The 116,872-nt window shown below is 41.9% G+C and overlaps 1 protein-coding gene and 1 non-coding gene across 2 annotated transcripts; one reads left to right on the forward strand and one right to left on the reverse strand.

Moving 5' to 3' along the window:
• Positions 1–5,522: 5,522 nt before the first annotated feature.
• LOC130122278 (U2 spliceosomal RNA) lies at positions 5,523–5,716 on the forward strand. The gene has a single exon (XR_008811192.1). It is a non-coding gene; the product is annotated as a U2 spliceosomal RNA (small nuclear RNA).
• A 32,659-nt stretch (positions 5,717–38,375) lies between these two features.
• On the reverse strand, positions 38,376–112,576 carry nedd4l (NEDD4 like E3 ubiquitin protein ligase). Its single transcript, XM_056291196.1, has 32 exons — positions 112,263–112,576; positions 105,306–105,379; positions 90,849–90,930; positions 88,440–88,478; positions 87,653–87,706; positions 73,820–73,855; positions 72,975–73,025; positions 70,394–70,455; positions 69,870–69,972; positions 68,946–69,100; positions 68,594–68,729; positions 68,317–68,496; positions 68,082–68,159; positions 64,106–64,165; positions 60,869–61,006; positions 59,657–59,818; positions 52,479–52,676; positions 51,485–51,562; positions 49,628–49,682; positions 48,553–48,611; positions 48,068–48,133; positions 47,355–47,584; positions 43,802–43,923; positions 43,397–43,467; positions 42,600–42,695; positions 42,419–42,492; positions 41,643–41,703; positions 41,405–41,464; positions 41,084–41,191; positions 39,624–39,720; positions 38,754–38,826; positions 38,376–38,542 (listed from the first exon to the last, which is right to left on the reverse strand). Exons 1-32 carry the CDS (start codon positions 112,305–112,307, stop codon positions 38,440–38,442), a joined length of 3,006 nt encoding a protein of 1,001 aa, XP_056147171.1. The 5' UTR covers positions 112,308–112,576; the 3' UTR covers positions 38,376–38,439.
• Between the last annotated feature and the right edge of the window lie 4,296 nt (positions 112,577–116,872).

The raw sequence follows: 116,872 nt of genomic DNA on the forward strand, positions 1-116,872 counted from the left end.
TATGCAAGTACAGTCAGTTGGCATAACTGTTGCGATCGACTGGTAATAGTTCAGCCTTGGCGCCAGACTTCAACACAACCAGAAGCCTGAGGTCACAAATATGGAATATGGTTAAGCAATACGGGTTGTCATCATGTTTATTAGAGAGGGTGGAAGCCCAGTGAGGTGCAGAGCTCTCCACTTGACCTTGAGCTGCTTCAGTGGAAAGGAAATGGTAGCGCAGGGGACTGGTGAATGTCTGGACTTGGGGGAAGCCTATGAGGGGTGAAGAGATAAAGATTAGGCAGGCAAATGTTTATTGAAACATATATGATTTTTGCAAAAGAACAATAGCAGAAGCCAAAGACTACAAGAGGTAACATAAACAGGGTTTCAGCAAAAGCTATAGGATGAAATCAAAATATAACTGCAAGCAGAAATTACCTTGGCCCTGCACAAATATAGAAATTGTTAACAGTTATTTCTATATGGCTGAAGGAGACAAGCATACAGACTTGAAATAGTGCATAGCTACTTTTATGTGCTTTTCAAATCATCACATGTTTACATGTAGGACACGATTTAGGGTGATAAAAGTATATATGTTCATAGATAATAAATAATAATTTCTTTTTGGTGCAGCGTGAAACAAAGTATTCAGCAGGCATTAGCCTACATGGTGTATACAACATGGATGCATAGGACTGAATGCACTTTAGGGCAAACAGCAATTCATTCATTCATTGCAATTCAATCATTCAATACAAACCACTTCATTCGTTAAGGGTTTTCATGTTAATTTTGTTTTGATTTTAAATGAAGAGTATGAGAACTGCCAGAAAAACAATAGCACCTTGATAGAAACTAATGAGACTCAAGTGTCTCCATTTTTTATTCATTCATTTTGATTTTTTTCAGAAAATTGATACTGAATACTAGGTTTCCTCCAGGTGCTTTGGTTTCCTCCCACAGTCCAAAGACATGTAGGTCAGGTGAATCAGCCATACTAAATTGTCCGTAGGTGTGAGAGTGTGTGTGTGTGTTGGCCCTGTGATGGCCTGGCGGCCTGGCCAGGGTGTCTCCCCACCTGCTGCCCAGTGCCTGCTGGGATAGGCTCCAGCATTCCCACGACCCTGAGACCAGGATAAGCGGTTTGGATAATGGATGGATACTGAATATTGCTGTACTGCCTGAAGTAGCTTATGCAGAATAGACAGCCACATATTAGTTTTGCAATAGTTTTCAGTCACTGGTTTTGACCAAATTAACGTGGAATTTCAGATGTGTTAATAGATTGCATTTAGGAAGAACAGTCCACAAAAAGCATAAATGAGCCTGATTCCTCTAATGTGTTCAGTCACATTTCTACTATATAGCACAACATTTGCCAAGCTTTAGGCCATATATACATATAAAAAGGGTGCAAAATTAATGCATTCACTTTGATGAACCTAGCTAAACGTTTTCCATGAGAACACAAAGGGTAAACACATCGAGACAGCGGGAAAAAAGCAGCTATAATGAGCATGTCATGTTACATGTCTGCGACCCACCGCTGCTACCCACAATGCTAACGTGGCTAATATTAAACGCATTTGCTCATGCTAATTAAAGTTAGTGAGTGTTGTAAATTAAAACAATTGCTTTTGAAAGCACTTTTGTAAGGTGGACACCACGTTTTATATCTAAAGTAAGCCAATTGAATTTATCTGTATATTTATTTATTTGTATATTTATTTATTTATTTATTTGCTTAATGCTCTTGGTTCATGTTACACTGAAGAGCTACAATCTTCTGTTAATGTTTAGAGCACCTACAAAACGGCGCCATAGTGGTGGGGCTTGAAATAACACGGACATGACATTTGGTTAATCCCTTCATGAGATAGAATTTTCTGGTATTCTTGGCACCCGCTATGGGACGCTGTTGTGATACCCCACTTTTGTACAAATGCTAACCTAAACGCCCTCGAACATTTGTACAATTTTTTCTTTTTTGTGGGGGGGGGGGATTTTCCCCTTTTTCTCCCCAGTTGTATCCAGCCAATCACCCCACTCTTGCGAGCCGTCCCGGTCGCTGCTCCACCCCCTCTGCTGATCCGGGGAGGGCTGCAGACTACCACATGCCTCCTCCGATACACGTGGAGTCGCCAGCCGCTTCTTTTCACCTGACAGTGAGGAGTTTCACCGGGGGGACATGGCGCGTGGGAGGATCACGGTATTCCCCGCAGTCCCCCTCCCCCCCAACAAGTGCCCTGACCAACCAGAGGAGGCGCTAGTGCAGCGACCAGGACACGTTCCCACCTCCGGCTTCCCACCCGCAGACACGGCCAATTGTGTCTGAAGGGATGATCGACCAAGCCGGAGGTAACACGGGGGTTCGAACTGGCGATCCCCTTGTTGGTAGGCAACGGAATAGACCGCTACACTACCTGGACGCTTCAATTGTAACCCCTTCTGTTGGTGCAATTAACAAGATCTTTATGAGGGCAACAACTGGAGCAAAATCTAAACGATGAAATTAGTTAAAAGTCTTGACGCGAGGCTGTTCTGGAAATAAGGGAATTCCGCCAGTGTTTCGCAATCAGTAAAACAGCCTGTAAATATAGATGTGTAGCCTTAAGTGTTCAAGATCGGCACATGTCCACACTATCAGGTAACCGACTTTGTACTTGTGGAGGGGTGGGTGGGGGACAACAGCTAAAAATAGACTCACACCCCGAGACCCACTGCTCTGCCGGAGCGCATACTCAAGTCCTTCATCATAGGTTTATAGACTCAACCACACAGCTATGAAAAGGGTACGTACATGAATGACTGGAAATCCCCCTCATAGGCCAAACAACTGTTCTGATGGCTCAGGTGCTAATCATGCCGTTGGGAATATTTGATTTATGATGTGTGTTTCAGCCTCAAGGTAAATCATTACCAGACATTTTGACATTTGCAGCTTGTTCTACTGAGCACTGACTTCTTGTTAGGAATGATGGACACTGAAAATGAGAAAACTCTATCTGGCGTAACATCGTTGGTGGCTTAGTATGTAAATTCTGCTGTGGTGCATGATATACTGCTTCTTAGTCCAAAACGATGGTCAGATTTTAACCAAATTCAAAAATACATTGAATTTGCCCAATTTAAGTGTCATGTTTCCCATCTATTGTCTGCAGTTTACTATAAAGAGACAGTCTTGCATCTAGGGGCAGTGTACGGCCTTATTTCTAATACACCTGCGTTCTCAGGTTTCAAGACTTTGTTGGAGACTGCAAGCCTTTTTTTTAAATCTAGTCTGTAATCCACATAACATGTAGATATTTACGTCACATCAGTATGCACACAATTAGTTGTATGCTCATCAGCTAGCTTCTTGGTTTGTGTCGTTTGGGGTAAATATGGTTTAGGACAAAACTGCAAAATCAAACTTACAATTTACGATTTATTCATTTATTTGCTTGTTTGTTTCTTTATTTTTTTATTTATAGTTTAGGACAAAACTCTTCAAAATCAAACTTATATTTATGATTTATTTATTTATTTATTTGTTTGTTTATTTATTTATAGTTTAGGACAAAACTCTTCAAAATCAAACTATTAAATTTGTGAAATATATATATATATATAATTTATAACTTATATTATATTATAATTTATAACTATTACATTAACAGTATTCAATTTCACAGTTGTTGAAAGCTTTATTTTTGATTAGTGTAGGCGGACACCAGACCCCGGCTTATGCAATAATCAACTTCACTGAGAGGTCAGGTGGCAACACGAGGAAAATACAAGCGACTCACATATGATGAACTCTACGGCATAATGACATCTGAATACCATATCGTTTCTGGGTACCTTTCTTATCATTGCCCAAGTGTCTAGCGGTCAAATAAGTGGGTTAATTTGAGCTCTACATGGACAGCGTTTTATATTGGGTTTACAGGTCTTAGTATATCATAGAGATACTAAAAGCCGTATTTATAAATTAGCGGCTAAGCCTTGTTAGGTACACCTGGACCTGTTGCATAAAGAAATGCATTAAATGTTATTGCCTATTTACTTATTTGAGTGAGTAGTATTTTAGCATACCTTTACCTTTGTTTTTTGTTGTTTCTGTTTTTTTGCAGTGTTGTTGTGGTGTGAAAATACACTATCAAATTCAGTGAAGTGTGTTTGTTTGTCGTGAAAGAGCATTCAGCTGCTTGCGTGTCTCATAAATAATGCAGGCTAAAGGGGCCCAACCGAGGTGCCCTTCACTGTGGCAGGAATGTGACTAATGCAGGTCATGGGTGAAGATGTGCTGGTATTTTTCCAGTGAATCTGCCGCCAGGTCTCCTCTTGCAGGCCTATGTTGCAGTTCACGTATACTGCCGGCCACTCCCTTCAACGCTTCATGTCACATCCTTCTAGTTGTCCATAGGGGGGACATTGCTACACCTTAGTGGAAGGAATTTTGACAAAATTCATTTTTGGAAAAATGTGTAAGGAATATAGAACATGCTGATCATTTCAACTGGGGTTTTTTTTTTCTTCGAGATACTCTGTTAAGTGTTATGTGTAATTCTACTTGAATCCTGCCCTCTATCGTTCCGCAGTGGAATAACAAAGGCAAATCAAACCGAGCAAGACTGCTGCAAACGCCGCGTAATCTGCTACGGGTTGCACATGATTTCCAAGTTCTGCTTGGGAGAGGGGCCTCAAACAACAACACAAATTAGACTGCAGTGATATTCAAATCAAAAATCTGAGTGGTGGTGCAAGGCAGGGGCCATTAGTTATTTCCCTTGCGCTAATGAGCACCACTCAGCAACCCCTACCCATATTTACGAATCATAGTATGCTTCAGGGAAGCTGAAACATTACACGTAGACCCATTAAAAACCATATCGGTTTCTTGTAAGTAGCACTGTATATTGTATACATGATAAAACTTTGCTTGCCAGCTGGCAAAAATAATCCACTGCCATGGGCATCCAGGTAGTGTAGGGGTCTGTTCCGTTGCCTACCAACACGGGGATCGCTGGTTCGAATCCCTGTGTTAACTCCGGCTTGGTCGGGCGTCCCTACAGACACAATTGGCCGTGTCTGCGGGTCGCCTCCTCTGGTTGGTCAGGGTACTCGGGGGGGAGGGGGAACTGGAGGGAATAGCGAGATCCTCCCATGCGCTACATCCTCCTGGCGAAACTCCTCACTGTCAGGTGAAAAGAAGCGGCTGGTGACTCCACATGTATCGGAGGAGACATGTGGTAGTCTGCAGCCCTACACCCCAGCAACAGGGATGGCTCGGAAGAGTGGGGACACAATTGAGGAGACAAAGGGGGGGAAAAAATCCACACACACAAAAAAAGAAAATCCACTGCCAATCTCATGTCATTTGTCCAGAAACCTTTCAAAGCTACTGAAATAAACACACCCAACAATCGCACAAATTGACAGCTGGAGAAAGATACTTCACCTTTATGTAAATACTATAGATTAAAGAGATGTATCAACAGTTTAACTCACATTCAAGATCAGTTTACCTAAACATTAACTATGACCTGCTGATCGCTTCTCGGCCTTTTGGCTAATATCAAGTGTAGTATCTGTTCTTATCAGTTTAACTGTGACCTGCTGAAAGACATCGGTGACTGTCAGACATGCTTGAGTCTCCTCTTTGGCAGTTTAATTGCAATGTCATGCATTTTTCACTCTGTTCTTATAACGTCCTATTTTACTCTGCAGACATGGAATCTAACAACATGGGAGTAGTTTAAATCCGAGGTGGAAATGACAGCAGAAATCCAGCCATTGTCTACAGAAACTTAAGTCATTCATCCCCAAGCCCAGCCTGAAGCTGCTGTCCAGGCACTAGAGTACCACTGCTGTCCCCCCTCCAGAACGATGGACCTGGATGTTTCAGCAGATTCACTGCTGCTCCTATCGGATCATCAAACAGAGTTACTGCCTCCTCTCTTAAGCAGCCAAAGTGGGGATGTAGCCTCTTCACACAGTACAACAGAAATTGCATTGCCTACATGCAAGGTACAAATGCTGACTATGTCGTATCTTCCAGATTGTGTAAAAGACACTACTATGTCTCTCAGTGACGAAACTACAGGGCCCTTACCAGCCATTTCAAATGCCCTCTCTCAGGACATCATCTCTGATGTGGACACTTTGGCCCCTGGGGAACCCGTTCCCCCCAGCAAAGACTTGACAGGGTGTGTTTCACTCTGCTCAGACCACAAAATCAACACAGAGCCCGTAGCAGATGTGTTTGAAGCCACACAGGCTAGTGGTATCGGTGTTAATAAATATATTGACTCAGCAGAGCCAATATTACCTCTTTTTTACAAACCACCACAACCCTCACCTAGCCTCACTTCAACTCACTTCGAAAGCTTTTCATTGCCTTTCGAGTCATTCTCCGATATCAAGGCTGATTACAGATCAGCTGTCTCAAGTTCATTTATCCGAGATAGTAGACCCGCTGATGCTCATAGAGACACATCACCTGTTTTAGTCAGTTCAAAGGAAAAATCATCCACTGAGCCTGCACTTTATCACAGCAGCAGCCTAACACAGTCCAACAAACCTCCTTATCCTGACAGGCCTTCATCAGATCTTTTGGAAAATTTGGATGAGATCAATACGGTGACCGAGACCACCTCAGACCTTTATATTTTTGAGAGTGGTACACAAGAGTTCATCCTGAGCCCTCAAAATGTTGCCTGTGATTCCCATCCAAATCAATATACTGACCATCCATCATCACCACAGGCAGAAGGCCATGGGACAGATCCTGAGCAAGACACAAATGTCTTAACTTTCAGTCATGACGACTCATCAGAGACAGAGACACAATCACAGCAAGAGGTTAAAGGGAGAGAGGACTTGGGCAAAGTCGAATTAGAGTCTGAAATGGGACAGTATATAAAACCAGGAACTCCTACTCTTTCTGCCCATGAGGGGTGTTTGATGTCAATAAGTGATACGAAAGCAGAAGTCAGTGGCTCATCCCCCCAAACAAGACAAAGTGACAGCCCTAATGAGCTGTGGCTTGATGCGTGCCAGTATTTGTCAGGCGAGCGTAAAGGCAAAATAGAAGATAGTGTGCAAACTATTGTGGATGAGAGGGAGAATTCCACAGTTGAGGGAGGGGTCTGGGCCACCAGCGACACTTCCTGTTTCTTGGGACATACAAAGGTGTCCGGTTGCCACCCTGAAGAGGAAGACAGAATTAGCTGGTCCAGCAGTGACATGGGAAGTTGGGGGCAACCTGTTGAGAGGTGGTCATCAGTGGACAGCTGGGCAAGTGCGCTTTCAGACTGGGCTATGATCATCACGGCACCACCAGAGGACTTTACCACTGCCTTTACAGAGATAGGGGCGGAGATAGATGCCTTGACACAGGCACTTGCAAATGTGCAGACTGATATAGATACAAAGAGAGAGACACCTGATCTAACACATACTCTATCAGAGACACCTACTGGAGGACAGGATCGAGAAAAGTCGCAGGCAGAGGAAGAAGTCCAGACACATCTACTGTCACTATCACAGGCACAGACAGCCATGGCTATCCAAGACCAAGAACTGGAGCCAAAGCCTAGCCCCCTGAGCTCCACCCAACAGGGCCAAAGCTGCCTCACCAGCTCCCTTACAAAACCTGAACTTTCTCCACTAACTGAGCAATGGGACAGAGAGGACACCCAAACTGAAGACTCTCATATATCAGTAACTGCTATGCACAGAGACAAGGAGCCAGGAGAGACTGGAAGGAGCAACGAGGATGTACTCTCTACCTGTCTGGGAAAAACACACCCATCTCTGGGTTCATCCTCTGTTATGTTGGGCTCCCCTGAGGGATACAGTGTGGACAAGACTGATGTCCCTGGATCTGTTCCCTGTGGTCTCATGGGTGACTTGGTTACTGAATCGCTTCATTTAGAGGACTATGTGTGGGGAGTGGACGCAGACATTTATCTCAGCCACAAGGCAGATCCTGTTGTTTTACATATTACGGAAGATACAGATGAAGGGTTAGAGAGGCAAGAGGTCATTACAGAGATAAAAACTAAAGAGGTAAGCTGACTTAAAGTGCCTGTTTATACTGTGTGGAAAAAAATCATACCGTACAATTAAGACAAAGTGAGGCTAATTTATTTTTTATTACAGGCTTGACATATTAAACTACATATTCATATTCTGCATATATGATAAGCACTTGAATTTCATAGGAATATTCCCAACAGAAAGAAAGGATTTATTAATTTTCAATTAAATTTGGGGATGGTATGTTTTTACACATGCTTCACTTCCTCTCTCATCCAGCCTACCACAAAACATTACTAACATACACACTCATTCAAATACACACAAACACCCTCTCTCGCTCTCTCGCCCCCCACTCTCTCTCAAATACAACGCGCGCACACACACATACACACACATATATATAAACTGCAGATACACGTGTACTCATTATACAAACATACACACTTTGACTGAGAGGGAAAGATTCAGAGACCACTGATCACCTCTTACATATACATCAGTCATATGCTTGCTTGCGAACAAATAAACACCACGTCAGAATGTAAAGCCCAGAACGATCAAGCTAGTCATTTTGACCGTTTTGGATTTTCAAAGTTTAATAACTTTAAGAAAGAGATACAGACCTGCCGCTCCCTGAATGCTACTAAAATTGCATATATTGCACAAAAAATAAAAAATAAAAATATGATAAAATGTAACTAAAATGACCATGAGCCGTCAGAAAGACGGCTTGTAATTTGTGCGTGATCGTGCGTATCATGTCACTATTTATGACGTGCGTTGGTCGCATCATTTCCTTCGCGGAGTTCGTCACTCTGTCCTAGAAACACCCTCGCGTTCTCCAGTGCAGAGTGAGAGTCAAAACTAGATTTTTGATTATTTCCAACATGTCTGGATAAAGACGCCGCTTCAGAATCACCATGCAGTATTCACAGGCGTTGGACAGTGGCGATTTTAAATTGTTTGAAAAATAGTTTTAAAGTTGTTAAATTTTTAATTTTGGCCTCAGTTAGTTTCTTAACAGACATACTAACATATGTAATGCATTAAAATCTCAATTGGGTCTTTAAAATATATATTTAGAGAATATAGAGGTTCAAAACCGTGGGCGGTCATTTTGACGGCCCATGGTCGCTAGTAGTTTTAAAGTTCGGGGCGTTGTTCAGGACTGCTTCAATGGTTATTTTCAGTTCTTTCTCCTTTTTTTTTTTACATTTAGTGTTTTATAGGCCTTGTTGCCTGTGTTAGATCAGCAATATGTGTTTTCCGTTTTGTTTTTCAGGTAATATTTTCACTTTTTCAATTTTGCTATTCATGTTCGACCATGTCTCTCTGAAGTTTAAATTGTTTAAAAATAAAAGTATAGTTGTTAAAATGTTAAATTTGGTGTCAGTCGTTTCCTAACAGACATACTAACGCATACAGTGCATTAATATCTCCATTGGGTGTTTATCTTGACAGAATATAGTGTTTAAAAACCGGCGGTCATTTTGATTGCCCATGGTCGTTTTAGGTAGGATTGAAATCCCGGTCGTTCTAGGTGAGGTATTGTCACCCAGTCTGAGATTTGGACTCATCAGTTGAGAACCCAAAGAATCGGGCCTTTAGATTGTGTATTATTGGATTAGTCCTCTGGCTCAGATCTCAAAGACTGACAGCTGTGTGTGCTGGAGGAAATGGGAGTGCCTGAAGCAAAACTTCAGATAGACAGAAATGGCAACTAATAATAGCAAAGTGCCTGATGATAATAGCTCACATCCCTAGCATGTCAGGTTGGAGGGGTGCGGGGTGAAAGGAGAGCACAGCTGAGAGCTGAAACATGACTCTGTCTGTCTACACACACTTAAACACACCCAGCCTGATGATTCTCCTTTAAAAACTGACTGGGACTGGTCATTTGGCCTGGAAGATGGGTTTTGATTGGCTTAGATGCACAAGACGTAGTTGAGTCTTCTGTTTATAACAGTGGTAGCTTGATTTGCAGTTGTATGTGGGCCATATGGACTGTGGACTTGGAGCTAAAACCATGTTCTTTCACAAACCTCAACTTTGTAGTTCTGTTGAAAGGTACGTGTTGATGTTATTTAACCTTAAAGCTGCAGCATCTACCTACAAAGATGAATATGAAACAAAAATATAACTGAAATAAGAAGAAAATAATTGTATGTAATACAATTAATGTTTGTCGGTGCAAGCTGACATATCTTTTCTAATTCAAGTCCGACGGTCTTTAAGCATAATTTGTGTACATTCAGATTGAAAATAAGTGAACACCTATCTTATGTAAAATAATATATCAATATGGTTTACAGTTTCTTATTGTTGTATTTGTTCTTCTTTTTATTTACATTATCAGCCCTTTAAAGATGGCGTGTGTAAAGTGACTGAGAAAAGCAGCGTCCTCCAGCAGGGTTTGGCCACCCAGAAGGAAGGTGAAAGGAGTTATGGGTCGGTTCTGAGTGTTTCAGGTTTCTCCAAGTCTGAGGCCACAACACCCGAGGCTGACAGTGAGCATGCTGAGGAATCCAAACCACTGACAGATCTTTACTTCTCCAACACATACACACCGGAAACACATGTGCCATTTGTGGACACACCACCTGGCCGGCTCACTAATGCCTGCAAACACGTGTCATTTCACACTTTACAAGAGCTCGACAAGGCACAGCAGGGTGAGCCACAGCATGGGAGTCCTCATTTTATTATGCCCTTAGCTCCTTGCAGTATTGGCCCACCCCTGTCCTGCCCAATAAACAACACTTTGGAAGGAGACCAAGTTTGTCCCAAAAGGTTTCTCAATGACATCAAAGGCCACAGTTGTGCTTGCAAACAATCTCATGCACCTCAGCCAACCTTTGAAGGGATTACCTGCAAATCGCCTTTGGAAGTCCACACTGAGAAACAGCTGATTAATAAAAAGGATGATACTACACGCTCTGCTGAGAAATCCTCACTAGATGAGCAAAAGGAGGAGCAGACTATATGTTCTAGCCTGTGTCAGAGTAAAGGCTTATCTAATTTTGAATTGCAAAGTAAGGACAACACACAGCACTTTCTCAGTGACAGGAAGACAAGCACAATCACTCAGGAAATAAGTAACATAGGAAAAGAGCTATCAAATTTGGTCACCGTCTCTGGAGATAATTTCGTTGTTTCACAAAAGGACCGTGTTGCATGTGTGACATTAGACTTCAACGAGCTCTTCACTTTCAGGGCAACAGGACACATTGCCGCAAGACTATACTCTGACCTGGCATCTGATCAAATTCAATTAGATCAGAAAAAAACCTCAAAAATGCCTCACAAAACTCACAAAAGCACCTCTGAGTGCAAAGCACGCTCCAAGAAGGACAAGTCAATTGTCTATCATCACACCACACAGCCATCCAAGATGCAGGAAAATCCTTCACACCATCTTTCAGTTCAGCGAGCTCCCACAGTGCAAGACAATCATCCCCCTATGGATGGAAATCAGACCAAACCAGTCTCTGTGACCAGAACTGAAGGTGAGAAAGCTGGATTGTTGGCTGTGATTGAGACCGAGAAGTTGACCAGCAAGCCTCATGGCAAAAAGAAGAAGAAACATGCCCAAAATGTTGCTGTGGTAAAGAGTGAGCTTGAGCCATTGACTGAAGTGGAAAATGGAGCCAAACAGAAGACAGTGAAAGGGAAGAGTGGTGTTTTCGAGTCCAAGCTGGATACTAAGGCTAGTAAAACAAAAGATAAGGCCACAGGTGTTCCTAATAAGGACAGTGTCCAGTCAGAGAGTGCCCCAAACAAGCCTCTGCAACCTGGAGCTAATATTTGCCATGGGGCAGAAGCTCCATATGGCTTGCAAACTAAACCCCACCAGCCAACCAATTTAACCAGTCAGTTGAAAGACGATGTTGTTAAAAGGCGACGCCTGTCTGAAGGTAAATTTGGTAAAATGGTCAGTTATATGGAATCGAACGTAGCAAAACCAGAAGGTTCACATCAGGAAAAAAGAGAAGAACCGAAGACAGGAGTGGAGACAACTCGTAAGAAGGCCTACAGCGAAGTTGTCAAGCAGAAAACACACAAACCTAAAGAAGGTATGGTGGACCTAAAATTATCCTTATTCTAATGGCACTGTCCTCAATTTAGTGTTACCAAACTCAAGTTAAAATGTAAAGTATTTTTACGTTTTAAAGCAATTTATAGTCTGAGATTTGAAAAAAATGCACAATTTATACCTCTCACCGAGGCACCAATGTCTGCAATGTCCTGCCATTCGTTTCAAAGAGACCATGCTGTACGACATGGCATGCAAATTAGACAAACTTCGATAAAAGTGTTCATCAATATATTGTCCCCAGATCCCAAGGTGGTTCAGCCCATTCAGGTGTCGTCGGTCAGTGGTGACCCCCAGAGCTTAAGTCTGTGGTGTCAGTTCACTGTTGTCTTCACTGACTACACTGTCACCTGGAGCAGAGAGGGTACAACTCTGGCTGAGATCAAGAGAAGGTGATTGTTTTTTCTTGTTCAAGATTTTTAACAGAGAATTTTCCTAAATGTCTTAGCTCATCTTCACTCAAGACATTCACAGAATTAATTCCAATCATCTAATGCGCCATCTGTTTCCTAAATGTGATGCTGAGATACCACAAAATTTGTCTCGATAGTATTGCAAACACCATCAGTGGAGTGATGTAAGACCAGGATCCATGGCTATCAGGAATCTGACAAATTACTCTACGGAGTTGTGTTAAAAGTAGGCTAGGACTATCCATCAATCCATTATCCAAACTGCTTATCCTGCTCTCCAGGTCGCGGGGATGCTGAAGCCTATCCCAACAGTCACTGGGCGGCAAGCTAGACTAGGACTAAACATTGTCTAATGCTTCCTACTCCTTCCAAAAGGAGTCCTCTTAAGGGATACAGTGGCAAGCCTTTTTATCATTTCTTAGCATGACCGGATTCACATTTCAGATATCTGTAATTTATGTATGACTGGTCAAAATGCTAATTTAAGCTATCTGTAATTACAGTTTGACTAGTGAGACCGGAGTTACTTTTTCAGTTAAATTGTATGGAACCTCTGATTGAAGATACCAACAATACAATTTCAACTATCCATATTTAATGGACTTTTGGGAATACTAACCAGTTTTTATGCAAATTTTGCCATTTCGAATGTATTGAAAATAATGTCTTGATGCATGCTCAATAATCCAGGTAAGAAAATCAAAGAGGGTTGAATCAGTTCATCTGGACACAACGTTTATTGACAGAAACGTTTCATCACTCAACTAAGTGACCTCTTCAGTCTAAACTGACTGCAGGTATCCCCACCCGTTATAAACAACACAGTACAATACAATGCCTAACGACCGAAACCAATGACCAGCTTCATATGCAAAGGGAGCCCATACTCACTCCCAACTTGTGAGAATGTGTAGTCAAACGTCATGTGTAGTATTCACAGATGTTTAGGGATTGTTGCAATCACAGCATTGTAAGATGGCGACAGATGTATAACAACTGAAACCAACGACCAGTTTCATGATCAAATATGGGTGTGTCCATTAACTAGAGTTTCGATAGCCATGTGTACTATTCAGAGGGTTGGGGAATAGTTGCAATTACAGCATTGTAAGATGGCGACAGGTGTACTCTTAGGCCTCCCTCAGTTCAGGGATGGTCGTTCCCTCTTAACATAGATGGCCTCGTTGATTCCTCGTTCAAACCATCGTTCTTCCCTATCAAGGATGTGCACATCTTCATCTCTGAAAGAGTGCCCACTGGCCTGTAGATGGGTGTAGACTGCTCTCATGTGTTGTGCCATTCTTCTGGCCAGCGTCTGTTCATTTTCCCCAATGTACAAGTCACTGCAATCCTCCTGGCACTTAACAGTGTACACTATATTGCTCTGTTTGTGTCGGGGGACCCGATCCTTGGGGTGGACCAACTTCTGGCGCAGTGTGTTTTGGGGTTTGAAAGCAACTGAGACGCGGTGTTTTGAAAATACGCGTCTCAGCTTTTCCGACACTCCTGCCACATACGGAATCACCACTGGTTTACGCTTAGGCAGCTGTTGTCCTTCTCCTCTCTTCGATTGGCTGGTGCACTGTTTGGGCATATTCCTGGATTTGACAAACGCCTAGTTAGGATAACCACACAACTTTCTCATATATGAGGGCGTCCGGGTGGCATGGCGTTCCATTCCATTGCCTACCAACACGGGGATCGGTGGTTCGAATCCCCGTGTCACCTCCTGCTTGGTCAGGTGTCCCTGCAGACAATTGGCTGTGTCTGCGAGTGGGAAGCTGTACGTGGGTATGTGTCCTGGTAGCTGCACTAACGCCTCCTCTGGTCGGTTGGGGAGCCTGTTCAGTGGGAAGGGGGAACTGGGGAGAATAGTGTGATCCTTCCACGCGCTACGTCCCTCTGGCAAAACTCCTCACTATCAGGTAAAAAGAAGCGACTGACGACTCCACGTGAATAGGATGAGGCATGTGGTAGTCTGCAGCCCTCCTCGGATCAGCAGAGGGGGTGGAGAAGCGATCGGGATGGCTCAGAAGAGTGGGGTAATAGGCCGGATACAATTGGGGAGAAAAGGGGGGCGAAAAAAAAACTTTCTCATACATGGTCAAGCATGCATGACAGCTTTCTTACATGCTGTCAGTATTACAAGAGAATAGCCCATGTATGTATTTACTCCATATTTACTATCCCTTTAATGAAATTCACCTGTTGGTCCAGGTCTACAACCTCCCCGATTGAGGTTGGAATAACTGGAACAACAGGTGAATGTAATTCACTACCTGGCAGAACAGAAAACCAGCAGTACTAGTGGTACCCGAGGACCTGATTGAACACCACTGAGTCTGGGGTCTCTGGTGCTCCTCTAAATACTGGTGAGTTTAGTAGAGGGCCGTTGATGATATGCCCTCAATCAGCTTCACAAAAGTAGCATCAAAAGTGCATCACAGAGAGACTTTTCAGACAGTTAGGATCGATTTCCCACTCCGGGATACTTGACAACTAAAGGCCCAGATTATGCTTGACACTACCAGGTGGAGCTCTCTTCTAATTCAAAAATTGTTTTTATAATCTATTTTGGCAAATGTTCGGCATCAAATGTCAGAAACATGTGATGAAGATGACTAAGCGATGACTTTTTGTGGGAGGAAGGCATCTCTGTTATGTAATACTATGATTCAATTGGCAAAGCGTGCTTTTCCTTTCCATTTGGCCTCCTAACATTGTACTTCTTGTTTGGACTGCAGCCCGTTGCTGCTATTGTATAACATTGTCTAACCTGACTTACGTAACAATCAGCTGTCCAAAATAAATGATTCTCAGAGAATTAGAAAGATTTCAGAGCTATGAAATGCAGATATCCCTGCAAAACTAAAATGTTCATTTCTGCACAAGAAGTGTCTGGGTTGATTGTGAATATTTTCCATATCAGATTGTTTTGACAGACTCAGTCAAGACATGCCATCAAGGCATAAGTATTACAAATATACTATAGCAAATCAAAACTCCTCTTGGTACCCTGTGATTTAATGACACGGGGTTACTGCAGATGTTTCAGTGACCCTGTTTGTGAAAATGAACTTGTCCTTTCAGTGCAGGAGATGAAAGCAGAGTGTCATTGACCATCACTAAGGCTTCTCACAAGGATTTGGGCAAATACCAGTGTCGCCTCAGCAGCCCACATGGATCGGTCACCCTGGACTACCTGCTCACATATGAGGGTAAGCACATGCTCCTCTATAAGCACACAAAATGACCGACAAGATGGAATCGTACAGTCCAAAGCAAGGTGCCAGCTACAGGGGAGCCACAGGGAGACCAACTCCACGGTTAAAGACAGGAGCTCTCCTGAAATCATGATTTGGGAAAATTTGGGGCTCTTAATAAGATATTAATCACCAAACAGGTTTTGCCACATTTTTGCTATGTACGTTTCTATATGTTTTCTATAGCAACACATTGTGTGCATGCAATCTTGAACTAAAAACCTGTGCGTTTTAAGGGGGTGATTCATCATGCCTGCACTACGAAGATCCAGCCGTGTTATTCCGACCATCACCATCCAAACGTGGTGCAATAGCAAACTGATCACACAATTGAAAAAAATATTCTTGTTTATTTATTTTAGGTCATATTTACCATCCTATTTGGCCATGTTGTATCATAGGTGATGTTTGTTTTGATGTTTGTCTCTGAGGCACAGATCTGCTGATAGACCAAGTATGTATATGCTTGCGTCCTGTATGTTTTATTACCAATGACTCATTGTAGATCCTCTCTGAGGTATATCCCACAACACAAAAAGTGAGCTCCCTCAAAATTTGCGATGCACTTTTCCCCCTGATCCAAAGCAATTTCCCAGCACTTCATTGCCAGTATGTCTACAAGTGCGAGGTTAGGTGGTTTTGGAGGAAGGATAGCCCCGTTTTAACTCTTTTTCACCCAACTCTTTTATAGTGCTCAGCGAGGTGGTAATCCCTGCATCACCAAAGAACATCCAAGGTGAGTTGTGTTGTTAAAAAATGAAATGTTATTGAATCATAAATTGAAATAGGGGGGACTGGGGGGAATAGCATGATCCTCCCACGTACTGCATTCCCCCTGGTGAAACTCCTCATTGTCAGGTGAAAAGAAGCGACTGGCAACTCCACATGTATTGGAGGAGGCATGTAGTAGTCTGCAGCCCTCCCCGGATCCGTAGAGGGGGTGGAGCAGCGACCGGGACGGCTCGGAAGAGAGGGGTGATTGGCTGGATACAACTGGGGAGAAAAAGGGGGAAAAATAAGAAAAAAAAAGTTTAGAAGCGAAATCTGAATCTACTCATATATTTTCGTAATGTGTGTGTGTGTGGTGTAAGTGTGTGTGTGTGTGTGTGTGTGTGTGTGTGTGTGTTAGTTAGTGTAGATAGCGGGACCGAAAACTAAAGCATTTATGATCCTAATTCTTTTTGGAGGTGGTAGGTATTGTCTCAGAGAGTAAGGGAAAAATCCCAGAAAATTAAAATTACGCATAATTATGCATAAATATGCAAAATATGCATTTTTCTAAAAAATGGCCAAAAACCACTTTTCTCGGCATTTCAGATGATTCTGAGCATCTTTGATTTTTTTCACCTGTATAAAAATGTTTTTCTGGGACTTAAAAATGTTTTGGCGTTATGCAAAATATATGCATTTTTGCAAAAATGCACTTATGATCCTAATTTTTTTGGGAGGTGGTAGGTGTTGTTCCAGAGAGGACCAGAAAAATAGCAGAAAATTAAAATATAATTATAATAATTATGCATAATTATGCAACATATGCATTTTCTAAAAATGGCTAAAAACCACGTTTCTCGGCATTTCAGATGATTCTGAGCATTTGGGGGGAGGGAGTTGGAGTGGGGGGGGTTAGGGGCAGGGGGAAGGCGGTTAGCTGGCAGGATGAAGAGGAGGGAGAGTTAGACGGGTGGATAACCAAACCGCTACATTGTAGCGGGGTTCTTCTAGTGCTAACATAAAGTGAGTCCCATCTCCAGAATGTCTAACGATGTGGAGTTACAGATCCATCCACCTCTTATGCATATAAAGAAGCACTCTCTTTAACATGTGATGTTGAAGACTCCTTTTTTATATCCAAATGAAAAACTGACAGATGGTGAAATGTCTTTCCCTCATTCGTACTCTGTGTTTCTCACCCTCACTTTATGCTAGCTCTGCCGGTGGAGGTGGTCGGTGAGGAGGAAGATGTCCGCTGTTCCAGGCTAATGTTCAGAGACGACTTCATCGCTGAACAATTCTTTGGGGAGAACCAGTCTGCCAGCATCATTACGGAGAAGGTCCACTTTGGAGAGGGAATGCACCGTCGTGCTTTTCGGACTAAACTACAGGCTGGCCTTGTGCCCCTTTTCTCACCTGGACACCCCTGCGTGCTTAAGGTGCACAATGTCATCAGCTGTGGGACCAAAAACAACGAAGAGCTGATTCAGAAAAACTTCAACCTGGCTGTGGAGGTAAGGGTTTAACAGGTCTACAAGGAGAGCCATCATTCAGTTGATAGTGTATGGGAATAACACTGCCGGGGTTAGTAATTCAGGATTAGTTACTGTTTTATTATGTGACATTATCCCCTACTGATCTACAATGTCTTCCAGATATGCACAAAAATATGATATATTATATTTTTGACATTATATTAGTCTGTCATTTCTATTATATGAATAACAATCGTTAAATCTCATCAGGCTCTATATATCTCAATAAAAAGTAACCCTTGTGTTGGGGGTTTAATGCTTTTTAGGAATGCCAGGTGCAGAATACAGCAAGACAGTACATCAAGGCCTACACTTCTGTGGCTCAGTCTACTGAAGCTTTTGGAGATGTTCCAGAGTGAGTCAAACATACATATGCATGCCAAGTCTCACGGCTGTACGTATTGCATAACTAGTATCTGTACCTCATCTGTCTTCATACTATCTCAATGAAGTGTATGACCTCTATTAATTGAGCCTTTCTCTGCCATGCTGCCATCAGGATCATTCCCATCTTCCTGGTTCACCGTCCCTCCAATGACATCCCCTACGCCACACTTGAGGAGGAGCTGATTGGTGACTTTGTCAAGTATTCAGTCAAAGACGGTAAAGAGATCAACCTGATGAGATGCGACTCAGAGGCAGGACAGAAATGTTGTGCCTTCCAGCACTGGGTTTACCATAACACTGACGGCAACCTGCTGGTAACCGACATGCAAGGTATGAGAAGTAAAGTGCATTATAGAGTTGCATTTGCATGCAGATGCAGAGTACACTTAAAAAAAAAACTTTAAAAAAAACACCAATATAACTCACAAGCAAATCACTATTCACTCAGATATGTATAAACACTTGTATTTGCACAACTTCTGAACCACAGGTTGAACCAAAAATATTAATACGAGTTATTTTGTTTTGTAGGGGTGGGCATGAGGCTTACTGACGTTGGAATAGCCACGTGTAAGAAAGGGTGAGTTGTATTTTGGCAGGGAAATTGTGACACAGAATTATGAAATAGGCCCCAAGTAAAACGTTCATGGATGTTGTTTCCTAAATATGCAGATTACTTACAGTGTTGAATGATCTGTTTCTGCAGATATAAGGGCTTCAGAGGAAACTGCGCCACTTCCTTCATTGATCAGTTCAAAGCCTTGCATCAGTGCAACAAGTACTGTGAGATGCTTGACCTCAAGTCTCTACAGCCGAAACCAAAAAAGCCTGTGTCTGCCCCAAAACCCAAGCCCCAGCCCTCTGCCACGCCAAAGAAAAAGACATTTGGGCCCACTGTAAAGGGAAAGTCATGATAGTACAGGAGATTTGGACTGAGGGCATTAATATTTGTTAAAATGGTAAGCCACACTGTTTTAGTGATGGGCTTTCCTGACTTTTTAACTGCTTGGACTTCACCCTCCTCACTGGGATTTTTGGCCTGATGGTCTGCAAAATCAGAATGTTTTCCACAGAAGATGAGGAAACACTTGGAGGGACACAAGATGGAAAATATTATAATTTTGCCATCTAAGTTTTGACTGTTCATTCTTAGTGGAGTTGTTCTGACACAACCAGTCACTATTAGATTAAAAACATCATTTGTTTCATGAAAAAAAAACATATATACATTGCTATAAACTGAGAAAGACTGGCTAGGTCTCGGTGGAGAATTTACTACAGATGGTTACTGTATGATGAGTTTTATAATGTACCCAGGTGGGTGCTACACATTGGTGGTGGTTGAGGTGAGTTTCCCCCTTCACTGTGAAGCGCTTTAAATAAAGCACTATATAAATGTAATACATCATCATCATCATTATTATTATTATTATTTTCATTATTATTATTATTATCTCAGAGATGAAAATTTTCATTAGCCTGGGGAAAACTGACAAATAATAAAACTTGAATGTTATGATCTAGTTTGTCTGTAAACAGTGTTATGTATGCTGTGATGTCTTCGATTGCCAAGTGGATGAGGAGTGACTGTGTTTCTTTACAAACCTATGCAATGTTTTCTTTCTTTCTTTTTTTTGTACTTTTTTGTTACCCATTTCAAATCATTTTAATTATGTCCTTTGATGAAAAGATGGGTTACATATATAAACAAAACTTGATGTTATTCAGTAAATCATATAGCAGATGTAATATTTTGCTGCCAGTTCCGCTAAATAAGAGAAATAATATGAACGATGTGGTACTATTATTTTTCTTGGATTTGTTGCAAGGCAACTAAAATGTATTTAATCCCATTGGGGAAATTAATTGTATGACTATATATATCCTGTATGATATATATATATATATATTTTTTCCATTTAGTAAAGCTGCTGATTCATGAGGAATCCATATTTCCTGTTTCCTATTTTAGAATAGGCACAAAGGCAATTATAGATATACCCCATAGAACACCCCCCCTTTTTTTCTCCCCAGTTGTAGTTGGCCAATTACCCTACTTTCCCGAGCCGTCTCGATCTCTGCTCCACCCCGTCTGCCGATCCGAGGAGGGCTGCAGACTACACATGCCTCCTCCGATACATACGGAGTCGCCAACCGCTTCTTTTCACCTGACAGTGAGGAGTTTCGCCAGGCGCGTGGCCCCCACTTCCCCCTCCCCCTGAACAGGCCCCCCGACCGACCAGAGGAGGCGCCAGTGCAGCGACCAAGACACACACCCACATCCTTTTTCCCGCCCGCAGACACAGCCAATTGTATCTGTAGGGACGCCCGACCAAGCCGGAGGTAATACGGGGATTCGAACCACCGATCCCCATGTTGGTAGGTAACGGAATGGACCGATACGCTACCCGGACGCCCACCGCATAGAACATTAAAAGTAATTAGTATAATTACTATTAGTATTAAAGTGCGATATCCTTAATTATAGCCTTTGTTGACTGGAATAGTTCTATTTACATGGACGAGTTTTAAATACTTTATAATGAAACTATCAATAGGAGATTTTACAAAAATGATACAATGTGTACATGAACGCTACATATTATACACACATAAGATATGTGTGTATATACTATAGGTGTGTGTGTGTGTGCGCGCGCGCGCGTGCATACATATATGTGTACATGCTTGTGTTGCTTTTCACAGTAACACTCTTTGAACCGCTGACCCAATTTTCTGACATGACTCGAACGATGGGATGACGTGCTGCATGTAGAGATAGAGTGGGCCTTTGTTTTTTGAAGAATATTTGCAATTCTGTTATTTTTGGCATGATTCACGATAGAGAAGGTCAATCTAATCTGTTGGCAGAGATCGAGGGGATAAAGTGTCTCATGAACTGGCTCCAGAAAGACGTAGGGAACTCTTGCCTGTGTGTGTGTGTGTGTGTGTGTGTGTGTGTGTGTGTGTGTGTGTGTGTGTGTGTGTGTGTGTGTGTGTGTGTGTGTGTGTGTGTGTGTGTGTGTTCATGTTTACAGAGGCGTCTGTGTGGGGAGGGTATGACTGTTTACAGTTTATGAATGGAATTTTTTAAATTCAGAAATTAAAAGTAAAAAACAGATGATGAATGTCACTGTTTAAAACTAGAACTGGGGTGGGGGGGGGGGGGCTGCTGAGCATGGATAGTGAGCAGACGTGTCCCAGACCAGCTGCTATGATTTTTTTACAAGAATTTGTTGCAAACTTATTTTCTTCATCTACAAATTTATCTGATAACTATAATAACGCAATTTACTCGTAACATGCCCAAACAACTGAAGAAAAAAAATACCCCTGATTGTGAAACGACGAGTGAAAATAGCATGGAAGTGGCTAGCGTTAAGCCTCCCGGACCTACACTGGCTAATGTGATTAGCCTCATTGAAATGTTTAGAGAAGAGACCCACACCTAAATCAACAACTGGCAGTCGACCGCGCTTTCAATCAGACTTACAAAAGGAACATGATACTAATCCATCAGATAACCTGCAAGTAAAGCTTGATGCAACTAAAACTGCTCTTGAAACCATTGTTACATTGGAGGCTAAAACGTCACCATTCTTCCGTAAACAAAGAATGTATGAGTATGGAAATAAGCCAAGTAGATACCTTGCAAATGTAATGTGTGAAAGAACTCAATCACAAGCTATCTCGGCTATAAAAGACCACCTCGGTAATAGATTGCACCATAATAAACATACCAATGCCACCTTCTGGTCATTTAATGAATGTTTGTACAAGTCTGACACTAATAATGTGTCCAAACAAAACATGCTGAATTTTTTTGTTACATTTTTACTTACCACATATATCTTCAGCTGCTGGATAATCCCGTCAGCCAAGAGGAAGTGGTTGCGCCTGCAATAAGTGAACTTCGGAAAAATAAGGTCCCTGGGCCCAATGACCTAATGGCAGAGTTTTATAAAGAATTCAGACTGTTTAATAGAGCTACTGCTTGCCGTGCTCGCTCAGTGTTTTGAAGAGGGTGTTCTTCCAAGCTAAAAAAATGAGGCCTGAATTTCTTTGATTCACAAAAAGGACAGACCAGCAGATGAGCGCCCTTTTCCAACCAATCTCCTTATTAAATCTAGACAGGAAACTATTGACCGAAATATTAGCACGGCATCTAGAGGATGTGTTGCTTAGGGTCTATAGACCAGACTGGTTTTATACAAGGACATAATTCATGCAATAATATAATACAATATGGTGCTAAGGTAAAATACAAGGTATTGGTTATATCAGTCAATGTACCATTGGTTGTATCATTGGATGCAGAAAAAAATGTTTTGATAGGATAGAATGGCCATAACTATTTAATGTCCTTGCTAACTTTGGACTTCCTTAAATGGATAAAGGTCCTCAATGCTGCCCCAAAAGCATCTGCAATGACAAAGGGCAAACGATCTCCCATCTTGCCACTTGAATGAGGAACTGCACAGGACTGCCCGCTATCACCTTTACTCATTGTATAAGCAATAGAGCCACTTGCAGAGGTCATCCTTACAGATCCTAACATTAGGGGCATTCAAACAGGGGCAAAGCAGCAAAAAATATCATTGTATGCTGATGACATATTACTTTACCTATTTAAACCTGCCGGGTCTACTAACATAGTTATTGTGCTTATTGACATGTTCTCTACATTCTCTGGATACAAGATTAACAACCCCAAATCTGAGGCAATGTCTCTCTCCAAGCAGGATCTTTGTGTAACCACTGATGAGTCTCCTTTTCAATGGTCTCCATCAGGATTTACTTATTTAGGCATTCACCTATTTAAAAAATATATATATATATATATATATATATATATATATATATATATATATATATATATATATAATTATTATTATCACGTAAATCACTATCACAGTTGAATAGTGCTCATACATAGCCTTCTGGCGAAACAAAGTTATAAGACTAAAACTGGCCCACCTACAACTTCCGATGGAGAAGGGTGGTTTAGCTGTCTCTAACACTGCACCAACACTCATGTATCTGCAGATGTATTTGAGACTGGTTTCAAGTAGGGCTTAATGCTTAATCGAATTCAAACCGACATCACAATGTAATATAATGCAATTTTCAAATCGCAAAGACTGCGATTAAAAAAAAAGTTTTGTTTCCTTTTTTCAGATTTTGTCCCCTTTTTCTCCCCAGTTGTATCCGACCAATTACCTCACTCTTCCAAGCCGTCCCGGTCTCTGCTCCACTCCCTCTGCCGATCTGGGGAGGGCTGCAGACTACCAAATGCTTCCTCCAAGACATGTGGAGTTGCCTGTGCTATTCACATGTGCTATTCACCTGACAGTGAGGAGTTTTGCCAGGGGGACGTAGCATGTGGGAGGACCACGCTATCCCCCCAGCCCCCCCCCCACAAACAGGCGCCCCGACCGACCAGGGGAGGCGCTAGTGCAGCGACCGGGACATATACCCACCTCCGGCCTCCCACCCGCAGACACGGCCAATTGTGTCTGCAGGGACGCCCGACCAAGCCAGAGGTAACACGGGTATTCGACACTGCGATCCCCGTGCTGGTAGGTAACGGAATAGACCGCCATGACAACTGGAAGCCCGATGCATTTTATTCGGGTGGGTGTCAGAGGAACCCCCTAACATCGCAGCGCGGACAAGTAGTGTGTTAGAGTTCCTGGCTCTCGAAGCTCTCAGCTTTTATTTATGTAGCCGGGTGGTAAATCTGTTAAATATGTTAAATGATTTTCCACTTAAATTTAGTATAGTTTAACTGTTAATATATGTAATTGTTACACTGTCAAGCCATATAAAATGTCATTTGATGTATTTAAATTGTGAGGCAGATTGTGAGTGTATTTTTATAGTTTTGGTTGTCATTGCATGTTTTGACCAGTAAGTGGCAGTGGCGGACTTTTATTGTAACTCCGTGCAAGTTATCCAAGTGCATCTTGGGTATTCTTTCTTTTTTTCTTGTGTGGAGCGCCTGAAGATTGCGGTGTGACGAGGCTCTGACTCCGTAGTAAGTAAGGGTAAATATCTTGTGAAATATACCTGTAACATTATTCCAAACAATATTGTATGTCGGTAATTTGACAAGATGGTTTGATTTAGACGCTACTGGAGTTGATGTTCGGTGATTTTGGGCGCGAGCCGTCGACCGCTGTTCGCCATTGCAGGCATGACAAGGTAATGTTGGCGTGAATAAAGCCACACCATGCCATTGTATTTGGGATGTAAAGGTTTTATATGCATTTTAATTCTGTTTAAAGGTAACTGACAGAGTGAGAAGTTGCGCGATCTTCAGGAAGTTCCACATGTCTTTGTTAAACCCTGTTTAACGTACATAGTCCACTGCCGTATTTTGCACCGTATTTTGTATTTATTATTTCCCTTTTTAAAATCTTTTCTGTTAAACTTGCCACATCTGTGAGCATTTATGAGCTGTTTGCTCGAAAGACACAGGAATGTATGCACTCAGTAAAACGATCTGCATTCGAAGGTTCAAACAATAAAATTAAAGCTACAAGAACCCCGGAAGTAATTGTGTCCTGTGTGGTATCTAATTCCACGGGCTACATAATTTTGGTACCAGGAGTGGGGTGTAGCTAAAACATTTTTTTTAAAATTGGCAACAGAGTGGTTTATTTTTACTTAAAAAAAAAAATACGGCAGTGGTGAAGATTGCTGGTGACGTCCGTTGGTGTTGAGTCTGAAGCCATCCTGCTGTGGAGGTGGTGACCAGCGAGAGACGACGTGAGGGCATCTAAGAGGTTCTGGTGCTTCCTGTTTCACACGACTCAGCCGTACCAGCGCAGAGGACTCCAGCGCTAACTTCAGCTACAAAGACCAAGATCCAGCAAGGCTCCAAGTTAAAGACTGTCCTTGTAGTATCCTTGAACCAGGTTTTGAACTAAATATCCTCATTTATACTGGACTGAGTAAAGATTAATATATCATTATGTCTTGTGATTCTGGTGATGAAGGGAGTTCACGTAATGATAATGGCCACACCTCAGGTGGCATAATGGGTATAGGTGAAGGTGCTACAAAAGAAATGCAGACCACCATGCAAGAGCTTGCCAGACTGCGAGATGAGCTCACCAGGTTAAATGGTGAAGCAAGGGCTCAGAGAGCAAGTGATAACAGTGCACCCACACGTTCATACATCTACGTTCCAAGAGAACGCCACATCCAAGCATTTAGTGGGGAGTGTGGTACAGACAGGAGATCTGTCGAAGAGTTTATTGAAGAGGTTGAAAGGGTTTTAAGATACAGAGAGCAAACAACAGAGGAACAATGTGACTATATACTATCTCTATTGCATGGCCCTGCATTGGAAGAGGTGCGACTATGCATGAGGGGTCAGTCAGTGGGGCCCAGTGATTTATACTCTTACCTGAGCAATGCATTTGGGGAAAAGCGCAGTTCCACACAGCTTTTGCAGACCTTTTACAACCGTAACCAAACTGATGGAGAAGACCTCCGTGACTACTCCCATGCACTATCCCAGATTTTGAGCTCTGTAGTGAAACAGTCCACAGATGTAATACCTAATGAGAAAACTGTGCTCAGAGACCGGTTTATTGAGGGTTTAAGAGAAGCAGCACTCAGGCGTGAACTCAGGAAAATGGTTAGGGACAAACCAGAGAGCAGTCTTCTAGATGTGAGGAACGAGGCCCTCCTGTGGGAGATGGAGGACAGCAGGTCTCATCGTCCCAGGGTCATAAAGAGCAACCAAGTTACATTAGAGGTTCCGGAAACCCAGTGCTCTATTATTAAAACAAACAATGACCAAGGTATTGCATTAAATGATGTTCGGAGAGCAGTAGCCCATCAAGAAAAACAGCTAGCAGAGTTAGGCAAAACACTCGCTGATCTAGCCTTTGCTGTAGGTGAACTGAGTAAGCGCAGCACTCAACAGACATTCCTAGAGCCCAAGCCACGACCTAGACCCCAGCCAAAGTTCACACCAGATGGTCAGCCTATCTGTTTCAAGTGTAGAGGCATAGGTCACATTGCAAGAAAATGCTCACAGGCCAGAGGGGGTCAAGGGGACGCAACACCTAGTTCTTATGTAGTGCAGGAAAACTCGCACCCTCAGTTGTCATGAGCCACACAACTCGAGGGGAGGAAGCTGGCTCACCAAAAGAGACTCCAGACAGAAGCAGGATCTTAGAGCGTGCAGTCGGAGAATGTAAAACTGTTGAGGTGAAACTACGAGGTGTTACAGTGTCCTGCTTACTTGACACTGGTAGCCAGGTCAGTACAATTTCTGAGAGTTTTTTCAGGGAACACCTGTCAGTGAAAGGTGAAGACATTCACCCGGCATTTGAGTGGTTAAAGATCACTGCAGCTAATGGATTAGACATACCCTATATGGGCTATGTGGAGCTTGATGTAGAAGCCATGGGTCTGACTATCCCAGAGCGAGGTTTTCTGATAGTTAAAGATTCTGAACACTCTTCCTCTGTTCCAGGTCTAATAGGGATGAACATTGTCAAAAAATGCAGAGAGCTAGTACACACTGAGTTTGACACCACACTGCAGGAGAGGTTTGACTCAAACTGGAGAGAGGCTTTTAATCATCTTCATGCAGTACATGCAACAGACAGACTCTCTTTCGCTAGGGTAGCTGGTAAGGATGTAGTCCATGTACCTGCTTCATCTGCTGCTACAGTTATGGCCAGGGGACTCAGGACCGTGAGTGAGGATGGTTCTTTTTTGTTGCTGGAGTCTGTGGGTGTCCCCGTTCCTGGAGGTTAGGTTGTTGTGCCTACTTTGGTTTCATCGGGCAATCACATTTTTCCAGTCCGAGTCATGAACATGTCTGATGAAGATATCTGGCTAGGGCCACGGACTAGACTAGGGGTTTTGACTCAGGTAGACTGTGTGAAAAGTGATGAGCTTTGTGAGGTACAGTTCCAGAGAATCTCAGCGGACACTGAACAAGTGAGTATCAGTGAACACCCCGAAACACCGACAGATGTGCAGGAAATTCTCGGCAAGCTCAATTTTTGTGGTAGCCCAGAACAGCAAGCACAGCTGACTTTGTTACTGGAGAAGTACTCTTTTGTGTTTGCAACAGAAGATGAAGATCTAGGCCACACTGACAAAGTACAACATGAGATCCATCTGACAGATGACATACCTGTAACACAGCCATACAGACGAATCCCACCCACACAGTACAGTGAAGTCAGGGAACATATTGGCAAGCTGCTTAAAAAAGGGGTCATTCAAGAAAGCTCTAGTGCTTATGCTTCGCCCATAGTACTAGTGAGAAAGGCAGATGGTAGTCTGAGGCTATGTGTTGATTACAGGAAACTCAACTCAAAGACAAGACGTGATGCATTCCCGCTCCCGAGAATTGATGAGAGTTTTGATGCGCTGAGAGGGGCAAAGTTCTTTTCGACCATAGATCTGGCGAGCGGATACCACCAGGTAGCTATGCATGAGAGGGATCGGACTAAGACTGCATTTACTACACCGTTTGGTCTGTATGAGTACGTGAGAATGCCTTTTGGTGTTTGTAACGGTCCAGCTACATTTCAGAGACTTATGCAAGTTACTATGAATGATCTCATTTTTCAGATACTCCTGGTCTACCTAGATGACATCTTGGTTTTTTCAGAGACATTTGAGCAGCATTTGGAGAGACTTGAGACTGTGTTTAAGAGACTGGCAGAGACGGGCCTTAAGGTGAAGTTGCAGAAGTGTGCTTTTCTACAACAGTCAGTAAAGTTTTTGGGTCATCAGGTGTCAGCAGAAGGTATAGGAACTGACCCCTCCAAGGTCTCTGCTGTTAAGAACTGGAAGGTCCCAACCACTGCCAAAGAGCTGCAGTCGTTCTTGGGTTTCTGTAGTTACTACAGGAGATTCATTCGAGGCTTCTCACAGATTGCCGGGCCACTGCATGACCTAGTCAACAAATGTTCAGGTGTGAAAAAAACAGGGAAAGTAGGTCACCAGTTTTGTAATATGTGGACACCAGAGTGTGACTCTTCCTTTGAGCAGTTAAAGGAAAAACTTACCTCTGCTCCCATTTTGGGTTTTGCCGATTTCACACAACCATTTGTAGTTGAGACAGATGCTAGTCAGCATGGATTAGGCGCTGTATTGTGTCAGCAGCAAGGTGACACCAGACGTGTCCTAGCATATGCTAGCCGCAGACTACGCCAGGCTGAGAAGAATGACCGAAATTATAGTAGCATGAAGTTGGAGTTGCTTGCCTTAAAATGGGCAGTTGCTGAAAAATTCAGGGGTTACTTGCTTGGTTCAAAGTTTGTTGTCCTGACTGATAACAATCCCCTCTGCCACCTCAAGACAGCCAAGTTAGGTGCTATAGAGCAGAGGTGGGTAGCGCAACTGTCTGTTTTTGATTTCGAGGTTAAGTACCGTCCTGGTTGCAGTAATGCCGCCGCAGATGCTCTCTCTAGGCAGGAGTTTGCAGGGGAGCCTGAAACAGACCCTGACTCGGATTTTGACGACTGTATCACTGTGTGTAACCTGATTGAGCGAGGAACAGTTCTGGATCCTGGTCTTGTCTCTAGAGGTCTGGAGTGTTACAAAGTGAGACAGATCCGTGCTGGGGAGTCGAGGTCTGGTGAGACAGGTACTAAACAGGGCAACACCCCCACACTGCCAGGTTATACCAGAGAGGAGCTGGTAGGTTTTCAGGCCGGTGACCCCACCCTAAAAGAGTTTAGGGCATTTTGGGATCGGGGGAGGAGGCCATGTCCCAGAGAGAGAGCAGCCCTGTCTAGTCAAGTGAAAAGATTGTTGAAACAATGGAGATGCATACAACAACGAGAAGGGTTGTTGTACAGGGTTATCACAGACCCACGTCATGGAGAAGTGTGGCAGTTACTTGTGCCTAGTTGTTTGAGGGACCAAGTTCTAGAAAATGTACATAACAACATGGGACATCAGGGCATAGAGCGCACTGTAAACTTGCTAAGAGGGAGGTGTTTTTGGGTAGGGCTATGCGAGGATGTTGAAAGCTGGGTTAAAAACTGCGAGCGGTGCATTTTGACCAAGATGCCTCAGCCAAAAATCCATGCTCCAGTTCAGGCATTCCTGGCCTCCCGACCTCTAGAAGTGGTGGCTGTTGATTTTACAGTGTTGGAGGCAGCTTCAGATGGCCGTGAAAATGTCCTTGTTGTGACCGATGTGTTTACAAAGTTCACACAAGCGTATGCTACCAAAGACCAGAAGGCTGACACTACAGCTAAAGTTTTGCTCAGGGAGTGGTTCATGAAATATGGGGTCCCAGAGAGACTGCACTCAGACCAAGGTCGAAATTTCGAGAGTGAAATTATAGCAGAGCTGTGCAAACTCTATGGGGTTAAAAAGACACGGACAACTCCCTACAGGCCACAGGGAAACGGTCAGTGTGAAAGATACAATCGCACACTCCATGACTTGTTAAGGACACTCCCACCAGAGAAAAAAAAGCGTTGGCCAGAGCATCTGTCTGAAGTAGTATATGCCTATAATGTCACTCCTCATTCCACCACAGGGTACTCGCCTTATTATTTGCTTTTCGGGGTACAGCCACATCTCCCAGTAGATGCTTTATTAGGGCGTGAGTGTGTGTCAGACAGGAAACAGGATTGGTTGTCTGTTCATCAGGAGAGACTCCGACAGGCACATGAGAGAGCCAGAGAGTACTCAGAGCAGAAGGCAGCTGAGAGGATCTCACTGCAAAATGAGAAGGTGTATTGTCCTCCTGTGGACATTGGTCAGTTGGTTTTCCTACGTCACAGACCCCCAGGTAGACATAAGATTCAGGACACATGGACCTCAACAGTCTACAAGGTAGTTGACATCCAGGGTACCACACACACTGTTGAACCTTTTGAGGGAGGTCCCATTAAAAGAGTTCATAGGTCAGAGTTGCGACCTTGTGCGAAACCAGTTCCCAAACCAAGAACTAGAACTAGGTTACAGACCACTACACAGCCTGTAGCTGAGGATGAGCCTGAGTCACCTGAGGCTGATTTTGTTATTGTTGAGGAAGTCATCCCTCGCCGGCTTGTGCAAGTACCTAACCTGCCTCTTGCAGCAGAAAGTGTTAGTTTACCTGTGACAGCACCCACAGATGAGAGTGACGGTGAAGGACCTGAGGAAGGTTATTCAGATATGAGAAATTGTGGCACAGAAACAGAATGTGTTAATGATGTGCATCCAAACGTTAGCGACAGTGACTTGCCCATTATTGAAAACAGGGACAGGCCCGCACTAACAGAGGATGCTGGTGGAGCAGGACGTAGAACCTATGCACCTAAACCTGCCATTAGGAAAAGCAAGCGGGAAATGGCTGGATCTCATTCAAACCCATTTCATCTGCCAAAGTCAGCCTGTAATGCAGTCTCAGTCAGCACAGACATGGTCTCTACGGTTTTGACAAGCTTGGGTGCTGCTCTCTTTGAAAAGGCCTTGCAGGGAGTATTTGAGTCAGTTCATGTTTCGTAGTCACCGAGGACGTTGACTATATTTGCAGGGGAGTATGTAGCCGGGTGGTAAATCTGTTAAATATGTTAAATGATTTTCCACTTAAATTTAGTATAGTTTAACTGTTAATATATGTAATTGTTACACTGTCAAGCCATATAAAATGTCATTTGATGTATTTAAATTGTGAGGCAGATTGTGAGTGTATTTTTATAGTTTTGGTTGTCATTGCATGTTTTGACCAGTAAGTGGCAGTGGCGGACTTTTATTGTAACTCCGTGCAAGTTATCCAAGTGCATCTTGGGTATTCTTTCTTTTTTTCTTGTGTGGAGCGCCTGAAGATTGCGGTGTGACGAGGCTCTGACTCCGTAGTAAGTAAGGGTAAATATCTTGTGAAATATACCTGTAACATTATTCCAAACAATATTGTATGTCGGTAATTTGACAAGATGGTTTGATTTAGACGCTACTGGAGTTGATGTTCGGTGATTTTGGGCGCGAGCCGTCGACCGCTGTTCGCCATTGCAGACATGACAAGGTAATGTTGGCGTGAATAAAGCCACACCATGCCATTGTATTTGGGATGTAAAGGTTTTATATGCATTTTAATTCTGTTTAAAGGTAACTGACAGAGTGAGAAGTTGCGCGATCTTCAGGAAGTTCCACATGTCTTTGTTAAACCCTGTTTAACGTACATAGTCCACTGCCGTATTTTGCACCGTATTTTGTATTTATTATTTCCCTTTTTAAAATCTTTTCTGTTAAACTTGCCACATCTGTGAGCATTTATGAGCTGTTTGCTCGAAAGACACAGGAATGTATGCACTCAGTAAAACGATCTGCATTCGAAGGTTCAAACAATAAAATTAAAGCTACAAGAACCCCGGAAGTAATTGTGTCCTGTGTGGTATCTAATTCCACGGGCTACATTTAAGAGAGGAATCTTTCCAGTTTTATAAAGTTTGGAGTCATTTTACAACTTACTCAGAACCTGACTATTTGGGGATGATAACAATGGGACTCTGTGGGCTGGCGTGGGGAGAGTAGATGTTTTTTTTCAATGCATTGCGTTTATACATTCCTGTTTTGTATTGTCATTAGCTTTTTCATCTGACAAATCTGTCATGAACTGTCGATGTTTAGAAAAAAAACTAGAAATACAAATAATTTCAAAACTCAGTATTAGCTACTGCAGTAATTTAATCATTGGTTTAAAATTGAACAGATTAAACGTTGGCAAAGTATCACACAAGTAGTATAAATTAAATTAAATTAAGTTAGATTGCTCACTGAAGTGTCAGGAAGGTTTGGGTGATGGCAACGCAACAGATGACGTTGATATGGAGAAATCCCAAACCAGACACACGAAATAACAAGCAGGCCATTTATCTCCGACCATGAAGATCACAATGTCAAGGCATTAGCCCCATATCAGCACCCCATGTACAGAGACGGTCTGAGACGCAGCCCTGTTACATATCTGATGCATCACCATGTCTGCTCCTAGCTGTACACCTCTCTGCACAGAGCCATACACTCAGTAGGTAAAGGCCTTACCAATACATAGCTATACAAGTATGTAACACATTTATAATCCATAAATTTCCTTCAATTCATATGGGTAAAAAAATGTTTAAATATTATTTCAAGGCTTTCTGTTAAACTAAACAAACAACATGCAAGGTTGTTAAAAGCTAGAAAACTCCGATGTCTTGATGTCGCACTTCAACAAGGCAAATGTAGCGAGAAGACACTGAGGAATATGCGGTATGTCAATCTATGTAGACCTTGTGGAGGCTCTCATCTCACCGTAACTATTTAGTGTGATAATGGCGTTTGATAGCACAGGACACAAACACCATTGTCACACTCCACAGCTCTGGAGGATGTCATTCAGAAGGTGGTATGGGTGGCTGGAGGAGGGAGGCTTGGATGGATGGATGGATGGATGGATGGATGGATGGATTGATTGGTGTGATAAGATGGGTAAGTAGATTGATGGATGAAATGGTGGAATGAAGACCTGGTAAAGCAAAACAAAAAAGTTAACCAATGCATGAAATGTATGAGGGCAAAGAAGAAAAATTAAGAGAAAGAGAAGGTGAAACAGAAAGAGGCACAGAAAATAAGAGAGAGAGAGAGAGAGAGAGAGAAGAATAAGTGTTGATCACAAGTCAACTTAAAAGTTACTTGTTTGAAATATTTACATCTTTCCTTTAGATAGTTGACTGGATTTACTGTGTAGTGTATTTAGTCAAGCTGTGACAAACAAGGCAGAATAATGTTTACTAGTCAAAACTACTACTACTATCCTAGTAGTAGTAGTAGTAGTCAAAACTGCATGAGGCTGCAGTCTGTTATTCCCTCTGGGGGCCACTTAAAAAACAAAATAACATATATATATATATATATAGAGAGAGAGAGAGATAGATAGATAGATAGATAGATAGATATAGATATATCTATATATATACGGGTTAATCATGAAAACGAAATGTTGAAGCCAAGTGGCGATACAGCTATACAAATCTAACCATTCAACAAATTTAACACTTTGACAGTGTGCCCTCCATTTTGTTGCCTCTGAATGTGGGGACATGAGCAGATGTGTGTACATCTGTGTGCACATTGGTGAGATTGTGTGTGAAAGAGAGAGAAAGAAAGACGGGGGGAAGCCAGAGAAAAACAGATAGAGAGTGCACACTTGTGTGACACTGTATAATTGTCTTGGTTGCAGCTTTGCTTCGGCTTCCCATCGTAGTTTGTAGATTATCATCGGACAGTCCTATTAAAAAACCACGGCGTCAGAGGATTTGGTCCAGAAACAACTCACCGAGTGATTTCAGAGTAGTTCGTTTTTTTTTCTCCATGTTCTCTTCAACAGACAGCGCTTCCTCTCCTGCTCTCCCTGTCCCACTTTCATCTACCCTCTTTCTCTAGTCTGTCGTCCCCGCCGAGGTTTCTGCATCTCCGTATCTGTCCTTGTCATGCGGTTTAAGTCCATTTCGTGTCCATTACCGTGTCCAGGGCCTGGTTCTTGATGGTCTCGGTGATCTGTGGTGCAGTTGGGCTTTGCACTGTCCAGTCTAGGCCCTTTATGTAGACAGAGGGGGGTTTGGACAAACAGCCAGTTCCCCATCAGTGATAAGATACAGGGGAAGTATTGATCGGCCCTGACCAGAGGTAGAGGGTGTAGGAAAGGGTGGAGAGCCAAAAAAAAACAAAAAACGGAATGTGTGGCAACAGGGCCATCGTACCAGGTTTCGGTATAACATTCTGTGAGTTTGGTGTGAAAGACTTCTTAGTCGAGGTTATGGTTACAGGTAGTAGGGTGACTTTGAGATTACTGGAAAATGGCTTTGAGGGCGAGGAAAGGGTTGTAACAAACACTATGACGCAGCTAAACCAGCACAAAAGTAAAAACTACGGTTAATTCCTAGAGGTCTATAAAGTTAGCTCATTCACTTTATCTTTTTTTTGTTTCTTCATCTTTAGAAGTGAAGATGCAAGAATAAATGTATGGAAAACTGTTCCCTACCTGTTAAAGTCTGACCCCTACCACCAAGAACACCACCAGAAAAGATTTCTCTCCTAATTCTGACACATTACATGAATCAATTCTCTTCATTTTATTTCTGGTGCTACAAACTGTATTGTTAGGTCAGCTCTGACTTTTCATAGTCCCAAATATACTCTCTGGCTCTACATCCATGCTAAAACCTGAAACTCATGGTGCCATCAAAGATGACAGGCTGCAGAAGAGAAAATGTGACTTTACATCATTGTCACCACCCTCGTTAGCTCACACATAGGACTACTGTAATTTACTGTGTGTCAATGTTATCACAGCTTAATATTATTGAACAATGATATTACTGATATTTTACTGGCATATGATATCCATAATCTTCTGTGTCAGCAGATGGATGTCAAGCAACACCCTAAAAAAAACCAAAAGAAGAAATATCAAGAGTTTTAGATCATTTCAGTTTGCTGTCATACTCTTCAGGTCTGGCCAAGGCCAGGTTTCTTTTCATCCACGTCAGGCTGTGACGTACAATAGAAACTGTAGGCCTGTGAGAGACCGACTGGCTGTATAAATAACCCGAGATAGTCAAACCGTCGGGCCTTCTCTTCACACCAACTAACCTTCATCAGAAAACAGTATTTCTATCTTTTTTTATGGTTTGTTGAGTCTCAGTTTTCCACCCTTGTTAAGGGTGGAAAAAATATCTCTAAATTAAATTAACATTCACATATAATCAGTGAGTGCCTGTAACACCAACAGGTCACGCCTGCATGTACTCTGGGGGTATTTTCTACTCAGTCTGGTGGTTATAGTAGGTGGAATCGGAGAGCAGTTGGCTCCTAGTTTGTTTGTGACCAGATCGAGGGTGAGGGGGCTTGATAAAATGTCCCAGGACTGGCAGGTTGGCTTTTATTTGCTCGTCCTTGAAGCTGATAACTCCTAGATTGCTTGTGTGAATGAACTGAGGTCCCTTCACCACCGCACCACGTGCACTGGATGAGAGTAAAAACGCCATACTAGTCGTCTGCATGTTGTCTCGGAGACGTGACCCTGCGTTTCATCAGCCGGTTTATGAGGACCTCGTCTCACCTTACAGGATTTTGGCCCCCGAGAGACCTTTCCTCTGTAACGCGAATAGATTAAAAACGAACACTTCTACGCACTGACCCAAACAGCTGATGTCATTCATCTTGGACTACAAAACAACACTACGTGAGGTCCTGGCGAGGGTCACTAGCAGGATTTGCCCTTTATCTGTGCAGCTTTTCATCTCTTGCTTGTGCTCAGCCCCAACTTAAAACAAACTTTAAGCAAACAAATCAATAGGATAAATCACTGCTCAATTTGCTGTGAATAAACAGCCGTACCCCTAGGGGACTGGGGCACTTGGTGAGCGCTGGACCAGATCTCAGAGCACAACGGCATCCACAGCTCCCAGATTTGCTTGTAACCCCGCCACATGACAGAGGACAACAATGTTGTATGTCAACTGAGGACTGACAGAAAAATGTGCGTTTGTGTAAAATATATGGTAGGAGGAATAGTAGACGCCCCTCGACCGGAGAACCAATCTGGCTTTGTAAACCCCAAAATCAAATCCTTTTTTTTCTTTTTTGGACGCCCCCCCCCCAATTATATCCGGCCAATCACCCCACTCTTCCGAGCCGTCTCGGTCGCTGCTCCACCCCCTCTGCCGATCCGGGGGAGGGCTGCAGACTACCACATGCCTCCTCCGATACATGTGGAGTCACCAGCCGCCTCTTCTCACCTGACAGTGAGTTTCACCAGGGGGAGTGTGTGGGAGGATCACGCTATTCCCCCCAACCCCCCCCCCCGACCGGTGCCTCGCACGACCAGAGGGGGCGCTAGTGCAGTGACCAGGACACATACCCACATCCGGCTTCCCACCTGCAGACACAGCCAATTGTGTCTGTAGAGACGCCCGACCAAACCGGAGGTAACACGGGGATTCGAACCGGTGAGGCAATGGAATAGACCGCCACGCCACCCGGACACCCAATCAAATCCTTTTTCTTAAGAGATCTTTGGATGAATCTGTTTCTGGGTTGGTGGCATAAAAAAAATCCAGTCGCAACAAAGAACACGGCTTGATAAGGTCAATTTTTATTCGACTCAAGTTATATGAACCACAAAGACTTGCAGAGAGTGATAGAACTTTTAACAAAAGTGATTTCCTGTCATTAATAATAATAATAATAATAGAAAACAACACCCCCTAGAAAAAACATATCCGTAATGAGACAGTGAAGGGGGAGTCGGGGGACACGGTAGGTAAGCAAAGCAAGAAAACGGAAGAAGAAAGTTTTAAGTAAACTACTACAGAATACTAAAGGGTGGGAGTTCTCAGCTTGACCTCTGTCAACATATTCTACCTTAGCAGCAGCCCAGATTTACAGACTATTTATATTGCACCAGGTAAGTGCTCTGAATTAAAAAAAGAATCACATTCAAGTTAATGACAAAAGACAGGCGACATGACCTCAGAGTGATCTATAAAGTGCCCTTTAGGTTCAATGGTGTTAGAAAACGGAGAGGAGAAAAAAAAGAAGAAAAAAAACAACATAAAAAAAGTTTTCCTTGTAAGAAACGTGCTGTTTTATATTCAGTGGCAATCACAGCTTTTCTCTCATACACATGTACACACTTGGACACACACACACACACGCACACACACACTCACAGCTTCATTTTAGTGTTGTTGATCATTAATACTTCCATTAGATGTAATACATACATATATTTATATATCATGATGGAATTTTAAATGCCCCCCCCCCACAAAAAAAAAACAAAAACAGAATTTACAGCATTCTGACCAGGGTTAGGCATGACATATCAATATAAAAATTGCAATGCTAACCTCAGACAAACCATAGCCATTTAGTTATTACTGTTCCATACTTTGAGACCATGAGGGAGGTTACACTTTCAATTACTATGCGATCAAAGCAAACACAAGGTACATTTTCATGCTGCTTTAGCACTATGATGAAAACTATTTCAACATTTTCAATTACCTTAACAAATGATATGGAATAATCATTTTTGCAAATGAGCCCGATTTACACTTCACACACCAATTTCTTTTTTTATAGAATTGTCAAAATAGTAAACAACAATTTTTGTCAGTACAAATATGTCGAGTATTTTCCTATAAGAATGGTAAGGTTAGAAAATCTAAACACAAAAACAAAAACATCCTGTTTCTTGCTGAGCGGGAAAAGGAGGCTATAAAACGATTCTCTGGAGGGGGGGCCAATTCCGCCCCCCCCCAATCCATCCCAGTGGATAAACTTGAATTTACAACAGGCTCCAGCGGCGATCACTGAGTTGTTTGCTAACATGACAGAGACAAGGCTCTACGGAAGGGTTGGATGATCTCCTGATCTGTGATTGGCTAGCATTCCTAAGGTAATCTGGTGTTGGTATAAGGATCTGAGAGTACTGTGATCATAGTGCCATTACAGTTTGTTAGAGAGAAATAGTGCATGTAGGGGCCTGATTAAGGCCATGCTAAGGCCCCTACATAAAGGGTGCAGAAATACTGTGCTATAGGGTACATGAAGAAAATATTGAAATGCATGGTTTTCCAGCACTGTAGATTTTTTTGTACAGGGGGAGGGGAAGAAGGGAAAGAAAGGAAATATACACAGCTACTTCCTATTAACGGCTGCCAGTGCCAGTGTAGTAATAGACTTCAGCATTCCTTGGTGCGACTAACCCGCTTCCACATCCTAGCCCAGCCCAGCACCTTTAAGAAGTGACCTACACATAGAAAATATAAAAGACGTAGGCATATTGGCTCAACATAGTCACTGTACAGTCTCCAACCACCATGCTGTGGTGGTGGCTCACAGTTAGGCATACAGGACAACATGCTTGCACAGAACTGCTACAGCCACTGTAAAAATGTCAGATTGCTGACATTCTCGTGGCTTTTTTTTTCTGTTTTTTTTTTTTTAATTTTCAAAGTCATTTTGATGCAGTCGGTGCTTGTCGTTTAGTCAACTCCCTCAAAACCTTGGGCGTTCTCCACAGCCATGAGCAGTTTTTCCCTCAGGTCCTCAAAGGAATCGTATGTGGGCAGATCCAGGCGGTTAAAACTGGGGATTCGACATTTTTGATCAGAATTATTGCAAAAAAGGTGAGAGGTATTTTGTTTTAACATCCAAATGGAAGCTTTAGCCACAAATGGCATGACACTTTTTTTTAGCACTTGACTGTGGTTTAATCAACTGATTCATTTTTACCAGTGGTTATTTTTCCATTTGTATGTGTATTTGTTTGTTTGTGTATGTGGACCTGCAAACATACCATGTGTGTGCTCTTGGCAATTTATCTGGTGTTCCCCACTGTTCAATTGTGAACAACTGAGGTCCATTGGAACCTAGGAAAGAAAGATCATATCAAAATTAAGTTGTGGTATTCCATCAGTGTTAATGAGCAATTCTTACTGGGTGAACTTTCACAGAGTTGAGAGAAAAGCTCTGCTTCACTCGCCACATCTTTCAAAGGAGCATTTGAACCACGTTTCTAATTTTTGGGGATTTTTCCCCTTTTTCTCCCCAATTGTACTTGACCAATTACCCCACTCTTCCGAGCCATCCTGGTCGCTGCTCCACCACCTCTGCTGATCCGGGGAGGGCTGCACACTACCACATGCCTCCTCTGATACATGTGGAGTCGCCAGCCGCTTCTTTTCACCTGACAGTGAGGAGTTTCACCAGGGGGACGTAGCACGTAGGAGGATCACACTATTCTCTCCAGTCCCCCACCCCCAACAGGTACCCCCAACCAACCAGAGGAGGTGCTAGTGCAGAGACCAGGACACATACCCACATCCGGCTTCCCACCCGCAGACACGGCCAATTGTGTCTGTAGGGACGCCCGACCAAGCCGGAGGTAACACGGGGATTCGATCCGGTGATCTCCGTGTTAGTATGCAACAGACTAGACCGCCATGCCACCCGGATGCCTTTAACCACATTTCTAATGAGCACTTAGAATATGAGCTTGTTGACAGCCTTTGAACGATCCCTGTATTCAACGTTGTCCAACACGGTGATCTTCCTCTAATTAGGCTAATTTTTCATGCAATTATACCTCAGAAATCTACAACATATGTATCCTGATACCTGCGTAGAAAATGAAATAAAATTGAAGATGCCTGGTGAAAATCCCTACCGTAGAGCTCAGCAAAGCCATTCATTGGCACTCTGGATGTTCCTGTGACGAACTGGAGAAGACGGATTCTCTTTTCAGCATCCATTAACAGGACAACCTGAGGGGGGACAGGTAGGGTCATATTAATTCACAATAGTAGTATTTTTCACATCCTGACAAATGTGTTATACAGTTGTCAATTTTGATTAAAAAGGGGCATAAACAACACACAGGTGAGGGGAAAAACACATCAACAACATCCTCCCTCTCACTTCACTAACACTGAAAGCAGTAGCCATTGTGGACCATTTCGTAATGTAGGCTCAGTCAACAAAAACCAACAGTTATGACCAAACTGAAGCCGCTTGAGCAAGTCTAATCAGCCAGCATTCTGTGTGTATAAATGCATTTGTATGTTGAAAATATGCACATGCACCTATTTTTGCTTGTTAGTCTGAGAGCTGGTGTACGTGTACGTGTACGTGTGCGTGTCTGTGTGTGTGTGTGTGTGTGTGTGTGTTTGTGCGTTTGTATGCATACATGATGAACTCGGCTCAAGACAGCTGATAACCAAGGCAAGCATTACTAGACTTTCATCAGAGCAAACACACTCGCTCTTCCAAACAGACTTTGATCTTCACAAGCTGGGCAAGCATAACTGTCACAGGTTCGAGGGAGGGAAAAGACACAGGCCCCGTTTGATCAATCTGAACTCTGTTAACCAACTCTAAGGTTGCAATAACATCCTGAAACTGTGCAATAACACCTGTACATTTTGGCATGTGCAATAAAATATGCTGACTCGGGATAGTGCAATACACAGACTGACTATTTATCTAGTGTAAAAGATATTACACTTGTTCTTACACTTATGCATACATTACTTATATGTTGATTGTGCTCCAAATGTGTCTCTATTTGTATTGTGTCTATTTGTATATATTTTATTTTATTTTTTTTAATCTTGTTTGTAACACTGCGGGGGAGGGGGGGTTGCACTTAATTTCATTGTACAGCTGTGCAATTACAGATAAAGGCATTCATTCATTCATTCATTCATTCATTTCTAAATTTGCCACATAGTTTCAATGGTTAATTGCAACGTGTGGCTGAGAGTGCAGTTTACTTATTGTAACCACATTGTTAGGTGCACTGCGATCAACTGGTGGGATAAAAAACTCAACTGCACATTTTGAGGAATTTAGTGAATTACAATTTTGTAATAAATTCAAAGTTCGATGAACAGATTACAATAGCACATTGCACGCAAATGTGCAGTTCTACAGAGCCAGTTCCACAGACTGTGACAGTTACATAACTTGCATTTAGTGTGACATAGAAAGCAATCTTTCATCAGCATGCTCACGCACAGAGTTGTGCTAAACTTAGCAACTGGTTAGGTTAATGAGTATCTGTGTAAGCATGTTTTTTTTTTGCTTCCCATGTGTTCATGGGTTTGTGAGGAAAACCATGAGATTTACCTTCCAGAACCACTGTATGACTGGGTGGTTGGGGCAGTAGCCATTTTTATAAACAGTGTGTTGTCTCCAGTCATTGACATCGACATCACCCAAACCACACATCAGCAGCTACGCAGAAAGAGAGAGAGATGAAAAGGTAAAGTAGTTAACTATATATAATCATAGACCGTGCATTTTTCACTCACATATTAAGCTCATTGCACTACAGATGCTCACACCTGCTTTACACAACACAGCCTTTTTACCACTTCAAAGATCTGAATTTTGTTAATAACTCAAGAAGGGGTAATCACAGTGCACATTATTCAAAGGACGACATACCTCCAGCTCGTTTTCATCGAAGATCTTGATCAGATCAATGAGAATGAGCTCAGTGAAACCCTGAAAGGCAATGTCAAATTTTATTTACAATGCTTTAAATATTCATGGAAGAGAAAAGACATGCCACTTGTAACCATATAATAAGCTTGTGGGGGGGGGGGTGTAAGTCGGGTTCACAATTAGATTCATTTGTAATTTTGCCCCCAAGTGGCAAATTATATTATTGCTAGATACGGACCTCCAAAAAGGCATTCATCTGCTTTTGGACCCTGTTGACGAATCTCCACTGAATGACCAAGCTGTTGGAGAGATTGTTGAGATGACTATTGGTCAACAATACACAACAAATACCAGGCAACATGCACGTGGCATCTATAGTTTAAGAATAACTGTTGCAAACATTCTTTTATAAAAACTCATGAAAAGCTTATGAGTTTTTATTTAACCTTTATTTAACCAGGAACGGCGGTCTAAGATCAAGATCAGTCTAAGATCTCTTTTCAAGGCGTTTCCTAGTTGAGCTGTTCCTTATATAATCTGAGGGTCTAAGCAGGGGTGGGCAGTCTCTATCCAGAAAGGGCCGGTGTGGGTAAAGGTTTTTGCTCCAACCAAGCAGTTACACACCTGATCCCACTAATCAATCAGTAGAGTCTTTGCTGAGGAACATGACTACGAGACACAGGTGTGGAACTGCTTGGTTGGAACAAAAACCTTCACCTACACCAGCCCTTTCTGGATAAGATTGCCCACCCCTGGAAGGACATGATATTGTATTGCTGTAAAGTCCCCAGAGGCAAATATTGGGCTATACAAATAAAACTGACTTGACTTAAAATACAATCAAACAGAATGTATGACAGCTAATGGAAAAGAAGAAAACATCTAATTAATCAACAATATCCTGAAGAACCTGTATTCAAAATCCTTTAAAAGGGTTCAAGAGGGTGAGAAAATATTTACTACAAATCATTGAAAGACAAACACAGACACACAACACACAAATTGGCTACTTACTCAATGTATTCCTTTTTGTTGTCATTGGTGACAACCATGTCGGACCCACTAGGCTTTAAGTCCACCTGGTACGTCTAAAAAAGAAAAACACAATGCTCCAGAATGTCAGATTTAACCAACTAATTCAACAAACCGACCTTACTGGTAGTTAAAAACCTGTAAACTGATGAGTTATGAGTACCTGTCCAAAGTTGTCCTCGTCGATACAGAATCGCAGGTCCAGCTCAGTGGGGTCGTTCTCAAGAATCCATTTCAGAGAATTGTAATATTCACTGTCCTGCACAATACAACACACAAAACAAAATAGGCATACGACACAAGAACTATATACATACCTTACATTGACTCTATGAGATTTTATTAAAAGTGTTTTGCCATGTTATTTTTTTTTCTCCCGTTTTCTCCTCAATTGTACTTGGCCAAATTACCCCACTCTTCCGAGCCATCCCGGTTGCTGCTCCACCCCCTCTGCCGATCCGGGGAGGGCTGCAGACTACCACGTCTCCTCCGATAGATGTGGAGTCGCCAGATCACTTCTTTTCACCTGACAGTGAGGAGTTTCGCCAGGGGGACATAGTGCATGGGAGGATTACACTATTTCCCCCTGTTCCCCCTCCCCCCTGAACAGGCGGCCCGGCTGACCAGAGGAGGTGCTAGTGCAGCGACCACGACACATACCCTCATCCGGCTTCCCAACTGCAGACACGGCCAATTGTATATGTGGGGGACACCTGACCACACTCAGCCTTTTTTTTTTTTTAGGATAAATTACGTCCCAATGAATCCACCTACTCATCTATATGGACAGATGTACAGATCTGTATAAACACGTAGTCATAAAAATCTGACAACAATGACATAGGCCTTCACCACATTAACATTTAGTCACAGAAAGCACATTTTAATATGTATCACACTGCATTTATAAAATTGGCTCAAACAGGCTCACAGATTTTAAGGATGGAAGTGTGATCTTACCACAGATTCCATGTCCTTGAGAGAAATCTGTTTCCCCAGCATCATTTTGTAGAAAGGCCGAATGAAGAAACCTAAACAAAATAACATTGAAAGACTCAAACTAGAGCAAGCGCAATATCACACAGGGTTTCCCCACATACATTAAGCAATAAATCAATGCTCCTACAGACACAGAATTAGGCCTATATCGGTCATTGGCTAGGATCATCACTCTCAATTTATTATCTGATAGATATGAATCTGAAACCAAAACTTCTACAACCACATCTACAACAAGACACAGATACATTCATTACAGTATGTGATGTGAACATTACTGAAATGAAAGAAATAACACAAAAGATTATTTTTCTTACATACACCTATACAGAAAACAGAAAAGAGACCACCCCCCCTGCAGCTTACCGTCCAACAGTTTTCCATGAAACACAGCCATTCCTGCCACTCTACCAATGAACTTGAAATAGGAAAGGTGATCCTCATTGCAGAGGCCAGAGTTGGGATTTATCTGCAGAGTGTAGTTGTCTCTGGAAAAACACAAGCAAAGACCAGAGAGAAATACGCTATTATTTTCATTTTTCAAGTTACTTGATGTTAACTACATTCAATATGATATTAAAGTACAAATGCTGCTCTAGTACATAAATATTACTGTAGTTATGCTGGATTTACTTCACTAAGTAGTTCCAAGGGAAAAGGAACGCTATCAAAATACATTCTGAATAAAGTTTTAATGCTTTAGGGTCTGAGAATTATGGGGTCAATGCAACAAAAATAAATTTTAAAATTGGAATTCTTACAAGTACAAATCAATGATAATGAATGCTTTGATAATGATAAATGAACAAATACCTAAGAATATGATTACAAATATATGGTTGGAATATGATTACAATAACTTCAATTATTGCTATATGACTGAAAAGGCGGGAGATTTTTTATTATGAAGTCTTGATTTGTTGAATGCAGTTTTATACATTATCAAACCTATTCTTTAACAGAATTTACCATGTTTTCATCATTTATGCATGATATCATGAGCTTTGCAAGTCAGTCTCACCAGCTAATCACACTGATCACACTTCCAAGCTATATCGGGCCACACGCTCAGATGGAACACTAGGAATAAGACTGGCCTGGCCACAAACCAAATCATCCAATTACAGTTTTGGAGGCGATTTCTTTTATCTTTTGGCTCCCCCCCCCTTTATTCTCCCCATTTGTATCCGACCAATTACCCCGCTCTTCCGAGCCGTCCCAGTCACTGCTCCAACCCCTCTGCCGATCCGGGGATGGTTGCAGACTACCACATGCCTCCTCCCAATAGTTGTGGAGTCGCCAGCCACTTCTTTTCACCTGACAGTGAGGAGTTTCGCCAGGGGGACATGGCGCGTGGGAGGATCACACTATCCCCCCCCCCCCCGGAACAGGTACCCCGACCGACCGGAGGAGGCAGTAGTGCAGCGACCAGGACACATACCCACATCTGGCTTCCCACCCGCAGACATGGCCAATTGTGTCTGTAGGGGCGCCTGACAAAGCCAGAGGTAACACGGGGATTCTAACCGGGATCCCCGTGCTGGCAGGCAATGGAATAGACCGCTATGTTACCAGGACGCCCCTTTGGTGACAATTTAAGCAATGATGCAAGTGTGATTCAGAACTGTAAACAATAATGGTGGCAGTGGAGTGAGGGTGCATTAGTTGATGTTGATGAAGCCTTGTCTGCTTTTGTGTCAGAATGAGATAAATTCAGGATTCATGAAGAATCATTAAGAAATTAGGCTAACAAATGAGCATACATTCATCACAAGGACCAAGAACTGCATTGAAAACTCTGTCAAGGATTGGCTTGATTTTTTTTTTTTTTTTTTGGACAAGCTCCATTGTTGGTAAATTAAATAGTTCTTCAGGAGAATCCATTATTCAATGTTGTCTTTAATGGCTGGTCTCATAAACAAGGTTTAGGAATGTGTAAAACTGTGACTCACAACCATAGCTTGATTAACCACAAATGGTGCTGACGAGTGAGATATGCTCCACAGAGGTTGCCAGATTGCCTGGACTCTGGCGCTGAATGATAAATGGCAGAACAGGATTTGCAGTGTATAAAGAAAATCTCATTGGGATTGTTGTGGATGTATTTCAAACACTGCCCTCATGTAGAATTCATGACAGGTGTGCAATAAGAAGCAGTGGGAATCTGGTCACTACTGGCTGGGGTAAGCAAACCTCTAAATACAGGCTTGCACGCCATGCACTGTGTGTACGGTGCACTCTGTGCACTGATTTATTGTTATTTGTGTATTTAGTTTAATGCAAAATGTCAAAGCTCCTAATTGAATGTGAGAAGCCAAATGTGTCTTGTGGTGTGATTGTTACATGTTTCTGTATTACTGTTATTTTTTATATTTTATCATAAGGATAACAATTCTTTATATTGTTATAATTATCATCATCATCATTATTATTATTATTAGTTTCTTTAGGAATGATGTAAATAATTTCAATCAGCCAATCTCAGAGCACAATCTCTCAAGCATCTCTCTCATTTAGTTTGAGCATCTTAAAATCTGAAATATATACTGCAATAAATTCATTAGATATTAGATTTTGTGATTTCAAATCATATTGTTTATGTTATTTAGATGATAACCAACTGGCAGCTAGCTAGTTTCACAAAGTTAAGTAATGCCTTGCATTAACTTTGTGGATACCATTGGTTTTCAACTAACTAGATAATGAGCAATTTGCATCAACTGCTGTCTTAAAACTTGTGTCTTTTAAGTTATTACAGGAGCAGTCACATTATTCCAAAATTACTTGAAAAACCGTAGTTTAACTAAATATACATGGAAATCTCAGTAAGACATTCTGAAACATAAAATAATATTATGTTATGAAATGTGAATAGAAAAGCGCAAGCGAGAGCTAGATTTTGAGCGTGTAACCATCAAAATCCACATCCTCTCACTCTGCTTCCTCCTTCCCTCCCCTAGCCCCTCCATCCAAACCAGCTTCGTGTGGATGCATGAGTTTGCCCATCATAACTGGCAAAAATCTTATTGTCATAATCGTGTCATCAATCTACGAATGTAAAAAAATAAAAAATAAAAGGCAGCAAATCAAGTTCCACCAACATTGCTGTTTTGAAGCACTTGTTTCCCTCTCAACAATGAAAATGGTAAATTAATTTGGAATGGAGAGTTTTAAAAACCCCAAAACTTTAATGATCAAATTCATTTAGTGGTCATGGTGGTGCTGAGCAGAAGCAGACTGAAAAGAAGTGACATTTATCAAAGACAGTGGAAATGGGACAGATGATTTCTTACTGAATGTGAAGGGAAGGGAAAGCTCATCAAGTCATGGAGGATCATGTGTCTCCAGGTTTTCATTCCAATCCAACACTGCACCAGCTGATTTCACTCATCAATCCCCTAGTGTACGTAGTGTTGGGCTGGAAAGAAAACCCGATTACACTTTATTTTAGGGGGTCGGAAATTACCTAGTAATTTCCTAGTAATAAGGTGGTAATTATCACGTAATTTCTTAGAAATAAGGTTGAAATTACGTGATAATTTGAGTTAGGGTTAGCTGTAAAATTACTTGTAAAAACTACCACCTTATTACTTGGCAATTACAAGGTAATTTCAACCTTATTTCTAAGAAATTACGTGATAATTACCACCTTATTACTAGGAAACTACTAGGTAATTTCTGACCCCTATAATAAAGTGTTACCGAAAACCCATATTCACATGGCCCTCCATGGCACATAATCCAACATCACTGAATAAAGGGATTTTTTCATGGCTGTGAGCTAGCAGCAGGTTCCCAACTACCTTACCATCACCCACATTTAAAAGGCAGGATATTCAAACAGCACATATTTTAACTAGAGACAGAGTCCTGTAAATATATAGCGAAAGCATGCACGCGCGCGCGCACACACACTTACGTGGCTGAGTATTCGAACAGGCCATAGTAGGGATTGAACATTTCCTTGGACAGCAGGAAGAACCACTCTCTGGCCACACCACCATAATCCAATCCTTTTTCTGACTCAAATTCAATCCACAGCCGTGCCTTCAGAATATCCGGCCTCTTTAGGAACATGATTCGACGATAAGACTCTTCAAAAATATTGTTTCTGTGCAGTTTCATCTCAAACCGGTTGGGGATATCCGCCTTGACAGATTCACAAAGCAAAGCCCATTTTAGGAAAGTATATTGCAATAATAACAAAATCTTAGTATGACAATAACAACAACAAACTATACATCAAAACCACATGTTTTGATGTATAATTTGCAGGGGTTTTCTCAAAACTGCAGGATTAGTTACACGGCAAAATGTGTACCAAAGAAGAAAAAGAATAAGTATTGGAATAAGTATGACGAATAATAATATGTGTCTGCTTTGCACAGCAGGCACATAATTAGAATGAATATAGTAAAATGCTCACAAGTGAAATTAGCTAACTGAGTAGACATCCCATGTGTTTAATGGACTGTCTGTTAGACTCCGAGGAAAACTGACAAAGACTCCAATTTTGCAACCAAAAGTTGTGATTTAACACCAATTTTTCATGGAGTTGGCACCATTCTGCAAAAATTACTAACAACAAAAAAATCAAGGAGAATAAAGAATAATAAATAAAATAATTCTTACCGGTTTCTTCAGTTTCTTTCTGAAGTAGTCATATTTCTGTTTGAACTCCCTAGAGTACGGAACAGCCTGCACAGGTAGCAAACACAAGAGTCAAGGCCAAAAAAAAAAGCCAAATCAATCCCCTTATCAAAATCAAAATAATTGAAATGCTTAAGCTTTAACAGTAGAATTGAATTTCTTTCATGCCTTATCATACAAGTGTAAGTACTACAATCAAAGTGTATGACCTACAGAGAGGAACAACAGTACCCATCAAGTAGTACACAGAGTGCCATGAAGGTGTTGGCATGTTAACTGATAACTTGTAAGTGACAAAGACATATCTTAACAGAAACATTACTGATGACATATGCTAAGTCAAATGATAGTGTCTGACACGTGGCACCATTGTGTTAGCAGAAAGGGCAGTTCTTTCCATATAGCTAGCAACACACTAGTAGCCAAGTCCCCCTCGACACAGTGGCCAGAAAAGCTGCACTACTCACAGGTCCTGTTATAGCTGGACTCTGCAGACGAGGGTCCTCCCACTGGGTGTTCTTTGTATCTAAATGAAATAAACACAAACCATGACAGTTTTAAAATATAAGGATATTAGAAAAATAAGACGTCTAAAATGATAGATCTGTTCAAGTGGATGCTCAATCACTGTACGCATTTGAGAGGTGAAGCCTCTTCATCTCCATTAATCTCTCATCTCACTGCCATTTCCACTTCCTCTACCCATAACCTATGTGGTCAGTGACACTGCCTCATTACATTATATGTCCACACAGCTACTTTCAAGAAACATTATCCATCATTTGAATGTCTAAGCTTAGTAAATGTTCAGATATCTGATCCCTATTGAGGCTGACACAAGCTGTGCTATGGATGTGGTCAGTGTATGATGAGAGATGTACTCAGTGTCTACACTGATATCCCCGCGCCCCCCCTTTTCTCTCCAATTGTATCCGCCAATTATTCCACTCTTCCGAGCCATCCTGGTTGCTGCTCCACCCCCTCTGCCGATCCGGGGAGGACTGCAGACTACCACATACCTCCTCCGATACACATGGAGTTGCCTGCCGCTTCTTTTCACCTGACAGTGAGGAGTTTTGCCAGGGGGGCATAGCATGTGGGAGGATCACGCTAGTCCCCCCAGTTCGCCCTCCCCCCTGTACAGGCACCCTGACCAACCAGAGGAGGCACAAGTGCAGTGACCAGGACACATACTCACATCCGGCTTCCCACCCGTAGACATGGCTAATTATGTCTGTAGGAACGCCTGACCAAGCCGGAGGTAACATAGGGATTCGAACCAGCGATCCCTGTGTTGGTAGGCAACGGAATAGACCGCTACACTACCCGGACACCCTACACTGATATCTTTGCTTTGCTGTCACACACAGCTTTGTAATAGATGATGTGGTTTACTTGCACTGACAGTAAATATCTGTGGGCATGTCATAACATGTATACAGTAGAGGACATAAACTAAATGGTAGAGAGAAAGCAGGTAAAACCCAAAGAGACAGATGACAAGACACACAAAATAAAGAGAATATTTTAGTGCAGCCTTACTATGGTCGATGTAGAATGTGCGTCCATCTGTGTGAACTCTTTCCTCCCATCCAGGCTGCAGAGAGACATGACAAAAAAGAAAATGAAACAAACCAGAAAACTGCTGACAGGCAGTAGTGACCAGGCCAAATTATAATCTAAATCCATCCAGTTTTTCCATTAATGCTTGATTGAGCTTGACTGACCATGAAATGGTCCAAACACATTGACTGACTGGAATCACAGACAAGCTAAATCAAACAATCAAAATGAACTGAAAGGATTTTCTCTTGTATTTGAGCCAGGTCCGAGACAGTGACAAGGCAGGGATACAACACAACATACAGATTAACCACCACTACTAGTCCAAGCCAGTACGCCACCACTGACACAGTGATCACTCGGTACAGTGTAATCAGCCACACACGCTCATACGAAACCAGCAGTCAGGCAATTAGAAAGTTTAGATAATATACGACAGAGAAGGGGAGAGGGACTGAGTCTGACAATCTGTCAAACAAGGTGGGACTGTGTGTATGTGTGTAATTTAACTGTATGCTGCTCAGGCAGAAATAAGAGAAAAGTAAACAATGGAATCCACCAACATGCAGCACAGTTTCTTCCTCTTACACATCCTTTCTATTTTTGACCTACATCTCTCTCACTCTCACTTTTTTATCTTCATCCCTTCCCTCCTCTCTCATTTTACATTTCTCTCTAACCAAAGATAAATGCACAGTACATCTCCCTTGTTCCACATCTCTGGAGAAGTCTCAGCTGTCTGTACCTGGATACAGATACACCAACACTGTGAAATCTAAGGGGTCCTGGTACAGTGATGAAGGGAGGCCTCTGAAGACAATAATAAAGGGTGGGGGGGCTGTGGTTGAGGAACGGGGGAACAGAGGAAGAGGACCAAGTGGCGGAGAACAGAGAGGGTAAGAGGAGACACAGTCTATCCATGCCAGTCATGAGAGAGAGCGAGAGAGAGAGAAAGTGTGCAAGGCTGTCTGCAGGCATTTGACCAGACCAGACAAGTATGTAGGCAGGCAGAGGAAGGGAGGTACCAACCAACCTCCTCTGGTAGGTTCTACCAAACAGACATGGCCAGTTGTAGAAGAAGTAGCGTACATAAGATCCCCCAGAATGTAGAGAAAAAAGAGTAAGAGAAATAGATAAAAAGAGGAAGCAAGAAAAGAAAGAGAACACACACATGCACACACCGCACAAGCCTGTGAGAACTGTAAAGCCATGAAACGCTGGTCATTCAAATTTTAGCTAAGGATTAGCCAACTTGTTAGGAGTTTGCTAGAATATATTGTAGGCAAATTGACCTTCAATAGCAACTAATTGGAAGTTTGCAGAGTAAGTGCCCAGATCCCCTTTTAAACACTAATGACTTTCTCCCTCTGCCCATCCCCTAATAGGGCAAAAACACAGCCACTCATCTTTCACCTTTTACTGCCAAAGCTGCTACGTTCCCACACTCAAAATCAAAAGTAAAGAGGCCATTAAATCAATAAACAATTGAACTGTGTCAACTTTTAAAAGGAACAAGGCTCACTTGACTCGCATGCACTTCCTGCACTTTGTACCAAAATCACTGATTGTGCAATAAACGGAATAAATCACATCCTTCACTGAAAGATTCCACTTGGTATAATAATGCATATATCATGATACAATACTCCAGTTAGATAATAAAAGTGATCCACATACATCGACTGGACTGGATAGCTAACAGATTTCTCACCGGTAGCATTTGTTAATCATGTGAACAGACCCTGGTCCTTCAAATGGGGTCTCTGAAGTTGTTCATAATGTAATATGTGGACTCGTGCTTAAGAATTCTGTTGGTCCATTCTGGGCTGTACTTACAGGAAGAGGGCCTAGGTCGCCGGGCTCCATTGAATTCTTAGTCCTCATATGGACTGGATACTTCAACCTGGGATCCTCCTTGAGCGTCAAAGAGGGATATAAATGAGGGTGGTGAAAGGAGGGAAAAGAGAAGGGAGATGGGACATAAGAAATGTGAGTGGTAAAGTAAAGATCAAGAAAAAGCTACTAAAACCCATCAAAGTAACATTAACTTAAGATTTATCAGAAAACTGACTTTTATTATAATCAAATTCCCCAAAGCTGCAAATTTAAATTAAAAGAAGCAATAATCGGATAATTCAATTTTCTTGTAGAGGAACAAGTTGATTTGAGGAATAGGCCTGATACTATATTATTATTATTATTGTTGTTGTTGTTGTTGTTATTATTATTACTGTTACTGGAGTAGGTTGTGGGTTATACATTCAGTTTTACACCACCAGAGGTCACTGTAAGATCCTGTGACAATAACATTACTGACAAAACGTTCACTTTAAACCCATAAATAATCAAGTAACCAAAATTTATGTAAATTGAAATTGAAATCTTATTATTAAAAATCTTATTGTCATTTTTGGGCTGGTTTTTCCTTCTAAAACCATCTCCTACATCTACTGAACTGAATTACTTGAATTCCATCCATTATCCAAACCACTTATTCTGCTCTCAGGGTTGTGGGGATGCTGCAGCCTATCTCAGCAAATTGGGTGGCAGGCGGGCAGACACCCTGAACAGGCCGCCAGACCATCACAGGGCCCACACACACACACGCACACCCGCACACACACACGCACGCACACACACACACACACACACACACACACACACACACACACACACACACACACACATATTCACACCTAAGGACAATCTAGTATGGCTGATTCACCCGACCTACATGTCCTTGGACTGTGGGAGGAAACCGGAGCACCTGGAGGAAACCCACGCATTCCACGAATTCCTATAGTCCAGTTATCACAATGTACTAGCTCACCCATGTGGTGTTCCTGCTGTTGTGGTCAATGAAGAAAGGTCTTCCATTGGGGGCTATCCTCATCTCCCAGCCTGGGGGCAGGAAACTCTGCTGAGGCTTGTGCTGTGACTTGGGGGAACTGTAGGGGGATGGCTGAGGAGACTGAGGATTAGAGAAAGTGTCCTTTACAGCCCTCCGCACCTGGATGTTGTTGGCCCCCTGAAGGTGAAATGTACAATATAGTCATGACAGTCAGGATGTAACATTATTGGGTTCGAGAGACTAACGGAAGAGGACAGGAGGAAATCAAGTAAAATAAACTAGTAGCCCAACAAAAATGATAAGCTTTCTGACTGTGTCCAAAGTGTTCCCTAGAAAGCAATGCCATATCTCATCTTGTTTCTGTCTTAAAACAAACTGCAAGGAAGGTCAATGACAACGATGAAAGTCAAAAGACAGTGGACCTCCCACCTGTGGTAGTAGAAGGAGTAAATACTCCGTCTCAAGCATCTTACCAGACTCTAACACAACACTACGCCACTACACAGACTTGTTTGGTTTGGGTTAATAAGTCTTCCTTCCTTCCTTTTTTCAACACTAATTATCACCCTGTCCATTGAATGATCGGATATTTAATGAGAAAAGACCTTGTTAATTACTTTACAGACCCCACACCCCACTCACCCCCCAGAACTTCTAATTACAACTTACTTTAGTGAGGGTTCTGCCTCCTTTAGTTTCTAATTGTCTCATTAGCAGCACATACAAATGAAAGTGCTCACTCACATACACACACACACGCACGCACGCACGCACACACACGCACACACACACACACACACACACAACTTAATTAAACTTTCGTTAGGTCAGTTCCCTTGGCAGCTACATAGGCTCTTCACAGCTAAGGTTTTCGTAGCCATTTAACACAATATGGGCACACAAGTGACCTACCTACCAGTTTCAGATATACTGTACTGAATAAGCCAGTTTGTGCTTTCCATTCACAACACTGTGCTTTTGAAGCTTTGAGACAAAAACATGAATTGCAGTGAGGAATCGAGAGATTGATGACCAAATTAAAGTTGCCAGTAACCCCCACCCACCCACCAAACACACACACACACACACACACACACACACACACACACACACACACACACACACACACACAGAGTGATGATTGCAGATAATCTGATATGTACAACAGCTGCTGAACACCCCTCATAACTGTGTGACACAGGATTGCAAAATCACCCTATCCCCCTCACTCAAAACTTGTGATGAGTGTTTGAGGACCTGAGCTTTATCCCTCGTCATTTGCATGGCACACCATCAACAAGGCTAAAAGGCGTTCTAGAACCTTCCGTATTCCTCTCTAATGTAATATATGAGCGTTGCCTGGTGTAAATTCAAGCTATAATGCGAGAAGCTTGTCTATGTCTTACCACCCACTCTCACTATAATATTTAGATCACTATAATATTTAGAGCTGGCACGGCAGCAAAAAACAAAACAAAAAACAAATGTACTCAGCAAAAGCTTAACAGTGCCATGATCAGTTTGACTTTTCCTTGTTGTTTAATTGTATTTTTGTTCTTCAGCAATTGTTTTAAGAGTTTTAGATGGTCTGTGTTAGTGCCCAGGGACACTGTTACACCTGTGCAGTAAAATGGGGAACAGAGATTTTTTTTTATATAACATTAACCTTCAGTCAGTATAGTGAAATTAACTTTCCCCTAGAGCACCATGTGACCAACACATTGTCCAGCTGGGCTGTGTCCAGTTATGCCAGCCCTTGCCCAACCCCATGTTAGCTTTTATCCAGACATCAGTGACTGATTCTATGTAAGGAAATACAACCTGCAAGGAAGTGCTTTCAAAACGCAAGTAAGCACTGATCATTGATCGATGATTACAACCTACATAGATTAGGTATCCAATCAGGTGGATGGTCAGTTTGCATGGCAGTTAATAAACGCAGATGTATAAAGTGGTATAAAGGGTTTTTTTCTTACACAGGTGAGATATTATCAGCCATACAAATGAGCCTTTATTTGTTAATTGTTGTGTAACAGTAACATTTTGCCATTCACAACTGAGAATGAACACGGAGATCGCCGCTTCGAATCCCCTCCGGCTTGGTCGGGTGTCCCTACAGACAAAATTTGCCGTGTCTGCGGGTGGGGAGCCGGATGGGTGTATGTGTCCTGATCGCTGCACTAGCGCCTCCTCTGGTCGGTTGAGGAGCCTGTTCAGGGGGGAGGGGGAACTGGAGGGAATAGTGTGATCCTCCCATGTGCTGCGTCCCCCTGGCTAAACTCCTCACTGTCAGGTGAAAAGTGGCTGGCGACTCCACATGTTATCGGAGGAGACATGTGGTAGTCTGAGGGGGTTGGGGCAGTGACCAGGATGGCTCGGAAGAGTGGTGTAATTAGCCGAATACTACTACTACTACTACTTTCGGCTGCTCCCGCTAGGGGTCGCCACAGCGGATCATCCGAATACAAATTAGCTGAATACAATGGGGGAGAAAAAAGGGCAGGAATCCCCCCCCCCCAAAAAAAAGCGAATGACTTTTCCATGACTTACCAAATCAAATATACACACAGTGAACAACATCCTTCCTGTGCTGATTCAGATGTCCTATATCTTGTTTTAGTCCAACTATGGCTAATGCTCGGAACTTGTGATCAGTTTAATCTGGAAAAGTTATTTTAGCTGTTTCTACGAAGGTTAATAGAAGCAGGGGCAAACAAGCTAGGTATTATTAGACAAATTAACTGGTATTTCCCTCCAAAAGATGCTGCAACTTAAAATGCTAAATATGCCATCTGTGTATCAGTTCAAAGTGAAATCACCATGGCGATTCAGAAAACCAGAAAATCACAGATTATGTCAAATGGCAAGTCCCAATTTTACTGCTATCTGCATTTGTCTTCAGTTATCACTTCATTTACAAAGCCAGTTCAAAGACTTTGGAGAGCAGAGTGGAAATCACCCTTATGACGGAGAAATTAAATGAGAGTAAAGGTCAGATGGATGAAAGGATAAACATTCTCTTAAGGTAAAGACCAAAGAGAAGGAGCAGCATCAACACTGATTTAACAAGAAAGGGAGAATGAATGAAGAAAAAATGATGATCCCACAAAGGAAAATGAAGAAGTAGATGTTGAACGGAGGATCAGAAGAGGATCATGATTTCTTCATCTTCAGCAGAAAACGAGTGAGTATAGTATGAAAAGAAAGTGAAAAGAAATGATGGATGCGGACAGAAGTAGTGAGGAAGTGATCCTGAGAAGGAACAAGGAAGAAACGTGGTATCTTTTTTTTTTATGCATGCTCAATAATCCAGGTAAGGAAATCACAGAAAGGTGAATCAGTTCATCTGGACACAACATTTAGTGGGGAAACGTTTCATGACTCATCTAAGGCACTTCGTCAGTCTCAACTGACTGCAGGTATGTATCCCCCAACCTTATAAACACAGTTGCATAACGACTGGAACCACAATTAGTTTCCTATGCAAATAGGCATGACAATTAACTAGAGTTTCAAAGGCCATGTGCACTATTCACAGAGGATTGGGGAATAGCTACAATCACAGCATTGTAAGATGCAACAGATGTACTCTTGATGGAACGATGAAACATTGATGAAATGGTGTGGGGCAGCATGGTGGTCCAGTGGTTATCACTGTTGCCTCAAAGCAAGAAGGTCGTGGGTTGGAACCCCAGGCTGTCCCAGGTCCTTTCTGTGTGGAATTTGTATGTTCTCCTGTGTCTGCGTAGGTTTCCTCCGGGTGCTCCGGTTTCATCAGACATGTATGTTAGGGTTGATACTCCTGTCTGTGCCCCTGACCGAGGCAATAGGAAGAAATACCTTGAGTTGGTCCCTGGGTGATGTACGGTGGCTGCCCACTGCTCCTAGCTACGCAGCTAGGATGGGTTAAATGCAGAGGATGAATTTTGTTGTATGCATGTACAATGACAAATAAAGTGTATTCTACTGTACAGGTACAGAGCCAGCTGTTGAACGAATGGGTGAGACAAACTAATTTTACCATCGACTCTTTGAAATTTAAAGAGCAGATCCAACAGACACTCACCCCATGTCCAACATGTTATTGAGTTCACGGAGAAGGCTCATCTAACACAACATGGAAAGTCCAAAACCAGGCAGCAAAAGAAGTTCAACCTACTTGCTGCACACCAGAGACATTGGCAGACAATGGATGGCACCCTCAATGGCACACAGAGACAAACGCCAGACACACGACCACGATGTGGACAAGTTGGAGAAGAATCTGTCCGACAGACAACTCACCCAAGCAGAGAAAAACACCATTGCTACGCCGAGGCAAATCCTTATAGTGGAACTAATCACAGCCACGGAATCAGCGAAATGTAAAAAACAAAATCACGGACCCAGAAGCGGAGCAACTGTGGACGCAAGTTTCAGCCTGCCCCAGCGATGTAAAGGCGCCGCCATCCAACATCAGTAGAGACGAGAGGAAAGTACTGATGACTCTCAGTAAGGACAATAACATCATCATCCTTCTGGCAGACAAATGTAGATGCACTGTTTTATTAAACCAGACAGACTATCATGAGAAAGTTATGGCGTTACTCAGCGACATGAATACTCATGAGCTGCTGAAACGAGATCCAGGCAGTTGTTACAACAAAAGGACGACAGATTGTCTGAAGCTGTTAGAACAGGGCAATGCTATTGATATAATTTTGTACCATAGATTATACCCAGGGGAAGCTACACCTAGTCTGTATGGTTTACCTAAGACACATAAACAGGATGTGCTATTATGGCCTATTGTTTGTATGATTAAATCAGTGACTAATAACATCTCTAAGTTTCTGGCATCTATTCTTAAGCTGTTGGTAGGCAGTAATGAACATCACATTCAAAACAATTTGGATTTTGTGGATAAGGTGAGGGACATTGATTGATTGATCTGAGAAGCGTATGAAAGGAGGGGGAAACCTGGCAGTGCTGTGGCTGGACCTTGCTGATGCCTCGTTGATGTTGAACAGGGTGCTGATATAGTTGTAAAGTCACAGGATGTTAAATATTACGTTAGGCCAACAGTAATGTTGATGGTAGCAAGTGCTGGTTGACAACACTGCTGCAATAGTGGCTTTGTTGAGTGACAACCGATTTTTATGCACATGGTTAGCCTGGCATGCGCTGAAATGATTAAATCTAGTCGAACAGTTAACATGGAGACCCATTCGGCCGTGTTAATGTGCAAAGCCTGTGTGCTATTCAGAGGCTCTGATTCATTCCCACGTGGTAATAATGGAAATGGTAATGTTAGGTGCAGGAAAATAACTTTGTAGTTTCTGGTGACCATTCCACTGCTGTCGACAATCCATTATCTGCATACCGGCTAAGGTCTGTCACTGGTCTGCTTAATGTCAATAGTCTCAAACGGCCCATGTCAAATCTTTTTGTAATACATGTGTGAATAAGTTAATCGTTGTAAGTCACATTTCGGTGGCCTTACGCATACGAAATAGGTAGCGATTGTACAGAAAACAGCTTGCAACAGGTGTCTGAAATTCAGATTTGACCAGAAATGTAAAGCGCTTTGAGTGGCTGTTACAGCTAGAAAAGTGCTAGATAAAATGCAAACTTGAATGACTTGATTGATTGACATCATTATGGAAGCGGATGAAACAATGGTCTCTTATGTTACATCTCTCTTCACGTGCGTTCCTGTTGATATAGCAGTGGAGGTGGTCTATATGAAATTACAGGACGAGCCCACCCTTAGCAAAAGAACCACCCTAAACACTGACCAAGTGTGTCTGCTCCCGAAGCTGTGTTTTCAGTCCACGTACTTCACACAGAGGGTGCAGTACTATAGGCAGAAGCATGGGTGTGCTATGGGTTCCCAAGTTTCACTTATAGTGGCCAACTTCTTTATGGAGGAAGTGGAAAAGAGGGCTCTGATGTACCATCCAGAGACACCACCTAGCCATTGGTTCAGATTTGTTGACGACACCTGGGTTAAAATTAAATCTCAGGACATAATTAACTCTGTGGACACCATATCAAGTTCACCAGGGAGGTTGTGAAAAATGACAGGTTAGCCTTCTTAGACTGTGAGATTGCAATTGGTGATGGGCAACATTTAATTGTTGGATGTTTACCGTAAACCTACACATACTGATCAGTACTTAAGGTTTGACTCTCATCATCCACTGAAGTACAAAATAGGAGTCATCAGGACGCTGTACCACCAAGCTGACAACATCCGCACCGTCACAGCGGCTGGGGAAGGGGAGAAATCCCACATTAAACAGGCCTTGGTTAAGTGTGGTTATCCTAAATAGGCGTTTTGTTAAAGCCAGGAAGATGCCCAAACAGTGCACCAGCCGACTGCGGAGAGGAGAAAGACAACAGTTGGCTAAGCGTAAACTAGTGGTGATTCTGTATGTGGCGGAAGTGTCAGAAAAGCTGAAAAGCGTATTTTCCAAACACCACAACTCGGTTGCTTTCAAACCCCAAACCACGCTGCGCCAGAAATTGGTCCACCACAAGCATCGGGTCCCCCAGCACAAACAGAGCAATATAGTATACGCTGTTAAGTGCCAGGAGGATTGCTGTGACTTGTACATCGGGGAAATTAAACAGACGCTGGCCAAGAGGATGGCACAAAAGAGAAGAGCTAACGCATCAGGCCAGGACTCTGCAGTCTACACCCATCTACAGGCCAACGGGCACTCTTTCAAGGACGAGGATGTGCACATCTTTGATAGGGAGGAACGCTGGTTTGACCGGGGATTCAAAGAGGCCATCTATGTGAAGAGGGAACAACCATCCCTGAACTGAGGAGGGGGCCTAAGAGTACATCTGTCGCCATCTTACAATGCTGTGATTGCAACTACTCCCCAATCCTCTGTGAATAGTACACATGGCCATTGAAACTCTAGTTAATGGTCACACCTATTTGCATATGAAACCAATCATGGTCTTGGTCATTATGTAACTGTGCTGTTTATAAGGTTGGGGGATACCTGCAGTCAGCTGAGATTGACAAAGTCAATTGGATGAGTGATGAAACATTTCTTCCACTAAACATTGTGTCCATATGAACTGATTCGCCTTACTGTGAATAAACAGGGTAGCATGCATGAATACAGAAGAACGGGATACAACAGATTGCTGGTTCTCACCTCCATGGGGGTGGACAAGGTGACAGTGGGGTAGCTAAGGCTACGAGGCCGTCGGACCTGGGGCTCATGAAGGTGGCTGTTGGAGGCTGAGGAGGAGGAGGCCGCCATTGCAGAGGCTCCTTCTGATGCAGCTGCAGAGGTGCTCGCTCCATCTTCTGTCAGCTGTTAGTGGGAGTAATACTCTTAAGATTAAATGAAGTTGGTGTCAGGCAAGTCCAGTTGTTGAATGAAAACAAAAATCCGCTTCCCACCAACAAGCCATTTAATTAAAGATGCTTGTTTGACAGCTTTGATTTCAGGTTTTGCTCTCAGGGATATATTCCTAAAATAGGCAGCAAAGAGTAAGATGGGTTTCAAAAAACAATAATTTTCTGATCTATTCAGCTTCCAAATGAAGAAGAGAAATGAGAGTTTACGGTTAGTCATAGTAACATTAGCTGGAAACTGACCTGTGTTCCACAGGTTCGAAATAGAAAAGTAAACAAAATGTTACACTGGCCAAACTTTTCATACTGAAGACAAAGCAATGGCAAGACGACATATTTCCTTCCATTAAGTAAATCACTCATCATTAAGATCCTCGCTTCTGGAGTGATAATCAAACGTAGTTGGGGGGCAGAGAATGAGCCAAGCAAATTAACGCAATGGATAACTAGGCAAAGTGTAATAGTGTGTTAAGACAAAAGGAGAAACCGAGGAATAATAATAATTTTAAAAAAAATTAAATCTATAACACTGTATCTTGAGAACCAGGCTCAGTCCACTGTAGCAGACTATGCCATATCAAGGCCATTTTGAGCTACTCAACTCACAAATACAAATGCAGATGAAGACAAGAGAAAAAACAGGGCAGACACGTGTTTAAGGGTAGTGGTAGTTGAAGTCCTTGCAGGAAAAGATATGAACCAGGCAGAGCAGCATTTTACCCAATGTAGGAAACAAAACGTTAGACTTGAGGTAAAGGACAACTCACAATAAATGTAGGGAAAATGAGAAGGAGTGAGAGACAAGTAATAAGGGGCGCCGGCCCTTGCAAAGTTTTTTCTCTTTCCATACTTCTTTCTCCTGGCTGCAGAAAGGGAACGCATAGGAGGAACAGAGGACTAAAGTCAGGACACAGGCCTAGACTGTGATCCTCACCAAGGCAAGTTTCAATCTCATTCACTGAGTCCGGCTTGTCCAAAAACCAGACAGCCTTCACACCCTGTATACCTGCACAATTGGCCTAGTCCAGGTAGTGGAGCGGTTGTTATGGTTGACGTAATAAGTGCGGCCCTTGGCATCCTTCCTCTCCTCCCATCCAGGGGGCAAACCGGGAGTGGTCATGACGTAAGCAGCTGCCGAGGGAGACTAGCCAAGTGTGGGGAGAGAGCAAAGCAAAGACAACTCGTTAGTGCAAAGTGGACAGGCTCAAACACATGTGGAGGGAATCTTCTAAATCTCTGTCAGTGGCACTACAAAGGAGACAGGACACGTATTTTTCTGTCGACACGGTTTAGAATTAAGTGGTGTATCCTCACGAGATAATAATTACAAACAGAGCCCTTTCACAAATAAAAAACAAAAAACAAAACTCAAATCCTTCAATGTCTGCCTTTTAAAATGCAGAACATATATATTTTCTTAACATTTGGCAACAAGAGCATAAAGACGTTTTTTTGTTACAGTTGTACAACACAATAAGAGCCAGAAGTGGGATAATTCGAGACAAAGCCCAATATTTAACTAGGAAAGGATAATGGGTGATAATGTATCAAGTGAAATGTCACACAAAAAACACGCTCAAAACTGCACAAGGACAAAACAACACCAAACGGAAGGAAAGTGCACAAGAACACATTTGCTGAGTCACTTATTAACAGTTTGTAAAATAGAAGGTACTGTTTTGGTCATCTGAGCTGGAAAAAATGTATGTTCAAATTTCCTCAATGACCAGTGATAATTTTGTGACTCCCCAAATATGACACCAAAGCCTACAAAATACTGTCATGGTGCCTGACTGTCTTGTAATAATATGGCCAATTTCTACCACATTCAACATCTTTAGTTGTAAGAAAAAAATACATGTACTGGTATTTAGTGATATGTAAGGTAATTCTGGGACAGTGGCCAACATATATGTCACTCTAGGTAAACATTATGAGCTAAGAATGCAAAACTATACCCTATAATAATATTTCAAATAAAATAACAGTATTTTAATATGCTGTGTGACTTCATGTTTTTATGTCAGATATTTTGTCTTTTTGTCTCATATTCCTAGCTGGTATCTGTAAAAATATGTTATTCTCAAACACTACCTGACTTTAGTGCAATATGTCATAACTACAAAAATATAAATGAGTGAATTCCCTCACATACAGTGCATCCGGAAAGTATTCACACCCCTTCACTTTCCCCATATTTTGTTATGTTACAGCCTTATTCCAAAATGGATTAAATTCCTTTTTTTTCTCTCATCAATCTACATACAATACCCCATAATGACAAAGCAAAAAAGGTTTTGTAGAAATTTTTGCAAATTTATTAAAAATAAAAAACTGAAATATTGCATGTACATAAGTATTCACACTCTTTACTCAGTACTTGGTTGAGGCACCCTTGGCAGCGATTACAGCCTCAAGTCTTCTTGGGTACGAAGCTACAAGCTTGGCACACCTAATATTTGGGGTATTTCTCCCATTCTTCTCTGCAGATCCTCTCGAGCTCTGTAAGATGAGGAGCGTGGCTGCACAGCTATTTTCAGGTCTTTCCAGAGATGTTCAATGGGGTTCAAGTCTGGGCTCTGGCTGGGCCACTCAAAGACATTCACAGATTTGTCCTGAAGCCACTCCTTTATTGTCTTGGCTGTGTGCTTAGGGTCGTTGTCGTGTTGAAAGGTAAACCTTCGCCCCAGTCTGAGGTCCTGAGTGCTCTGGAGCAGGTTTACATAAAGGATCTCTCTGTACTTTGCTCCATTCATCTTTCCCTCGATCCTGACTAGTCTCCCAGTTCCTGCCGCTGAAAAACATCCCCACAGCATGATGCTGCCAACACCATGCTTCACTGCAGGGATGGTATTAGCAAGGTGATGAGAGGTGCCTGGTTTCCTCCAGACGTGACGTTTGGCATTCAGGCCAAAGAGTTCAATCTTGGTTTCATCAGATCAGAGAATCCTGTTTCTCATGGTCTGAGAGTCCTTTAGGTGCTTTCTGGCAAACTCCAAGCAGGCTGTCATGTGCCTTTTACTGAGCAGAGGCTTCCGCCTGGCCACTCTACCATAAAGGCCTGATTGGTGGAGTGCTGCAGAGATGGTTGTCCTTCTGGAAGGTTCTCCCATCTCCACAGAGGAACGCTGGAGCTCTGTCAGAGTGACCATCGGGTTCTTGGTCACCTCCCTGACCAAGGCCCTTCTCCCCCAATTGCTCAGTTTGGCTGGGCCGCCAGCTCTAGGAAGAGTCCTGGTGGATCCAAACTTCTTCCATTTACAAACGATGGAGACCACTGTGCTCTTCGGGACCTTCAAAGCTGTAGAAATTTTTTTGTACCCTTCCCCAGATCTGTGCCTCGATAAAATCCTGTCTCGGAGGTCCAAAGACAATTCCTTTGACTTCATGGCTTGGTTTCTGCTCTGACATGCACTGTCAACAGTGGGACCTTATATAGACCGGTGTGTGCCTTTCCAAATCATGTCCGATCAATTGAATTAACTACAGGTGGACTCCAATCAAGATGTAGAAACATCTCAAGGATGATCAGTGGAAACAGGATGAACTTGAGCTCAATTTTGAGCAAAGGGTGTGAATACCTATGTACATGCAATATTCCAGTTTTTTATTTTTAATAAATTTGCAAGATTTTCTACAAAACCTTTTTCCCTTTGTCATTATGGGGTATTGTGTGTAGATTGATGAGAAAAAAAATGAATTTAATCCATTTTGGAATAAGGCTGTAACATAACAAAATGTGGGGAAAGTGAAGGGGTGTGAATACTTTCCGGATGCACTGTATCTTTTCATTCATTCATTCATTCATTCATTCATTCATTCATTCATTCATTCATTATCCAAACAGCTTATCCTGCTCTCAGGGTCGTCAGACACTGGAGCCTATCCCAGCAGTCATTGGGCGGCAGGCAGGGAGACACCCTGGACAGGCCACCAGGCCATCACAGCCCCCCCCCCCCCCCCACACACACACACACACACACACACCTAGGGCCATTTTATTATGGCCAATTCACCTGACCTACATGGAATAAAACCAGACATGGCAAGAGTAAGACCACATAAGTAAGAGTAAAAATAAAAACATATATTTTCACCCGTGAATAAGTTTTTAAAAAGTGATTAAGGGAAAAAGAAAAAAAAATGAAAGCAGTACAAAGAGAAAGAATACTGCAAATCTACCACTGAGTGTGGGCACAGAAAGTTGGAGGACTGATATACAGTATGTAGACTGAGACATTACCATGGCTTCTTCACTGCCTGTGACTGTTTGAGCTCTTGTTCTTCTGGTCTGGGAACTCTGCTGATGGTAGATAACAGGGGGAAGAGGGTTCTTTAGTTTACGATGGAGATACCAAGATGATCAGGGTGGAAGCAATGGGGCAATAGTGATCAGTAATTTGATTTCAGTGACTGAGGTGGGAGGGTAAAATTAACGAAAGGGAGAGTCACGTTTTAGGATGAAGGTAAGGCTTGACAGAAAAAGAGGAGTCTCCCAGAATCCTGGGTTCAAGAGGTGAAGGCGACGAAAGAAGGGGAAAATCAGAATGTGGTTGAAGGTCTTGTGTGGTGGCCTTCAACAAGCGAGGAGAAGATTCCCAAGGAAATGCACTGAGGTAGACAGGGGGCAAGAAGGAGCACAAAGGAGAACATGACATGAATGTATCACATTGATTGCTAGTTGACTGAATTACGGACCAAGATGTGGACAAAAAAGGTCAAGAGTAGTTCAATTAGAAGATGAAAGAAAGCCACTTTATTTTGTCATTGTACAGACTACAATGAACTTTGTTCTTTTATTGTGTAGGAGCAGTGGGCAGCTGCAGCACCCGGGGACCAACTCCAGTTCTTCTTTACACTGCCTTGCTCAGGGGTACAGGCAGGAGTGTTAACCCTAACATGCATGTCTTTTTGATGGTGGGAGGAAACCGGAGCACCCGGAGAAAACCCATGCAGACATGGGGAGAATATGCAAACTCCATACAGAAAGGACCTGGGACGGCCTGGGGTTCGAACCCAGGACCTTCTTGCTGTGAGGTAAGAGTGCTAACCACTGGGCCACTGTGCCGCCCCTACAAATATTAGCTACAAATATTATCTTATAACAGTCTGTTTTCATTTATTCCTTGGAGACAGTAAATCAACTTTGTTATTTAAAGCAACGACTAAGAATGAAAAGCGCCAAGATAGTATCAGAAGCATAAGTGTAGTTGAAAAACGGTTCCCTGAAAATATAAATCATAAATCCCTCGACAATGTGGCATCTTCAGTCTCATCCCAAATAAAAAGAAATAAATATTTAAACACGGTTACAATGCTGTACCATCAACTAAAAGAAATCAATTTAGTTTTATATTTCACACATTCTTCTACCTTTTCTGAAAATTCAAGAGCAAGCAGTATAAGTCTTAATGAATGCATACACATTTCAACAAGGGGAGAGACGTCAACAATCAAAAAATGTGTGAAAATGTTCTTCAAGAGAGAATTACACAACTAGGAGTTTTAAAGAAGCACTGAATAGATAAAAAATGAATTCCAAATGTGCTTATAAAAGCAAAGTACAGCTAACCATGCTATATCAAAAACTGGATTCTACTCTGAAAGACAGGTTCCTTATCATAAATAATACAAACAAGTTTGTATGCCTAATATCGGTGAAGAGCTCTAGAAATAATTCCTTTTATCAGAAGCACACACAACAAAAGATGTTCATTTGGCTGGACTGAACCTGAAGAGACAAACAACCAAGCATGAGCTGGTCCATATAGTTGGTACCTACAACACCATACATATCTAGTGTCACTTAGAGATGGTCTGTCTGTGGCCACCATCACTGGACTCTTAAGATTAACCGACAACATACCATTTTCAACAGAATTTAGTATTCAATGGCAGTGACTATGATCAGCCCTAACTCTCAAACAGTAACTCTGCAACACTACTAAGTTATTATTTTACATGTTTTTCTTACAGTTTCTAACAATATCACATATTTTGAAAAGTCTTCAATCTATTCTAAAATGAGTAACACAACTACCTCTGAGACGTTTCAAAGCTTGGTTTTCGGAGGGTAAAAAGATGGCAGCGTAGAGGATGGATGCAGTGAAACCAGCTCATATTCTAATTCCTAAATTTTAACCCCTTTCTGTGCAACGCAAGTACCGAAACAGCTATATCATATAACAGCCACCATAAGCTTGTGCAGTTCAACATTATTCACAGAACCTATTTTACACCAGAAAGACTTCATAGGACAAATGACTCAATTTCAGATCTTTGCCCAAGATGCAAAACAGAGACAGGTAACCTTATTCATATGTTCTGGGAATGAAATAAACTAAATCTTTACTGGGGCTCAATATTGGACATTCTTAAAGAGATCACTGGATTTGAGATCCCCTGCTCATCTAAATTAGCCTTACTAGGAACACATCTGACATCCCACTTGAAAAAAGTGGTTCATCAAGCTGGCCATGATTGCTGGTAATAAATGTATTGCTTTGTTATGAAGAGTACAGACCCCCCTCCTATTTCTATGTGGCATAAAGACATTTCATCATACATGGTTTCAGAAGAAAACCACATCTCTTTGATAATTGCTGGGCCGGTTTCAGGAATTACATGGGAAATATTCCACAGTCTGTCACTGGTTGATGATGTTTTGAATGTTCCGAGAATATTGTATTTATTTCACAAATTGTACCCCTTTCTTAATCCTTATTAATTTTACAATTATTATTCTATTAATTGTTTTTCTTACTTTACTATTACTATTTAATTCATTCATCTATGTGTGTGTGTGTGTGTGTGTGTGTATATATATATATAATTTATTTATTTATTTATTTATTTTCATTTTTTGTTTCTTTTCCTTCCTGACTCCATTACATTTGTTATGGCCCTTGTCTGGTGGAAGGGGTTGGGGTGGGTACTGGTCTTGATGTTGAAACCTTATCATGTGGAACCTTTTTTTTTTCTCATATTCTTGATAATTCAACTTTATATTTTCCACTGTAAACTACTGGGTATATGAGAAAACCAATAAAAATAAACTGTTAAAAAAAAGCTTGATTTTTCCAAGGCCGTCATGTCAGAATTCTAACAAGTCTTGGTGTGCACATTGGCGCTTGACTAATACTATTTGGCATTACTCCCTCCACTTCATTTCTATTTCCTTTCCCCTCTGACTCTCTCTGCAGTGCTGAGGAAATCCATTTCAGAAGGGTCAAATTAAAAGCCCATCATCATCAATTACATTTATTGTCAGGCCCATTATCGATGTGTTTACTCCTGTCACCCTCGTCTGAGAACAAAAGTGCCTTCACACCCCAATAAAACCACTGCAATGCCACACACTTAGGCTAATTACTCAGTATTCCCAGAACCCCCCCCCCACCACCACCACCACCACCACTCTCAGGAAATCCCAAATGTAGTACAGAAAAATGTATATAGATTTTCCCTTTGAAGGCTCCTAAAAAATGCCAAATGTTCTGCAAAATACAACAGTCATTTGAGGTAAAGGCTGACATCAGCAACTGTACCCTTACACTGAAGCCTTGGCTTTACACTACCAAGTTAGCTACTATAACTAAACTCAGTGGGGCACAATTGATTCAGATCCTGTGTCCCATAACAGTTCAGCTGATGCTCTTATCAATGCTATGACTCAGGGTTTTCTGAGGTGCTTGTTCTGAGGTGGTGCCCCAATTCCTTAAAACCTTGCCAATGACTTCCACTGCAAAGGTCATTCTTGGTGCACCTGATTTGTCTCATGTTTCTTCCCCTGTGCCCTGCTGGCAAAGAGCCCAGGGGTTTCTCTCCTGATACTACAGAAATGGCTAAGAGTGAATCTAAGTGATGAGAGATCAGTGATGGTAGCAAAGGAGAAAAAAGGTGGAGGAATATATGTGGTAGTCCACAGCTACTGAGGCATGAAGAAAGAAAGAAAAAGCAAAACTGAAGCATTGAAAAGAGCAGGAGAGAGTTGAAAATGCAGCATACTAACAAGAATTGAAGATCGTATAAGCGAAGCACAGTGCGAGGATTTTAAAGCGCAATATACCGACAACACATATGAGGACAACAGATAGAGAAGATAAATGAGGCAACATTGCAAAATGTCTGCATTAGAAAGAAAGTCTGCAAAACTGGGCAAAAAGAGAAACTAGGATGGACTGGAAAAGGGAGAGAGGCCAGGGAGGGGAAGTCCATACCGTCAGAGGAGAAGTCAGGGCCTGCTCGCTAACTCCATCAGTCATACTGGAGGAACGAAATCTGTTTGACAGTTGGCTCTTTTAGACATGAGAGGAACAGAAGCAAATTGAAAGTAAAAATCCTGTCACTATCATTATACACACAAATCCTTCCAAAGAACGGCTTGGTAACAAATGAAGCGGTTGTATATAAGTTCTCCCATAGGAGTTAAGAGAAATATAACATGAGTCTCACTAGAGCTGAACTGGGTCCTGGCAGCTCTCCATTAGCATCAGGGGGGAGAAAAAGCCTCAGGTTCAAATCCCCAAAGAACTCCTGTGGGGCTGGTTCTTGTGGTGTCATGGCAGAGGAGGGTCCAGGCAGCGACTGGGATAAGGAGTCATTAGGGTCCTCTTCTGTTATTTGTTGCCATGACTACAAAAGGAAAGGGGACACCCAAAGATGCAATCACAAAATTTAACAGTCACCTTGCAAAGTTACACAATTTTGAATCAGTGCTTTTCTCTCTCACATTGTCCAATTCCCTGGCCTCCAGGTGCTCATTCTCTAGGTCTTCACTGATGTGCCGCCTGGAGCGGAACACGCGGTGAGCTTCCTGATTGATCTGCCGTTGTTGGTTGTCACTCTCTGTTTCCGATACCACATCCCTGAAACAAACAAATCAAAAGTCATTAGAGAACCTGATATCCTGATGAGAACCTGCTTTTCTCTATTCAAATACTCCCTGGTTATTTCCTGAGATACACTTTCACATCAATGTAATCCAAATTATAATTATATGTTTGTAGTTTGTGCCAACATTATTGTTTGTACTAGCTGAGGCACAGACGATCTAAGCATATATAAGCTGAGAGCTGCCGTACATGTTGGAAGGCCGTTTCCACTGTGTACTGCGATTGTTGTGATTGACATAGTAGGTGCGACCTAGGTTGTCTACTTTCTCCTCCCAGCCCGGGGGCAGTGGGGGAAGCAGCTGCTGGGGTCGCTGGGAGCCAGGGTCTGTAGAGTCATCCCAACTCTAGAGGTGGGATAGGTGAGCAGACAAGAGTGAAAGGAGAGAATAGGAAGAGAAAGGGACAAAAAAGTACAATAGGAAAGCAGATTTACAACAATTCATTTTGTAGTTCACTGCATTATGTGGAAAAGCAAATTCCAGAGTCTGAGAGGCTTTTTTTTCACACGGCGAACAGGAAATGTGAGTTGGGGAGAGGAGTGACATCTCAGTTTTCCAAGTTAGCTTCCAAAACATCAACTTAACTTTGCAGTTTTTCTCTGCATGAAAACCTACGGCACTTATCATATACCCTCCTGTGTTCTCTCACTGATGTATACAAAAAACAGAAAAATCTACAACTCTAAACACAAATATATGCAGACATAGTCAGACTGGAAAAGCTTTTATTTTTCCAAGTAAGGGGAAGTTCTGCAAATGGGTTTTCCAGACCCTGACCAGGAAGAGACTTTCTCTAAATGTTGGCAGCAAGACATTGCAAATTCCCCTCACTCTTGGTAAGGACTGATCCAACATTACTGAATTTGTGAAAAATTTAAAGGTACAATTGTTACTTTCACCTAAAAGGTCAAAATTATAGCTGTTTCAGGTGATGAAGGAAGGAATAATACAGCCATATTTTTTTAAACGCTATGAGGAATAGTAGGAGTGCTACTTTTGCCTTTGGTTTTGCCATCTGGGGTATTATGAACATGATTGTCAAGCAGACCTATGAGTTAATGTTAGATCAGCATTAAACCTCTAAACGCTCAAAGTATAGAGGCTTTTTACTCACTTCGGCCTCTTCTCTCATCTCTTCAGTCTCCTCCTCCTGCCCTCCTTGTTTTGGCAAGTATGCCATCTTCAGACGCAGGTAGCCTTTCACCCTGGACTTGTGACTAGATTCAAAAGCATCAATGACACAGTCACACACAAAAGAATTAATAAAAAAAATAATTAACAAAAAACAGTACTGACATGCAACTAAGTCCTAGTGATTAAGAGTCAATTATAGGGGAATTTCCCAACAGCTATTAAGCACTAGGATCATCTTGCACCTACCGCTTCTAATGACCTGTGCATGATCTTACTTCTTGTTGGTAAACAATTCAAGTCAGCATGGTCTCATAAAACATGATTACAATCAAGGTAGACTCAATGGCTTTCCAATGACTACCTACCCCCTTTATCCACTCATTAATCTTCTGTGAGTACAAGTTCAAATTGCACATAAATTAACTACACATGCTACATTACTGGCAGTCATTTCTGCTGCTGTGTACTCATCAGTCAATGCATCATAATCCTGCAGTAACTGACCTTCTTGGTCGCAAAAGGAAGTCTTTAAACGTATAGGGACGTTCCATGGTTGGGTCCTCTGTCTGCAAATTAACATTTGACTTTTGTTACCCACAATCAAGTGAACACACAGTAACAAAACATGATAGGTGGTATGAAATTATAAGAGCATGGTCAATAGAGTGCAGCTGTTCTGCGGTCTTTCTGCACACCCTCATGGGGCTCATTACAGAATGCTGAGATTAGAAGACATGATCTTGGGCGATATACTACAATCAAAATGAGATAGAGACTCTCCGACATAGCCCAACCAGTCAACAATATTTGCTCACAGATCACTTCATTGGTGAGCAGAGAATCCATGTAATCATTTCAAAATAACAAGAATCAACTGTGAATCTTATTCAATGTCTAATTTGACTGATACAGATCTTGGGCGCAGAAAAGTTCAAGTAAGATGAAATCATCTGTGCTGAAACTTCTGAAACAGTCCATGAAATCCCAGAATATCCTGTCCTATGAGAAAATATAATAGATTGAAATGAATAAATGAATAATAAATACATTGAAATGAATCTACTGATATCCCTGTTTTCAAATTAGGCTGCTGAAAACATAGTCCAGATTAATTTCAGAGGCCAGGATACAGCTGATAAAACAAGGATTTTTCTGAGGCTTCTGTTCCATCCAGCTTCCATGGGGCAAATGTATCTGCAAGTCTCCCACAAATGACTCAGTTTAGCTGACCTGACTCATGAAAAGTTAAAGAAAAAAATTACAAGTACAAGCAACCATGGGAGAAAAGGCCACAAGTAAATGAATGATCAATGACTATGGGTAAGACTAGCCTAAAAATTGTCACTATAGACAATGTCAATGGATCAAGTGAAGAGAGACAAAGTGAATGGGTTTCATTTTAGCTTATTCATGTTTTTCTAATTTTTCTTTAATGCTAAATAATAATCTGTGCAATAAGCTTCTGGCTGTTGCATCAAGACACACCTTTTCCTGTCTACTTAGCTGACCTCAGTTTGCAAAATGACTCAGCTGTAGCTTTTATCTACAGCTAATTCCCTGAGCATGGGAGAGCCAAGTAAGATGTTAATAATTAACCCCAACACCCTCTACCGATAGGCTCTTAAGTTTCAACACTTCAAAAGTACATGACTCACATCAGTCCGACTTGACTTAGATTTCAGCAGCATGGGTTATGAAATAATAGGAGATACTGTAGGGAGTATACTACTGGAAACAACTTTTCAAGTTCACAATGAACTGAGGGCCTATTTGATTGGGTAGCGACCAGGTACATTTTCATTGAAACATACAAACACTTCTCAAATATTTGTATTCGTTCTGTGTGTTAAGGTTTTCAGGAGCTAGTATTTGACAACAGTCTATAATTTGCCAGTGTCAATTTGATCAAATTAGCCTTTGCCATTAGCCTTAATGCCGGGATCAGACTACACGATATTTTTGTCTTTCACGATGGTCACCATGTCAGATTAAGCAACCATAGTGCCATGAATTCTTGCAGTATCTTGGCTGGGAGACTGGCAACACTACAAGGATGACCCCAACCAATCACCGTATGCTGACTTTCATTATCTTGTGCGAGTTCATTGGTCGTCGGGGAGGAGGGTCAAGAAATTTTCAATAATGGCTAGAGAACAGCTATGTGTGATGCTGGCGGTCTTGTGCTGCAAAAAGAATGGAAAAACGGTTGTGGATGCTGTTTCAGCTAGTGCTACTGCGGAATGATAACCTAGCATAGTTTAACCAACTACTCATCAGGTTGCTGAAGTGCCGCCGCTATTTCTTGCTAACATTTATCTTTTTTGACTCTGTCATGGTACTCTCTTGAGGAAATGTCAAAAAGGCCTGCAGGGGTGTTGTTGCCACTGCTTAACAAACCTTTCCTCGGTTTCATTGTTCCAGCTGACAGGAGCAATAGCAGCATCACTCTTTCTCAGTGCCATGTTTACATATGTGCACCAGAGAACACACACCCTATTAGTCAACATCGTAGGGGGTGTCAGACTAGGCAGTTAAATATAAAAAAGTCTGACATGCTAGATTTTTTGTCTGGGTGTTGTGGGGCATCCCAGACACCACATTGCTGCTGTCACACTACACGGGGTAAAGACCCCCGTTCGTCGTTCCTGACATTCATAATTAGGCCTGACACTGGAAATTTTTTGGCAGTGACAAAATCGTGTCAAAATTAGGCTGAATTCTTGTAGCCTGATCCTGGCATAAGGGTTGCCTGCCCTCAAGCCAGCCACCCCTGTTTACATCCCACACAACTTTCTTTCCATTTCTAACGTTGTGCTGCTCAGCTGCTTGATTACAACATCAGGTTGCTCATACGGTTAGAGCTTTCTCACACTCAAGACACACACACACATATACACATGCGCACACACACACACACACACACACACACACACACACACACACACACACACACACACACACACACAAACATAGCTTGACCTTCAAGAGGTTAAGCAGGCAGATGAAACCTCAAGATAAGAAACAGCTGAGCAGTCAAAAACACATTTACAGTCAGGCTCACCTCCAACAAAGACGACATACTCACCGGTAAGTGACTGAGAGGCACATCAACTTGTCCCAGGAAATCATCTCTGGTCTAGAAAAGAAACGCAAGATGGTCATCTTTAATGTCTGGATTTTAAAACGAACCATGTCTCCCGCACATCTGACAATACCAAAAGCAGGAGTTATATGTCCAGTAGGGCTTGAAAAGGGAAAGAGAGGGGGAAACCACAAAGTTGAAGGGATTTACCAAAACCACCAGTAGACCCAACCACATTTGCATGAGTGTGTGTGTGAGAGAGTGAGAGAGAGAGATGCACCATATAAGCAGAGAGCTGATTTTCATTTAATGGAGAACCCCATTCTGAGCCCCATCTCTTGCCTTGTTGAACACCTGTGTTGATCCAAAACACGGAGCGTTTTGAGACAGTAAAGGCCATCTGTATGTATGGGTAATCTTGAGTAGTTTTATAATGCAACTCTTTATGTCTGCAGCTGTACTACTCAAAAGGTGGATTGACAGGTGACAGCGCCATTACCCTCTCTTCTGTCCAATCAGTGCAGATTTCCACAAATGTCCAAGCAGTGGGCTCTTGTCTAGGGATCGATTATGGACAGGCCTTTGGTATCACTTGATAGGAGATGAACCCATGGACCCAGCAAGGACAAAATAACATCAACCACCACCATATTAAAGCCAGTGAGCCAGATAGAAGGAGATGAGGGGACAGGTGGCAACAGGGACGAGCTAGGAAGAGTTTGTGTGGCAGATTAAAGGAGTGCTTTGATCGCTCATCTTGCTCTTGTTAATACAAATTATGAGGAAAGGGTAAGATTGGCAGGTGATTGAGCCACACAGCAACAGCCACTGCTGGAGGCATGAATTACCTGTCCGAGGTGAAAAAGCCCATTCTTGGAGACAGCCTGTGTGTGGGACATAATTGATTTAAACAACAGGCATTACGTATCAAAGGTGTCAGTTTATAAACACTGGTTAAATGCGGAAGGGTAGAACAACATCTTGTCTGAGATCGCCATCTGCTAGTTCTCTTGACACTGGCTCTAACTTAAAATGCAATCATACCAAACTGCAATAAATTCTGAGAAGCACAGAGTATCAACAAGTGAAAACCATTATTTTTAACCCCCATTAAATTACTATAGTGCAGGCATGAGTCTATATTCTTGGTGGTTTCTTGCAACTGCGCAGGCCTGGGGCCTCATGTATAAATGTTGTGCATACAGAATTTCCCAAGCACGAATGGGATTTATTTATGATAGTATACATCGGGGATGAATAACGTATTCTGATTCTGATTCTAATGACATGAGAATCAAAGAAAGTTCAATCAGTTCATCTTGATACCATGTTTATTGACAGATACATTTCATCACTCATCTAAGTGACCTCTTCAGTCTAAACTGACTGCAGGTATCTCCACCCTTATAAACAATATACCATTGTTTATCTCCACCCTGATAAACAATACAGTTGTTTATCGCCACCCTTATAAACAATACAGTTGTTTATAAGGGTGGGATAACTGCAGTCAGTTTAGACTGAAGAGGTCACTTAGATGAGTGATGAAATGTATCTGTCAATAAACATTTTATCCAGATGAACTGATTCAACTTGCTTTGATTTTCTTACTTGGATTATTGGGCATGCGTAAAGACATGATGTGAGAATGTGCTACTGCCATGCAAACTTTACATTTGCTTACAACGTTTTGTGGAGATCTTGGGAAATCACAACTCCACTGGCAAAGTTGTGAAATTGCCTTTTCACTCAATGCAAAATACAATTTTTTTAAAACAAGAACATACCGTCATAGCCTATAGGCAGTTTTTGGTGTTCCCTCTGAAAAGTACAATGGTTTTTGCCTTCCCATCTAATGTAATGCTTTGACGAGTTCTAAACTGTGTCTAATTTCAATGGATATGCTGACAAGGTTTTGTCAACCTTGTACACAACTATCACACAGTGTCCATTTTATGTTAACATATTTTTCATCAATATGCTAAACATACCAATCCGCTGTCAGGTGACAGTGGTTTATCCATGGGGAATAAGCTCCTCACCCATGTTACATAATGGGAGTGCAATACCGAGATCATACGCAATACAAATGTTTATTTCAACAAGTTCTTTCAATGTACAGCTGATACGCATGAGTAATCAGCCTAGTTTCCCTGCAGTCTGTTGATGCCAGGGGCACACATCACCTCTCACCCTCTCCACCTAGTCCTACAGCCTTGTCTCCTTTAACAGTGTCAGTCTGCAAATTAACAAGCAGATTTATATGTATAGCCTGCTCTTAACAAATTCTTTAGAGGCGTTTTGAAAATTGAGCCAATGCTTGCAAATGTTTAAAAATTAGAAAAATCATCAATGATTCCCTATCAGCATCTTCATCCACTACCATGTCCCATTATAAAGGGAGTGTGTTCCAGCTTACTCTCCCAGGCCAGTGGCAGTTACACTTTGCTGATGCACAGCGATGCATTTTTTGGCTTTGGATAAATACAGCCAGCTCTGAGGCCTGAAATCATCATCAGTTAAAGCAATTGTTGGACATAAAACACAACCGATCCAGTGATCTCATTTGCTTGAAGTCAAGGACTGGAGATAATGGTAGCTAGTGTTTGTATTAGGCATAAGCTGCAGGAGGCCCAAGTATATGAGGGTGGTTTTTTTTTTTTTTGCTTTTTTCTCCCAGAACACTCTGACCTTAACCATAACAAGCATTTTAAATTTAATTTTTGTAGATGGAGGAAGATATGTGCAGGGTCATTGCAGGGTCACAGCTGATCCTGCAGCTGCTCCCCAGGGACAGGTTATGCTAAAAGATGGAGGGGAATAAGTGATGAGGGATAAAGGCATGTATAGTTAGATATGAAGTAGAGAAAATAATGTGTTAGAGGAGAAATGGTTAGCTTATAGGGAAAATTCACTGATTTTCAACCTTATCTCTGCCTATCTGTGACACGGATATCACATGGAAAACACTTGCGGTTGTTCCCGATCGTTTCTGCATCTCTGGAGTGGCAGTGAAACCGCGATTTTTTTCTGGCCACCAAGTGAAGTCACATTACTTCGCTAAAAACTACAGCCTAGCAGGGTTTCTAATACTCTAATCTACTGTAAACACACTTAATAAAAACCATCACCATTTTCTTGACTAAGCCATGATTCCAATGGTGAAAATGACGTCACAAAGTATTGCAGCCCAGAGTATTTTATGGACGATGACAGAGAGGCTTACAAGCAATGCATTCTGGTACATGTAGGCTGTGGGAAAGACTATGAGCAGAAGAATGCCGATTTTCTGTCATATAGTACACAGTGATTACTTTTTTTTTGGGGGGGGGGGTTCCCCCATTTTTCTCTCCAATTGTACCTGGCCAAATATCCACTCTTCTGAGCTGTCCCGGTCACTGCTCCACTCCCTCTGCCAATCAGGGGAGGGTTGCAGACTATCACATGCCTCCTCCTGGAGGAGGCATGTGGGAGGTGTTAGTGCAGCGACCAGGACACATACCCACATCTGGCTTCCCACCCACAGACACAGCCAATTGTGTCTGTAGGGATGCCTGACTAAGCTGGAGGTAACACAGGGATTCGAACTGTGGTGGTAGGCAACGGAATAGACCACCACGCCACCCGGACGTCCCCTACAGTGATGACTTTGCTTCAGTCAACTACATTACTCATGAGTACTGATTGCACATACACAAAACCATCAGTGAGATTTCCCTTTAAAGGAGGTTAATGGATAGGAGCTAACATTGCTTGACTGTGCTGCCATGGCCAGGTAGTTTACCATCAAATCTTACTTTCTTCAGACACATAGGTCCTTATTAAAAAAAAAAAACAACAAAAATACAACACAGGGCAACAACACAAAAATATAGCTAAAACAAGAGTTCACAGGTCGACAATGATTAAAACCCCCACGGACATTTATTCCAACACAACCACATTAAGAAAAAGCGCCACAGAGGACTGAGCATTTCAAAGAAGCACATAAGCCACAATGGAAGACATCCCAGCAGGTATGAGTGTGAGTCTGTCTCACCTACTGGACAGTCTGAGCTGGCACAAGCAAATCATAATGCCCTGCAACTGAAGAAAATCAGAGCAGGCATAAATAGCCTTTCACAACAATACCACTTTCAATCCCTCAAAAAATCCAAAGACTAAAATGAGACCGGAGAGCCCCTCATCCTATCTCAGGTAAATTTAGCTAGCACAGTGGCCTGCAAGTGCTCTTTATGAATGACAACTGGGGTGTCTAAGCAAGGCTGTCGAGAGGGCATGGCACGGCAGCATAACTGTCTGCAGCCAATCTAGCTGGCACAGACACATAAACACACACACACACACACACACACACACACACACACACACACACACACACGTAGTGTCACATGTAGAGCTTTTTGCGGGGGCACACTAGCTACAGGGCACCGGTGGGGGAAGACCTGTCATTATGGTCTATATGAGGATTTCCCTCTTGCATGAGAAACGGGCTGCCTTTGGGTAACACTACACCATGTGTCTTAACTGGAAAAAGGCGGAAGTGTTTAAAACTCACCCCTTTAAGGTCTAAATGCTGCCAAAAATGCTGCCAATGATATAATTGTATCTTAATATCGACAGGTATCCAATTACTTACTAAATCTAATAGGTATTTTTTAGGCCAACTATAGCAACAATAAACACAAAGCAACATCTCCACCGTTTTAGATGTGTTTAATATAGTCCAACATTTGAGTTCAATGTCAGCATTATAAGACGTGATTGTAAGTGTGGAAATCCTGGTGGCAGTCTTACTAGTGGAAGACAGAAGTATCACAGAGTTACTGAAAATACCATTCCTCTATTAAAGACTCAGCCAAATCCACTGCAATGATTCAGTCTCTGCAGAGCATAGCTTTTTGAAGGCTCTCAGAGTACAACCCTGGACTATGTTGCTCACCAAAGTTATCCACTTGCTGCAACAAACAGAAAATATAGTTTACAATTTGTTCTAAATTATAAAAAAAGTGAGAACTGAAGTAGACTCCCTATTTCAGGTTGCTTGGTAGCTAACTACAGTTTTGAGAAATAGAAAAGGAAAAGCAAATAGGCAGGCAGAACATAAATATTTCTTCTTAAAATTAGTATTGAAGCATCCTTTCTTCTAATACCCCATGAGGAAGTACAGATAACTGGAGATACACACTCAAAGCACCTAGCTTTTCATCCATTCTAACAATAAAATCAAATATCAGTTAACTGTGTTTGAAAAACTATTGATAAGGGCGTCCGGGTAGCGTAGCGGTCTATTTCATTGCCTTCCAACATGGGGATCGCCGGTTCAAATCCCCGTGTTGCCTCTGGCTTGGTCAGGCGTCTCCACAGACAAAATTGGCCGTGTCTGCGGGTAGGAAACCGGATGTGGGCATGTTTCCTGTTCGAGGGGGGAGGAGTAACTGGGGGGAATAGCGTGATCCTCCCACGTGCTACATCCCCCTGGTGAAACTCCTCACTGTCAGGTGAAAGAAGCAGCTGGTGACTCCTCATGTATCGGAGAAGGCATGTGGTAATCTGCAGCCCTCCCCGGATCAGCAGAGGGGGTGAAGCAGCGACTGGGACAGCTCGGAAAATAGGGATAATTGGTTGGATACAATTGGGGAGAAAAAGAGGGAAAAAATTCCAAAACCCCCCCCCCAAAAACTATTGATCAAGATTGTCTTAGTTGTTATAAACACCGAAACTCAGTCAACATTCTTTTCTTTTTTTTAGCTTCATGTTAATGAAAAAAATTACACACAGTGCGCACTAATGACTGCAGAGCACAGCAGTACACCTTGCAGCATCTAGCCTGCTGGAAATTATAGTTTCAAAAGCCAGATATTCAACACAGACCAACACCACAATAGAGCAACAATGATCATAATCCATTGTGTACACAAATGTTTGCCGGGTTTTAGTTTGTAGTGGCCTGTAACATGCAACTGTTTCATTTATTCAGTCATTGCAAATGGAGAAATTGGAGGAGCAAACAGACATGTCGACTGAGGGAGAGAGGAGAGCACGAGAGGAGATGACGAGGGAGGAGAGGAGCAGCAGAGCCAGCGAGGAAGAGAAAGGGCAGCATCGGCTTTGTTGTTAAAGGTGCAATATGTAATCCAAATCGAAACAAATCCATTGTCCCACTACCTACTGAAAGCCAAACATTGGGATTGGAGATTTTTCCATTTTCAATCCCAGATTGACTGAGGAAGTTAATGGCAGAATCAATGTACCAACTACTGACTACACATGATTTTTGCATTCATTTTGATGGTGGAAAAGTTTTGTTTAAAATCCTAAAGTTCGTAGTAATTGGCTAAAACTGATGCTATTTGGACCTTTTAAGTTAAATGGTTGATTGTCTTTTCAAAACAGTTTTACTGGCCATAGTAAAAATAAATTTAAGGAGTCAAAATCAACATTTACTTCCAAAACCCAATCAAAATCAAGCCTAATTGAAAAAAAAATAGCAACTTCTCAGCACTAATAGCCATTCATGACACGACTTAAACCTAACCTGCGCACAACGGTTACTTATAGACATGGCTTGAGGTTTTAAGTGGAAAAAATGCAATATTACTTACAAAAATGTATATATAAAAGGGCAGGGGAAACCAAAAACCAACCAAATATCTGAAGTATTTAGATAATATCTCTAACATGTGATGGTTGATAAGAAACACTGGGACTGAGAGGCAGTGAGATGGGGAAAAAAAAAGCTTTAGTTGCATATGAAAGGCAACGAGAAACTCCAGGCTTTCTTGAAATGTTGATGCCAACAGTTTAGTAAACTTCTTGATTATCATTTGGACTGTAACGATATCTTAGTTCTTAATAACTTGTGGAGCAGCTGCAAGGATAGAGATCCATACCAGCCTAGAGCCCAAGAAGACATGCCACATGCCTGGTCTCAAAAACAACAACCGCAGTAGAAACAGACTAAAGATAGAAACATCCAAGTCTCAAAGAGCACCGGCTGCACTTTATTACCAACAGTTAGTCACACTTCAGTGAACGGGAAGGAAGCAAGTGAATGATGAAAAATTGTCCACTTTTTCCTGAGTCGGCTCCTATTTTCCTTTCATGAGTGTGAATTGGCTGATGCATATAAGACTTCAAATGCTTGTGGTCTATGAAGTAAAAGGAGAGCCAGTACGTGTGGTTTTGTTCAGCTACTCCTGCTCTGTCCTTCTCACTTCCCAGAATCTGACCACCCTCTTCCTGCTGTATCAGACTGCGGGACACTTTCTCATCTTGAATGGATTCAATGGAGGTAAAGTACTCAAAAAAACATCATAGAAAAGAGGTGAAATACTACTGAGTTCCCACCTCATCCCTTGAGGTGGCACAAAGTTCACTAAGCTTCCATTCCTTCTGTGGTATTCTAGAACACCCCCCCACCAACACACACACACACACACACACACACACACACACACACACACACACACTCTTGCTGCATTAAATAATAGTCATCATCTAGTCAGCTATAAGTCCTAAAGCAACATCAATGAACTTAATTACTGGTTTGAGACTATGTGTTTCGTTGGTTTCCTTTAAAATGTCAACAACTCATATGAAAACACCTTTAGAATATATCACTAAGAAAAAACAGGGCTACTAAAAAGTTTTTTTCATTTTTTTTTTTTACCTGGGTATTTCTCCTTGTCAATCCATTGCCAAAACTCATATCCTGGCCTCCACCCCCACCTGTAGTAAAATATATCTTAAAATGAGGCTGCCTTCTAGGAGTCTCCCTCCTGATTTTGAAAGTTTGACATTTAGATTGGTCTTCTGCTTCCATTCTCTGCATTTCCTTTTCTGTACGACTCTCTCCTTCAGCTTGGCTTTCTGTACCACATGTCTCCTGTTGATTCTCCAGCGGTAGCCTCTGGCGGGATGAACTTCTCTCCAACTGTATTCTAGGGTAACGTACCGTATGTTCACCCCTGGAGCTGGTGAAGCCCAAATCAGGGCATTCTACCTGGGATGAAGGTTGGGATCCCTGATTGGGATCCGGGGTCTGATTTTGCTGAAGTTGAAATACTAGTCGCTGTGTACCACCATTGTTACCTGAACCTCGATCCACACTCTGCTGCTGGACAGACCAGCCAAATGGACCTCCAGCACTACCATAAGGAAGGATTCTGAACTGCTGAACATCAGAACCATCAGGGGAATTCCTCTGGATACAAATGCCACCAAAACTGATGCCAGGTTGGCCTCTGTTAGCCATAGCATTACCATTGGAACCAATATTGAAGACCCTGCGTTTGGGCAGGTCCAATTCAGTAGAAAGACTCTGTGAGTTTACTAAAGCATTTGTACTGTAGTATGGAGGAGGTGGCAGCAGTGGAACGTCAGTTCGGACCTCTGGTTCTGTGTAAGCAGGAGCAGGTCCTAGAGGAGTGTAGCAAGGTGGTGGGACATCTTCTGCATGTCCATTTGAATCATTATTTCCCGGTCCATTAGTACGCTGTAAGGAGATCTGCATCGAGGAGCTCTTGGTTGGCCTCAGCTCAGTTGAAGGGGTGAGCTGAGGTATGAACATAGAAGAGCTGCGTTTGAGTAAAGGCTCTGAGTTTTGGGCCAAAGAGCTAGATGGTCTGGAGAGGTGTCGACCTGCTGGCTCCTGAGGTGGCCTCCATGCTGACGGTGGCTGCATGCTGAATGTCATGGCCACATCATTGTCTCCCCGCTGCTCTGTTCTATCTCCTTCCAGTACCTCCAGCTCTGGAGCTGTGTTACTGCGGCCTGAACCAAAGTACAGACGCAGACGGTGGGACATTTTCACCTCACGCACTACAGCCCTCTTCTTCTCTTCCTGGCTGGTTGTTTGCCTCTCCCCTCTGGCTCTAGTGTCTGTCTCTGAGTGTCGCCCACTTCTCCTCTGCTTTAGCTGGCTAGCTGATCCCCCTTTTTCCCTCCCTCTCCCCCTCTCCCTGTCTCAACTTTCCCTCCCACAGTTAACTGTAAGGAGGAAAGAGGCGCAGCAGACTCGCACCACAAAAAAGAGACGCGAGCAATGAATCTCACAACTTAATGCTGCACACTCAAGGAGGGGTAAAATCAAGAGTTAAGTGAGGGTGGGTGGGGGTTGAGAGACAGAAACAAAAAAAAACAAAAGAAAGATCCCTGTATGCCAAACTCTTAGCACTACCGAGCAATAGCGACAGACAGCAGAAATAGCCTGAGCCGAGTGACGGCCAGCATTCCAGGCATGATTGGATAAGAGTGGCCGGCGCTCCTGGTTTCCGAGGTGACAACGGGCTGCTTGTCAGTCATGTGACTTCAAATGAGTCCACCGCTTGCCGTTACTACCCCATGCTGCCCCTCAAGTGCCAACTGTCCCCCCACAGACATCTTACCCACCACTCACCACCCAACTGTCTCCTCCCTCCAAATGGTCTGTGTTTAACCCCTTATATCCTTCTCCCGTTCCTCCTCTTACCTTTTACAGATGCCAACCACCCCTACCGCCTTCAGACTACAGCCCAAAATTTGTTCAGGCCCACTTTCACTACATAACCCAAGCTTCAGCACAACCGTATTACTCATGTAATCCCCCTTAACAAAACTATGTGGTAGTTATGTGAGATTAGCACAGTTCTTATCGCAGCATAGGACCTTATATTTAGTGAACACCATCTACTTCTGAATCCCTGTCTTCACCACTCCCTACTCCTTCAATAGCTGCGTTTACATGGACCCTAATATTCCACTAATAATCGGAATGATAGCCCTATCAGAAGGAAAATGCCTCATGTAACCACCTCAATCGGAAGAGACTGGCCCGATCCAGCCTGATCAGAAGAAATTTTCAATCAGATTAAGAGGGGTGGTATAAACCTTTGTTAATCCGTTCAATAGCAAAATATTAACGCCTGATAACCATGTAAATGCTTAATCCGATAGTTTCTCTCTGGTTGAAATAAATATAAACGTTTCTGCGCATGTTTGCTCCATGTGGGAATAACATGAGATGACGTAAATGGGTATGTTCCTGTACTATAAAAGTGACCGCTTTTTATTGATTTCATTGATAGTTTTGTGAATTAAACTGTGCTTCATTTTTCTTTTCTTTTCACATGCTGAGATGAAAACATGCTTGATGGAAGCTTGTTTTGCACCCTGTCAGACCGCACAGCCTGGCTTTAACAAGTGTAAGATCCAATAAAGTACCGATGTTTAACCAGCTTGCACATTCTGTTGCCACTGTTTGTGAATATGCGAGGATGCACTGTTTGTTTGCTTGTTTCGGTCACAGCCTTTTTTCAGTAGTTCTAATGGTTCACCTTCATTTTTCAAAATATACACATGTTCAGATGATTATGGAGTGATATCTCTACAGATGCACCTATTGCAATTTTCTTGACCAATTCCAATTTGCGATTTTTTTAAAAGTCTCACCTGCCGATTCCAATTTTGGCTGTGATTCTAATTCTTTTTCTAAGAACTATAATTGACAGCATACACAAACATTTTTGGAACTTTTCTTTAATGAAAATTTCAACTGTATGTTCATAACAAAACACTATTAAATAATATTTACATTTTCTCCAAAACTGCATCAGGTTAGAGGACCTTCTCTCACTCTCACTCAAACAAATGTCAAAATAAAGAAGTGCTCCATGTTACTGGTTACAGCTTTTTTTATACAAATAAAATCCAACTGAAAATAATTGCTGTATATCCCACTTCATCTAACATGTTTTACTTTCCCAACGTAAACAATGGTTTTCGATGACATGTTTTAGCATGTGTGTGTGGCTGTGATGCTATCATCTGTACCGCTATGTGTGTGATGTGAACCATCGTGCGGCAAATGCATGTGAATTTGACCAGTACGGAATCAGATATATCTGAGACTGACTGCTGCTGGTCATAACCAATCAAGCTGGAAATCAGCCGATTCCAGTCACCGGCCAATTGATCGGTTCATCTCTAGATATATCTCTGTATGTCTGCATGTGTAATAAACCTTCTCCTACTGTCTTTATGAACTGTCATTGTGTAATGCCCTGAGTGAAATTGTGTAACATTATTCAGCCCACTTTTTCCCGTTTGCCGCTCACAATTGTTGCCAACGACTGTTTTCAGGGCATGATGTGGGTCCATCTTGAAAATTGTATTAACAGGCAGAACTAATTCTTCTTCTACTTCTGTTACATTTTCGGCAGATTAGATGCTTCACAGCAGCCGGAACCACTTTGCACATGTCAAGAATGTTATATTCTGATTAAATACTTTGGGGCATGTAAATGCACATCTCATTGCGTCACTTTATTTAGCGTCCATGTAAACCCCTGAGTTGGAATCTCTAATCAGAATGATTTCAATCGAGTTGAAGGAATATTGTCCGTATAACTGCAGCTGCTGTGTCTTTATAACTGAAGCCAGTCAGAACAAAACAGTACCCTCTCAGCTGGTTTTGCTCTGTGTGGATGCCAAGCTATGGCCCCGAGGGAGAATGGCAGAGAAAGAGAGAAGGAGGAATGGAATAGATGAGAGGGTAGGGAAGCAAGAAAGTGTGAGACCAGTAGAACAGATCTGTTAGTTTATTGTAGGCAACACACACACACACACACACACACACACACACACACACACACACATACAGAGAAGCCAGTACATTGATTGCAACATAGCTGACACTTTTATTACATTAGTACCAAATAATGCCCATGGCCCCACTAAAAATACATAATTGAGCAACAAATCTGAGGAAGAATCCCAGCTCTTCATTTGCTGCAACTTGGAGACAGAACACAGAAGCCTAGACAAGGGGATGCTTAAAATGGAACAGGAAAAGGGAGTGGCATACTTAAGAACAAAATATCTGACAGATTGCAACCTTGTTACAACAAACATTTGCATCCTCTCCGAGGAAAGCAATCTTAGTCTTCTTCAAACAGAAAAGACACAAGCTGTCTTCTACTCAGAAAAACAACTAGCCAGCAGATTTTAAGACTGACTCTTCTTACTTACAAAGATGAGTTTGAACATGGCTCTGCTATCAAAACTGAAATGAAGCTCAGTTATAATAAATATAAATGAGGGTTATGGGCTACTAGGATACATGTAACACTGTGTTGACCTGAGACTGTATGAAGGGTGGGGGAGCTCTCTGCCTCCATGCAGAGAAAATTGACAAAGCCTTTATAATAATAAGTCCTTTGAATAGCATGCAGTCCAATAGTTGCCGCCTTGTTCCAGATTTCATGGCTACTAAAATCTTGGGTCCAGTCCTCAGTGCATCAGTCTATCTATGCCAGAGCTGCAGCAATGACAACCCAAAAACTTTATAGTATGCCACAAAGACAAAAAAAATAAAGGTAAAAAAGACAACACAAAAAGGCAAAAAAAAAAGTTTAAAAAAAACACTGTAAAAAAGACAAAGTAAAGCAGAATAGGGCAAGATGGAAAAAAATACCCTGGCCGGTGGAGAACAACGTGACAAGGTAACGGGCCGTATTGATTGAGGAAGGAAGCACAGCCCTAGGGAGAGGAACTTATAGTTCCAGAGGCAAAGCATGGTGTAGCAATTACTGTAGTACACCCAGTTTTAATCAATGGTGATATACAGCATCAAGTATTACATAGACATAGCCAATACAATGTGTGTGAAATATTTTGGATAAAATTACATGTAAAAAATGAAATGCCAAAGGTTGGTTCACTGGCAGAAAGCCCAGGTTCCAAATGACATAACATGCCTCCTCCAAGCAAAGTATTGTGAGGTATCCCACCTCTTACATCTTATGTTATGGTGCCAGTGTTCAATACACATTTTAACTGTATATTGTTGTTGTCTAATTCAGTTGTACAACCACAAACATCAACCACAAGTATCATTAGTCTATCAACTACTATCTTTGGTCAAAAGTACATTAAAACTAATGCATGAGAACCAACAGGCCTCTCATAAAAATATGAGCGAGTGGTGGAGGTGCTGCCTTGGCATGCACCTAGAGAAGGACAGACAAACATCTACTCAGAACATATAAGGAGACAATCAGGCCCGAGGCTGCCTGCGCTCTGCTCTCTTGCCTCGTCCTCTCCTATACTGCAACAGTGTGACAGTGCCAAGAGCTCCCACAGTTCTTAGGAAAACCAGAGCTAAACTTTTCATGGGGGTCTAAACACTAGCAGGTCCCTTTCCATAGGCGCTTGTGAAGATGCACAAAACTGCAAAAACTGCTAGAATAAATCACTTTATGAAACACGGACAGTGTATCAAAAATGTAAATGAATAATCACAAAAAAGGATAGCACATGGTGTGTATCTCCTTACAAAGTGAGGGGGAAAAAAACAGTATTTTTCTGACTCAAGTCTCTTGACCTCCCACGTCGTTCCTCCAACCATAATAGCAATAGCTCTGAACCTATGAGGCTCCAGCAGAATGCGGCTTACCTAGCCAAGAACACCAAGTATCTGACCGCCTCCGCTGTTTGTTTTAGCAAACATTAAACTGAACTTCCAGATCCTAGAGTGATTAAACAGTCATTAGCAAGAAATATCACCATGGCTTTGATCCATTATCCTAAAACTCCTCCAAAGAAACCTTTGTTTCATCCACAGAACACTATCCAAGGATGAGATGTCCGTAACCACTTTGCTCGCTTGTATCTGTTTTAAAAGGACTATTGTTGGCCATGATGGGAGCAATTAAACCCAACAGATAGACAGACAAACTGTTTATCCGACATTTTTTTTTCATTATCATGCTATTAGACATTTTGTAGAAATTTAATTAAGTTGTCATGGCAACTGAAAGCCTACTGCAGGCCTCAATAAACCACTGCTCAGAAATCAATGTTCTCTTCGGCAAGAAAAAAAAAAACAAAAAAAAAACAGAGGGTTAGCGCACCATGATGACATAAGAGGAATTTAGGAGTTGATGGTGCAGTAAAATCAAACAAGGGCTATTTTCTCTTTCAGAGAATACTATTAGGTCCATTATCTATGCATCCTCTCCCTGCCTTCTTCTCCAGTGTCTGTGCAACTCTGCACTGCACTTGCCTCAACTCGAAATTATAACACTGATGTTGAAGTTCATAGCAAAATCGATACTATCAATTCAATTCCACAAATGGTATGAAGTTTATTTTCTCCCTTCAAAATATGGCTTTTGTGAAAGAAGCCATATTTTGTTGAAAGAACACAAATTGTGTTGCAGAACATATCTATGGAACTATAACAGATCATGTTTCTAATGGGCTGTAGGAGATTAAATTCAGTGTGACAACTCAATACGAAAACACTGTGTTATCAGTTACATTACATTTTCATTCACTGTCAGGTATTTCTTAGCAGAATGACAACTGCAGCTAAGACACTAATGCTGTAATATCATTTAAATCAAAGTCGACCACACTTTAACAAATATTGACTAAAATGACAATTTAAATTTAAATTTAATTTATTTAACTTAATTCAAATTTAAATTGACAATTTTAACCTATCAACTATATGTCTGTGAATGTTCTCATTCATCCAGGTCATGGTTATCCAAAGGAGTTGAATCAAGTGCAACTGGACTTGGTATATGACTATCAACTATAGTGAAAAAAGTCAGATCATGACAGACTAAAGTCTATGTTATATAATAAGCTACAGAGCAGGTGAATTGTCAAAGGTTTAGAAGTAAAAATCTTACCAGTCTGTTTTCATCAAACACCTCAAACAGCAGTCTATGATTCTGCGGGCACACCTGTATTAATAATGAAATGACAAGTTTGATGTTAGAGAATTCATTTGGTGATTATATAGTACATAAGGCCAATACAGAGGCCTATTTGTCCAAGTATTCTATAGGTATTTGCACATCGGCCTTTAGGTAACAATCACAAAAATAAAATTAGCAATGTTAAATGATTGTTAATATCCTCCTGTTATGGTTACACTGCACTGAATAATGAGTATTCCATGAATAAACTTTAAACAGTAATTTTGTGCATCTGACCAGACTTGGTAACATAAATATTGTTGGCTTGATTACAGCTGTGGAAAGCTGGGACTCATTTGTTACATTTGAGAATTTACAGATAACTGTAATGTGACAAACAAAATGAGCACCGCCATTCCACAGCAAACAACGTGCGGCTCGCAGGTAGCACAGGTCGTCTGGTAACTGCAGGGTTGCCGGTTCGATCCTTGGCCCCTCTTTGCAAAAATGTCGAAGTGTCCTTAAGCAAGACACCTAACCTCCAACTGCCCCCAATGAGCTGGCTGTTTGTTACCTTGTAAGGTTGCCACTGCCGTCAGTGTATGAGTGTGTGGGTGAATGAGAGGCATTCATTTATTGTGAAGCTCCTTTAGTGGCTGTCACAGATGCGCTATATAAATGCAATTCATTTACCATTTAAAACAAATTGCCACAGTAAAAGATACATGTTGGAAGGAGGGAGCATTTAAAATATGTCGCAGTTTAAAATAAAACTCACTCTGAAGTAGAACTCTTCATTCCATTTGGGATTCAGGGTCTGAAAGACAAAGCATGGGTAGACATGGTTATGCTAATGATTAACCACACACTTACGGGTATGAAATATCATCACTGGCAAAACAAGGCCCTTTAACCTTATCCAAGAGAGTAGGGAGAGTTCCCGGGTCAGAAATGAGGCTTGATTGTGTGCTTCAATAATCCTCTATAACATCTAGAGAATGTTGATTAACTGCAATATGACCCAATGACTGTTTTTTGTCCTTAGATCAAAAGTCATGAGGATGTCCATCAATTGCAGGAGGGATCAGCTCAATATCTTAATGCACAGTCTCTGTCTGCCTTTCAAATATACCAAGTTTAATATTTTATTGGTCTGAGAACTATGTGACAGTTCTCATTAGAATGCCTCTGGTTATTGAAATAAGACAAACACTTGAATGTCAATGAAGCTTTAATATTACAAGTCCCCCAGATACACAAACACTTAATAGTTTGCGCTAGCAATAACATAACATGTGTGTTAAAATAACACACTGAGATATCAGAATTCCAACTGAACTCAGTGCCCTCGTTGAAAAAAAAAACTGTAACCAACTGATGAAGTATGGTACGTCAAATGTCAGTCAATGAGTGAAAAAAAAAGAAACAACTTTTTTTTTTACTTTGCCAAATATCAAAAACTGCTGGAACACTACAAAAGAAGTGTACCATATACCTTAGGCTTAGAAGCTAGGGACAGGTTTTATCTCCCAGTATCAGGTCTCTGACCTCTTCCAGAAAAGATTTTTTTCCAGTGTGTATTGCCACCAGGCACACTCTTAGCTTCAACAACAGAGATGCTGGCAGGGGTGTCCCACTTTAAAGACATACAAACAGAGCCCTTAAAAGAGACTGGCAGTGATGCTTCCTCTTCTGCTCCACATAGCAGTGCATTGTCAGCTATTTATATCCTAGAAGGGAGGAATGGCCACTAGCAGCATATGTCTGCCTGCATGGAGGCTTGGGCTGCCTGGCTCCAACAAAGGGCTGGCTGGCAAATAGCTGACCTTAACCACCAGGAAAGACAAAATATATGGAGAGGTACTAAGCTACTCTGAGTCAAAGAGATGGAGATGCATGTATAAAGAATCACACAACGATTGGCTACAACGGGACGAAAATAACATGAGTTTCATGCATATTGTCATGGCTGTAAATAATTATGTTATTTATCAATTAATATATCAAGTATTTCTTTCTATAAATCCTTTAGTCTATAAAAGGCAAAAAACAATCACAACTGGCTGTCACAATTTCCAAAAGGGATGTCTTAAAACAAAACTTATATACTCAAACAAAACAATAACAAAAGTGTTATTATTATCGTTATTATTATTATTGTTATTACTACTATTATTATTATTATTATTATTATTATACAAATAAGAGAAAGGAAAGCAAATCCTAACATTTGTGAAAATGCAACCAGCTAATTTTTGGTATTTTTACTCGATAAATTGCTCAAATAATTAATTGGTTTCCAAAATATAATGATCATTAATCAATTAAATTTCTGTCAGCACTAGACATTTTATCTTATATTTTCACAGATCTAATGAAATATGGTTTTTACCCATAAACATGATAATTACCTACAGTAATATTGCTTTCAGTGAGTTTTTCAAATACCAAACTAATACATTTATTTTTGTCTGGAGGTTATTTTGAATAGCAAGAAACAGCTCCACCTGGTGAAAACAAGTTTTTACCCAGAAACACCCTTTTGTGGGGAGGGGGGTTATCACTCCCATTAGTCTTAAATCCTACTTAGATGGACACTGTATTTTGGGGAGAAGATGCCTACAATTATCTTCCGTCAGTCACAGATGAAATTACTACTCTTGCTTGGTTTTAGCCCAAGGTTAGTCAAAGCTTGTCATCTCAGGCCTGCAGACCAGCATAAGTGAACAAGGGCAAATACCAGAATCAGAATCAACTTTATTGGCCAAGTGTGATTACGCATACAAGGCCTTTGACTCCGGTTTACACCAGCTTCTAGTACTTGCATATATCACTCACACACACAAAAAAAAAAGGAAAAATAAATAGAAACGTTTTAACTTTTAAGTACTGATACAGTAACTGTGCAGTACAAGACTGGTGTAGATGTTTGAGATTATCAGGGTGGGCATAATTTATTTTAGGTACAATGCAAACAGCAGAATACAACACACGTTATACCTGCAGGAAAAAAAAAGTTAGTCAATTTGAAATGATGGCAAATTCATATAAAGCACAAACGATAGACAGGAATTTCAATGACACAAGATCCTGAAAAGAGAAAAACGTATTTAATTGCTTGAAAGAGGACAGTAACAGCATGCAGTGGAAAAACATAGGCAGAGCCATTCTTTATCTTTGGACTCACCTTTTTAATGGTTTTTGTTTGGACTAAGGCAAGCTCCTTGTTTTCATCCGCCACATAGAGAGAGAGTTTGACATAAGGATCACTGCAGAAACAAACAAAACAAAGTAAAAATTTAGTGTTTTTAAGGGTGTCTAGAGAAAGAGAGTGTGGGCAATACATAACCAACGTTTCATAATGCACAAACATGTATTGAACATATTTCATCCGAAAACACTAAGGTCTTATCAAATGTTGTGTCTTGATTTAACACAAGGATACCCATCTAATTATATGTGCCACCCAATATTTGTAATTAGCCAACCTACATTATCTAATTTTATAACATTTTATAATTATAATTACATATATTAAACACACCCAGGGTGCCAGAGTACTGCTAGGCTAGGACTCATCATCCTGCTGGTTCCCACACCTGAAACCTGAGCTATCAACAGATGGCTTGACAGATAAAAACTGCAGGCTTTTTTATGACATAAGGCTGTAATGTCTTATTGACAAAGCACTATGCTAAGAATAGTTCTGCAAAACGTTTTGAGTAGATCAAACAGTAAGCAGGGTGTGACAGCACTTTTAAAATAGCAGACTAGTTTATTTGAAGGTGCTGACAGGATGGAAATATCTGGTGAATTCTAGATGGAGAAGCAGAGCTACAATTTTCATAAGGCAAACCAATTCTTCTGTTGCTCTAAGCTGCAATAGCTCGCACAAGGTACACACACCGAGATAACACCAAGGGCGGCCTGGCGGTGGCCTTGCCTAGTGTTGACTATGCAGTGTTTTTGTCTGCGTCTGCGTTTGTGTCATCGTGTGGAGTGCGGGGGGGGGGGGGGTGTCGAAGGTGTCTGGCTGGGAGAGCTAGCGCTGGATCGGCTGAGGGAACTTGGTCTGCTGCGTCCGGTAGGCCCAAGGACCACGGCCCTGCCAGGAGCTGCCTCCGAAGAGGAAGCACCAAGGATGGTGTGACAGGACGTGGAAGCGGGGCAGGCTACGCTAGCTGCTAACCCATGCAGACCGGCAGTTCCAACAGTCATCCTGGCTGGCATTCGTTCTCTGGACAGTGAAATTTTTTGGACTGTGTTGCACTGAATGGACTGTGTTGTTAACTATTTGTGTTTTGTTTTTGTTTTTTTGCTTTGTTCTCTCTGTTTTTCTATGTTGTACAACACAAAAGATAAAAAGATGCTGTGGGCTGGGGAAAATGAAATTTTGCTTCTTTTGTGTACGCAAGTACATAAGATGAAATGACAGTAAATTGTTCCTGAATCCTGAATCAGGTCAACCTTTCCAGATCTTTTTGTCATCATTTTCTTTCACAGTCTGACACATAAGACTGCATTCAAGGTGAGGCAACAAAATAAAACCTGAATAATCAATCCCTTTCGCAACAAAGTCGCCCCCCAACAGTGTACTTAAAGACCCAATATGTAGTTCCACACAAGATATATGCATATATACTAGATATATGCATAAATATATATAATATTGGACATAAACTCCCTGTATGTGCCAGCATTCATGTTATTCCCATCCCACAATATGTAAAAGTATTATTTATTCAAAAGAACAACAACCCCACCCCCCATGTCTTTGGTACTGCTGGTGGCCCACTGAGATGTGACTGCGGTGAAGTGGTAGTGGCACTCACAACTTTTCAAGGCAGCAACGATGAATCCTCCTCAATTCATCATCACTCACACGTTTTTTAAATTCCCTCACAAACCAAGTGTACTTACTAATTTTTAAAAGCTAAACATGTTATGATGAAACCTGAGGTTGAAACACATGTATTAATTAAGTAAATGTATTTTTGCTAACTCCTGTCAATGCTAGTCAGTGAGCGGGAAGGCTAACTTTAGCTAGCAGAGACGTTGTGATAGCCACACACAAATAAATTCCAAAGGTTATAACGTTAATATGGAACGGGTTACATTAATCTTATCGTCAAAACAATGTTTTATGTAGCATTTACATTCATTTCAGAGTACTGTGTTTTGGTAGTTTGGTAACTTCATAATGTGTTACTAAGCTGCTGGGTAACTTTGCTAGCTAGTTAAGCTTAATATGAGAAATGAAAATGTTGCACAGTACAGCCACCTGACCTTACAAGGCTGTACATCATCTACAGTATGCATTACAGGCAGGTTAAATGCATAATTTATTGCACTTTGTTGTATATTGCTTTCTTGCGCTGTTCTATACTCTTTATTATCAATATAATCTTCCGGAGGAGGCCTTATCATATGGCCATGAAACATGTTTTTCTTCACTGAAAACTGTTGTAAAAGGGCAGTTTAAAACTGTTTTTAAAACATTTTTCCAGGGGCGCATGCCCCTGGACCCCCCTACAGGGTTTGTCCCCCAATATAAAACTCTCTCCTACGCCCTTGTATGTCACTGTACGACAGGAAAACGTTGTCTTGATGAATCCCCTTATCGCAGCACTGTATGAATTAACTACTGCCACAAACAGCAACAAACACAAAGGCAGAGTGGTCCAATGGATATTCAAAATGTTCTCACAGAAAAAAACATATAGATGCATTACAGACACCAATTTTCATCTCAAGAAACTCAAAGAGAAGAGACAGAATTAGTTGACAACAAAGCATTAGTTGACAATTATCCAAAGTGAGCTTGAGGTACAGTAATATCTCGAGATATTTTTGACAAAACAGTCTGCAGACAAGTATTTCAGACTAGTGGCTGATTGATTCCCAGACAGACAGCAACACACACACACATACACACACACACACACACAAAGAGAGAGAGAGCGTAGCCTTAGCAGTTTGATCCTTTTGTTAAAAATAACTTCAAGTTCTGTTAATCACAATCACTTTAGATTCTTTACCATGTTCCCATCGGTCGATCACAACTGAAGTATTCTGACACTGCTAGAAACCTAGAACCTGGTCAGAGCCTATGACAGTACTCTGTCGGCTGTCTTTAACCCTGTCACTCAAGGACCCAAGACAGCCAACCCCCGTCCAGGTCAAATGATTTGCCAGTATCGCAGAGTGTGGCGGGGCTTAACGAGACTGCTACCAACTCAACTCGAGCTGAATTGGTGTGCAATTTCAAGCCTGCACTCCTCCACACCCATTCTACCCCTATTCAGACCATGCAGACCATGTTTACTGTGGAATGCGGACGTTGTGGAGTAAATGGGCGCAATGGACATTCACTATTGGAAACTCACTCCCCACCCTGCAGGACTTAACCACTAAGAGGTGCCGAACCAGAGCCTACAGGATTATGAAGGACCCTCACCACCCCAACAATGGACTGTTCCAGCTGCTGCGGTCAGGCAAGCGCCTCCACAGTCATGCTGCAAATACAGAGAGATTGAGACGGAGTTTCTTTCCTCAGGCCATCAGGACTGTGAACTCTGACCTTACCGGGGCCCCCTCGCTGACCCATACTGCCCCCTCATGCTCAAGCATGCACACACACGTACACACAGTAAGGTAACCGACTACATATAACTCATATTATGTACATACATACACTACCGTTCAAAAGTTTGGGATCACCCAAACAATTTCGTGTTTTCCATGAAAAGTCACACTTATTCACCACCATATGTTGTGAAATGAATAGAAAATAGAGTCAAGACATTGACAAGGTTAGAAATAATGATTTGTATTTGAAATAAGATTTTTTTTACATCAAACTTTGCTTTCGTCAAAGAATCCTCCATTTGCAGCAATTACAGCATTGCAGACCTTTGGCATTCTAGCTGTTAATTTGTTGAGGTAATCTGGAGAAATTGCACCCCACGCTTCCAGAAGCAGCTCCCACAAGTTGGATTGGTTGGATGGGCACTTCTTTGAGCAGATTGAGTTTCTGGAGCATCACATTTGTGGGGTCAATTAAACGCTCAAAATGGCCAGAAAAAGAGAACTTTCATCTGAAACTCGACAGTCTATTCTTGTTCTTAGAAATGAAGGCTATTCCATGCGAGAAATTGCTAAGAAATTGAAGATTTCCTACACCGGTGTGTACTACTCCCTTCAGAGGACAGCACAAACAGGCTCTAACAGGTACTATTTAATGAAGATGCCAGTTGGGGACCTGTGAGGCGTCTGTTTCTCAAACTAGAGACTCTAATGTACTTATCTTCTTGCTCAGTTGTGCAACGCGGCCTCCCACTTCTTTTTCTACTCTGGTTAGAGCCTGTTTGTGCTGTCCTCTGAAGGGAGTAGTACACACCGGTGTAGGAAATCTTCAATTTCTTAGCAATTTCTCGCATGGAATAGCCTTCATTTCTAAGAACAAGAATAGACTGTCGAGTTTCAGATGAAAGTTCTCTTTTTCTGGCCATTTTGAGCATTTAATTGACCCCACAAATGTGATGCTCCAGAAACTCAATCTGCTCAAAGAAGTGCCCATCCAACCAATCCAACTTGTGGGAGCTGCTTCTGGAAGCGTGGGGTGCAATTTCTCCAGATTACCTCAACAAATTAACAGCTAGAATGCCAAAGGTCTGCAATGCTGTAATTGCTGCAAATGGAGGATTCTTTGACGAAAGCAAAGTTTGATGTAAAAAAAATCTTATTTCAAATACAAATCATTATTTCTAACCTTGTCAATGTCTTGACCCTATTTTCTATTCATTTCACAACATATGGTGGTGAATAAGTGTGACTTTTCATGGAAAACACAAAATTGTTTGGGTGATCCCAAACTTTTGAACGGTAGTGTACCTCATTATTTTAGTACATATACTTAAAGAGTTCTCTTTTTAAGTGATTTTACTGTATATATTGTGCTATCTGTTTTCTTTTTACGGAGTGTTCTTAACTGTTGATTGTAAATTGTATATTGCAAATTGGAATGTGTGTGTACCTGTTGTACTTTGTTGTTTGCACATCTCGGCGCTCGTACCTTTTTTCATTTCATTGCACTCAGGACTCGTACTTGTGTGTATGTGACAAATAAAACTCTTGAATCTTGAATCTGTATGCAAATAGCAGATTGGGGCTTTAAGATGCCATACTTCAGGGCATCTTAATTCCAGTGACCTTTTTTTTTTTCACTGCAGTGTTGCTCCTGGTCGGCATGGTGGCCCAGTGGTTAGCACTATTGCCTCACAGAAAGAAGGTCCTAGGTTCAAACCCCAGGCCGTCCCAGGCCCTTTCAATTTGGAGTTTGCATGCTCTCCCCGTGTCTGCGTGGGTTTCCTCTGGGTGCTCCAGTTTCCTCCCACCATCAAAAAGACCTGCATGTTAGGGTTAATACTCCTGTCTGTACCCCTGACCAAGGCAATGGAAAGAAGTACTGGAGTTAGTCCCCAGGCGCTGCAGCTGCCCACTGCTCCTATACAATAGGATGGGTTAAATGCAGAAAACAAAATTTCATTGTAATCGAACAACTGTACAATGACAAAATAAAGTGGTTGTCTTCTTCTTGAAATATCTCTTCTGTTGAGACAAGAGATTAAACTGATTTTCTTGCCCCCAGAATCCTTCCTACTTACTCATCAAATTGTAATGGAGAAGGGGATCTCCTTTAGACTTATTCCAAGGGAGCAGCAGAGAAAGAGTGAAGAGGAAGGACACATGGAACAGAGAGGAGGTCCAATTTAAATTAGTGAACAGATGGAATCTCACAAAACTGCAGCTCCTTCACTGCCATTGCCATCTCCAGGATTCCCACTGTTTCTAATTGTTTGCACATGTGGTGCTGTGATATGTTGTGGCTAAACAAAAAGAATGGGCCTGCTGTACCTCAACCACAGAATCCCTTATCTCTTCTTTCTGTCAATAATGCCACTAAGAGAGACTGACTACTTCAACTCAACACTAGGAGATGAAAGCCAGCAATAGTCACTGATGCATCCAAATGATAGCTTCGTTCCGAGTTCCAGGATTGCATAACAGCTTTCCACTTTTCAATTCACTATCACTCTGCAGAAGAACAAAGACAAAAACCTTACGGCCTTTCAGTTAATCTACAGTATTAAAGCAGAACACAACAGATCTAAGTCAAGTTACAGAATGAACTTGTAACAGGGAGAGAACTCTGACAAAACAAAAGAACAATACAAGTCTGCAGTAGTTGAGTATCTTATGACAGACTGTTAACTCGGCACTTTCTACTGTTGTAACTATCCATGTATTGATAGAGATTCCATGTTTCCCCATTGAATTCAGTTTTTTTCCCTGAGCTGAGCTGGCCTGCCAGTAGACTGTCAGGATGCCGACACATGCACCCTGGCGGGTGAGAGGCAGTCACGCAGTGCTGAACATGCCAGACAGGCTCATACTCTGACAATATCAGCCCTTCCATGGCTCAGGTATAGTGAAGCTAAGAAAAAAACAAAAAAAACGACACTGCTTTCTAAGGATAGCAGTTCTAGATTTGCATTCGAGTTACGGAAAGGGATTCACAAGTATAAATAGGGGTTCACCAAAGATGGCTCTTGAATTGAAATAACACTTCCCTGTAAAAAAAAAAACGTCTATAACTCTGCCCTGCAAATTATCATTGTTTCTCCGACTGCATAAGATCAGCTTTGCTCCAAAAGGGTGTTGTCTTATCTAGACTACTCTAAGATCTTATTGGTAACATCTGACAGTACTGATAAGGAGGCAATTACAGAATGGTGTTGCTAATATGCAATCTTCAGTGACGCAGTGGTTCTGAGACTTTCCCGAATAGCCCCTTCTAGGAGGAAAACCCCTTCTGGAAAGTCTTAGGACATTCTAGGAAGATCAGACATTTACAGGAAAATGTAAATAAAGGCAAATTCAATAATTTTACCCAGGCTGCAAATAACAAATATTTTGTTGTCAATTATTCTGTTTAGACAATCAATTGCTAAAATAAAAAAAATTAAACATTTCAAATGGAATAAATCTTAACTACACTCCATTAGTAAAGACCAAGTCCAGATACGAAAAGTGATCATGTTAAAATGACCAGGATTTCACTCCTACCTTAAACGACCATGGGCGGTCAAAATGACCGCCGGTTTTTAAACTCTATATTCTGAGTTCAAGTTAATACCCAATTGATACATTCATGCATGGCATATGTTAGTATGTCTGTTAAGAAACGACTGACACCAAAATTAACAGTTTAACAACTTTAATAATATTTTCCAAACAATTTAAAATCACCGTTGTCCAACGCCTTTACTACTGCAACGCCTCAGTGGTAGTCATGGTGCGTCTGAAACAGTGTCTGTAACCAGACATGTTGGAAATAATCAAAACTAAAGTATAGACTATTACTCTGCACTGGAGAATGCTAGTGTGTTTCTAGGACAGAGCAATGAATTCGCGAAGGAAATGATGCGACCAACGCACATACTAGTGACATGACGCGCACTGTCACGCGCAAATTACGAGACAGTCATTTTGACCAGTCATGGTCATTTTAGGTAGATCTTATTTTAGCTTTTTTTGTGCAATTGATCTAAAACTCATTTTAATGCAAATATGTGTAATTTTAGGAGCATTTTTTTTCAAAAAGTTATTAAACTTTGAAAATCCGAAACGGTCAGAATGACCATCTTGGTCTTTCTAGTGTTAAAGGTGTTTTCAAATCTGCATTACATTCCAGTGTACAGAACTTCCCAACTATTGCAGCACATCTGTACTGGCAAAAAAAGCTGATTCTTAACAAAGACTGGGAAACCCAAGGCAGTCACCTAACAACAGGCACTCCCAAATCCCAACATATTTATAACATCTTTACACATACAACTTTTTCAGTATACTTCAAAATAGCCATATCACGGGAGACACTGAAACACCATTCCAGCCCAAGATCAACTATTAACTTTGGATGAGCTTGTCTGAAATTCATAGGCATACTAATCTTTAACTTTGCTAATACGCTACACACATATACCTCTTTCAACATTCATATGCTAGTGTAGAGGTATTGCATTAAAGGAAAATTTCACCAAGGGTTTTGTTCATGTGCAATCAGTACTGAAGGGTAACGTAGTTAATTAGTAGAAAAAAAGCCTCAAAGCGTACCATATTGTCTGGGGGGGGGGGGTGTTCTCCTGCTCACAGACCCTTTCCAATAATGCCCACATGTATCCGAATGCATTGCATTCAACCTTCTGTATCGTTGTTCATGTAATACTGTAATGCAGGGGGCTCAAACTACTGGCCTGCGGGCCACATTGCGAGGTAGTTTTGTGTGGCCCGCTCAATGTTTTAGATTTTTAAGAGATCCGGACAGCGTATCCATTTTGCATACTACTTTTGTGGTGTTGTTTTTTTTTGTTTTTTTTTTGTTAAACATTTCTGTGTTTCTAATTCTAATTACTCAGTTAAGATTAGTAGTGAGGCCAGTTGCAGATGACGTAGCCTAATGTCAGTTTTGCAGCACTCTCTCTCTCTCTCTCTCTCTCTCTCTCTCTCTCTCTCTCTCTCTCTCTCTCTCTCTCTCTCTCTCTCAGACACACACACACACACACACACACACACACACACACACACACACACACACACACACACACACACACACACACACACACTGTAGCAAGGCAACGGGAGTACATAAACCCTGTAGGCTAGCCCACTGCAAAATATCTCACATGAGCTTGCTGTGTGATATCAACTAAGAAAGCTAAATCCATGAGTCATTAGGGATCCTCAAGCTCAGAAACATGTAGTCTGCCTTCTTTCATGAATTCTCTGATCGCCTTCCTCAATTCAAAACCCCTTTTCAGAACACTGCCCCTGCTCACCCAGCACACTTCTGTGAAGTACAACACATCTCCATACGTTGCATCTACTTCCTCCAGAAACGCACAGAACTGAAGGTGTTGTAGACCTCTGGATCTGATGTAATTAATGCATTTCCTCACAACAGTCATAACACTGTCACATTTCAAGCATTTGCTGCAGGGTGCCTGCTGGTGAATGATGCAGTGCAATGCAATTTTGGGATCTACCTTCTCTTCCACCAGCTTTCTTTGAATCAATGCTACGAGCCCATTTTTATTTCCTGTCATTGATGAGGCACCATCAGTGGTGATTCCAACCAATTTATTCCAGGGTAGACCAGAACCCTCAGTTGCATTGCACAGCACCTGAAATATATCTTTGGCTGTAGTCTTTCCCTGCACTTGTAATAAAGCTAGCAATTCTTCTTTTAACTCAAAACGGTCATCGATACCACTTACAAATATAGCGAGCTGAGCTTTGTCATTTACATCTGTGCTTTCATCACATGCCAAAGAATAGCATTTGAAATCATTTGCTTTACTGCACAATTGTCTGTAAATGTCGCCTGACAACTTGTTGATTCGTTCTGCCATTGGATTTGGGCTGAGATTGATGTTTCTGAATAAAGACGCTTTCTCCAGGCAAATGATATTTGCTACCTGCAGCATGCAGTCTCTCAGAAACTGTCCCTCTGTAAATGGCTTGCTAGCCTTTGCTATTGCCTTGCTTACCACATAGCAAGCTTCAACAGCTGCATCACAGTCTTGTTCGGCTTTGTGAAAAATGTTCTGCTGATAGGACAGACTTTCTTGAAGTGTGTGGCCTTTCTCTCCCTCTCTTTGCCTTTAATCCGATCATACTCCTCTGCATTTAGGTAGTGTAATATTGCTTCAGATTGAAATCCTTCAGAATGGCAACTTTTTTCCTTGCAAATTAGATAGATCGCAGATGCATTAAATTCAGTGCAGAAGTAGTCACATCTTCATTTCTCTTGGAACTGTCAGTGCTTCTGGACAACTTTTCTTTCGGTTTTTGAGAGTGACATTTTTACAAAACATCAGCAAGCAGTGACAACAATTTATGTTAGCAAGCTCACATGAGATATTTCGCAGTAGGCTAGCCTACTAGGTTTATGTACTCATGTTGCCTGGCTACAGTGTGTGTGTGAGAGTGTGCTGCAAAACTGACATCAGGCTACATCATCTGCAACTGGCCTCACTACAAATCTTAACTGAGTACTAAGAACTAGAAACACAAAAACGTTTAAAAAAAACACAAAAGTAGTATGCAAAATGGATACACAGTTTGGATCGCTTAATAAATCTAAAACATAGTGCGGGCTGCACAAAAATGCATCGCGGCCCAGATGTGGCCCGCAGGCCGGTAGTTTGAGACCCCTGGTGTACTGAAAGTGACTGACACCACAATGTATCATTTGGTGTCTAGAAAGAGATGTTCTAGCTACACAAATATCTGAAGCCACTTCCAGGGGGTGAATCTGAGCACTAAAACCAGGATGAATAGAGTACACTGAATTGAGGTTAATGAGACATTTCCGTAAAATCAACTCAGTAAGAGATTTTTTTTATTATTGATTTGGAGAAAATAAGGAGAAAGTAGATAAGAAGGTAAACATTTTCGTGCTCTTAAATTTATGAAGTTGTGAACCATTTAATATTCATGACCGTTTTTATGAGACTCAAACTGCAAGATGGTTGGCGCAGCCATAGCCACTAACTAGTACCAATGGCACATCAATGCTCTCGCTCCTCTGGCAGTCTGCTGGCTGCAGAGAGCCGATTGGGACTTTCCCAGATGTTTTACAATAGGACATTTCCTAAGCAGATAAAAAAAATCCTATTATAAAACATCCAACAGTGTCCCAAATCAGGTCTACTGGCTGAAGTGTACATCACTTTTCACATTGACAACACTTGAAAAAAATCTTTAATACTCTTTTCTGCACAGAAAGATCACGTTATCATTTTTCAGTATATTTTCATTCCCACTGTGTTGTCATTCAAAGCTAATATAACTTGTGAATGTGATTCAAAGCTGATCAATGATAGTTTTAATAGATGTAGATGTAGGTGTCTCCCCGCCTGCTGCCCAGTGACTGCTGGGATGGGTTCCAGCATCCCCACGACCCTGACAGCAGGATAAGCGGTTTGGATAATGGATGGATGGATGGAAATCATCTATCATAATGCTTGCTATCTTACTAGCTGCTGGCTGGCACCAAATGGAACACCATAAAACAGGACATTCTGCCCAGGATACATAGAGACAGTTAAGTTTGGGTATAATGTTAGTATGTTAGAGATGGGTAAATGTAGGTAACAGTATGAGTCTGATATGGTTAAGGTCATGGTAAGCATCTGGGAGGGAGTTTCGCAAACGTAAAATGCAGTGAAATGCCTCATTACTGACTGAGTCCCAAGCCCGAGGCAGTTACTAATATCCAATCAGCTAACCAAACAACATTGTGTAGTCTGCTAGTGGAAATATTCTGAAAGTGACATAATATCATAACCACTGATTGCATGTCGGCCTAAAATTATGAATTCATTACAAATATTAGACCCTGTAGCTTTGACAGTAACAGTCCAGTTACTTATGTATATTTGAAATTGAGTGTGATGATCATTTTACAACATTTAAAGCTGCAATCCCTAAGATTTGCATTACTTTATCCATTTGATATGTGATAATGATGTGGCGATTCTGTTGAACAATCAATGAATATTACAGTAGAACAGACTTCCAACATAGTTCAATGTAGGAGCCAGAGTCAAATAGGCCTGTTGCAAGTGATTTTCTCAGACTACAAGTAAGATGTATTAGCCGTTGTGGCTCATGTGCCGTCAGCTTACCAGTAAATAGTCAGCACTGTTGTTTAAATGTGATCCTAGGACTACAGCTAACACAGGCAGTCTAAACTTCATCACACTACATTGCCACATTGTTCAACAGTTATATTGATCATCCGTCTGACAGAAGCATCCCCACGTCAGCATCACGTTTCAGTCTTTTTTCCAGCTGTTTCCAACACATACTTGTTTGCTGCTGCACTAGTGTTTGTCCTGCCTGGTCAAAAACAATCTACAGCAAGTGTCTCCAGCCATGGTAAAGATGACAGTTAACATTATGCAACCTGACTACATGGTCCAGATGGATAAAATCGAAAAATTACGGACTGTGCTTTAACTACATTCACCATCATTTATGCTACAAGCAATTCTCAGCACGGCCCCTGATGCTCAAAGCATTGTACTGCATTCTTTTTTTTTTCTGTCTCCAGTCAACGGTTGCGGTTTGTCTTTCCTTCTCTATAGGTTTTTGGTTTCACTGCCACCCATGATACAGCATCCATCAGGAAAAACAGCATACATTTTTCGTATGCTATTGTTGTTGCAGATAGATAGAAATAAGGTTGAAAATTAGCAAATTGCCCCAACCCGTCCCGACCTCTGCCATAGTAATCTCTGCCAGCACTAGAATGACCAAGCTTTTAAGTATTTTGCAATGTATTATATAAAGATGATAATAGTAAGTGAGGACTGGTGCTAAGTCTGTGGTATGCTAGTCAGGATGGATACTGTTATTCTACAACTGTGCATACTGAAAGTAGGCAATAAAGATTCACAGGACATGAGTTTGAGTTGTTAAACCATGCAACAACAAAAAATAACACGATGCAGAAGGCACAGAACTACAGGGCAAAATTGTGCAATAACACAACAAAGATTGACGCTGGGTAAAACTGCGTCACTGAATGACCAAGAGCCTACAGTGAAAACACAGCTTCACAGAATGACCCTTTGAGCACCATGTTAGATAACCCTATGAAGTTCAGTTACAACGCATATCTTAAAGGTCAGGCAGGACTCCTTGCCTTACATTAAAAAAAAAAATTGTTTGAACACCTTTTTTTAATCTGTGCACTGAAGAAAATCTAAGTCAATCCATCTCCCTTTATACCAAGTGGGATGTTAAGGGGAGCTAATTAATTACTGATAAAGCCCTGGAATGCAAGGTGTTGGTTAATTAATAAAAGAGAGTGGCCCTGGAATAAAGTTAAAGTTCAAAACACTGTAGTGTCCAAAGTTGAAAGGAGAGGCAACAGACAAGAGGGATTAGGACTGGCTTTCCCTTGTCCTTGAAAGAATTTCAATCTTGCAAAACCAAAATATTTTGCAAAGATATTATGTTTTACAGTCATCCTGTAGTGTGCACCATGTTTTGCATATCAAAGAGGTTGTATTGCCTGTAGATTTCTTATTCTGTAGATATGGAAGTCAGGGGTAGCTTTGTTTACGGTATCAAAATTCAGTCTCATTCTCACCTTGACCCATTTCAGGATCAGTTCCAGTGGGTGCTGCATTTCAAGAACAGCTTATTTGAATATGCTTAACATATGTTTGCTTTTTGGAAATTTTTGCTAAGCAATATGGCCAGGTGGTAGCTTTTCTTTTTTGGGGAGGATTTTTCCCCCTTTTTCTCCCCAATTGTACATGACCAATTACCCTATTTTCCGAGCCGTCCCGGTCGTTGCTCCAACCCCACCGCCGATCCAGAGAGGGCTGCAGACTACCACATGCCTCCTCCGATACATGTGGAGTCATCAGCTGCTTCTTTTCACCTTACAATGAGGAGTTTCACCAGGGGGACATAGTGCATGGGAGGATCCCGCTATTCCGCCCAGTTCCCCCTCCCCCCTAAACAGGCGCCGCGACCGACCACAGGAGGCGCTAGTGCTGCGACCAGGACACATACCCACATCCAGCTTCCCACCCGCAGACACGGCCAATTGTGTGTACAGACGCCCGACCAAGCCGGAGGTAACATGGGGATTCAACTGGAGAGCCCCGTGTTGGTAGGCGACGGAATAGACCGCTACGCTACCCAGGTGCCCAGGTGGTGGCTTTTCATTACATTTATAATCATCTGGCTATGGGGGGCTTTTAAGCAAAATACATATATTGGAAATGAGGACTGAGACAACACCTAGCCTTCTTCAAAGCACCAGTTTTTATGAATAGCAACCCTTTCCAATTTCGTAAAGACATGCTCAACAAAGGAAAACATGGTGGTGAATGGATGAATACCCTTTGTCTCATCCAAGTACTACGCATCACCTTGAACGGTCATGACGTCACCAGTGAGGCTCACTTCCCCCCGCGAGGTTTGCCCAGTTCACCTGATGCGCAGACATCCACAAGCAGGTAAGCGCGGGAAAAAATCTTTTTTGTAATTAAACCATGGTATTAGCGGTAGTATTTTAGTAATTTTATTAACCCTAACCCTGACCCTAACCCTAACCCTGGTTGTGGATGCCCACGCTTCTGGTGAATTGGGTGAACTGAGCCTCGCTGGTGACGTCATGACCGTTCAAGGTGATGCATGGTATTTGGATGCATCAGCTCTCCACAGAAGTTAATGGAAAGGATTGGCATATCATCTGCATGCAAAATTGGATTTTGGCGTATACATTGCATGCAAAGTGTAATATCATGTTATTTGTATGCAGATTGGTGAGACCAGGTTGAATATAGAGGCACAACACATACTTAATCTTTAAAGAATTAGTAATAGCGAGAACATAGCATAGCCTGAGACCTACCTTGGCAAAAAAAGGACAATTTCAAAAGGGAGCTTATTGTAACACAGCTGTTTGGATGATGAAATATTCCCAGAATAATGATATGATTTCTGGAGAATACGGGCATCTTCTGTCATATCCTCTGATTCAAATGAAACTCACCTTGCTCCAATGATGTCTTTCTTCGCCAGGTCAATTCCTGCAATGACTTTGACCCGCAGGACCCTTGTTTCATGCTGGAGAAGAAAAGTGATAGTTATTAAAAAAAACTCATAGGACGAACTTCTGGTGGTGTGTTGAGTGGTTAGGTGGAAGAGATTAGAGTTCCCTGCCAATTGTTCAATAATTCGACAAAACAACATTGCTTTTGTATCTACACTGCCCATTTTGTTTAGTTGGGAACAAATAATAATTCTGGCAGTATATCATTTACTCCCACATCTTTTTGAGTGCTACATTATAACTACGCACTATGCCTACTACACGTGTTACGGGTGCTAAAACGATGGCTAACACCAACCAAGTTAACTCCACCACCTCGGACAATGCTGTTCTCAGTGCTATCGAATCACTTCGAGCTGACATAACATCTAAGCTAATGGTCTGCGGTGGTGTAGCGGTCTAAGCATTGGCTTTGTGTCGATGAAGTTGCCCATTGGGGACCAGGGTTCGCGCCCCGGTCTCATCAGATCTGACTATGGCTGGGCTCGATGAAGCAGCAATAATTGGCAATGCTGTCTCTTGGATGCAGTTGGCGAACGCATGCAGTACGAGGTTGGGTGTTTGAACTAAAATAGGGATCAACTGGCCACTAAATTGGGAGAAATCAGAAATAAATTTTAAAAAAAACATCTAAGCTAACATCACTGAAAGAGGACATTTTTGTTTCTGTGGATGCTAAAATCAATAATTTGGCAACGTCTCTGAGGTCTGAAATTGCATTGATACGGACCAAAATGCATGGCGACTTAGCGTCAGTCAGATTCGATGCTGGGGCTCTGTCTAGCTGTGTGACAGAATTGGAAAAGGGAGCAAATCACTGGTCGGGTGAGACTACATCCCTGGAGTGCAAGCTACTAAGTTTCAGTAAATAGGTGGCTTTCCTATCTGATAAGTGTGAGGATTTAGAGGGGAGGTCACGCAGGAGCAATCTGAGAATTATTGGTCTACATGAAGCCATTGAGGAGCCACGGCCAACTGATTTCATTGCTGGCCTGCTCAAAGATGTTCTGCAACTAGAAAAAAAACCGCGGTTTGACAGAGCACACTGTGTTCCTTGCTGCCGCATCCCCAGTCTGGAGAGAGGCCACCTCCCTTCATTGTTCGTGCATACTATTTTGGTGTCAAGTGGGACATTATGCGATGCGCAAGACAAGCGGGTCAATTTCTTTACAATGACCAAAGATTTCTACTATTCCCAGACTCCACCACTGCAGTTGCTAAGAAGAGCGCGGCATTCAACAAGGCCAAGTAACTGCTCTGAGATAGTCAGGGGTAAAATATGGCCTGCTTTTCCCTGCGCGATTTAGGATTACACACAATGGCAACCAGTCCGTGTTCAGTAATCCCGCAGAAGCAATATCCTTTATCTGGAGTGATATCCTGGTCACCTAATCAGTTCATGTTGGATCAATGTTACTAACCACATACAATAAAGTACTATGGCAATACTATTGATGTTAGCTTCCCGAGCTAACAACTAGCTATGCTAGCTGACTGACTATGGACTAGCTCTGATTGCTAACGCTCGCATTACAATGGTGCAATGTTACAATTTCATTTAGCAGACGTTTTTATCCAAAGCAGCGCACATCTGAGAGTTATTACAACGCAAGCAAGGATGTAGTCAGGAGGCAACAACGTAAGTAAGTGCCAAAAAACTACGTTCACGTACGACAGGACATAGGTGTCAGCAGGCAGTGCACAAAGGCAATGCATAGGGTGCATAGAAGCGATTTTTTTCAAATACCATAGGGTAAGGAGGTGTTCAAGAAAGAGTTGGATCTTTAGCTTCTTCTTAAAGATGGCAAGGGACTCAGCGGATCGAATGGAGTTTGGTAACTCGTTCCACCACTGGGGACTACAGAAGAGTCTGGCTAGTGACTTAGGGCCCCATTGTGGCAAAAACGCCAGGCGCCTTTCATTGGCAGAACATAGTGAGCGAGACTGAGTGTCAACCAGAATGAGGGAGTTCAGGTAGGTGGGAGCCATTTTAGCTACTGTTTTGTAAGCATTAAGGTTTTAAATTTGATGTGGGTAGCAACTGGGGGCCAGTGGAGGGATATGAACAGCAGTATTGATATGCGTGGCTCTTTTGTGTGCCGATGTTAAGCCACGCCCATCGTTATCAGAGCTATTGATGTACATGGCTCTTTGTGATCCGATGTTAAGCAACGACGGTCGTTGGGGGTGTTAGTTTCGACTTCGTTAGTGCTCTATTCATTGGTCATGAGTCGTTGGCGCCGTTAGTGACTGACTGTTGTTCTTGGAGGCTAAGCTTCTTGGGTCTCCAGGGTAGAGATGAAAGGACGGCATTGTAAGTGGGAGATAGGTGGTGTCGCAGACCTACTCCTCTGTTGAGGGATGGTTTTTCCAGTTTCGCATAGATGGCTTCCTTAACCCCTCTTTCAAACCATCTATCTTCCCTGTCCAAAATGTGTACATTGCCGTCCTCGAAGGAGTGTGTCTTCTCCTTTAGGTGTAGATAAACTGCTGAATCTTGTCCTGATGAGTTTGGCCTTCTGTGTTGGGCCATCCGTTTGTGTAGTGGTTGTTTGGTTTCTCCTATGTATAGGTCAGTGCAATCCTCATTGCCCCTATCTCCCACTTACAATGCCGTCCTTTCATCTCTACCTAGGAGATTCAAGAAGCTTAGCCTCCAAGAACAACAGTCAGTCACTAACGGCTCCAACGACTCATGACCACTGAATCGAGCACTAGCGAAGTCGAAACTAACATCCCCCAACGACCATCGCTGCTTAACATCGGATCACAAAGAGCCATATACATCAATAGCTCTGATAACGACGGGCATGGCTTAACATCGGAACACAAAAGAGCCATGGACATCAATAGCTCTGATAAAGACTCCAAAGAGGATAAATATCTGAGTTTCATCACCAGCCAGTCAGACTAGCTTGGTCTAGTCAGAAAGGCACGAACTAATGAAGCCTCTTGGATGAGAGGCGAAACGTCTTCACGGATATGTACCAAGTCCAGTTGCACTCGATTCAATTCCTTTGCATAACCATGACCTGGATGAATGAGAATATTCACAGACATATGAACAGCAGAGTGACATGTGCTGTTTTGGGTTAGTTGAAGACCAGGTTTGAAAGTGCATGCAGGGAGACCTGTTTGTAAAGAGCTGCAGTAGTCAATGTGTGATATTACAAGAGCCTGTACGAGGAGTTTTACTGCATGCTCAGACAGGTAGGATCTACTTTTTGTGATGTTGTACAGGTTAAATCGGCACGACCAAGTAATTGAGGCCACGTGAACCTTAAAAGTTAGTTGGCCATCAATCATGACACCCAGGTTTCGGGCAGACTTTGTGGGCATGGGTTGGGTTGATCTGTTGATCTGGGGTTGGGTTGACCTGTTGATCTGGGTTGGGTTAATCTGGATATTGATCTGTTATTGTAAGGATGGACTGGCTGGGAGGACAAGGAGCTCAGTCTTATATAGGTTAAGCTGAAGGTGGCGTTCTTTCATCCATGCAGAGATATCAGCAAGGTATGACGATATCCATGCCGAGACTGTGAGTTCATCTAGTGGGAATGACAGGAAGAGCTGGGTATTGTCAGCATAGCAATGGTATGAGAAACCATGGGAGCGGATGATTGCACCAAGTGAAGTGGTGTATATTGAGAAGAGAAGGAGACCGAACACTGACCCTTGAGGTCCCGCTGTGGATAAGCCGTGCGGTTTTGACACTTCTCCCCTCCAAGATATTCTAAAAGATCTCCCTGAGAGGTAGGACATGAACCAGCGGAGGGCAGATCATGAGATACCAAGCGAAGTGAGTGTGGAGAGGAGAATTTGGTGGTTAACCTTGTCAAAGGCAGCTGACAGATGTAGCAGCAATAAAAGTGAGGACTGATAAGCAGCTCTAGCCAAATGCAGTGATTCTATCCCCAACAGGACTGCAGTCTCAGTAGAGTGACCCCGCTTTAAGCCAGAATGATTGGGTTCATACAGATTGTCCTCAGAAAGGAATTCAGAGACTTGGTTAAAGACTGTGCACTCAATTATTTTTGATAGAGAGGGTAGGAGTGAAACCAGTCTTTAATTTTCAACCTGGGCTGGGTTGAGTGTAGGTTTTTTTGAGCAGCGGGGTAACCCGAGCTTGCTTAAATGCGGTGGGGAACACACCCATTGTACGCGAGGAGTTGAAGTGTGTGATGTGGAGTTACGTGCGAGGGAAATGATCTGTATGAGGTTGAATGGTATCAGGTCCAGCGGACAGGTAGTGGGACGAGAGTCCAACAGAAGCTTGAAGACTTCCTCCCCAGTCATGGGGGAAAATTGGGGTGAGTGAGGCACTTTTAGCTGGCAGCGGCAGACAGAGTTGGTCAGGCTCGTAGAACTGGTTGCTGATGACAGAAACCTTATCAGTAAAATGTGAGCTGAACATGTCAGGAGTGTGAAGAGTGGAGATCGGAGGAGGAGGCAGATTGAGAAGTGAGTTAAAAGCAAAAAACATTTTTCAAGCATCAGTGTCACCACAGATCTTGTTGTGATAGTACGCGGTCTTAGCTGTTTCTAAGCTGGAGGAGAATGATGCTCGGAGACACTGATAGTCACTGGACTCTCTGGTTTTACACCATTTTCTTTCTGCCACTCTGAGCCCCGTCCTTTGGATGAACTCAGTGAGCCATGGACCGGGGGGGCGGGGGTATTACGAGCAGGTTTGGATCTTAGAGGCCAGAGATTGTTTACCAATTGTGTACCAAAACAAATGCTAGACTTTTATTTTACTACTAGCATTAATTGTGGGTAAACAAAGGCAAAGAGTGATAGTTACGTCAACATAGAAATGTTTATTTACTCGATTATTGTATTTTGTTTAACATTGCTAATATGGTATTCTGCCTGCCAGTTTGTTATCAGCTGGTCTTGCAATGCGAAGTTAGTTGTTTTTAACCACCTCAGCCTGTAGTCAGCTGTTCACTGAAACTCCAGCCCATACTTCATATTTGGTAAGAGAAAAGTAATTACATGGAGATGACACAAATTGTATAAATTGCCCTTTGCAATATCACCTGGCTGATGCTAGACAAGCTATCGCTGCCTGAATACACTGGAACTGTCATTTTCTTGTTGTTCTCCCACTGAAATGGTTCACAAATGATCCTAAGTGCCGACATATTTTTATTTTTATTCTTATTTTTCATCATATTTCCACTTAGTAGGACTCTAATTGTTTGCTTGTTTGTTAAGGCTACACAATAGCATGCATGACCCTGTTGGGGTTGGATGTGGGGCGGGGTTAGAGAAAGAGGGATCTGGGGAGGTGGGTGGCAGGATGTGGGCCTACCCAGCTGTTACCTTGGGTCAAAGCCCTTTTTGGAGGGGTGAAACATAACTGAATGTTTATATCACTCACAGGAAGTTTGTCTTATGGAATCTGTGCCTGCAAAAAAAACATCTTAAGACATCTGAATTGTGTATATTAGATAAAATGTTGGATCCATGTGTGTAACAGTGACTACTACCCCAAAACTATCTCATCTCTCAAGTCCCATACACTGCTGCATGTGGAATGTTGCAGTGATCATGTCTTTTAGCTCTATCCCATAATGTCAGAAAGAGCTCAGCAAGGTTGTTAAAAGTGTAAAGACGCAACACTGAAAAGACCACAAAACTGATATAAACATTGTGTAGGTATCTAGTTACCTGAATTAGATCATTCTTAGCCTATACAATGATATATGCTATCATGTAACAATTGTTCAAATCTACAATTCAAAAAAAGTGTTTTAAACAGTTTGCAAAACAGAAATATGAATTATAGGTAATGTGAGTGTTTGTCAATACAACGTCACAGTTTTACAACCTAAACATACGGCCAATAAAAAAAGTAACTGAAATCTTGTTACTGATGGTAGTACAGTATGGCCTAACTACATAAAACATGGTATAATTCGCATGGTATAATTAGGTGCCTTAAGGAGCAATCTTATTTTCAACGCATATTGGTGAAAAAGTAAGTATTTTGTCCACTGCTGGAGGCAGATGTAACTGAACCCCCATTTTTCTCAAAGCAATGAGGAAGAGCATCTAAGTTAGGAATAAATGTAGCAATCCTTATGGGGCACCCCCAAAACATATATGTACACTTATTACTAACGGGCTAACTAACAAGAATAATTTACTAATAACTAACTGTAGCAGACATCTTCGAGAACTAAATTAAACCTCTGATGCTCAATCCGTAAACTGTTTTTGACATTGGTACTCTCATGTTGGACACTTTCATGTGTCATTTAATTTTCTCGTGGTCAGCATAATGAAAAATTAATGAAAACACTGATTCGTGTTATAGGTAATTAAATTCACAGTGTATGATTGGAAATTCGACTAATGAACAAAAGATTATAAGAAAGCTTTGGCTACGCTCCACGAACTCATCGAACTACTGCCAGTGTTGATAATTAAAGACAAGGAGACGGTTTTGCAAATCTGTGTTACTTAACTTTATCTTTACCAGATACGATTAAACACATGCAAATTTCTAACTGAGCCTGCTAGCTGGGCTCCAATATAACACTTGTAAGAGGACCTACTCATAGACTGTACATCGTTCACATTATAACATAACAGGTTGAACTGAACCGATGCTTAAACGCAAGACTAACGACTTCTGACGTGAGGTGCATATTAAAATAAGGGAATAGTCAATTATAGATTTGTAAGTACAAATCAGGAAGCTGACACTTGGCGTTTTAGGGAACGTTAGTGTCGGGAGCTGTAATGGGCTAGGCTAAACACCCAGCTAAGGTTAGCCACAGTAGATGCTTGGCAATACTGAGCGCCTTTGGTTAACGTAACATACACTTGCAAAATAGTGGGACTAACGACTCCGTTGGGTTTTTTTTTTTTTTTTTTGTAGTTTACCTCATCTTCTGAAAGTCCATATATCGTTTCACAATTCGTAGCCATATAGCTTGTGGTCCACACTCCACACACAAAAAACAAGCCGCTCAGCAAAGCTAGCTCGCTAGCCTTGAACAATAAAGTCCTCCCTTCCCTCTTCGTGTGGTGGTGGTGATGAGTACAGACACAGAACGGATCGTCAGCACGGTACGGGGGTTTGGCTGCGACAGAATGATGTAATCCTGGCCAGTCTGGTCTGTGTCTTCGAGAACTTGGCAATCAACTAAAACTATGTTTGAATCTTTCGAGACAGCTCGCATTTATCAACTCCCGAGTTTGTCCCCCCCGAAACGTTGTGACAGATAACTTCCTCACAACTGCTTGGCCAATCACATGCCAGTACGTTTGATTGATGTCCTTGTAAGCCAACCATGTCAGCCAAGAGATTCCCGAAACGTAAACGGCCAATAAAATATCCAGAGGCGTCAAGATGGAATATTTTCTTTTAGGGGTGTGCAGGTTTCGGAATTTTTTTTTTCACTTTTATCAACAGTTTTGCTTGTCCTCTACCGCCGCCCTCAGATGTCAACAAACTGGGGAGATCTACACCTGAAAAATCAGCTGGTTTGACACTCATCAATTTGAAATCTCTTATAATGTGCTTTGCAAAAGGTTTAGGGTCGGGAATTACAGTGAAATGAATGAAATTACTTAACCACTTCCAATCGGCACGTTCCTTCTTTCAGTCATTGAATTGTTCTGTCACAACAAAATAACATTGGAAAATATAGCTCTGCCTCGAGCTGTGTTTAGGTTTTATTTACATGGCAAGAACTGTATTGCAAAAATGCATGTATTATTTGCATACACCCCACACAGACATAAAAACCGATCAACTGAGTCACATTTCTTGCTTTGCATGCATGTTTGAATGGAGGCAGTGTAGGTTCAGTTGACCCAGATGGATTCAAAGAAGTAAGTCTCCAAAGGGTACCACTAGATGTCTCTAAACATTCATAATTGTTTAATGTCGACGTTTTCCGAGCTCGTGATTTTAGCAAATATTATGCATGCCACACATCGGTGACATCTGTCAGGGAAACATTATGATGCTGATTTCGTGAAGTGGCTTGGCTGAATGATGAAACTGTCAGGCTAGGAAGTAACAAATACTCATTACCTCATTACCTAAACATTTGCATCTGATGGAAATGAACAAGCAACAACACAAGCACACAAAAAAAATTTTACAAATAAAAAGCATGACAAAACAAATGTCACATGCACAGACTCGTGCAAACACAAAAAACATGTGCATTACAAGATGTGTTCGTGAACTGTGTTATTCCTGGGGGAGGGCATTTTAATATTTTACCATATAAATTGCAGTCGCACATGAGCAATAACAACCTTCTTGACGTGTGTATAAATTTCACTGTAGCTTCATTGACGACGGCCATGTCACAGCGGGCTCTGAAATCAATCTTAGCAGCAGATGATACACATGTCATAACGTGAAATAAAGTGCATGTTGCTCTACTTTATTTTGACCTCACCCCACACCGTACATGTGACCTATGCTGTAAAGCGTGCGTCAACCTAAGACGTACTCCGCACTCTCTACGACCCTTAACTAGACAGAGCCACTCACTAGCTATGTCACAGAAAATCAGTAACTGTCCTTAACCAAGAACATGGCCTGCACTAAAAAGTGGAAAATCGACCAGGAGAGCCAACAGTTCAAATCTGACTGGACTGATCAGTTTATTTTATTTTACTGGACCACACCAATGCCAAACTGACATGCTTAATATGCATGCATACCATAGCTGTCTGCACAGCCTATCACTAAATGGCAGTATAGATACATGGTAGAAATGCAGTTAAAACTTTGAATCAACATCTCAACCAATTCAAGCATTATAATCATGGGGCCCAGATATTTCTTCATGAAATTGTTTGCTGAGTAATATTAGTTGGGTTACTATAGGGTTAAACAATTAATTCATTTCAATTCAGGCATGTACAGAACCAAAGAGAGTTATCTTAAAACTTTCTGAGGAATGTTTGAAAGAGAGAGAGAGAGAGAGAGAGAGAGAGAGAGAGAGAGAGACTTGTACTTGTTTGCTTGTTTGTTAAGGCTACGCAATAGCATGCATGCCCCTGTTGGGGTTGGATGTGGGGTCGGGTTAGAGAAAGAGGGATCTGGGAGGTGGGTGGCAGGCTGTGGGCCTACCCAGCTGTTACCTTGGGTCACAGCCACAGCAGCTAAGATACTGCACAGAACCCTCAAACTCCCAGTATTCTGGTAGAGGACCCAAGCTTGAGGAAGACACACACCACCTGAAAAAGGGTGATGTGTATATCAATATATCCATCTATATATACTTGTATGAGGATTCGTACCCCTGATAAAATCTATAGGCTACATTGTCCTTCTTAATAACTCTGTGACAGTGTGGACATTAAAGCCGCTGTCAGGTGTGCTGTGCCAAGGTAAATTGCACCCCCTAAAAGTTGTTAGCACCAGCCACCACTGATAGATAGATATACTGCTCAAAAAAATAAAGGGAACACATAAGCAATAAAATGTAGCGCCAAGTCAATCACACTTTTGAGATATCAACCTGTCCAGTTAGGAAGCAACACTGATTTGTGAATCAAGTTCACCTGTTGGTAAATTGTCTAATTTCCACCAGGTGGAAATTAGACAATTTGCAAGACAACCCCTATAAAAGGAATGGATTTGCAGGTGGTGGCCACAGACCATTTGCCTGTCCTCATCTTTTCTGGCCGATCTTTGGTTAGTTTTTCATTTTGCTAGTGCCCTCACCACTAGAGGTGGCATGAGGCGGTATCTGCAACCTACAGAAGTTGCTCAGGTAGTGCAGCTCATCCAGGATGGCACATCAATGCGTGCTGTGGCAAGAAGATTTGATGTGTCTCCCAGCACAGTGTCCAGAGCATGGAGGAGGTACCAGGAGACAGGCCAGTACACCAGCAGACGTGGAGGGGGCCGCAGGAGGACAACAACCCCGCAGCAGGACCGCTATCTGGTCCTTTGTGCAAGGAGGAAAAGGAGGAGCACTGCCGGAGCCCTACAAAACGACCTTCAACAGGCCACTAATGTGCAGGTTTCTGCTCAAACAGTGAGAAACAGAATGCATGAGGATGGTATGAGGGCCCGACGTCCACAATTGGGGCCTGTGCTCACAGCCCAACACCGTGCAGCCCGATTGACCTTTGCCAGAGAACATCTTGGTTGGCAGATTCGCCATTGGTGCCCTGTGCTCTTCGCAGATGAGAGCAGGTTCACACTGAACACATGTGACAGACGTGAGAGAGTCTGGAGACGCTGTTGAGAACGTTCTGCTGCCTGCAACATCCTCCAGCATGACCGGTTTGGCGGTGGGTCAGTGATGGTCTGGGAAGGCATATCCTTGGAGGGCCGCACAGACCTCTACGTGCTAGCCAGAGGTACCATGACTGCCATTAGGTACCGGGATGAGATCCTCAGACCCATTGTCAGACCATATGCTGGTGCAGTGGGCCCTGGGTTCCTGCTCATGCATGACAATGCTCGTCCTCATGTGGCCAGAGTGTGTCAGCAGTTCCTGTATGTCGAGGGCATTGATGCTATGGACTGGCCTGCACGTTCCCCAGACCTGAATCCAATCGAGCACCTCTGGGACATCATGTCTCGTACCATCCGCCAACGCGATGTCGCACCACAGACTGTCCAGGAGTTGACTGATGCCCTGATCCAGGTCTGGGAGGAGATCCCTCAGGAGACCATCCGTCGTCTCATCAGGAGCATGCCCAGACATTGTAGGGAGTGCATACAGGCATGTGGAGGCCACACACACTACTGAGCCTCATTTCGAATCGTCTTGAAGAATTTCCACAGAAGTTGGATCAGCCCATGTTCTCATTTTCCACTTTGATTTTGAGTATGATTCTGAATCCAGACCTTAATGGGCTAATGATTTTGATTTCCATTGATCATTCTTAGGTTATTTTGCTCTAAACACATTCCTCTGTCTAATACATAAAGATTTTCAGCTGAAATATTTCATTCATCGAGGTCTATATTGTGTTTTTAGGTGTTCCCTTTATTTTTTTGAGCAGTGTAGATAGATAGATAGATAGATAGATAGATAGATAGATAGATAGATAGATAGATAGATAGATAGATAGATAGATAGATAGATAGATAGATAGATAGATAGATAGATAGATAGATAGATAGATAGATAGATAGATAGATAGATAGATAGATAGATAGATAGATAGATAGATAGATAGATAGATAGATAGATAGATAGATAGATAGATAGACAGACAGACAGACAGACAGACAGACAGACAGACAGACAGACAGACAGATCGATATAGAGCTAGATTATTACAATGACTTTTTTTTCTTTAAACAGATTGCTAACTAATGGGTGCTTTTCATCTTTGATATGGAATAATCAGACTTGAGACTTCCAACTTTCAACCCTTCTGCTGACAATTATAAACCATAAGAAGCAATAAAGGTACAAATCAATGCAAGTTAAGTTCTCTCCGGTTAAGGGAATGCTGAAGCGTCTCTCAACCATGTTTTGAAAATTAATAATGACTGAAAT

Source organism: Lampris incognitus, chromosome 12 (genome assembly GCF_029633865.1).
Source record: "Lampris incognitus isolate fLamInc1 chromosome 12, fLamInc1.hap2, whole genome shotgun sequence".
NCBI lineage: Eukaryota > Metazoa > Chordata > Actinopteri > Lampriformes > Lampridae > Lampris > Lampris incognitus.

What these genes read in the sequence shown, in the direction of transcription:
- nedd4l (XM_056291196.1), bottom strand. Translation starts at nt 112,307, where the DNA reads ATGGCTACGAATTGTGAAACGATATATGGACTTTCAGAAGATGAG. An exon ending in CAGGACCCAGTTCAGCTCTA is followed by an intron (nt 68,160 to 68,316) that starts GTGAGACTCATG and finishes CATGTCTAAAAG; the next exon opens with AGCCAACTGTCAAACAGATT. An exon ending in AACAAAAAGGAATACATTGA is followed by an intron (nt 41,704 to 42,418) that starts GTAAGTAGCCAA and finishes TCTCTCCAACAG; the next exon opens with CTTGGTCATTCAGTGGAGAT.